Genomic DNA, 143,471 nt, shown 5'->3' with positions numbered 1-143,471 from the left:
GATGTTTTACGATAAGACAGCACAAAGGAAAAAAATATACATATTTCAATCGAGTAAAAGATCAAAAGAATTATATTTTTTTATGTTTTTAACTAATATATACATTACTTTTTGGCAAACTTTATATATATATATATGTGTGTGTATGGGTGTATGTATGTATATACATTGTATATATTGTATTGAAATTATTTTGGAAATGAGTGACAAGAAAATATTTTTTTTTGAATTATGCTTTTTTATTTATGTATATTAAAATATTATATATTCTCATATAATATAAAATTTATCTTTTATTTTACTATCTTATTCTATAAATAATTAAACAATTTTATCACTCTATTACCATTAATTGCCCGCAAAGGAAAAAAACGCGGTACAAATATTAAAAAAGATTTCCTACTGCAATTTGTTAATTTCCAGAAAATTTAACCAAAGGTAATTTTTTTTTAAACCACGCGTTGAAGTGAGCCAACTTTTAGAATTTTTATATATATATATTTTAGGAATAGTGTTTTGTATTGAGAAACATAAAAAACGTTGTCTACTGCAAAAATCCAACATTACTTTTTGACTAATCTAATATATATCGCATGAAAAAGATTTATGAACTATATTTATTTGACGAAGTTTTGATGTACAGAAATAGCACCATACTTTACGAAGTATTTATTGATTTTAAGTATGTTTAGTGGCCTTTATTGGCAATATGAATTATTTATTAGGTTGGTCAAAAAGTCTTTTCGTATTTTGAGTCGCCCTTTCTGTTCAACCTAATATTTGTTCTTTAATTTAGATATTCTTCGTATATAATTTGCGCATGTTATCAAATATAAATGTTGATATAAATACCTGAAAGAAATATAAATAAATAATAAAAACAATTAATGGTACGGCAATAGAGCGATAAAATTGTTTAATCATTTATAGAATAAGATAATAAATTTTATATCATATATTATATATGAGAATATATAATATTTTAATATACATAAATAATTTTTAATATTACTTCTAGATCTTTTGTTATTTATAAAAATTTATCTTATAAAATGTATTATATATAAATATGGATTTTTATAACAAATATCTGTATTGAATTTGGCTATATATTTTTATCTTGTTAATTTCTTTCAATTTTATTACAAATATTTATACATATTTTTAGTTACAACATTTTTAATTAAAAAATTTGTATATATATATATATATATATATCACATGAATCTTACACACAATAGGTGTGGCCCTATTACAAACACTTCCTAGCAACGGCTGTTGTACCATGACGACGTAAGGGTTGTGTTTGTTCGAATTCTCCTTCTTTGGCCTCCATAGAAAATATTACCCATTAATGCTTTCTATTGTGCTTTCTTGGATTTTCTTGTTTATCAACAAAGTGTGCTATTTTATTTAATATAGTTTTAAGTTTTCCTTTATAACTTTCGTGAAATATACTTTGTAGTTATGTGTGAGTAAAGTATTTTATAAATCAGAACAATGTAATATGTAAGATTATTACAAACATGGATAATTTTCTTTCTTTGACATATATTCTCAAAAAAGACAATAACGTAAATGTATAAGTATTTTTCTGTATTTATCTCCATTTTCATATAATTATAATCTCACAGTATAATATATATTTATTATACATAATCATACATATAAATTATATATAATAAACTGAATAAATCATTGTGAAATAATAGATTAATGAGGATTAGATAAATATTCAGGAAAAGATCGATTGTCGATCAATTCTACTTCTTTTCACCTCAATAACAGTATCTCTACCATTTCTCTCGCCAGTACTTACCTTCTATAAAACACGGTGGCGGCGGTGGCAGCTGGAGCCATTCATCAACGTGCGAAAAGGTACTCGTTGACCACTTACCACACTCATAAATACCCTATAGTCTCGGTCATTTCTCCATTTATTCACCCAGACTGTCTTTTCTTTTCTCGTTCACTTTAGCACCTTGTTTTGCACCTGTCAAGGTTGTACCAACTAATCAAGGTGTGAAGGTATCGTGGACATAGCAGCGCCACTTGCCAATACTTGCTAATACTTTTAACACGCTTGTACGAAACTATAGTGCAATCGACTTTTCCAGCTCTCTTTTCTTTTGCCTCTCTTTTTAAATATAAGTTACTTATATCTTAATAATATAATTATCAATTTATATAAATTATTATATATAAATTACTTATATATCAATTATAATTATTTATATGTCAAATATAATTATTTTTTTATAAAAAAATCTGCACTGTTTTAAAAAAAATGTAAGGATAGTTATTGTACATATATTGTATACAATAATGTAATCTTATAAATTTGTGTTTTACAAATTTCTTTTTTAGGATTTACATTTTTTAAGTATTTTTGTAGAAAGTATATATATATATATATATATATATATATATAATTATACAACAAAACAATCTCCATTGGTTTCTTCATAGGTTTTTTAAATTTTAATAGTTTAAATTTTCGAGTTTCTTAAATTTTAATCTTGCATCCCCACAGTTGTCATTATTTCGTCGACGTGTTTGCAATTTCGTATTTTATTCCACTACGAATTTTATCTACATTTCATCACTTACCAATTACAAATCCTCTTTCAATATATTAAATTAAATGTATTAAATTTTGTCCTTTGACTTTGTCCAAAAAAACTTTTTAGAATTTTAATGAATACCAAGAAAAATTATATATATATATATATATATATGTAATAATATTAAATATTATATATATATAATAATATTAATAATATTAAATATTATATATATATATATATATATAATAATATTAATAATATTAAATTTTGTCCTTTGACTTTGTCCAAAAAAACTTTTTAGAATTTTAATGAATACCAAGAAAAATTATATATATATATATATATATATATATATATATATATATAATTTTTCTTGGTATTCTTCCTGCAGCGGACGAGGGGCCAAAACCCGTGATAGAATTAAAGTGCATTGAGAAATTACGATTGTATTAAGAGAATCAATCAGTCGCGTGAATAAAATCATTCGGACAAAGTCAAAGGACTTTATATTGCACTTAAACTTGCTTCTCCAGTGAATGGACGGCGGCAAATGCATTGCTTGAGTTTAAATTCGAAGAAGACGAGTGCCCGTCCCATATATATATATATATATATATATATATATAATTTTTCTTGGTATTCATTAAAATTCTAAAAAATTATTTATTATATAATATTATATATATATATATATATATATATATATATATATATATATAATATTATATAATATTATATATATAATATTATATATATATAATATTATATAATATTATATAATTGTTAAAATATATAATTGCACGCGCGCATTTCTTATTACGTATATACGTTACTTTTTTCACAACTTCTTCCTCAGTGATAAGAGGCTTTTCTCGTTGCGCGGATGCCAACGAGGGAATCCCTAAGAATATTCCGGATTTCATCCGTCAGATTCGGCAGCGTTCTAATTAAAAAGCGTATAATAGATTCGTGAATTTCTGCGTGACGCCTTAAACCATCAAGCACGAGCCATATATATATCATAAAATTTTACATCGTCTCTCATACATAATTCATAGTTAACGCGAGGAGTAGCTGCTTGGCGAAGAAGAGAAAGAGAGACAGAAAGAATGTTTGAGAAAAGAGAGAAGGGGAAGAAGAGAGAAGAAAGATTTTTTTCACGCGGCACCGCGTGACACGCTCGAGATAACGCAAAGATTTCCTCGTTTCCTTTCTTCCTTTCCCGCCCATCGTTTCCTTTGCCATTCACCGTCTCGTTTTTTTCTTTCTTTCTTTTTTTTTCTTCTCTGCTCTTGACATCCTCTCCTTGCAAAATCAGGGAGCCGCTTCTTGCCACCCGCTCGCGAATCCCCGATGGCAGGCGGCACCGATCTCACTGTTACGCCGAGTAATTTCGCCATGGAATTGCATTATCAGCGAAACATTTGGGTGGCCCGGCTTTACGGCGTTGGCCCACTACGATTCCAGATATGCTCGGCAATAATTCAACTATGACCACGTTCGTACGAGAGAAGGGGAGAGGGCTAATTCTCACCCCGGTGCACCCCCAGCATGGGATAATAGATCGCGCAGATTAAGGGATTCTCGGGATACGGAGTCACCCGGACCCAGCCGCTGCTCTCGTATTAGTCTTTAATAAAGAGCTACGGCAATAACTCATCTTAAGTATCGCACTCGCTGAAAGCCTGCGTCTAAGTGTTCGTTCCAAGTAATAGATATCCCATAATACACTGATCCAACGTTCTGTTGTTTCCTATAAAATAATCTCATACAAACGTTGATCCCGAGGAATTGTCGGAAACTTAGCTTTAAGAGTCTTAACGATGTGAATCTTGGAGATAAAGTGCATAATCAGTAATGTCTCTTATTAAGTAATCTGCGTAATCTGACATTTTTTGTTAGGGAAGTTCAGATTTAGGAGTAGAATAAAAGAATGAGTAAGAGATATTATACAGTGAGACAATTTTCATTGGTTTCTTCATAGGTTTTTTAAATTTCAATAATTTAAATTTTCTAATTTCTTAAATTTTGATGTTGCATCCCCACAGTCATTATTTCCTCGACGTGTTTGCGATTTCGTATTTTATTCCACTAGGAATTTTATTTACATTTTATTGACATTGTCCAAAAAAACTTTTTAGAATTTTAATAAATACCAAGAAAAATTAATATTTATATATAATATATGTACAAATAATATTTAAAATTTTTGCTAGATTTGAGAGAATGTAGAAAAAATTAAATATTATGTATTAAATAACTTACAAATATGAGAGCGAAAGAAAGACTTAACACAAAGCACTGTATGTTGGTTTACTCGTCATATATCTCACAATCAGCTATTCTTCTTTTATATAAAAAAAAAAAAAAAAAAACATCCTCTTCTCTGCAGCCACAATGGGATAACAGGAACCACGTCGAAAATTGTAACTATAAAAATAAAAATTTATTGCCCACCGAATCAAGAGAGAGAGAGAGAAAGTTTTCATTACGATTTCATCGCACACTTCTATGATACAAGCTTTTATATATGATATTATATATATTATATACGGAGGAGCGTATTAAAATCGTAACACAAAGAAAAAAAATAAAGCTCTTGACGGAGCGACTTTTCAAAGTTAAAGATAACGTGAACCAAAAAGTTGGCGTTTCTTTTTCATCAAAACGATTACGGGCAAACTGTGTGCACGTCTCTACAATAATAACAATAACGATAACACACAGTTACGGAAAGCGGATATGAATATGTATCAGGTACATCTGTTGCCTCGTAGCCCTCGGAAATGAGTGTTGCGAGAACCGGGAAAGGGTGCAGAAACAATTCAATATCAAGCCAGGGTTTCTTCTTCGCAGAACGTGCTAGAGAAGTCAACGTGTTGGGCACGAGATTAATTTCTAGGTTGTCGGAAATATCAAAGAATTTTATCAAGCTTTATGTCAGTCTGATGCTGCTTCTACATATATACGCATATATACATGTATACACATATATATATATATATGTATATGTATATATATATTTATTTATTTATTTATTCGTTTATTTATTTATTAATTTCTCATGACATTTAGCTGTCGAATCCTACAGCTCAATAAAACGGTTGAGAATCTTATCTTATTAAGAGAATTCGAGGAATTAACTGATTTACGATGATAACTGACAAATGGAAATTATATTTACTTTAGAAGTTAAAGATTAAAGTCGCTAGTATTCAATTATAAACAATGGGTTAATTAAAACGACTTAACTAGCCAAAATCATTTAATTTAATAACACGACGTTTCGACCATATGGTTGTGGTCCTTTTCAAGTGTCTACGTAAATTAAGAAAAAGAAGAAAGAATACAATGGGATATGTATAAAGGTGGAACTTAATTGTGGAACAATTAAACATTTCACTAGTTAAAATCAACGGTTAATAAATTGAAATAAACGTAAACAACGAGACACGTCATGTCACCATGAGTTTTTAAACGAAACTCCCATTGTATTCTTTCTTTTTTTTCTTAATTTACGTTGACACTTGAAAAGGACCACAACCATATGGTCGAAACGTCCTGTTAATAAATTAAATGATTTTGGCTAGTTAGGTCGTTTTAATTAACCCGTTGTTTATATTTACTTTGAAATTATGCAATATAGAATTAACTTTAGAAACCAGTTTTAACAGGAAGCGTTATAATTAATAGTCTGACATTACGCTACTACAACTAGTAGATAATATATTGCACAAATATTCTTCTTTCCTTTCAGTGAACTTGACCTTCAGTCTATTCTGAGTATGTTGTGACACGGCTAGACACAGACTAATATGCTTCTATTTATTCTGATTGTCCAGATATGTCAGAGATCTTATGTATGTTTTTTTCTTACAGCTTTTAATGGATCCGTGCAGAACCAATTATCGTCTCGAGCAGCGTTTACACCGCGCACCGGACAAAGAAAGACTTCATCGAGAAGGGACGACTTTTCCCGACTACAGCCTTTCAGCAACAAATTAAGGATTTTAAGCCGAAAGTAATTAGTTCGGACGGACGAGGTGTCACTTTATGAAAGTGGGGAGACAGAGAGTCAGTCTTCATTGTTCCCGGCATTAATCCTTCAGGAACGTTCATAAGTTTTTGACTCGCCGTCTCGTCACGTTAAAAGCTTCTGGCAAATTCTGGAAGGAGTAATTTAAGCATTTTAAAACAGTCTTAAATAATAAAAAATTCTTTGAATTTATTATAATATAGATATAGACATATTTTGTAAGAAAAGTTATAATCACGTAGCAGCATCTTTAAAGAAATCTCAAGATATTGTATTAAGAAAGAAAAAGAACTGTGTCTTGTACATATTTACACATAAATACAATATTCGCACAATAGAAAATGGTGCTTTTGTTCATGATTCTGTATAAATTGTAACCTTCTTTGTTGATGATTTATCTTGGTCAGAGTTTCACGAAAAAATATCATTTCGAGGAAACGGGATTTAAAGTTTGGAGTTTATAAGATAGCGAGCAGACAGTCGTAACTTTTCCGTCCTTTGAGTCTTAAAATACGTAACAAAGATACGACTATATATATTAGTATCATGTACAAGAATAAGTTCTTCAAAAATTCAGAAAGAAAAATAGAGATATATTTTCTTAAATCTTATTTTGTAAGTTAAGACAGAAATTACATTTTTAAAGTCATTAAGTACCATCATGGATAAATAATTATTAATTTTCTCTTTCACGAACTAAAAACGTTGCAATTTATTATCTTTATAATTTATATGAATGAAAGTAAAAAAAAATACTGACGCAAATAAAAGTCTAAAAATCTGAGATATATTTTATCTTCAAAGTACATTTACATACAAGTCGCCAAATTGTTCATCGAACTCGAAACTGAATCAAAAGGATTTAGCAGACGCAATCTTTTAACAACATTGTAGGGACGTGACTCGATAATCTTATTTAGCTTTTCACTGGGAAGTGGATTATTCGACCGCTCGTGGAAATCTCCGCAGAGATCCTCTTTAGTTATTACAAGCGCAGTTAGTTAATTAAAAAAAAGGGAGAATAAAACAGAAAAGAAGGATAGGAAAGCATTAAAGAGTGTTGGAGACAGAAGGAAAGAGTGAGAAGAAAATCAAAAATAAGAAACAAGTGATCAAAAAAGAAAGAAAATGATGAGAGACACTGAGATTTGCAGCTCCATTGGACAGAATAACCCTTTCTTGATTCGCCTGGAATACTTTAGGGTTGCTTCCGATCGGGTAAACATTTAGGCCGTTTTACCGACAATATAGACATAAAATCACCTATTTTTCTTTCTTTTATCTTTATGTATTACTTATTCAACAAATTTAATCAAGAGAGATCACTATACAACAATATGTATTTTATAAAAAAAGCAGAGTTTTAAATTTATGTTATTGCTTATAAAATAATAAAATATTTACATTTCTACTTATTATTTGTATGCTTTTAAGAGAGCACGCGGCCGAGGATCGTAATATTATCACTCAAAAAAATTTAAATATTTTATTTTAGAGATAAAGTTACGTAATTTTACAACAAGAGCGTGAGATACGAGTTATACTTCGCGAAGCGGGTAATCAAATCAGACGGTCTCGCAATCAAATCTCTCCTGCAAATCTCTGCTCCATAAGGCCGAACAGGAAGACAGGAAAGTAAGAAAATATAAATCAGCAGGGAGGATTTAATAATTCACCGAGGCGAACATTGCGCCCCTTTTCCCGAAAGCACAATCGAACCATTTAACCGTGAAACATTGTACGTTTTGCGCAACCCCCGAAAACGAGTGCGCTGGTATGCGCCATCCCCATGGATACTCAACCATCCGATTATCCCGTTACAATAAAAAACTTTTCCTTAAGCTGTTCCTTAAGCCTTACAAGATACAGAAAATTTAACAATTTAACAAATGTGCTTTTTTTCTTGAAATAAATTTTTTCTTTGATGAAAAGGAAATATTATGATAAATAATGTATATACATTTGTATACATGTATATTGTAATGTATATACATTTTCTATTAAAACATTCTCATTCTTTGCCTTATCCTTCTAATCAAATGATATATTTGTATAGTCTATGTAGTATATTTTCTTCGATAAAAGAAGATAGAAACCAATCATCAATAATGCCCTTTTTGCTGCAGTACTCTTTTCTCTGGTATGGAATTCCTAATGATGATAGGGGAACCGGTTTAGAAGCGGCTATAATAACAGCTAGCAGCTGCTGGAGCTTGATAGATAAGGTTAAGAAAAATATTCAGCGATAACACACGTAGCCTGATAAAAGGAAAATAAAAGAGTCTTTCGAACTCTGATATTTCCTATAACTATATAGCTATACAAAATACACGGGATTAGTAGGATAATTCATAATACAATCGATAAATATTTGCGCAATTCAATAATAAAGAGACCCTAAAAGAACTTCGTTAATTTGGAATACAAAGAGAAAATGGATATATTATCCTTAAGAATCGATTGCAAGCAACAATCTCTCTCAAACTATTACTTCGGCAACATTTACATAATCGTATTTCTTTTGGACCATCATTTAATTATTCCATCGATGATGGCCCCCGGATAAATTATGCCGGCTGAACGCAAAGAGCGGAACGAAATCGATTCTTCGAGATACGATTGCGATTTATGAGACACATTCGTATATTTGTATATTTGCATATTTGCATAAATAATCAAGAATCATTCTTTAAAGTGCCGGCAAACTATGAAATAGCCATGTGACATCATTCAGTGATAGTTTTATAGTTTACATTAACTATGTATATGAACGGTGTTTAAAATATATTGCATTAAAAAAAAGTATATAAATTTTGAATCTTAAATCTCATCAAAATTTTAAAGAAGACTCTTAATTGAAAAAAAAACAGTCAATAACAAGAACATAAGAGACGATCAAACAGAGAAATACTCATCATATATTTGTAATTTAATAGATTAATGTTATGTTTGTATATTTAAAAGGTTAATTTTATTTTTAATTTAGGAATTCTCGATAAGTCAAGCGTCGCTTTTTAACAGAGAGTTAAAGCACGTTTAGCACGAGAGCGCGTAAATACGGACTCGTTCGTCGGCACTCTTGCAAAATTTTGAATATTGCATGACAAGGAGACGCAAAGGATCGTCCGCTTTTTAGAATACCAAACGAACGGGGGCGTGTGCGTATATTATCTCTACGCGTAAGCGGATAAGCCGGTTTCTAGATGCAGGATCGATCTGCATGCAGATGCACCCCTCACGAACGGCACAAAGGAGGCAAACCAGAGAGCGGTCGTCGGTTTCAGCCACTCTGAATATTTCATACGTGGCCGTGACCGTGTGCGTAGATTGCTTGCACGCAAATGGAACGCAACAAAGGTGAGGCATTTTTACAAAACGTCACGGTGTGCGTACCCATGTGTATTCACTTCCCTATCTGTGTATGCCTCTATATAAATGTTGATAAAAACTTTTTGTATCGAACGACCGGGAGCTTGCCCAGCGCTTTAATACTTGTAGAATACTAACAGATTGAAAACTTTTGCAATATCCATTGCAGCTGCTCGACGCTTTCCTCTTCTTAACATAAAACGAGTAATTCTGGCAATATTCTTCTCCCAAAGTGATTTAAGTAGCAGTTTATTCGCTATAAAATAGTGTTTATGAAACTCTTTATCACATTTTACATTATGTATATTTTGTTATTATTTATAATTATGGCTTAAGATATTATACTTGGCGCGTATACAAATACAAAGCTTTTAAAAAGTAATTCTTCTTAAGATAAATTACTTGATATTTATTTATTTAATTATAGAGAGAGAAAAAATTATACAATATTAATTATAAAATTATTTAACACCATTTCTAAAATTTAAGAATTTTTTCAACTAGTTTTCTAGCGTAAGTAAAAGTAATGCAATTAAAAAAAATTACAACTGCAAAGAATTATTTTTTCACTTTAACGTGGCAGATTAAAAGTGACAATACACGCTATCTTTCGCTAGATTGACTTTCTGAGATATCGACCAACGTAACAAAGAAACCTTAGCTGACGAGCTGAAAAGCCGGTACCCTCCGACGAGTTGCGAATCTATTTGACTTATCTTTTAAACGGAGCATCATGACGAGAGACGAAGAGAACACCTCATCCATATCAATGACACAGTTTCTATGAGGTAGTTACCTACAGAAAAGAATATCGTGCTCAAAGCCGATCACGTACTCATTCCTCCCCTATTGCTTTTCCCCTCGAAAAACGTTTTCTCGCCCCGTTGCCCTCCAATTTCAATTAGGAGTGACGAATTCGCAAAATTCGTCGTTCGAAAAAAAAAGATCATTAATAATATTGTTCGGTCGATTAGATAGAGGAATATTTTCAATGAATGAATAAATATTTCCATGAAATATGGAACTGTTTTTAAAAAATTTATATTTATTTTTAATTTTTCGCACACTTTGAAATCTATATATTTTTAATTCTACAAAGGGGAATTTTTTTTATATATAAAAAAGTATATTAAAGCTATATTTAATAATATAAATATTTATTCATTTTTACTTTATATTACAAACGGTCGCATACGCGAGCAACAATAATAATTAATCCTACTTTGTAAGTAAAAACAATAATAGTTAACAATAATTTTTTTTTTTTTTTTGGTACTTGTTTTGAATTTTATTTTCTCAATTGTTGTGACAGGCTGGTATCATAGAAACATTTGAAAACAAGCAACCAAAACGTGATTATCGTGATTATAGTTCTATAATTTTTAATGTATTAGTATTACATGAAAGTATTTTATTCATTTCGTCAGTCGTTAGCTCATATATTGCAACATTAATATATGTATAGTCCAATTGAATCAAGCTTATCTATCTTAAGCAATATATCTTTAAAACAGTTAGGCACTGGGTTTTCGAGAAATCAAATCTCTCGAATTTATTAAAATATCTTATATAGATACTTGCTAAATTCAATTCGACTATCACACATTAAAAAACTAACTGTACAAAACATATATAGCGATATATAATATGCATTGCAACCAATACAGACGCATTTTTCCTTTACAATATTGCATACAAGAAAGATTGAAATTTTTTGTCATATAAAAATATTCGTATCTACAAAAGAAAAAAAAATCTAGAAGGAAGACTACATCTAATTGAACTTTATTCGACAAAACACGAATCAACATAAAGCTCTTACAAACTATGAAAAAAAAGCATCTTATTTACATAACAAGTATCGACACGAAAACATTCAATTAATGTTTCGATACTGTAAAGATTTAGTATATGTTCTGTGCAAGTAAAATTTTGCTCTTTGAGAACATAAGATGTAATTATTTCACATAATCGCTTGTGAATACATTACATATGTATATATATACTATATGTATTAAATAACTTTTCTTGTACTAGAACGAGTTTCACAAGGCACTAAAAATAATTGTATTCCCATTTATGAAAATGTTTAAATGAGAAATGCTATATACATAACTATTGTCTTAATATTATTAATAAACAAATGTTATATAAAATTATTACTCTTTTGTGAAAATATGAATCATTTTTAATCGAAATTTTTTATTGGCAGTAAGCTGCTTTTATTTAGCAAATATATATTATTTATCTCGTGATTTATCAGTTGTATTACCGATTATTGGAAGAATCTATATGTTAACTTTTGTTGCATAGGACATTTTATTTTAGAATAGAAAAAATATATCGGATGTATTATCAATAAGAGAGAAAGATTCTCACATTTATATATATATATATATATATATATATATATATATATAGTTTCAACTTTTTGTTACTGTTATTTCTTTTTAAATATGTGTAAAAATAATTTTCTTAAAGTTGATGATTTTTAAATATTAAATTTTAAAATCAAAGCTACAAAATTTTTCATAATAAGAATATTTATAATGTATAAAATACATTCCATATATAAAAATATTAATTTTTTATATTCTAATAGTATGAAACTTTTGGCAAATTTAAAATCTGTAGTAAAACACACTCAAGTATAATACATTCTGTTAACATAAATCATCATCAAATTTCTTATATAACTGTTGCTGTTGTCTTATATAATTCTGTAAAGAGTAATGTTGATTCAATTTTTGTAGGAACTACGAGATAAATAGGTAATATTATTATTATATAATGTCATAGAAGAAACTCTTTTTCTGTAGAAGTTCGATTTATGTCCAGCATAATATTGTAGCATATATATGATTAATTTATAGCATTGTTTTTATTTTGTGATAAATTAAACGATTTTATTACGCGCGCGAAACAAATATTTTTTACTCTGCTTAAAACTTCAGCTACTGATACTCTCTCACTAATAGTGACAAAAAATAGATATAATTGCATTAATTTTTAGAATTTAATTTCCATTATTTTTCATGATTATTTTTATATTTCTGTATGGCTTGCCATATCCTGAGTTCAATTCCTCCCCTAAAATTATATAAGATATTTAATGCTATTAATTGAAAATATTTATCTGTAAGCTATTATTAAATATAGAATTATAGAAAGACTTGTTGCTTACCTTAAATTTAGCTTGCGAAGATCGTCTCGTGTAATATGACATAAGATATCTTCCAGTGTATATTCCTCATATAAGAACTAAGAACATAAAAAAAACCGCATTCATAAATATCGTATATAAAATATATAGAATAAATAATATATAAAATATATAAAATGAACTGCTTACCCTATCAATCGATGTATCATCTATCTGAAGATTTCTTAACCAATCGACAAGAGCCATATCTGGATGTGAAGTAGTACTGTTATGTGTATCAGTAATTGTTAAGAATGTTGATTGCTGAGATATATTTGGCGAGACGCAAGAATTATAACTGCAACAGATCATGTATATATATATATATATATATATATATATATATATATATATATGTATATTAAAAATATATTTTTATACTTTTATAATTGTATACTTATTATTTTTATACTTATAACAAATTGAATATAATGTTACTATGTATAATTTATGCACATTGCAGCAATAAATAAAATAATTATTTGTTTCGTACCCAGATTCTTGTCTTGCTGTTCTCTTATTAATATTTTCACACAAATGCGTCAACGTATTAACTTGGACTCTCTGCTCTTCGAGAGCCTGTTGTAATAATGTCTGATATGCTTTGTGGCTTTCTATCAATTCCTGAAGCAACTTCATATTTTCCATCTTTAGTGCTCCCATTTGATCTCTATATTCTTTCCAATACTTATTATTATCAATAGAATCGGCGGTTTTTTGAGATTTTACAGAATTCACTGTCGATACTCCAGACGTTGATCCTTCTTCAGGTCCTTGACCGCCAGGTTGTACTCGCTCTTGTCCAAGTAAGTTAGCTCCCAATTCTAAACACAATTTGTAACACAAAACACATTCCATATAATACGAATTTTTTAAATATTTTAAAATATTTTTCAATTTGAATATATCTATCGATTTTCAATGAAATATTTGCCTAAACCAGATGTGTGAACTCCAGTGGAATGCAGTAACCTTCCGACTAAATGCAATGTTCACGAGATCCCTTATTGGTGACTTTTCTTCGAGATATTTTTAGAGTTGACATGATAACATAATCTACACGTCTATTACACTTGAGATATATGCGAACGTCACACATCTGGTTTATATACCACACATAATGTACAAATATAAGAATCTGATCAGTTAAACAAACGAAACATTTTTTTCTGATAATCATCAAGATTTAATTCTCGATTCGCCTTTCGAATATATCAAAACTTATTAAATGCATATCCATTTCTGTGTTTCAGTAAGATAAAAAAAATACTCACCGGGAGATAACACGGTGATAGCAGCTTGAACAGCATTTCTCACTAAATTATCTAAGGCAAACATCCAATGTGGCTTTATACTGTGCATTCTGAGAACTTCGTTTACTGCCGTTTGAAATAAATAAATGGCTAAATGTAAGTGATTAATAGCGGTCGAATCAAAATCCAATTCCTCTTTCAACGTTCGAATAGCAGTCACTATCACTTCCTGATTTTGCTCTGCTATAAAATCCCTCAAGCCGCGCATGAGCAACGCCAGGTGACTCTAAAATTGTAATAAATAATAAGTATGTTGATATATACATTATTTAAAATCCAATATAATATTACTGAGTAAATACCATCTGCAACATGGTTTGTCCCTCTGCTTGATGTATACCTCTCATCCAAACTTCGCAAATTTTTGCCTCATCTTGATTGAGAACTCTCGTTAATGTCATGCGTCTTTGACTATCCTTTTTTAATAAATAAAAGCCTTCCTGTTCTTCTCCAGATTTTTGTCCTGGTTGTCCTGTTTTCCCAATTATTTAGTAAATATAAATAATTAGTATATAAAATAATGCTAGATACTACAGCAACCATCTAAAATGCTAGAGGCACAGATGAATAGCTCATAATTTAATTTATTCATCTGTTCATGATTGCAATGGTGCAATATAATGCGTTTTTTTAATTATAAGCAAATTTTTATTAAGATTTTTTTTTCATAAATAATTTCCAATCATCATTTTTTCTTGTAAAATATCTTTTTTCGTTGCATATATTTACCTCCCAATTCAACTTCTGGTGATAACAGCCCACCAGAGGAACTTCTTCGTGTTATTGAGGCACCTGTTGTATCACTTTCACTAGTTTCTATTGATGGAGTATTCCCTATTGTACTACAAAGATATAAAGAGAAGCAAATTAATGTTATGTTTTATATATTAGATACATGCTACATTTTTGATGCAACATTTATACATGGCAAATTCTTATATAAATTTATGTAATTTAAGTAATAGTGTGTAAAACATTGTATTAGCACTCAGATATTGAATAAAATTAGAAAGGTAAACATTTTATAATCTAAATAGTTTTATATAAATGAGAGAGAGAGAGAGAGAGAGAGAGAGAGATATCGATAATATTTTATTTAATTATTTATATAAAATTAATAAAAACTATAATTTAATTATCGTATAATGTATAAGGCACAAATAGTTGTATGTGAATAATTCTGTTATAATATATGTATATATACATCCAGACAATTTAATTCAAATGGTCCACTTATTTTTTTAAGTATAAATTGTTACTTAAAGAAGATTATATAAAAAGCTATGATTGTAGAATAATCAAATGTTAGAGAATTACTTTAATAATATAAATTATGTTTTAATATAGTATTTATATGTTATGACATTTATTATGATCAGAATTGATATTAGCAAGGCAATTACGTATTAGTATATGTAATATGTAATTAATGATAAATATGAGTAGTATATATTTTTATTGTTTGCAAATAAGAGTTTGTTTTTTTTGTATAAATATATAATTAAGAACTGCATAAATATAATATATAATAATATAATATAATTAATAATATACCATTTATACAAAAACATAAAGGAATCTTATAATGGTTATGATTTATACAAAGCATCACTGGGTTGTAAATTGAAACATTATGCAACATTTAAACATTCAGTAGTATAACATTTTGATAGCTATTTTTATACAAAAAAAATAATTTATGAAGAGACAGTACAATTAAGCATTTTACATATGCAATATTAATGGTAAATGATGATGTATATAAATCTATACATCTTACTTCTACACATAATACATTGTCAATGAATAAATTATACTTTTGATTATACTTTTCTTGCACAAATAATTTCCAGAGTTAGAACCATACCTGTTAAAAGAGAGGGTTGCAGTAGGCATGCTGATGGGAGATAATAAGTGGGCCGGACTGCGTTCCCTCAATGGGCTTGACTTCGTTAACCCTCCACTAAATTTAACATTTTATAGTTACAATTCGCAATATGCGTTTTTGCATAAAAGAATATTACATTTTTCATATTCTCATATTATACTCGTTACAAAATATTGCAAATTAAATAATATATTTTTTTAGTACAGAAATAATAATCAACAGTTAATGGTCAAAAAAATAATTTAAGAGAAAAAATGCATAATGTACACTATAATTCAGAACATCACAGTAAAAACATCAATTTGAATTTGTTGTGCCTTGTTGACATTGTAATATAAATCGAAACATTTCCTGTTTATTATTTCAATGCTGATTTTTCGATTAACAATTATTCAGCAACATGAAAAATGAGATTGATATCAAAACTTGATACAGATGGACTAAATCGAATAAATGTATATAACATTGCAAAGACAGAAAACGTCACAAATTATCATAATACAAGAATACTGATACAAAACGACACATTGTAATACAAATGAAATTTTTACAATACCTATCGTCTGATTGAGATGTCTGCATAGGTATAGCAGTGACGATATGGTTATTATTCGTTTTATCACATTTCCCTAAACGTTCCAATCTATCTGCAGGAACTGATATACTTCTACTGAAATCTGGTGGTGCAGCTAATCTGCTGCTCTTCTTTTTCCTATTAAGAATAAGTATTTCGCATTATATGATTTAAATTATTTATAAAGCTTCCTGTAATACTGTGCTTTAAATTTACTTACTCATTAAGAAATGGATCCTCCAACAGTTCTGCAGCAGTGGCTCTTATATCAGGATTTGGCTCAAAACAGCGTAATATAAAACTTTTCGCTCTTTCAGATAACTCTGACGGTATTTCGGGATGTATTTTGTAATACCCTACCTATAAGAAGAACACATATATTTGTTAGATACAATAACATTCAAAAAAATATTTACTATTTTAATAATTCGAAATATATAAGGCTCCAATATTTACAAACACGTAATTATAAACTTGGCAATGAGACAGCCATGCGCGAATGTTAACGCGAAAGAATTAATTTCTAAAGAAATTTTACGCATTAACATCCGCGCATGGCTCTCATTGCCAAGTTATAATTACGTGTTTGTTAATATTTAAATTACTTTAAAAACAGCTGCTTGTGGAGAGCCTAGTTCGATAAATGGAGGCTTTCCAGTTGCCATCTCAACTATTGTGCAACCTAAAGACCAAATGTCCGCCTAAAGGAAAAATTTATGATTATTATTTTGATGACAAAAAAGTACAGCTTTTTTATCTTGTGAATTCTCAAAACAAAATATTAAACAAAACATAAACTTACAGGCGCACCATACCCACGTTGACCCTTGTCAATAACTTCTGGTGCCATGTACTGTAATGTTCCGGTAAATGTTTCTGTACTTGGGCATAAGCCAGCCAAACGTTTCGACATACCGAAATCAGATATTTTTACTACTCCACTATATGTATTTACCAATACATTATCGCCTATATCATACAATTTTATTTATGTAAAATATACGTACTATATATAAGTAAAAAAAAAAAATACTGTACATTAAAAATAAACAAGTATAAAACGTATATTATAATTATGTACCTTTTATATCTCTATGAACTATTTTTTGATCATGGAGATATTTAAGACCTTCCAACATTTGTTTAGTGTAATATGAGATAGTTGATTCATTTTCTTTTAAAGGACCCCATTTCAATCTTAGCAAAGCTGATAAACTTCCTAAAATTATAAGAACAATCGATATTTATATATGTCGTTTATACAAGTGTTACGCTTATTAATTCTTTCTTACCTCCAGGAACTTGTTCCATAAAAATTTTGAAATATCCATCCTCACTTACTGATCCCAAATATTGGACGATATTTCTGTGTCTTAATTGGCTGTGTAATTTAATCTCTTCATGAAGAGGCTGTACATCGCCCAAGTTTCGTTCACGAATTTCTTTTACCGCAATCCTGACTTGCGTATTCAAATCGCGTGCTGCATATACCACCCCATATGTACCTTTGCCGAGAATTGTACGTTTATTTTGATCATCTAATTCATATTCGAACTATAAAGACACAAATATCTCATTAAATTTTAAAAATTATATAAAACATCTGATAAAAATAATAATTAAATAATTATATAAAAACCTTCATGCAATCATCAGTCATGTAAGCATCCAAATCTGTAACCATGCCTTCCTGATCCCTAGTCATTTCTAAGATCAGATCATAAAATCTTTGTCTACATTGTACCGATGGCAAGTACATTTGAAAATCATCCGAATTTTGATGAACGTATAAGAAAAGGCATCTTTCGTCTCTCTTGTACAAACTCACACTGCGTATCATATTTGCAGTAAATAACCAATCATGAACTTGTTTACAGTTATTTTTCATATTATCCAAACACAAATTCCAAATTTGTATAGATTTCTCCTCTGCGCCAAGGTTTACGTTCACATAACTCGGCATTAAGATTTTGGTTGGTTCCAACACTAAAATCTAATAAGAACATTGTATTTAAGCGTTTTTACTACAGAAATGGTTAAAATGGGAAGTTGATGTTCTTTTTAAGAGTGAACCCATAAATCTGCTCTAAAAGCAGTTTTGTATTATTCTTACTTTGACCCAAAATGTATAGAAGTAAGCTGGATTGGTAATATATAACTATAAGCCATAATCTCCCGAATTGGGAACTGGATCCTCAGTAGAACGATTCCATTTATAAACTTACTGGAAACCGTATACTATCGCCAACCTCCGCCTTTGTAGCTTCGACAAAGTAGTCCATCCAAAAACTAAATATTTGTTCCTCCGGTGCAATTTCAGCCTCCTCATTTTTTTTACGAAATCTATCTATCAGTGATATATTGCCTATTGTCGATTTTAAATACCTAAAGATTAATGTAGAACTTTAATCAAAGTAATTCAATAATATTAAAATAATTCAAATACACAATTTGGTTTTTTTTTTTAAATCTTAAATCTTAATATGTTTTTTTCACTGAACACACACAATTTCATTGCTCATATACCTACCAATTTGGTGGTTTTAATTTAAACATACATTCGGCTGCTTGTATTGCTTTTGAATAATCTTCTGCTAAAACACTAATCTCAAAAAATGTCGCTACGTCCCAATAATCCTTTAAGCTCGGTAAACTGCCTTTCTTGCCAATTAAATTATTTAATACCATTCCTATGTGTTGTAATTCTTCACTCTTAGAGAATTCATTTCCAGCTATGACCAATAAAGTAGCAAGATTTATACCAGCATATTCATTAGGTTGAACCTGAATATACAACAATAACAATTAAATACATGCATTTATTATTAACAGAAATGCACAATAATTTAGATAGCTTTTATACATGTATATTATACCTCAAAGCCTTTTCTATACCAGTGGATCGCATTCTTTAAACTTTCTTGATCCGTATGTCTGCTCTCTACAAATTTGTCTTTGTATATTCTTCCACATAAACACAACATATCTGGAACATGATTTTCTTTCTTCTCTAACGCTTTTTCGATGACTTTTAGTGCTCTTTCTCGATCACCTTCTTTGTTTCGTCGATTTAAAGCAAATGCATACAAATATCTTATAGCTGGAGTATTTATATAATTTTTGTGAGTTGGTATGGTTCTTAAATCATCAACCAATTGTACCATTGCATCATAATCCTATATACATATAAATGCCAATTTTAACAGTATATAATCATAGTTCTTATTAAAAAATACTATTAAAATACTATTAATTTATTAATATTTTACCTGTATTTCCCGAAATGAAATGAGCACATTTAAAACAACTTCCCCTGATAAGACATTTGGATCATCTAAACGTTTACGCATGTTATTCAAAGCTCTAGAGAGTTCCTCTCCAGAATATGTCTCGCGCGCCTTGCGCAGATCTGCTAGAAATTTCTCCTTCATATGTGCTCTGGAATATTTTTAACAAAAATATTTTTCATTAATACTAAAAAAGTTTTATTCTAATCATTTTGACACATTGACAAAAAATTAATTAAAAAATTTATGATATAATCAAATTTTTATTTATATGAAAAAGTTTTATAAAATATTTTCACACTTGCTTACTTTGATTGTATCTCCACATCTTGAAACAATTTCTTGAGTTTCAAAGTAAGATGTTGTTTGGGATCTATCGCCTCTTCACCTGTAATTCTACTGGTTGCTGGGTTAGTAGCTACACATGAACCACATGATTCCACAACACGATATGAAACAAATGTGTAGCTGCCACACGATAACTGTAAAGATATATTTTATATAATATTATTATATATATTAATTAAAATATAAATATAAATATAAATTTTTTTATAAAAATTTTTTGCCTTTCTTTTTATTAAGTAAATAAAAAACACTGATTAAAAATGACATAATTAATCACTTGTATTTTTCTTATATAACATATCTTAAGTATTGTTATCAGCATGATTAATCTTGACTAATAATTGAATTTAGTTTCCACAGTATGCTACTTGCAATCCTTTATTTAATAACTATATATGTTACACTAACTTTTAACACACATTCAAATGTCATCCTCTTCTTTTTATTCTAATTTATTCAATTGGAATAAATTGTTTAATATAATAATTGTAAATAGAATTAACATGAATGCAGTATAGAAATCGAACGCACATGTATCAGTGACAAGTCGTATCGAGTGATTGCCGACAATTGCGCGCGATCGGCTAGCACCGACAGTAACTGCTATATTAAGATCATGAGCTCATGTTTTTCTACTCCATATCGAGCGGAATTACATATTTGGTGCTTGCCTGACAGCCACGGATATCGTTTCATCTAATGATACCAATTACGTTTAGCCTGTGGCAGTTCAACGTCGAGTATCATCCGGTGTGTAACATGTTCTAATATTTGTTGCCGACGATAAGGATACACAATCATTTTATTTAAATGACAACAGTTCCACAGAAAGTTGAATCAATAAAGAAGTAATTATATAAATTGTTAATTAATAATCAATATATTTAAGATAATTTTTAAAATATATTAAATATGTAAATATAAATATAAAATAATATAAAATAAATATAAAATTATATAAATATAAATTAATATTATATTTATATAATTTTATATTCATTTTATATTATTTTATATTATTTAATATAAAATTAATATGAAATAATATTAATTAATATAAAATTAATTTATTTAAAATAATTGTGTGTAATAATAAATAAGCGAAATATGTGAGATAAAGATCAGTACTTGTTCTTTTCAATTTTCATAAATTATTGGTGCTAATATATATTCTACAATTATTGATTAAATGGAGTTTTTATATTTTTCTAAAAATATTAAAATTTATATAATTTTTTTTACATTGTATATAAAGATATACAAAATAATTCTTGTATGACAAAAATAGAGAAAAAGAAATATAAATAATTTTCAATGTCAAATGTTTAGGAAATAACTGCTTATATATAATATGCTACAATAATACAGTCACTTGTATTGACCAATCTATTACAAGATCTTTAATTGAGATCATTGTTACAAAGTACATTCTAAGTGTAATAAATAGCCAAGGTCATTAATGTGTGTTACTGTCACTATATTATTACGCTCAGCATTTAGTAATAAATGTCATTTTTATCTATATTTTAGAAATAATGAAGAATATTAATGTATACATACCTTAAGCCTAATTGTAGCCTCTGTATCTACATCATTATACAGCAATATGTTTTCCTTCATTCCAAAACTTTCTCTAACACCGAGATGATAAAATAATGCAGATTGTTGCAATTGAATACTTAAATCAACAACTGCCACATCGGCATTATAAAATGTATCCAACACATTAGTTTCACCAAAATCGAGCTTTTCAAACTAAAAAAAAATATATACAAAATTAAATAAGATAAAAGATATATAAGATTCCAAATAAATTCTTTTTGTATATATTTTTATTTACATATTCATTTTTAAGCATCTTGACTTGAATTTAATATTGACTTCTGACATGATTATTTTGAAACTAGTCTAGATTTAGGAATATTATAAAATTTATACACATTACAAGTTCCTTTTTTGCTTTCATGACATTTTGAAATTTAGTTCAAAATATCATATTTTAATTTCAATTCAAAAATATTTGATTTGTTATTATTTAAATAATTGAATTATCGAAAAAGTATACCTGAATATGATGTATATTGGCATTGACCAAATTGCAGGCTTGTCTAACTTCGTCTAACGCTTTCTTTCGCTGAGCAAGATGTTCCGGTTGTTGCAAATCCAAGACACAAGCCACATCCATCCTGGGTCTTCCTGGTACAGTTGTATGTCCTGATATGTCACTGTGTGTTCCAACACTATCTGTACTGGAAATGCCTTCCATGACGCCTGATTGTGAAGCAGCTATACAGGATTGTCTTCTTATATGTTAAGAGTATTTGTACAGCTGTTACATTGAAGTAGTAACATAATATAACAATGTAGTTAAATTATAATTACCAGTCATATCAACCATATCGCCACAAGTAGAAGGCATATTGCTTGAGGCTCTACCGCCAGATATGTATACTGTGCTATTATATTCTTGAGTTCTTTATGATATATTCCAAAAATATGAGTGACTAAACCTGATGTGTATACCTATCGATAAACAAAATGTCAAATAAATATCCTAACTGACATATTAAAATGACTACAATAGATTTTCACCTGTTAAAATATACAAGCAAATGTATAACATTTCTTTTTTGCACGATACTGATTTCTCTTGTTGAAGCTCAACTTGATATTGATAATAAACGTACGACCATCACTCCTCGAAGGGATCATTGTTCACATTCTTCACAAAATTGCGCACAGATAAAACTGCAAAACACAGTAAAGAGATACAGAAGCAATAACATTCCAGGACACACTGAGAGTACACATCACCACCACAATCGAGACAAATCTGTCAGTGGATCACGCAGCTGAGATAACGCAGAATTGGCATGGAATCGACCGGAAACGACATTAATCAATGCGACCTAGTACGCAAAAGAAAAATACCTGTTGCCGTGCACACCATTGAAATCATCCATTCCTTCTAGAACACAAATCTGGAGTCGAGGTCGTGTACAAGTGCACCCAAGTCCGCGTGTCAAGCTACCGCTTCACAGATGGCGGCGAGATCAGTCTCGCTCCGCCGGTATAAAAATAGACGTTCTTAAGATAGAGCGAATCTCTCTCTCTCTCTCTCTCTCTCTCTCTCTCTCTCTCTCTCTCTCTCTCTCTCTCTCTCTCTCTCTCTCTCTCTCTCTCTTTCTCGTACATATCGAAACTTCGACCACAAGTTAGCTACGCGCTTTGGAATCGAGCGTAAATCATTTGAATAAGCATATGAGTGAGCAAAGCGTACGGCGCAAATTGATGCATAAGTCTCTTCACCTTGACAAGAATATTACTATAAATCATGTTACACAACATGTGCTTCGAGCGAAAACGCTGGAAATTACGTCTATGAATATTTCAATTAATGTTTGCGGACGCAATCTTTCTTTAGCAACAATTTTATCGTATTTATATCTTATCGTAATTATATCGTTATTTTGTACTCTATTTTAACAAAGCTTTGTTAATAACGTTTAAAAATCTGATTTGACAAACTTTTTATAAAAACAGCATCTACATATATATATTCCATCCATTATGCATTATACCCGGTTTATAAAAAAAAAAAATACTTGATCTGCAAAATTTATATGAAATATATTTTATATTAAATCCTCTTATCATTATATCGTTTCCATACATATGTATTAAAAAGTAATAGCTCTCCCGTGCATAGAATTTTGCAATCTTGCACTTTCATGAAAAATTGATAAATTATTGATTGGCGTTCTGTATGCAGGAAACTTTAAATCGTTAAAACAGATATAACAGTTTTAATTTTATTAGTAATTATATAATATATTATATACGCATTGAAATGATTGATAAATTACGGCAATAAGAAATTTTGCTTTACTTATTGAAATATCTTAGATATTTCAATACAATAGCAAAATATAAAAGAGAGATTAATTTAAAATATTTGGCCACAAATAAAATAAATTCTTATTAATACGTATTAAATATAAATATTAATTAATTGAATATTTTGAATTTATATATATATATATATATATTTCGATACAACGTCAAAAAAAGAGACCAGTTTAAAATATATAAAATATCTGAAAAAAACGTATTCTTAAATACGTTCCTCTATAAAAGAAGGCATAAAAATTTGTAACTTGATCAACTTTAAACTTATATATTTTGCTATTAATTTGTTTTATAATTATACATTTAAACATTAATTTATATAAATATTCCTGCTTCAGTTTGATGATACATAAATTATATCGCACGTGTATAAAACCATTATACGTGCTAAAAATTTCTCGCATTCCAACTCCATTAATCGTTTTATTCACACAATCATATGAAACAATTAAAATGCACTGAAAAAAATTGATTGTATTATAAAGATTATAAATTTACTAACAATTATTTAGTTACACTAAAAAAGTATAGTTAAGTTGAAACTAAACCTTTTTAGTGCAACTAAATAATTATTAGCAAATTTAGTCTGGACAATCAATTTTTTTATGTGACATATGTATGTACAGACATAATGGAAAGAAATATGTGCAATATTCGATCAATACGCGTTTCAAGTGGCGTATATTACTTGTTACTAATTCATGTCTTCGGCTGAATTATTTCAAATCTTTTAACACGCATTGTATATTACATTGTATACACATTAACTTTCATTGACCTTTTGACAAATGTATCTTCAATCTTTAAACTAGAGATGCATTATTTTTCTGATTATTTCTAATTATTTTTTCTGCCTAAGACCAGAAATAAAAAAGGAATTGAAAAGACCGAGAAGATTATAAAAACCGTGAACGCGAACTTATAATTAATTATCTTGTAATAAATAAATTGGATTTTATGTTTCAAGATTAACAAAAGCGACGATAGAGAAATATATATCACAACGTAACGATATTCCTTTGACGGTAGATACTAAATTAAACGAGAATGCCTCTCGTATTCTGCTGTGTCTACGAGAGAATCTTCGAGGATTGTCCGACCAGTAGATAGCGAGATACTTTTGTCGATCGACTAGAGTCGACCGTCTACTGGGAGATTATGAACATTCAGACAGTCACATACCGTGGCTAGAGAAAGGAGGATAACAAGTTTGTAGGTCATTCGCCATTCGCATTCGGTCGAATCGGGTGCTACAGCACGGAGCACCGTGGAAACGTACCAATGAACTCCACGCGAATAGGTTGTCAGGAACATGAAAGAGTCTCATGTCTCTTATATATGTATAGAGATGCACGTAATTCGAACTGTCTCTCCTGCCCGTATATATACAATGTGCATTCGGATAACTATTTCGCAATGACTCTGTGTTGAGTAATTAAAATAGTTTAGTCTTTCGAGAGGTATTTCTTTCATTCATTTAATCGCAAAGTACATATTGGTTTTCTTTACATACAGATGATCAAAGCCTATGAAATTTGTGATATTTTACTTATTCCTAGAAGATTTGTTTTATAATTAAGGAGCGAAATAGTTATTTTCTCTTTTTTTATCTCTCATTAATATAATGAGTCACTCTTTTCGTTTAATTATAATTTATTATCCAGGAATAGATCTTTTTATTCAACCATAAAAAAATACAAAATAATTCAAAATGAAATCAAAATGACAGGAAATAGAAACAAATATATGATGAGACACTCGTACATTGCAATATATGTATAAACAAGAGAAATGAAAAAATCAAGGATTAATTCAAAGACACAAAATTATAATAATTGTATATAAGATAGATGATGCTCTCGTATTTATAGACGACGGCCATAAAATTGAACCTAGAAATGATTCGAATCTGCAATTATGCAATGTGGGAGAGAAAAATAAGGTGACCACAATCGAGTCAGCCTCCGGCGCGCGCCGCGTTCGTACGTACGCGGTTTGCGAGTGCGTGGAAGAATAGTGGGGCGCAGTGATGCGCGGAGCGGCCACTCCGCAGCGCTCCCCTTTCAAGAGGAGCGCATAAGACGGTGGGAGGTGAGTCGCGAGTGCGTCTGGACCGCCCGTCCGGACGCGGGCAGATTCCTCGGGATGCTGTTACCCTATGCCAGGGGGTCCCCGAGAACTGGCCTGCTCCACGATCGACGCCAAACCACACGTCATTGCGCGCACGTGGAGAAACACCGTGCATGGGCCGACACACGCGCGACAAAACATAATATTATATACACGAGAAATACAAAAAACAAAAATCTAAAGCATCTAAAACACATCAAAAGAGATGCATTTGACACGTACATTTTAATGCAATTTTTTCCATTGTTTTCTTTAAACTTTATTTTTCATTGACCATATCGATATGTTTCTCTGCATGTTTCTAGTACATAGATAGAATATTATATATATGTATATATATATATATATATATATTTTATGCTTTCACTCTTTTACTTTTATCTCTTATACCTTTACACTATACTCTATTCGAGAGAATTGGTGTAATTATAGTTTTTATTATATTTATCTTTTTATGTTTTACTTTTATCTTTTACTATATCGTAGCGTTTTATCACTTATTTTAAATAAACAATGATGAATGTTACATTTAATTTGAATTCCGATAATTGATTGATTACTTCTTCTTCATTTAAAAAATAATCATCTGCAAGTAATTCGAAGATGACGAATTATTATAACGTAGCGTAAAAAGTTCACAAAATTAAAATTTTCTGAGTATTATATTATATAATCAAAATATCTGTTAATAATGTTAGTAATATTAATTGTCACTCTCTTAAGAAAACATACTTGTAATTAAATAATTATGTATGTATTATTTTAGATATAAATTTTTGCTTCGATTTTTGCTCCAATATAAATCCAATTTTATCACCATTATCGTTTGTTGTCTGCTTTACAGAAATGTAAAACAGCGACAACAGCATGATGCACTAGTGGAGAAAAACGGAGCATGATTTCGAATCGACGGAACATGTTCCATCTTAGGATGTTCGCCTGATCCTCGAGGAGCCTCGCGGTGTAGAAACCGGTCAAGGAATGCGTGTAACGCGTGTACGTACACGTCACGCCCACTCGTCGTCCCTGTCACGTACAAGGCTCGTATCGTCGCATACGCGCTCCGCCACCTGCGTACATACGTACGTCGATGCGTATGTGCATACGAGTAATCTTCAAGCGTTTGCGATGTCGCGACACGCGTGCAGAGAGATGTGTATACGTGTCTAGCAGCCTGTCACGTTTTATGCACCGACACAGAACTTGCGATAGGAGACGATTGTCGGACCAAGTGCCGACCAAGTTGCCAGGAAACTAGCAAGAGCGACAAGATTCTCGTTCTAGGAATTTTACGTGCTAAGAATAGCTTAAGACACTATGTGATAATGTGATGATTTAGCTATATGGAATATTTGGTTATGCAAGAGTATTTTTAATGTATATATCGAAATTTCTCGTCCAGATCTGTCAAATGGGTTTTTCTTAAGATAAAATATAGAAAATAAATTTTGAATTATCAGCGAGTATAAAAAAATATTTGCGTTTCAGGAATGCTATTAAATAACTTCTTATAAAAATATAAGATTCTATATATTTTGACAGAATTTTGAATAGCAAAATATTGAATATTAAAGATGTAAAAATTTGAGTATTGATTTGAAATAAATTATTTCAGATTTTCTTTACGCCATTTTTTTTAAGAGGTTTGATAGTTTGAACAACATATGCAAATTGTTATGTTTTATGACAATAAAATGGAAATAATTTAGGTTTCACTGTCGATACATAAAGTGTTGTTCTATTACTTATTACACTTTGTTAAATATATTCACATCAAGTAGATATACTAATAAGAAGATGACACGCACGCTTATTAATAAATAAGTTATTAAAATTGTTAGAGAAAGAAAAATGTGGATAAAGAAAATTTTCCAGTGAAATTTATATTTGTTCATTTGTCTTATCTAACGTATAATTTTATGTTATTTACACGCGCACACATATTGTATATACATATATGTATCCTATTAGGTGTGAAAGGGTCACGAGTTATTTGCTGTTTCTTATCTCTTTTCTTGTCAATGGCAGCTGATCTTTTAACACACAGTGTTAGAAACAACGATATTCTGTGTAAGTTACGTCTGAACTAAATTCCAGGTTATCGACTACTTTGCATATTAGGTAGAATATTTTACAGTCGGCCGCTACAGTTGACTGGAAATAGCCTTTATTCTGGAATTTCATTATCCCGAAATCGCCTCTATCAGTGTCCGATATCTCGATCTACTGTCCTGTTCAAATACGAGTTCAAAAATTCTGTCAATTCTAAGGTATTTCCACTCACCTACCTCATAATTTCAACGATTTTACACACACAAGAATTGTCGTATTTGTGGCTTCTTTCTTTGGTCTCTCCTTTTCCTTCGACATTTGATCATTATTTAAAACAATAATACTGAAATTTTGCATAGGTGATGACCAGGTTTTCTACGAATTAATTTTTTTATCAGAACTCCTTTTATTTCTATGATTTATTATAGAATATTTATTAATTAATAGAATATTATAGAATATTTATTATATTAATTTAATATAACATAGTTAAAAACATTGTATCTTACTTTTCTACAATTAAATAAAAATATATACACGCACGCACGCACGCACACTGATTAATAAATAAGTTATTAAAATTCTTAGAGAAAGAAAAATGTGGATAAAGAAAATTTTCCAGTGAAATTTATCGCAAAAATAAAAGTTTGACCAGTGAGAGATATATATGTAACGTTATAACAATTGTAAAACAGTTGAAAAAAAATTCAAAGTATGATAACAATAAAACAGGAGATTGCACGAATACATACGGAGAAAAATGTTATATTGATCAATGTGGATCTCAACCGAAAATAGTAACGGATAACCGATAACATAACTACGATAAAAACCTATGCTTAGCATCAATCTGATAACAAATTTCTTCATACACTGCCATATATAAGGAACAGTTGCTCTTCGACAACGATTAAGTGAATTTTTGTGAATGAAAAACAATGCGGTCTGTGTTATTTCTGACACTGGTGTTTCTTACGTTTTCGTGTCTTCATGATAAGTGTGAAAAAAGCTCTATACCTAACTGCACCAACGTGCACCAAGTGATTTAGAATTTGTGAATCGCTAAAAAGCAATGTTTCTGATTATTTCCGTTTTTGAAAACCAATGAGATTTTGCTGTGGACCACGATGAGAGATAATTTTAGCATACTACATTAATATGTATAATCGAATCAAAATATGCGCAAAGTACTGCACAATGAGAGTGAGATTGATAGGAGATTACTCACGCTTGGGTAAAATTACAACGGTTAATTAATTTTTCACTTAACTGGCCGATAATTACCGCCGACCATATACTCCGGAACGTAGTTTATACGCCCGCGGCGAGTAATGCATTAAATAATTCATGCATTGCAATATAATTTGAAATTGTTATGAATTCTGTTCTATCAATGAATCCTTTTGCTGTTAAACAATTTAAATTTTATTTATGGCGATAGACACAGCATGAAGCCATATGCATTGTTAATGGTAATAATAACAATAATTTATGCATCAGGCTCGACAAGTTTCATGGAAATTTCTACCTATCATAATGTGAAGTCAATGCGGCTTAATTTAAATAGCCGTATAATTAATGGGACAAAGGCAGCTTCTAGACAATTTCCTCATCAGGTAATATTTACCTACCTTATTAATTTAACATGAATCTGAGAGGTAAACATCTTCTCAGGTTTCTCTGATGCATACTAGGATTGGACACCATTTCTGTGGCGGAAGCATTATTAGCATCAAATCGGTACTTACTGCAGCGCACTGTATGTATCGGTATGTATAACCCAGTGAAATTTTAAATAACTATCTTAATCATTGACGAAATTTTAAATATACACGCTTATAGATTATTATATTATTTTTAAAACCGTTGTGGACTTTGCGTTTCTTTCATTTTCTCTGTACTAACTTTGCACATTGTAGGAAATACAAAATTTTATGACAAATTAATGATGATTAATTTAATATATTTTAATCTATTTTATATATTTTATATATTTTATCTATATACTAATCTTTTAGTACAATATTTTTATAGCGAAACATTGAATAATCAATAAATCTATTCATGTACGTTAATGTATGAGCTTAAAAAGAGTATTTAATATTAATCATAAATTATAGTGAAATTGAAGTAATACTACTAATTAATTATATAGCAATGGTACCCTTATTTCACCACGGGAGATTATCGTGGTCGGAGGAGTGCTAAAGCTAAATGAGAATACTGCGACGAGACAAGAGAGGGGTGTGACAGAATTTAGAATTTATCCGGAGTTTATTTTGAATACTTTACAAAACGATGTTGCCGTTTCACAAGTACGATTATGTTATATCGTTTTACAACCTGATTTAATGTTCTCGTGACTTTTAAAATACAAATAATAATACATGTTTGGTTTTCATAGCTATCGGCACCCTTTGAATTCACTCCAGAAGTTTATAGTGTTCCTTTACCGACAAACCCCATTGTACCGGAAACTCTCTGTCAAGTGTCAGGATTCGGTATTAGAAACAAGGTGAGTATATATATGCGGTGATTTCTTAAATTGTTGAACAATTATTTTCAACTAGAAAAAATATTTCAGTATTGGAGAGTATCCAATAACTTGATGTATGTAGATCTGCCCATTCGATCAATAACAGAATGTCGTGAACTAGTTGTAAACGAAACAGATTTGCCAGCGAGAATATTTTGCGCCGGCTACCTGGAAGGAGGAAGAGACGCGTGCCATGTAATGCTCATTCTCTCATTTATAATCTATGTAATTTGTAAATTATCTTACTGTATACTTTGTTTTTTTTTTTTTCGAACGTTCCAGGCTGATTCTGGCGGTGGGATGGTCTACAATGGTATTTTAACCGGTATCGTTTGTTTCGGCATTGGTTGCGGGAGGCCAAAGCTCCCTGGAGTGTATATACAGACATCTTTTACTATCTGAATTGGATATCAGAGAATGAAAATGTAAGGATGCCACGAGAATTTGATAATTCAAGATGTAGTAATGGTACGCATAAAATGCCAACCATTATAGTCTTGATGATTTCTTTTCTGCTTATATTGTTATCGGTAATATCCTGATTCTTGAAATCAAAAGTCTTTGTTAGCATATTAATGATATACTGTTTGATGATGTTAAACAAAAAAAAACAACTAACAACTTCTACAAATATAGAACGGTATTTATGAATATGGTTTTAAATAACGTTATATTTGTAATAAAATATTTCAATGTAATAAAATATTTCACCAGATGAATAAAACTTAAAATATTAATAAGATCATGTTTAAGTAGCTGCACATGATTTAAAAGTTGTATGTATAAAATTTCAAAAGCACCATGTATTAGAATTTGTTATTTTAGCAAATATTCAGTATTTTATTAGACATTTCACGTAATAGGATTGATACATTAATACATGATTGTTCATGTTTTATAACAATAAACTTAAAGGAAATTTAACGCAATTAATATATTTTTGTATAAAAACCAATAAATTTTTAATTAATATTTGTATATAAATATTTCTTATTCTCTTATTTTATTAAATCAATCTTTCATTTTGTATTCCTCAACATCTTGACTACATCACATTTAAAGTACATTTTAAAATCCACCTTAAAATCTTTCTTTACTCCAAATTTGAAAAATATGCCTTAGTAATTAAAGTTCTAGCTCCACAATTGCACATTCGTGGAATGTTCGATATCTCTGTACGACAATAGGATACAGAGATACCATTTTATGTCGTAGAAAGTCCATTATCTTGTCAGGAGAAAGATTAAATACGTATTTAAGAGGTGAGTTTTATTACTATAACTATATATAATTATAAATGATATTTTGTATATACAATATTATAATTAAAAATGTAATTAATTTTACTATCTATCGGTTTCTTTAATATTTTATTAAATTATTGTTTTTAATACTTAACTATTTTGCCACTCTGTATTATTCTTTATATTTAACTTATAATGTATTACTATTTAAACATTTATATTCATATAATTTTAGTCTTTTTAAAATTATCAATTATTCAACATCAAAAGTATCAGGTCTGGTATGTTAAAATTATTATTAATAACATCGTTATCTTAATCATTATCATAATTATTTTCATTAAATACTGGATTTGGTTGTATTTTTATATATAAATAGATTTAAAAAACACTTTAATTAAAAGTGTGCATTTAACATTTTTAACTTTTATAAACATACACAAATACGTTAAAGAATATTTGTTTATTTCTTATCTTACGTATAATTTTGTTATTTATACGCGCATGCATATATATACATATATGTGTCCTATTAGGTGTAAAAAAATCACAAGGTATAATTTTTTGTTGCTTTTTGCATGCGAGAAGAAGAAGAGAATGTAAAGGAAAAAAAGACGAGATAGACTAAAAATGTATTCACTTTGATCTCAAACGAAAAGTAGCTCCGGCAAACATGCAAAAAGCTTATGCCCACTTAATACGTGGCGGATGATATCTCGAGAAATGTATTAGCGGATTGCTCAGTGCCAAGATGGGAAAATGTCTGCGGTATATTCGCGAATCATCTAACTCCTTTGCCGAGTCTGCTGGTTTCGCTGCGTTGGTATTAAATTCTGCGCGAACCTGCCGATACCTTTAAAAAAATGTAGAGGAGACTCTTGCTGCTGCTCTTTTAAATTGGATATAAATTTCGTGCGCTAATATTTGCTACGTACACGTGAAGCGAGTTCCGAAAAATTACGGAAATTGGATTACGTAACTAAAAGAACTGTTAATGTAATTAAATGGCTTGTTTCTTGCAAGATGTATAGAAATTAAAGATTAAGAAGTGTACTTATTAAAATTACTAAACACAAACAAATAAACAATTTGTTTATAGTGAGTTTTTAAATGTCGAAGTTTATCGTGACTTTCAGAGATAATCTTTAAGATATTGTAAATTGATAAAATATGAAATATTATACAATATCCTGACTGAATAATAAACGATGGTTTATCCGATTATTCCAGTCGAGCAATAATAGTCGATTTTAATTAGTAGGTATCTCGCAAATGCATCTCATACATTAATAGTACATCTACTTGGGATGTCATAAAACGAGATCTTAATATTATTTGTAAATCCACTTTGTTATATATTATAATAATCATATTATATCTATATTACATTATCAATATGCATACGTGCATTTAGGTATATACCTACACGAGAAAATTCTCACTTATTGAACGCTGATGTTAACAAAGAGTACATTCCAGCACGTAAACTTTATTAAAACATTGATAGCATATTTTATCGATGATAATAAACTTTTTCACTCTCTCTCTTTCTCATTCTTTCTTTCAAATTAGTATTACTTGAATATAGATATAATTAAAAAAACAACCTTAAAAAGTATTACGTAGAATTTAGATTTTAGTTGTTATCTCAATCAAACAATCAATGACTTTTTGACAAAGAATTAATCACGATGTAAGTATAGTTAAATGTTGATACATTTGAAAGAATATTGTTGTGTACAATTTTAATGTAATCTAATTTAAATTTCAAAATGGGTATGTACGACAAATGTATAAATTGTAACATTAATATATATGTTAATAGTTAATATTTCCTCGATGAATACATATGAATAAAAATTAAATTTCAAGAATGTTATAAAAAAGAAATTAAACATTTTTTATATTGCTTAAAACAAAGAACAAAATTAATTGAACGGTAAAGAAATAATAAAAAATTATTATTATTTATTTAGACAACTTAAAAAAATAGTAAAAAATATTAGATACTAAATTTGATACAAAAAAATTGATTATAAACAATATTCTTATTAATAAGAATAAAGAAAAAGGATCAGAGAATCTACGTAATTTTTTATTTTTCGTTACTTTTAATGCACATTTTTGCAAAGCATTCAAACAAAATTTGATGAACATTTTAACAGATATATATTGATTAATTTTTAACACTTCTCAGGGGTCACACATTGTCCATTAGCATTCAACAAATAACCTTCTTTACATTGACATCTTTCAACGCATAACTGTAATAGAATCGGATAAAATAGATTTTTTAAATCTAATACAATATTTAAATATGTAATATTTAAATTATAAAGTTTTTTTTTAAATTACACAATATATTTTACATCTGTAATAAAAAAAGAAGAATAACATTTTTTATCTGACTCAATGAAATTAAATAAATACCCTAATACAGAATAGGTTAGGTTAATCACACGATGATGGACATGCTAATCCGCAATCAGTCCATTCCTGATTTTCTGGACATTGTTGTGCACATTCGCTTTTACTACGTATTTCATGACAGAAAGAATTAGTAGAAAAACACAGTGTTTTTTTTTTTTTTTTTTTTTGTAAAAGTATTAAGTGTGCAATTAAACAAATCGTTTCTAATGATATTATATAATTTTACGTTGCGCGCCATGCCTTTGTATGAATAGTTATTTAAAAGATTTATGTTTTTTTAAACAAGATATTTCTAGCATAAAAAATGCATCTTCAATTATTTTCCAAGAAGGATCTTTCTCGTAGCTCCGAAATTTTGTCCTGCTTGAGTAGCTCCCTTATTAGTACCAGCTTGCAAGCCAATAAGTCCTTCGCCAGCTCTTAGTTGCTCTTCTGTGAAGGATCTTTTGTTTTCCTCTGCTGGTTTCGGACCCAGCCAAGGACCGCGCCATTCAGGATGTTTGTACGTCTATAAATAACAATTTACAGGTACAGATTTATACAGGTATACATTTTCATTTTTAATAGCTTATTTAATATAATTAAGAGAGCGCATGACTGTCATATATAATACAACAAAATTCGCTTATTGATATCACGTTATTTACTTTCAGATTAATTGTAAATCTTGAATATTTATCATATAAACTAGCATACCCAAGATTTTGCTTAAAGAAACTTGCAAATTTTAAAAATTTAATTAAAGGATCAAATTAGCCATTGTATTCCAAGAAAATAATAAAATCGCATCATTAATTAACTAATTACCGTCCGTCCGATGGCGAAGATGGTGTTCGTTACTTGAGCGATATTTTTACGTTCCATCAGATCGACAGCTTGGAAAAGATCAACATCAGGTACGCCATATTTTACACAGGCTTTTTGGAATCTGAAAAGCAAAATACATCAATGTTTTCACTAAATGAAAGAAAACTAAAGAAGAAATTCGCGTGTATAATTTAATGAGAAATATATTGCAGAAAAATAGACATCAGAATTCCTGTGCATCGAGGAAGATTTGTGAGACACATCATCGAGAACGATGGCAAGTCGGAGGGAAAACAAAGGCGGGAGACACAAAAGAACAGCACATTTAACTCCTTTATACAGCTGCTCGCCTGGACATTGCTTTCAGCTAGTGACGCGCTTCTATTGTTTGATCGCTAATTATCACTGATTGCTAATTAACAGTTTGTGCGGTACATTGTAGTCTAGGAATACGAGAGTCGCTTTGTTCTCCATACTGTAGAAATGACGTGTCGCGTGTGTCCGCTTAACAGGATAGCAGAACCTCTCACCCTCTGTGTCTACATTAATATCATCGTCTCTCGCGTAGGAATGCAACGTCCCGCAGAGACTAATCAATCGCATGTCTCAAGCGAAAAGTATATTTTTTTTATTGTTAATGAAAGCTAATACGAGCTCTTTAATTTTATGTCATAACGAAAATATCGCAAAAAATGAAATATTGAGAACGCGCGTCTTTAGAACGTGCTTTGCAATATACACAAATCTATATATCTGTATATCTCAAGAATCTTCAGTAGAATGAAAAATAAAATAATTAACATTATCAAACGTGGTATCTATGCAATCGATCAAGTGTGTGTTCGGGATGAGCGTTACGTTCACCGAGTGGAAAACGTGAGGCAGGTCAGTGCTTACGAGCGGTCCGTCTATCAGAGCCGCATGAAAGAGTTCAAGTCGTCGCGCATGCAGACTCCTCGCGTATGTACATACATACATACGTAACGAACGTTATCTTACGCGGCCGCGAAGACGCGACATGTGGTACAGATGTATCACCTTCGCCAGAATTATGCTACTCGCGTAGAAAGGGAGTAACGCGGAGTGGCCGCGCTGCGCATCGTTCGCCCCACTACTTCGGGGAAGCGCTCTTAAACATTCAAAACGCGCCAAATGCCGAAGAAGCGCGACATGCGCACGTGCATCGGTGCCGACGGCGACGATGCAGGGCGGGAACGACGACACCGAGACCGGCGCGAGGATGAGAAACGTCCGGGGGCACGCGACTGTCTCGCGGGAGGTGGTCTCGACAAGGTGGGCGTAAGCGCGATCAAGAAAGAAACGGCAAATGGGATTTTTTTACGAAAAATGCGTACGCGCATCTCCGGCAGCTCAAGAAGGAGAATAGCTCTCGCTTCGTCCGACCAACGAAGGGGGAAGAGAGAGCGGGAAAGCGCAGTTTTTTCGTCTGCAGGGGTGCATTTCTTTGCGCTGTCCTAAAATCACCTCCTCGCAGGCAAATATTTCATCAGGATTGTAGCAATGTGCTACAGGCGTTCAACTCGTATATATATGTATATCCTATTTTCGGATTGTAACTGTGACAATAAATATATACTTTGTTGGATGATTATCTATATGCGAAAGTAGAAAAGTTAAGAAAATAAATGACTATTTGTAAACCCTAAAAAGACAGGTAAATTTAGAAATTTTTATTATATACATAATATATGTAAAGAGTAAATTATACGGATTAAACATTTAAAAAAATCGCTTCGATGAGGGTGTCTTTAAAAATTAATTTTTTCACTGAAATTAAATTATTCGATTCAAATCTTACGTCTATAATTTAAAGAGATTATCCGAAACAGACTCAGTACATTGATTGGTAAAAAACATTTGCGGACGCGAATTTCCGTTTCCTGCACGCGTTTAGTAATAGCTATCTAGCGTGTCTACATATATCTATTTCGTTTTCACTTTCATCGCGCTCCAATGTATAGTCGATGGTCCCGACCTCAGACTTTGTCGGTTCCTGATTACCAGGCAAACACGAGCGGCCAAGAGCAAACTCGTTATCGCGAAACATTTCGCGCCGTTTCATGTAGCCGCAGATATCGCGTGACTCTCGAAACTCGGAAGAGAGTCGAGAGGGTCAACAATCTCTCGACTACGACGACGGTCGTTGATCGGCGTTGTCGATACTCTGCAATCGAGAAATTGATGCAAAACATTGTCGATTGCGTAAAGTCGACGATGGATCAGGGCAGCATGAGATCACAAGAAGCGTATCGTTGATGCTGAGACCGGTGAGATTGCCGAGAGATATCTTAGGCGTGAATACACACAAATTAGCTGTGTGATATCTTACGTTATATCGAAATATTCACGAACCATTTAACCGAAAATATAATTTTTGTTTTGTTATTATTGTACTATGATGTTCCATGATTTATACATTGTTCAATTGTTTTCAGTATTTTCATGAATGCGTATATATTTTAAATTTTGCAGAATCAGACGATATACTTACTGATTAAGGTTGTCCATCAACTTATAATCGCCACCGGACGTATTGATCTTGGAGATCAAGCCAGGCTGCAATTTATTCATGAGTTTGCAGAAGATGACACCATCTCTCAAAGCATCTTCGTAACTCAATCCTATAAAAAATGTGCATGAATTATTTATTATTTGCTCGAAACATAATCTTACAATTTTAATAGAAAAAATATATCACAAAAATATATTACATTACTAGCGCTATGATATTTATTGTTAGATAAAATAAAAATTACTCTCTTTTCAAAATATCTTTCATAATGAATTGGACATTTAAAATCCTAGGCTACTTGTGATGTGTGATTGATTTAAGTTTAAGTGATACGCGATATGATTGTTTTAAATTTGATATTATTTACACGCACAATTTTTGTATAACTATTAATATCATGTAAACGTCTATAATTTCATGACGATTAATAAATCTTGATTTAAGCGTGCGATGTAGCGTACAATATATTTCTTCAAAAATTTCAAAGAGTATCAGTAAAGATATCAAGGAAGATCTAATTCTTCTCTAATTCATTTTATTAAAAAAGGTTACCGCAATTTTCGGTCGCATTTACATAGAGAAAGGTCCGAGAGTAAGGAAGAGCGGCTCGATAGTGAAAAGAATGTTGACGATCACTGTGGCACCAGGATCGCAGAAACGACATCCTCCCTTCCCGCGCCCAGCACCCGACGCCCGACGCCGAAATCCGCATGGTTCCGAGAAGGTCGGGGCTTGCGCGATAGCTAAACGACCTTTGGTTTTCGCGGACCACGGGATCCGGGAAACGGCGATTATCAATGTCGAACTCGCTGCACCGCTTCCCCTACCTATCGGCCATTTTTTCGCTCGATACTCTGCGTGCTCATCCCATATCTCTACCTCTCTCCCACTATCGCTTTCCCCCATCCCCCTCCCTCCCCTTTCCCTCGCCAGTCTCCTGCACCCAGCTCTCGCGGGGACAGATCCACCGCGAAATAATAACCGCGAGACTAACCGTGTGCAACCAGCGCTCGCTCATGGCATCCCATTATGCCAAGAGGCGAGCCAAGGGGGCATGGCATTTTTTGTCACGTCGAACGAAGAATCAGGAAAGGCCGATCGCGTCTTGTGAGCGCCGGCGCTCTTTTTATTCGTCTTGATCGGCGGACGCGACGCCGCCACCGCCGCTCTTGTCGTCGCCACTGCCGCCGCCATCGGCGTCTTCCCTGTCGATGGCGGCGGCCGGTGCCTTCGTCACGACGCGCGGCCGTCGCCATTCGAAAGACACGACGCGTCTCGGAATCCTAGGGGCGCAGCCTACTGCAAGAGCTGTGCGTCCGGCCGCACTCGGCACTGTCGTTGGTTTTTTTTTCGTCGCTCCGCCCCCCCCCCCCCCGCCTCCCCGCCCCTCCCACGTCAACGATACAACCAGGGTGTATCGATGTATCCAATCTATCGGCGCACGACGCCGTTCGCGCCGCCGCCATCGCAAATTGTATCGACGCACGGCGTCCCGACGCCCGCTCGAAGCAACAGTTGGCATAACTCCCACACGGGTTTTCCAATAATCGCCCTGCATATGGATATTATTTTAATCCGCTAATGTATTTCTCTCTATTGTCCAGTTCTTCACTGATGGGTATGCGCAATGCAATTATGTAAGTTGGATTCTAAATTAGCGAAGTTATGAATTACCTGAATACCTAGGCAGAAGCTTATATGAATGCAGAATGCGAATGCTGACATCGAATCGCAAGATTATCTTTTCTCATCTTAATTATCTTATATAAAAACTGTAATATAATTATATACAGTCGGACCTCTTATCCTCCGACATTTTCGATCCGGAATCTTCCCCTTAAACCTCTGATCCTACGACAAAAATTTAAGAGTGAGGGTATAATTCCCCTTTCGCGGTTGTAACATGAGAGGATTTTTTGTCGTAGGATAAGAGATTTCGTAGCATAAGAGGGTCGTAGGATAAGAGGTCCGACTGTACTATTGAAATATCTTTACACTTATCACAATAATAATAATAATAATAAATATACATAATTATAATTATATTATAATCTAAATATATTTAGATACACCACGGTATATGTAATTTAGCGAATAAACTTGTAATTCTCGCAATCACACTATTTTTTAAAACTATATATAACATTTTAAAAATGTTTAATATGTTAAATATTCTGTTTTCCAAAACAGAACAGAAATAATCTAACGAATACAAAGACTGGAATAAAAATCTCATTAACTCAACGTAGGCAAAATTGCGAGTGAGAAGAAAATTACACGCGATTATTTTAATCCCAAGATATGTATGAAATATAATGAAGCTTGTAGTACATAAATTTGCACGAGAATATGAGCACTTTTATGTTTTCATTTTGATACATATTTTTACGTGTTTCAGAGTTTTAAAGCTGAGCATTTATCATATTCAAAGTATAATTTTGCAATATAAAAACTTTGATTAATATGTCAATTTTATTATTAAGATTATAATATATAATTTTGATTAATAGTGTACAAAGTATAAAATTATATCGCATATATGTAATAGAAGTGAATTTTAAAAATTGGGAGCCTAATCAGATTTCACAAGCCCGACGATGTTAGAACGGAAGATTTTCGGGCAAGAGGACATACACGTGCCAACTGTCTAAAAGACTACTAGCCTGATCCTGCAAGGACGACGGTCACGTGGTTTTGAATTGGTGGGGATCGCGTTAAACGCCAACCCCGAAATCTGTTCGCCTAGTAAGCGGCTGGTCGTACGCTTGAATTCTCGATTGACGAGCCATCGACAGGCGATTGGTTCTGGATGGTCCACTGCACTCGATCGACTAATTAATTATTCCATTAAATATAATGTATAATAAATAACATTATCAGATTTCAACTTATTCTGGACAAAATTTTAATTTAGAAGAATATATATGTATATATGTATTTTTTCTTGAAATATTCTTTAATTACAATTTTTTCAATTCAATTAAAGCTCGTTTTTTTTCTGGAATAATTAAGAGAAAATTCATCAGAAATGAGAGACTTGTTGCTCGTTTTGTAACGTGAATAGTTCGGTTGGTATCAGGAATGTATTACGCGCTTTCGCTACATTCACCTGTAGTCAATGCATTTCTACTTCCCTTGAATTTCCGATTTCGATTTCCTAGTCGAATCTTTTTCTCATTTTTCAGTAATCTCTTATCCTGAATCTCTCATTTTCCTTACAAATCAAGTATACGCAAATATGTATAATAATACTCGACAATAATATTCGAAAAAATAACTCAATACAATTTGAAAGAATGCTTGACTTGATTATCAAACGGATAGAACGCTATGCAATTTTTGTAGACATTTTTCTTTGATGAATCACGAATTTGATAAAACTATGTTTTTCTACGGAATTATTTACATGTCATTGTCTGTAAATAATTTTATTATTACGCAGGAAGAGAGAGCGAGAGAGAGAGAGAGAGAGAGAGAGAGAGAGAGAGAGAGAGTGAGAGAGTGAGAGAGAGAGAGAGAGAGAGAGAGAGAGAGAGCACACATTACACCTTGTCTTTTCTGAACGTTACAAAAATATATACATCATATAAAATATATACAACATTATAAAAATTATATACATCTGATAAAGTGTATCCAAATAATTTTAATTAATATTAAATCTTCCCTCTCTTTTTTATTCTGTTTAAAACAACAAACATATTGTATAGGAGAGACATATACAATATTTTTTCTTATTCTTAAAAAAATTGCCTGGTCTTTTTTTATGTAAATATATAATTTTCCCGGAAGTAGCTTTTAAGAATCCACATTTTAAATAAATCTATTAAATTAAAATAATCTTTAAACACATGTGCACAAGAAGAGTACACATGTTTCTACATTCGCACAGATTGAACACATTTCTATCCTTTTATATAGATAGATGGAATAAATTTCACGCTGTACGATGCCACCGCTTTTGCGCGATATCCAGGCAGCATCCGCCCAGCGTTCTCTTCGACAAACAAATACGCGCCGCGTGCGCGGCGGGCTCGGCTGTCCGGGATAAACAAGTGTGACATGCTGATAGGTTCCTGGTAGTGTCGAAACGCGGTGAGATGTCGTAAACCCGAGAAGATGACAGAAAATCAATAGCGCGCTTTCGCACGGTCCACGTCGAGGCTCTGAGGTTGTCTTCTGCCGTTTCTTTCATCCGCTGCTGGACGGCCGCGCGTGATGCTGGCCTGGTCTTTTTCAGACGCCGTGCGTCTTCCTGCCGTCTTCGGGAAAAAATCCCCGAACGCAACAATATGTATCGACGGATCGAAACTATTCCCGCGGGTGATACTATCCTGTTACGTTGACACGTCATGGTCGTCATGTTTGGAGGATTTGACGTGAAATCGATGGCTCGTCTCTGATACGTCCTGTTATCGTTCGCGGTTGTCTCCATTCAACATTTTTGTGCTACCAATGATGAATTATGATCTTAAAACCGCGTCAACGAGACCGAAAGAGATTAGAAGCATTATGCAAATGCGAATGATAATGAATGTTTCTCGACGTACTACGCATATGACAGATATAATGCATAGATATAATGATATGTCTAAATATCGATAATCAACATTATCATCTAGTAATTGAAGACCTGTTATTGTTATAATTCATATTCATACTCATTATTGACGAAATATATTTATGACTACGTATAGAATAATTTATAGTAATAATGACTTGTACGTATTGAAATTAATATTAATACAATAATTAATAATATTGTCTAACTTTGAAATTGTGTACATCAATTTATCTAATTACTGCTTACTATTTTATCGTCTTTAATTCTAATTAAAAAAGGAAGAAGATGAATATTTGTGTTGAATTGAAATTTTTATATATGATGCATATTTCTCTATTTTTGTCATGATGATATACATGTACTATATTTAAATCGTACATTTCGCAATATTTATTACATCGTTAGTGATTATGTTGCTAATAAGGTTAGCGAATTATTCCAGACATATACCAGGCAGAAAAAGATAACGAACGCGCGTGCGTCGCCGTCATATCGATTAAATGTCAGACTCATGTCATAAAGACGTCACAAGCACGGTTTTCATCAGGACAACATCCTGCGCTTGAATTTACGATCGTTGACATGGCAACAGGTCTCGCGGGAATGTAACGCCGTTGTACGCAGAATCCAAGATTTCCACCGCGTTCATTTCTAAAGCTAATGAATCATCACCTATGTGCAAACCAATCATTATTACAATCTTTTTATTTTTACTTTTTAATTGATTTATTCGTCATCTTTATTTAATTTATTTAAATGCATAATATATATTTTACAGTTTTATGTAAAATCTTACATACAATGTAAAATATTCTTATAATTGTCTTTAAGGAGATTGGTCAGTTATATCAAAATAGGAAGAATTATATGCAATTTTTGCAAAACGTTATTGATAGAATAATGAATAATGCATCGAACTGTTTGAATTTCAAGTGATTTGATCATTTAATTTTTGAGAAATTTAATTTCAAAGATAGGATCTTATACATATAATACATGGAGGCTTATGAATGCTACAGATACAAATGTCATTACCAAAATAAAATAAAAAAGATATAACAATAAGATTATATATAACTATTTAAGTTTTACTAGAATAATTATTTATGAATAACTATAAAAAATGAAAACTTTTTTCCCATCTCGTTTAAAAGTATACAACAAAAAATATAAATTCTTCTTAAATATTTGCATTACACATATATATGAATAATGCATCGAACTGTTTGAATTTCAAGTGATTTGATCATTTAATTTTTGAGAAATTTAATTTCAAAGATAGGATCTTTTACATATAATACATGGAGGCTTATGAATGCTACAGATACAAATGTCATTACCAAAATAAAATAAAAAAGATATAACAATAAGATTATATATAACTATTTAAGTTTTACTAGAATAATTATTTATGAATAACTATAAAAAATGAAAACTTTTTTCCCATCTCGTTTAAAAGTATACAACAAAAAATATAAATTCTTCTTAAATATTTGCATTACACATATATATGAATAATGCATCGAACTGTTTGAATTTCAAGTGATTTGATCATTTAATTTTTGAGAAATTTAATTTCAAAGATAGGATCTTTTACATATAATACATGGAGGCTTATGAATGCTACAGATACAAATGTCATTACCAAAATAAAATAAAAAAGATATAACAATAAGATTATATATAACTATTCAAGTTTTACTAGAATAATTATTTATGAATAACTATAAAAAATGAAAACTTTTTTCCCATCTTGTTTAAAAGTATACAATAAAAAATATAAATTCTTCTTAAATATTTGCATTACACATATATATGATTCTTGCAGAAGATTGAAATATACATATAATAATAGTAAAGCGCGTTCTCTAAAAGAAAAATTAAAAGAGTATATAAAAATTAAATTAAACATTGCTATTTCAAAAGATATAATTATGTACAATTAGGCATGGAAAGACTAATTACTTTTTAGCGGTTAGAAAAATAAATCAAATGACTAATAAATCGAAGTAAATAAGCGAACAAGATGCTTTGATTATTTGTATTTATCGAATTGCATTTATCTATCATTACTAACATAAGTTTTAATGTTTAATCATCGTTATATTTACGACAATACAAATCAAGTTAAAATAAACGATCTAAATTAAACATAAATTAAACATAAAATACACTTTTATTGTGGACCATTGAACTCTCCACTATACTGGAATGCTTAGTTCGTTGTTAAAAAACGAGACAAGTGAGAGAGAAGATAAGTACTATTTTTATCTTTTTCTATCCAATAGTAGAAAAAGATAAAGATAGTACTTATCTTTCCTCTAACTTGTCTTGTTTTTTAACAAAGAAACTGAGCATTCCAGTTTAGTATAAAGTCCCAAGTAGCACATGTTCGTTTAATAAACGTTTTCTAAACGTATCTTTTCGTATTAGATACGTTTGGAAAACGTTTATAAAACGAACAGTGCTACCTGGGGTGTTATGGACATACATTTAACTAGTAATATGTTCCTTAGCAAATGCGCGCGCACGTGCTCTTGCATTGGTGACAGCAAGCACCTGTTGATCGCGGCAACCACCTGTTGATCACGGCAAACACCTGTTGATCGCGCGACGCTCGTAAATCTAGCTCGAGGCTGTAATCCTGGTAGGCTCGTCTCGGAATGACGTCATTGACGATCTTTTGACGGACAACTGACATTCGTGCCCTATCCTCGAGTGATCAGTCGTCCGTTGTCGCGCGTCGAATGATTTCTTTCGTATCGAAGAAATTCTTCTTACACTTCGATAGATTGTATCGCAAACGATTCCTCACGACAACCGTGAGAGGAGCTTACCAGGATCCTCCGCGCGGGATGGAACACAATGTAGCCGTCTCCATAAATTCATCTACTACCCGACGTTGCTTTCCTAGTAGGTGCGAGCTTTCGTGACGTCACGATACGTCATATGACGAGACCATCGACGTATCGACAGAATACATGCTCGATAATGCTCAATGAGCGTATTCGCTACAAGAGATGGAGTAATGAACAGGCCGGATAGTTGAGGGGATTACGCGACTGTAAGGTCGTAATTTAACGAATCGATCCGTCGACGTGTCGGTGAGACACCCTATAAATCCCTCAAACGTCTGCTGATGCCCTGGTGCACCCAAGCGACTTGCGCCACCGTGACGGACAGATGACTGACGTTTCTTCTATTTTAGAAGTACATTTTCGAGACATTAAGCAGTATTCACATATCGATATAAATTGTCCTGTGATTATTCAAACAAAAATAATAGCATTAAATTGCATCATTATGCAATGAATTAATTTAATAGAAAACAATTTAAAAATACATAAATAACAATTGATAAATTAAAAATGTAAAGAATGTGTATATATATGTGTGTTTTATTTTATTTAATTATATATGTATAATTCATTTTTGCATATATGTATGTGATTTAGTTATATATGCAATACAAAGAAATGATAAATTATAGCGTATAACTTTTGTACAATTCTCTTGGTACAACAAAAATAATCTGTCCCCGTTTTAAATTTGTCAACGTTAAAATTAACAAAATCATAAAAAATGTCAATATAAAATGTAACATTTTATAATGAAGAAAAGAAGTATGAATAAAATTGCTCATCGAAATTACAGTTGCTTATTGTGAACACTGCTTGATCAAAGCATCCGCAACAAACAATAATAATTATACGCAAAAGTGAAAGCAGGGATAAGAGGTGAAAGAAGTGCGGAGATGACATGTAACTAGCAGCACTAGAAGCACGACCATCCAGAGTGCTGTATGTGGCCCTGGTATGCCAGCGTCCTTACGACGTAACATGATGAACAGATGACGGTAAATCAATACTTGTCGTCGACTCGATTAGTTTTAATGTTTAACGATAAGAATAACACGTTTTCATGTACCTTAAATATTTGTATTAATAACAAAAAAAACGTTATTTCGATTGGCACAATCATGTTTCCGAAATATTTATTTTTTCATAAAAGAGCGTTAATCCATGTGCAATAATCAGTAAATTGATTATATTATATATATTTATGAAATATGTTTAATATTGCTTCAATTGAAATCAGTGTATAAAATTTGGTACGTTTGAATAATAACAGGAAAATGTGCGTATTGATTATATGATCACATTTCTGGTAATATAAATTTAATTAAAACCAATATGTTCTTTATAAATAATTTTAACATAAACTTAAATTTATATGTGCATAATAATTATATGTATGAAAAAAATACATCCCTATTGGATACTGAAAATGTAATTAGAATTATATCAATATTAGAATTATATCACATTGACTGTAACAATCAAAATAACACAAAATTCATAAATTACTTTAGACTAGATAACTTTCTAAAAATTTAAGTTAGTAAATATATTTGAATATAAAATACGTGCAATGTCCATCTAAATTTTTTAACTTGAAATGATAATTTAATTTTTCCTGAAACACGTGTCGTCCAATCAATTACATTCAAGACTATCGGCGATATGAAAATATTAATGCAATATTTCATAATTGAGAACTGTCAAACAAGGGTCGTGCCAAGCATGCCTGGCGAGCTTCCGGGAGCAGGCTAGCATCTGTATTTGGAAGTCCCGTGGGATACCTCGAAATTCCCATCAAATTCGCGTTACGTAAGCATCAGGATCCCAGTGTCTAGGGTAGGTCAGGTCAGGACGCAACGAGAGAAGCGTAATTGAACCTCGACCGTTTTAAGTTCAATTTTAAACGAGTCAATAACATCAAAAGCTTCGACTATCCGGCTCGCATCCTCGCATAGAGCTTGAACATGCTCTACGTGACATATATTGTAATCTAGATCACCCTTAGATTCTCTGTGTAAGTAATGGCAAAGCCAAAGATAAATATCGGACTTGTTTTTAAATCACCAAAGCCAGCAGAAAGAAAGTTAAATAGTAAAATATTTTTTAAGAATATAAAAAAATATATACGCATATAAAATATTATATTATTTTTTTCATGAGAAATTTATTTAAACTTATTTAAGTTTATCATCGGATTAATTGTGTTACAGAATTTTCTATTGCGTTTTGTTACTATGAAGATTTCAATTTGTTTTCTTTAGAAACACCGAGCACATTCGGTTCTGCCTGTTTCCGACAGGTACGCTCAAGGTTCGCAGGGACCAGGCTGCCACTCGCTCAAGAGAGCTTTCTTGCGTGTCGAGGAGACCCCCACTTAGATTGTCGTAGGTATCGAAGGTTTCTAGTGGGGATTAATCATGTGCTCGAGTGGGGGTGGTTTCGTCGTTTGGCCACCTCCATCGCGTCCTCGACACAACCAGGATGACAGTCATGGATGGAGGGTCGTTAAATCTAAACACTTGCCATAATCAGTAGCGAATAGATCATGAGCTCCTTCTCATAGATTTTAGCGAATGTGATGAAAAGGAAATTCATATTCTAGTCGCTGACTAGATATGAAAGAGCAGTGACGAGCTTTCGTGAATGACCGAATCAGCACAAAAACCGTCAAACTTCAAACATTAATTTATTAAACTTGTTAATAAAATCATTTTTCAATTTATCTACATTAAATATTTGGAAGTGTAATATATTTTTATTATTTATTATTATTTCAGAAGCATTATTGTCCATCAATCTTAATTGATAAGATGCTTACCATTGGCAATTAATATATCGAAGTAAATTAAATTACGTATATAATATATTTTTTATTACATATATTTTATCCATTTACTTTATATTATCATTTACGTATATACTTTATCAATTATCTTATCTTACATTGATTATTTGCGCTTTGTTCAATAAATAAATAAATCATTCATTTATTTATTTAAATTCAACTAAGATTATATTAAATGATTAATAATTTCAGAAATAAAAACTTTTTTTAAAAAATAATTAACAAAGTAGTGATATATTTTTACTTTATTAGTTACTTTTTAAGAGTAGCATTTTACCATTTTAAAATTGATAATTAAATTTATTATATATAATATGAGATTTAAGAATAATATAATTATTAAATTAAATTTTACAATATATGATATTTTCGATGTCCATGATTTTATTCAAAGTATTAATAACGATTAAAAAGAATAGAAAATCATCGTGCCGCGCAAACGTACGTGAAGCAACGTCGATTGCGTCGACGCCTGGCGTGTTTGTCACATCAGGGGTGTATGTCGAATCGAGGGTTGTTCGCCGAAGCAGGCTCGATAGGGTGGCTCGCAATGACGTAACAAAGCGCGCGTTTTGCCAGGGGAGTATAATGCGACAAGAGGCAGAACTACCCCTAGTAGTTCAGGGACACAGTTCAGTGATCTCTTAAAAATCTCCTGACATCATTTCGTAAACTCTAATCTTATTTATATCAAGTTTTATTCGCAATATAATTTCCTAATTGAAAGCTTGGTAGCAATAAATGTGTATTTATAAACAAATTATGCAAAAAAAAGAATGAATCAAAATTATAAATAATTACAGACACACATGGTGTATATATATATGTATATATATATATATATATATATATATATATATATATATATATAAATAAAAGGAGTTTTCCAAGTTGCTACTATTTTTTTTCTCCACTTGTGACAATACTGATGCGACGACACTGGTAGGGTATATATGTTTGTTAAACTGTACAAGTTTATAGAAAAAAAATCAAGTTAAACGGTTAATATTTACTGATTCAGTAAATAACGGAGTTGCTACTTCTGTTAATGTCCGAAAATTATAAAATGTATGCATTCGTTTTTTTAGCAATTGAAAATTGTTTAGCCGCTCAAATCAATTAATATTTCGAGATTATGATGTTTTGCTGGATGTGCGTTCGTGGATGGATGAATTCAAAACAGGTCGTGACGTATACACGATGAGGATCACTCGCTGCACTCGCTGAACAAGATAGACGCCCTAAAATTTTTATTTTTTATCCCTCCCTCCAGTCTACTTTGGATGGACAACGATCTCGAAACGATGAAGAGTTTCAAGAAAATCAAGATTCAAAAAGTTGTTCAGATTTTTCAATACATTTTTCGATTTTTCGACATTTGACTTTTGCTCATGTATATATATCTTTAAATAATTATTTATATAATATAAATAGTATAGTAATATAATAATTAATATAATAATTATTTATATTTAAAATTTATATATAAATATATATATCTTTAAGTAATTATTTCTATTTAAAACAGTATATATTTGTGTATATGTGTAAATTACATTTCTATTTTTCATAATTGTATTTACACGAAAGATGTCTATTTTTGCAAATAGCTTCGACAACTTAATTTATGACAGACATAATAAGACATAAATTTAAATATGAATATATGACTTTAGTACATTATAAATACAAATTCTTCAAATAAATATTTTTTTATATAACGTGTATACTTGTTATTAATGTACCTTATGCATATGTGTGTTCTATATGGAAGAACTGACCTCGACGAAGCTTAACCTTTGCGACGTCACGCGGCCTGACATTTGTATCCGGCAATTATGCGATTCTAGTTAGATAACAGCACGCGCTTTTCCACCCCTTTAGTTCAACGTCACCCCAATAGGGATGAAAACGTCGGAACGCTTTCGGACTCATATCACCTCCGCGGAACAGGAGCTCATATATGTTTGTAGCATCATTAAGTGTATAGCTATTATAGCTATTTAAAGATACTAAATATTTTTATTGATTATTTTTAAATATAGAGTATTTAAAAAATATTCATAGTAAAAAGAAGCATTTAAAAAGAGTTATTCATTTTTATAACATTTTAAAGAAAACAAATACACGGCTAAGTCGTCGATCACCCATTCTTATATATAAATATAATTATATGTAATGTATATATACACTAGACAATCATTTCTCGAGTAAATTGAGATGCAAAGATTATTAAGCAGGTTTTCAGATTGCCCTCACATATCAGGGTTTCATATCTGAACAAGATTTTTTCTAATCGATAAAAAATATAGTACAATAATAATTCTGTCCCCACATAAAAATGGATACTTTTCTAATATTTTTACTTATTTATATACATCTTACTTGTATACGCCATTCTATTTTATATGTTTAAACATATAATTTATAAATCTCTTGTGTGTAAAGTACATAAATATAAAACTTTGAAGGATAATACATTTAACTAAAGTTACATTTAATTATAATTTTTAAATTTATCTATTATATTTAATTCATAATATGATTAAAATTATATTTACATTATAATTATATTTATATATAAGAATAGATGATCGACGAATTAGCCGTATTTGTGAATTAGTGTATTTGTTTCTTTAAAAGTTATAAAAATGAATAGCTCTTTTTAAATGCTTCTTTTACTATAAATATTTTTTAAAATACTTTACATTTGTTAGAATTTATAAAAAAGAGATAATAATAAACATATTTTTAACTAAAAGATGTAATGATATTTTCTACAGTTCACAATACACGGTTTGATACTTTTATTTTAATTTTTTCTAATAGGAAATAAATCGTTCCTTTATATATTAATTCTACATATTTAATAATTTTAAATTATTTATGTTTTCAATGTTTTATTTGTTAAAACTAATCATGCATGTCATTTTACGTCCAAATAATGTCATTTGGCATTTAAAATGACGTGCATTTAGGACAATATGTTATAAAAATGTTGTAATGTCTTAAAATAGTTTATACAAGATATATTGATTTCATATGGAATTGAGATGACGAAATATTATTTAAATTAAATTGTTTTAGAAACCTACCTGGTGGAAATCTCTCGCCGATTACAGTCTCGATCCAATGTTGAGCCTCTGCTTCCTGACTTGCTTCGCGCTTGCCAGCAACCTGTGAATTAATAAATTAAAAGAAGTTATAAATGTCTCTAGAAAAAAGCATTGTCATGTTAAAAGTTTTTATTCTCTAGTCGTAAAGATGACATATGCTATCCAATTGCATTCTTCAAACAACACAAAAAAATAACATTTTCACATTGACTCTTGGCAATCTTTAAAGGCAGAATGATGAATGTTATTTAGTTTGTATTTTTCTCATGAGATATTCAATTTTAGTCAGGAAATCTATTTTTATATCTTTAGTAAACAAAGATATTTTAAGGAAAAGAATAATTTCTGAAAAAATATAAAATGCTAATTCTCTTCTTGTATTTGTAACGATTTACTTTTAAATAATTACAAAATAAATGTAGTGTTTGTCCAACAATATATGTATGTATATATAATTATTTATAAAGTAATGATATTCGTATTCGCACGTGTACATAATTATTGCGGAAAGAATAAACCTAATAAAAGATTTTGTTACACGTATTATAACATATGTTATACATACATATGGATAATACGTGAGCTAAATTATTTTGATGATCACAGACAAATAATTATAATACATATATGTTACGTATATATAAAATACAAGAGAAAAGAGAATAAAAGAAAACGATAATTTTTTCTTTTATTCTTCTCTAGCATGGACTTTATGTTTGAGGAAAGATTTATCAGTTTCCGCAGAAACTTTCAAAAATTGCCGTAGCCGATGGTATTTCACATCGTCATGGCGGGGTATTGGTAAAAGTTTTCAACTAGCAATAATCGCACCTCGGTAGAACCTCATTGGTTACGATATCGCCACTGCGCAAAGATGAAGATACCTTCAGCCAGAGCAGTATTCATAGTAGTTAAAAGGAATTTTACTCTCGAGAAAGCTTTAATGCTTGCACCACGTAGCGTCAGTTTCATGAACTAAAAGCCGAAAAGAAGCGAGATAGATGATAGAAGCTTCAGCACATATCGGAAACACGTGACTCCCATGCGCCGTTCAAACAAATGAATAAAATTTGTCATTATTAACGGATAATTTAAATGACATACTAGCTGGATATTTGCAAGAAAATATATCTGAACAGGAGAACATGACGGTAGGCGGTGCGCGCTCGAGGAAGCACATGCCCGACACAGTGTCAGTGTTCGATATCGTTATGTCTCACCATTTCTTTCTTATACATTTATGCCACACACAAACACATATTCCTATTATAATATAATTTTCTAAAATACATTATTTAAGATTTTAACTATGCCAAATTAAATAATATAAAGAGAAATTTTTAATAGTAACATCATAATGCTATAAAAATAAAATTATATTGTTACATTTTCTATAAATTGATACGTAATAATATTATAAATGTAATTAAAGTTAAATAAATCAATGATTTGTATATTTAACTATATATTTAATCACATAATTACATTACCATTTATACACAATTAAATGGAAGTTTTAGTACAAACTACCACTTGCACATTCGAATTAAATATAAAAAAACTTTAATGACTAACATTAGATAAACTTTAATATTGTTTAAATAAAAAATAAGACCTAACAAAATGTGCTCAATTATTTTAATAATCATAAACTAATAATAATTATTAAACTGTGAATAATAATAATTCATTATACAATTCAAATTTTTATTTCAGGAATATCAATAAGAGATATCTAATTCTCTTTCGCTGTTTTTTTCAATCCACTATATCGGATGTTGTTTGTTCACGTCAATGTTGCAAGATTTTTGAAAACACATATACTACAAAACGCGTTTCAACGAATCGTGCTATTTTCTAAAGACGTTATCGATGATGTGTCATTTATTAACGAAACCATGTTTTGTTGCGTAATTCGAACGTACGCATCACAAAATCGTTCCAGATGTCTACACAGATTCGTTGTGTAAGGATAAACTTGGAAATAGCGACGATTGATAAAATCTAAACTCGGCGGTGGCCTCACCCTTCGAAGTGGCCAGAGTCCAGAAATTACAACGTTTACGTATCGGCGTTTTCATTCTGGCGAATGTCCACGCATGTCGAACCATATTTTTGCGCAAAATACACCCACCTGTTCAATTTTCTCAATATTTTGTCGTTTTTCGCTTACACAGCAGTTGTAGGCACGATTATAATGCATGATATCAAAAGTCACAACTAATGTTTCGGAAAATATAATTCTAAATTATTTTTTATTACATTGCACTAATTTTTCTTTTTTATTTTATTTTCTTATATAGATCGATAAGAATTATTATAATTAAACGTAATTCTTCCAGCAATTAACTAATATTAACTAATAAACTTTTTGTATAATCTCTATTTAGATTTTAACATATTTCATCAGGATATAATAATAACACAATGTAAAATAAACATATTTGAAAATGAAATTCCTTAGCACGAAAATTAATCTCATAGTTAATATATGATCTAAATTAAGTACTGGTTATGAATTCTGGTAGAGAAATAAGTCGTTGAACTAAAATACATTTGCAAGTTTACATTGTTTATAAAATAAATCTCGAATGCTTAATAAATCAAAAGTTTAAAGATTTTCATAAAACACACATAATATACACACACGCTAAAAATAGATTACGACATCGGATGCTATGCAGCTGTATGTCAGTAAGGAAACTTTCTGCGATTGACATGTAAGACAAAACAATTGTGTTAAAAATAGTCTTTTTTTTATATTTCTTATTAACGCGCTTATTAATATGTAACAAAATTTCATATATAACTTTTTTTATATAATATTGTATAGAATATAGAAATAATTATTTAAATAATTTCCAATTGTCATTAATTTCAAATATTTGTTCTTATCAGAAAATTATTGTTTATATCATTATTTTGTTTGCGTTTCGCTTTCATGTATAAAATATAGTGTCAAGTATTGCATTGGCAATGTCATATGCTTTCCCAGCGATCGTCTGAATGTAATTTAATTTAGGACCACAACGCGTCCTGTAAATAGGGCTGCGATGTCAAGATCTGGTTACGAGCGGGGGTGTGAGAATACCCATCCAAAAAGTAGGCAGCGGGCCAAAAACACTCGTTGCTTGAATGTCGGCAGAAAGGATACGGCGGAGGGGATGACGCCATATAGCGTCGCGACGCGCAGCGTCCGATTTAGTTTCTACTCAAAGTTTCAAAGTCATACTTATCCGAGAAAGCTATCATCGCCATCAAAGAAACGACATAGCAACAAAATGCCGGTACGTTCTTCTTCAAAAGCTGTCATTTTTTTTATTTTGTTTTAATGATTAATCGTGAGCCAATTCCGATATAACGTTTCTGACAAAAAATATATACGTACGTTTTAATATATGCATATTTTAATATTACATTTAATACATTTAGTTGTATGATTTGACATCAATACAACATGAACTTTTATATTTCTTATTTATGAAAAAGCATTTATATTATTTATAGAAGGAGATGAATAATCTAATAGTATGTCAAATATATTATAATCAACGTAGATTTTAAGTACAATTTTTATCTCAGTCATAGCGATATTACAATCCGCAATATACTATTAATAACGCTTGAATTTATACATATATATATGTATATGTATATATATATGTATATGTATATATATATATATATGTATATATATATATATATGTTCTTAAAATATTTATAGTTATGATCTAATTCATCATTCTGCATGATACATCGTTTTACGTCAGTACTCTCTTTTGATGTATGTCCTTCTCTTTTTCTCTCTCTTCTTCACATCTGATGTATTTATATCCTAACATAAATAACGTTATGCAATACAAACTTTTAAACGTTATTCCGAGAAATAAAATATATTTAGAAAATATCATAAAACAGATATCGAATAGATATCAAATAGATAACGTATTTAACGATTAGAGTTTCAGTTTCAATAAATTTGATGATCTTTGTCAGCCATAGTTCAGTAAAAAAAATTGAATAATTATCTAACCAAGAAGAAATTTGCAATTTATTCAACTCAAATTGTCAATTATTGTTTTAAAATAATAAATTATGTTTAAAAAATACATTACACAAATTTAATATAAATTAATATTTAATTTATCACAATAGTTAAAGCTACCTCATTTAAATTAATGCATCGATCATGTTAATTTGTTGTGTCAAGCAATGAGAAAATTAACCAGACTAATTGTTTAAAAATTGATTTTTTTTCTTTTTCTTATATTATTAGTAATATATACATTACTAATTGAATATAAAATCTTGTTGTATATGTACACGAGATGTTATGCTCAATTATAATGTCCAATTCATGTGGACGATATACGTCGAAATGCGTCTTCAGGACAGGTGTGCGGTTTGATCTGTCGCCAGCCAATTCACTAGAGTGTTGCAAATTGTACGGACCCACCCAATTTAACTTTAAATTTAGTGATTTACTACGACGTTGCGCGTCACGTTCGCAAAACGTCCTCGGAAACGGTGAAGCCGCATTCGTTCGAACGGAAGCTGCTTCCTTTGAAAATGGAGCTTAAAATATCATCTCGAGTGGATGAGAAACACGTTGCCTCGACCATGTCTGACATGTCGTAGATAAGAAGTAAAAAATATTCATATAGTTTTGTAACGCAATGAATTCGAATATATTAATTGTGGCTAACAGATATTCTGTGAATAACAGTATTGCACGTAACAAAAATTCACTTTTTCTTTCGGTCTTAAGACACCCTGAGCTGCATTATATTTATTTTATTGATGCAATTTTGCTAAAACAAATATGTCTTCGCCATTCAATGTCTGTTTATTCTCAATTATATATTCTAATCTAGCTTTATATTATCTGTAATGGTATAAAATACTTTGCCATTATTTTTAATAAATATAATACTTTGTCAATTTCTCTCTCTCTCTTTTTCTCTTTCTTTCTTTCTCTCTAAAATTACAATACCAAAAATAATCATGTTACAAGACATGCATTTATTCACAAACGATTCATATAACGTGTATCGTAGAAATACTGCACTCAATTAGAGTCAATTAGAGTGGCTTTCATCATTCAAGCTGCAGATGATGTTGCATCGGCTAAATTTACGCCGAAATTGTTATATACCTACATACAGTTGAACTGTTTTCGAAACCGTCATCATGATGTTATTATAAATTGCACAAGTCCATTATATCTGAATAACATCACTCTTCCCAAAATATCACACGGTTGAGCGAATCGGAAAGTTCGTGAAACAATGACTATTATACGATGACTACGATATTTATCGCGCGATTTTGAACCCGCGACTTTAAAAGATTTATAATTTTGCTATAAATACTGATTTATTGCTTTAACTGAATAGTGCCAGATTCACTTGCGTCAGTCAGCTGTTCGAGTCATAAATCGAATCATATAAATGTTAAGAAATTCTAAAAGCGTGAAAGCCATTAAGATGCTCATTACTTGTTTCTCATGAAAATATTTCTCATTTGCAAGATTTATGTGTCTGTTTAAAATGCGCTTAAATGTGGTTAAGACTATAATTAGATATTTATAAAATTATATTCGGTATTATTTATTACACCACAAAATTTTTATGTTTATACATAATTTATAAATAAATATTATATTTTTCTAAAGACTTTCTTACTCTGTGACAAATAATTTATTTAATATATGAATCAAGATACAATATATAAATAATATACGTAAATTCAAGCAAGTTCAAAACAAGTGTCTAATAACTGAATATCGTTTTGATAGTTTTCATTAAAGTCAAATTTTCAGACGCCGTATTTTATTTTCGTTGGACTTTACACGCGAGTAATCCTACACCACCGTACGATCTATTTTTGATACAGCCATTTTTAAGTTATCCGGAAAATACTCATAAATATGCGTTCTTTGCATAAATGAATTCTAAACTAAATTCTTGTAACAAGATAAAAAATTAAGATAATTATTTCATGTATTAGCATCTATTTAAAAATTAATTTATAATATATAATTTTCTATTTCAGAGTCGCAACAAAGAACAGGAAGCTGAAGTTCTTAGCTGGATCGAGGCTGTATTGGGTGAAAAACTCCCTCCTGGAAACTATGAAGATATTTTGAGAGATGGTGTGATTCTTTGCAACTTAATTAACAAACTTGCACCTGGATCGGTTAAGAAGATTCAATCTAAAGGCACCAATTTTCAACTTATGGAAAATATTCAAAGGTAAGCTATATAAAATTATTTTAACGTTTTCTTTATCTCTATCTAATATAATTTTCTAATCTAATCTTTCATTTCTATACATATAATAATTGCTTTATAATGTGTATCCATTGTCTTAACAGATTCCAAGCGGCGATTAAAAATTACGGTGTACCGCAAGAAGAAATTTTCCAGACTGCGGATCTTTTCGAAAGACGTAACATCCCTCAAGTCACCCTCTGTCTGTATGCGTTGGGCAGACTCGTGAGTATTCAATTATTAGTAATTATTTACAAGATTAGATCCATTAATAAGGAATTAATCTATTACTTTCAATATATCTTTCTTTTATGACAAAAATGTGAAAACATGTATACGCATGTATATTTAAGTAATATTTGTAGAAAACACTAGACTGCATTTTTTTGTACTTTGAATATATATAAAATATAAAAAGTAAAGCTTACTAAATAAATCTCCTATTTCATAGAAATAACACAAATGACAATGTAAAATACATACAGAAAACATATTTTATAATCTTTATAATTCTGATTATTCATAAAAATTAATTGATTAATTTTTATCAATATAACAGACTCAGAAACATGACTGGAATGGGCCAAGTTTAGGACCGAAGATGGCAGAGGAGAACAAACGAACCTTCAGCGAAGATCAGCTTCGTGCTAGCGAAGGTCATTTGAATCTTCAAATGGGTTACAATAAGGGTGCCACCCAAGCCGGCCACGGTGGCTTTGGAAATACTCGGCATATGTAAATTTTTTATAGAAACGAATTACACATACATACATCTAAATAAAAAAATGTATTAAATGCTATAATGACTGGTTAGACTATCGAACACGAAGTATGATACACTAAAACATCAAAATAATACACTAAAAACATCAAAATAAGTCGCATTTTCTAACCACGCATAAAATGTGAAACTAACAGCTTATCAATAGTAATAAGTTTTTCATTTTTTTTTTGTTTTTATCCCTTTCTTCATCAAATTTAAATAAGTTTTTATCGTAAATAATACTTTCTATTATCATAATTATTATTGATATAAATAAAATTAAATAATTTGTGTTGGCACTTTTTTATGTTATAAGTAAGTTGCTTTTTACATCATCACATATATGCATCTTTGCAGTATTTAATAACTTTAATCATTATTTTTTAATCAACACTTTAGACATTAATATTTAACAACTAATACATTACTTTAGCTTTCTTCTTTTTACATTAAATGTCAATAATAGCATTATTAATTATTAATTAACTTTCTATTTAGTCGTGCAAGAATATATTTTTATATGAAATCATAACAGTTGTAGTTTGCATATAAATATAAGTACGAGTTTTTTCTGGCGCACATATAAAAAAACGTTCTATAAAATTACATTTTATTCTCGAATTTACACATACATTTACAGAAACAAATTTTACACAATTACACGCAAATATAAGATTAAATACACGAATAAAAATATGCAATGCATACGTATTCTCCCGTAGTTGAATTCATATATTTCAAATCATGATAAAATAAATTGTTGCATTAACATTACATGATGTTAAACGAAATGATGTTAAATACATTAAAGGCATAAATATATTAAAAATATATAATTATACATTTTTATTATACATTAATTTTCATATTTCTACACATTAACACAATTTGACATATACGCACATAAAAACACATAAACATATACACACGCAATACTACACATTACACTATACACCTATGTATAAAAAAAAATATGTATATATATAAATTAAACTACAAATCTTTAATAAAGGGTTATAAAAATATTCATAAAAATAGTTATTAAGATTTATATGATAAAATCAGCGTTAATTTCATGTAATGTTTTGCACAATAGACGATTTCATAAATTATTTAATTTAATTCAATTATGTCAACAATATATTTTTATAAATTCATGAATTAAATTAACAAGTTTCTATAATTTTTTTATTATTTGCAATAGATATAGGAATGTAATATTAAAGACATCAATATGTATCTATATAAATAAATTCTATATATATGTATCTTTGAAAAAACATAACAATGTAACTTTTCATATTCTTCAACTTCTATATTCTGTTCTATCATATATATATATATATATATATATATATATATATATATATATTATATATGTGTATAAGTATAATAATTGTGTTTATATACTAAAATTTATCATAACTTTAAGATGTGTGTTAAAACGTACAATATATAAGTAAATTTTTTGAATGTAAGCTGTTAATATATAAACAAATTAAAATAAGAAAGTAATATATAATTTAAGAAATTAAGGACATTTCGATTTTCAGCAAATTTTGTGCAATGTTTGCAATGTTTCCATTTTGCTTATATACAAGTAATTTTTTCCATTTTCTTTTAATGAAATTAATGTTTGAAGTAGATATCTTTAGGTAGTATGATGAGGCAAATTGGAATTACTAATATAAAAATGTTATATATTTTACGAATATAAAAAATATCGACCCAGATATGAAGAATTTATAATTTATTGGCTCTCTGAACAAAATTTAATTTGTTTTTTGTCTTACATGTATTTTGATAGGTTAATATATAAATATATAAATTAATTAATTATGCTTATAATTTTTTAAACACTTTAGTTAAACATACATTAAGTGAAATGTACATGAAGAAAAAAATTTTCCTGCTTCCACAGTCTACCCTATATCGTGCCGATCTGTTTATTTTCGCACCCACGCCTATAGGTTTAAAAATATTCATTACTGTTTGTAAATAAATTAAAAAAAACCACGCAATCGCGTCATCGTGACACGCTTTTCGGATTTTTCGTGGAAGGTAACGCTTGTGCACGCGCTCCCGTATGTTTCTAGTAAAATTTAATTCATATACTTTTGCTTTCCTTGGCAGATCCAAGTGCCTTTCGGTTTATTTCTGGATCACCGTGACATACACAGCAGCCATCGTTAGACTGTGGTCACGACTCCAGTTTATTCCGTAACAGAATGGATTTTTCCAAAAAGTAATTTTTATGTATGTCTCACGTACTATCATATATGTACTATAAAATAAAATAGAGAAATGTGCAAAATATCTATAAATCTCTATTTTATTTTATTTTATAGTACATATGTAATAGTACTTGAGAATTATTTGCTTACTTTTGCTAAGAGAAACATAAACAACGATAAATTTTGGATGATGATTCACGGTGTAAAAAGTTATTACTAAATAACATATTTCATTTGAATCATTTTCATAAATATTATCACGTTTTCATCGCGTCATCGATTATTATTTTATTAATATATACGCTTCACAAGATAATATGTAAAATACTGCGTAAATATTTTTATTCATTCTGAAATTTGATACCAAAAGAGAGACGATTATTTTGCACATTTCTCTATTTTATTTTATTTTATAGTACATATGTGATAGTACTTGAGAATTATTTGCTTACTTTTGCTAAGAGAAACATGAACAACGATAAATTTTGGATGATGATTCACGGTGTTAAAAGTGTTTCCCAAATTAGAAGCGCTTTAATGTGAGGATTTACAAAAGTTTCGCAGATTGACGTACTGCTTGTGAGTCAGAATATCTAAATAGAAAAGTCACTCTTTTAAATGTCAGAAATTGTTAAAAATACATAAACGCAGTATATTGCAAAATCTTATTTGCACCATTTTAACATTCTTGTGCAAGATTAAATAAAGCATAACTTATTTTATTAATATTTTGTAATTCTTATAAATGAGTTTAAATTTTATATTAAAGTATAATTTATATTTTAGGAGCAATAATACAAAAATGCATATTAATATTATCTATTTTATATTGCAAATAATAATATTATAGAATTTTTCTATTTTAATTTATTAATTCGCGAAAAAGAAAATTATATTTTTAAGTTTCCTTAATACTTCTCCATTTTTATATATCCATATTTATATGATTATTTTATATAGCATATTATCGTCACGTTTTCTTTATTATACGCAAAAAATATAGATATCGTTAATATAAACGAAAAACCACAATCAAGTAAAAACAATATTAAAAATATAACTGATCATGAAATTGTACAATATTATGAACTTTTGTAATATATATTTTAATTAAATTAAATAATGTTTAACGTTGCAATATAAAAAAGATTAGTTTTAATTTCAAAAACAATAGTAGAATATATGTACATAATAATCATATAATAAATGATATTAATACATGGCTCGCCAACAAAATGATATTCAAACTTAGCTAATCACGAGAGAGGAGAGAGAGAGATAACATTTCAATCATTAGAGAATATGACATAAAATGTATATCCCCGATATATATAACAAAATAATGATCGCTAAATAAATACTTGATTATACAGTCAAGCAAGAAAATTAAAATGTGATTGAGATGATAAATGTGATAGAAAAAAGACATATATGAATCTCGTATATTACATTTCGATTTTAAGAAATAACTCATCGTCACTTACTTGCCAAAGTGGGCGTCCAGGCATGGCGAATTTGCGTAAATCGTCGTGTGTCGTTTGTCGTAAATCTTCTCCGAAATTTTGCGACGTATCTGGATAGCTCTCAGCTTTTCACCAACTCAAGCGCAAAAAGAGTGCCCTCCATCGCGGTTGTGCTGCGTATATATGCGTGAAAGATCCATGTTGGTGAATGTGGGGGCGCCTCTATATATGTGGATCACTTACTCACCATTTACTTCAGACTGGAATGCGATCCATTGCATATTTAGGATACGTATAGTGGATGACGCAAACATGATGACGATCAATTAACGACCGAAGTCTGATTGAAGAAATATGTTCTCGCACTTTTTCATAAACATTTGTTACATTTTTTTATCACCCTTCTATCCTTTTAAGAAATCCAGCATGACATTTCCAAATTTGCTATGTGCATTATGCAAATAATATACGTTATAATAATAGCTCATCACCATAAAAATATAAAGAGAAAGAAAAATTATGTTTCTCTCTAAGAAACTGCTTTTTATATTTTTCTAGATGTAAAATTTTCCTCACTTGTATGTTTCAGATTTTTTCCTACTCTCTATCCCCCGCATAAATAAAAATAAAAATTAAACTTGCTCCAGTTTTCTGTAAGAATTTTGTTAAAAGTAGTTGAATAACAAATCGATCAGTTGACAAGGGTAGCGTGGCCGAGCGGTCTAAGGCGCTGGTTTAAGGCACCAGTCTCTTCGGAGGCGTGGGTTCGAATCCCACCGCTGCCACTTTTTTTTGTTCCGCGTGTGTCAACTACGCACCCCACGCTCGCGGCTTCGCACTCGAGCTGCGCGACGACCGCGTGGGGTACGATTAACGAAACGCAGTGGTAGCGTCTCCTTCGAAGGTCCAATGGGTTGCGTCGGCACGCGGCGCCGTGGTTCACACCTATTAGGAGCACATGTCACGCAAGAAGGTAGCGTGTCCCGAGCATTCTATACGCGCGACATCTGCGGGAGCGATCATCTATTCCTTCATGCGAACGAGTTTAATCGATCAGGCAGAGTATTTTTTACTGTTGAAAAAAACTAATCGTAAATCAATTTCCCCTATACACGTTAATCAAATATATAAGCCGTAACTTGATTAATCATGATTTATCTATCTCTTTGTGAGACTTTTACTGCGAAACGTGCGACAATCTCGAGAGTACAAAATTTGAGATAGAAAATATTATATGCACATTATTATTTGGTCATAATATATTTTTACATATTTTTTGATCAAAATATATAAATGTTGAAAAAGATTGATATATAAATACGTAGATATTGTGATTAGGAAAGTGTTCATTTTGTTTTATCTTTTATTAATATATAGGATTTCTTGTATTTTATCATATAGTGTGATATACACAAGAATATTATCTACAGCGAGAATCGTCTTTAAAAGGACAGAACAAGGTGTAAATTCCAATCTACGAGATACGGAGCGAAGGAACGTATGCTCCTTTCGGTAGCTTGTTCGCGGAGTTTCAATGCTCTTATGAGCAGATGAGATCCTGTTGACGTTGTTGTCGTCGGGGGCTCGCCATTCTTGCCCGTTTCGGTTAAAAGGGATCGTTATTGAACGTTTATGAAACGGCGAAGGGGAGAACGGAACGGCCGATGTAATAATAATCATGGTATCGAAAAAAAAGGAGAACGGAAGTGAAAGCTCCGAAGCCACGTGGTATCCTGATACGGGTTTCATTCAAAAGATGCTACCACGAACCACGCCCAATTGACACGTTCTCTACAACTCGAGAGAAATCGGCGATCAGTCTATATATCGCAAATGAATATCAGCGAACATTCGCAGCATTGCATTTTACAAGCGCGTATACACATTATTTATTACTGTATATTACACTATATATATTATATATATATATATATATATATATATATATATATATATATATACTACACATTATATGTAATTAATATAGCACATATAATTATTATATATATTTAAATTGCACCTCAAGTGTAAAATATTATTTAAAACAAAAAGTAAATTAAAAATACCAAAAATATAAAATATACATATATTTTCTATAATTATTCGCATATATTTTTATATACATTTATGAGATATATTTAAAAAAAATTTTTTTACTAATATATTATAAAAAATTATATAAATTACTATTAATATATAATTAGTAAATTTATTATATATATTTATTACTTATTTATAAACTTTTTTATATAACGTGTTGAATGATATATAAGGTTTTTTCTTTGTTCTTATTATATATTTTTTCGTGATATAAGTTTTTCCTATATTTTATTTAAATCTTCTTGCTAATTAAACCTCGCTATCAGATATGAAAAATCGGACGATCTGTCAGATGCGAAAGACTAGTTATTGATCTAAAGAAGTCGATATAACTAGACTCCGTGGCGCAACGGTAGCGCGTCTGACTCCAGATCAGAAGGTTGCGTGTTCAAATCACGTCGGGGTCAAAAGATCGGTAAAACTTTTGTCGAGATGTGAAACACGAGAGATATATTCCTGTTTTATACATCTCGTTTATTTTTTTTTTAAATATGTCAATCGCGCTTGTAAAGAGAATGCGACATGTGAATTTATACTCCTTGAATACAATCTTAAGCAAAGCGAAATAATATTTGTCTGTCATCGTAAAATGAATTCAGTTATGTAAATTTTCGAGAGAGAGAGATAAGAACGTTGTTGCAGCTGCGACTACGAATTTATCGCGATCCGTCGTGTGGGTGGAAAAAAAAATAGGTCGAAACGTAATAAAAACACGTTCGTTCTCCGCGTTTCGTAAACGCTTGACGCTTTCGCAAGAGGTAAATTGATATTTTTTTCTCTTCGTATTAAGTACGTGTAGACGACGGGAGAGTGTCGTCGCGTCACATTTACGATCGTTGTTCCTTGACCGCAATGAAACGCGGTGCGTGCTCACATCCCGCACATAGGCCATACATTATCAGGATAGCAGAAACGGGGACCTTTCTCCTCTCTCGTACAGTTGAGCGTCATTCGCGCGGGTTGTCTCATTTAGCCCCTCCTCGTACCAGGCTAGCACGCGAAGCGAAGAAGTTGCATCTATGTGGGCGAGTTCTTGTATTACCTATGGTACCTACTTTCGTCTGAAATACTCTTTTCGCTCAACAGGATTGCATGTCGATATTGCGAGTGATTCCCAGGTAGCACATATTCGTTTTATAAACGTTTTCTAAACGTATCCAATATTTTTTAACCGTCAAGCACCAATAAGAAACGCTTCAACAGAAACATTTTTAAAATCATGGTTTAAGAAACGCATTTTTTACGTTTCTATAAATAGAATAAAAATTAATTTTTTCATTCAAAATTATATATATATATATACACATTATTAAGACTGTATTTATTAAGACGATCTCCAGATAGCACAGAAAATTAAAAGATAACGAAAAGATGTCTTTTTTAAGTTATCTTTCTGACAAAGCTAGAAGATGTCTAAAAGAATATTTTTCTACCTACAAAAAAAATAATTTTTTAAAATATTAGTCTTCTAAAAGTCATAATTAATTTTAGTCGACGAAAAGATGTCTTTTTGATCATCTTTTCGACAAGACAAAAAAGATCTATTTTATAATATACGTGTTCCTTTGTTTGCCGCTACGTGGCGTGTTCAGACTTAACTATAATTCGTATTCAAATTTTCATAACATGTATATATAGCCTAAAAGAACAGGTACTAAAAGTATAATTTAAATTATGTCTTTTTTGTCAGTTTGACTTTTGATGTAATCTCGACAAGAGATTCAGAACATGATAAAAATAGATAGATTATATCCAGATATGCATTATTTTATTGAATTTGTGAATAAACAAATTTTTCACAAATAAAGGAAAGAGACTGTATTTTGACAGTTTCTTAAACGTTTGTTTTTGTTAGAAAATGACGTTTCCCTTAACGTTTTTTAAGTGGACATTTTAACCAATCAGAAACGTTTTTAAAAGCCGGTTGTAAAACGTTTCGCAGAAACATTTGTGAAACGTTTTTGAAACGAATATGTGCTACTTGGGTTATCACACACAATATCAATTGAAAAATAAAAGCCTTTTACATACTTTGCCGAATGATCTTTTATATACGTGTTACAGAGATCACATTTTGAGATTCAAGACTGAAATTATAATTACATCAAAATAGATGTTTAAATGCGTAAATAATAATCAAAAAGTGAAAGGAGAAAATCTTTATTGGCATATTTACGGAATAATAAATAATATAATTATCCATGTATTTTTAATTTCAATTCGCTAACGAATTGAAGAATAAGATATTAATCATAGATTATTTTCTATCTTTTTGGATAATATTTATTTTACTCGCTCTATAGTAGTTTACGTTTCCAAGGTTCCTTTGCTTACGCAACACCCGTCGATATGTCAATGATTGTCAGACATGCGCCACGCCGTAGCGGCAGACCGTTACGAGCGATTCCCTTTAAGACGATAGCGAAACCTAACCATTCGAGAGACAGCCTTGATATGAAAGTTCGCCCAGCACGTCTGGCCAAGCGCATGAAATTTCTCCCCCGCTCGTTCTCCACGCACTAATTTACACGTGGCCCGCACGGTAATCTGCAGTCAACGGGCAGAATGGACATAATCAACAATTTAACCGAGCGGCGAGCAGGGACGCAGGAGCTCGCAGAAGGCGTCGTAGCGCGACGGACGTCGCGTCCACGTGCGCTCGCACCTCCCGCCTCCTCCTGTTCGCCGTGGATCGGAAAGACACAATTTTGAGGAAGAGCCGCGCGGGCCCTAAGCGCGGCCACGACTCAGCCGTATCCCATTAGTCCACGGCGATCTCTTTCCACTGCTTATTGGTTCATTGACTCCGGAGTGGACGGAAATTTCGGCAGGGCTAACGGGCCCGTGACCATCCGGACGGCGCGGATCGCGTCCGATTGCGACCGCCCGTTGGAGATTCGCGCGCGACGGCGTGTTGAACGGTCGCCTCGTGTAGGCCTGAATCCCATCAGGACAGACCGTCTTCGCGGGACAGTGACACTGTTTTTCCCCAAAATCGGCATTAATAATACGAGGCGATTCTCCTCCCTCGACACCGGCGACATCGAACATTGGCTTTGGTAGTTGCTCGAGAGTTTATCGAGTCATTATATATCGTACGCGCGTCATCGCGCGTCTTACAGGCTACAAGACAGTTATTCCAAATGTGGATCGAACGTTATTACGTTTTCCCCTAAAATTAAAGCCGCTGCGCGTCGAAGTGGGGATCGTTACCTGCAAAAGGGGGCGATGTGTATATATACAGGGTGACTCGCGGCATTAGAGTAAGCGACGATGTCCATAAATCGCAAACAAAACGGCAAATAAAATTAAGCAATTTGCACTTAATAAGTCATGAATAAAATATATTGAAATATTGATTATTAGATTTAATAAGGGTTCATTGAAATCTCAAGTTTTAAAATTTCATGAACAACAATTCATCTCTTTAATTGTTTTTTACTCTTTATAGTAGAAAAGAGACTTTAATAATAATCTTTTGTATTTGCTTCTATTATAAAGTTTCATTGTTTATATCAAAATGTGAACAATTACACAATAATTTATAAAAATTCATCATATATATATATATATATATCAATCATAAATAAATACTAAAAACAGATACGCATTTTTTTGAGAGTTGCGTATTCACACGCGGTAAAACACATCGATATTCGCTGTAACAGTTAGTTTAAGTTTACATGCACTTTTCTAACACTGGTCATGTACGGAATTACGTCCTCTGTATAACTTCGCGATACACCCTGTACATAATCGTGCGTGTATGAATGTACACATAGGCCGGCAGCTTGTTGACACTAGCGCTTCTATCGGTGGCGTCACGAAATTACAGGCGGCTGCATGCGTTCCTGTTGAAAAAATTCCTCACGGGCGAAAGTCATGGTATGAATACGGAATATCGCAATCGACTGGGCCAGCCTAGAGGAACAGCCTCCCCGCGTGGCGTGCTCTCCTGGTAATAGGAGGGGCTCGGCGAGACAACCCGCGCGAAACTCTGTTCAACGTAGGGAGAGCGGCCCGTCCCGTATTGGCTCCTGTCATCACGTGCTGCTCGGATACCGTGGTGCTCGCATGCGGGATGTGAGCACGCACCACGTGCTCGTCACCGAGCCAAGCCGGGCAGACTGGGGTGACAATCGACGGCGATCGGGCTTGCTGGTGAGTTCACCACGCTTCTGCGCTATGCGGCTACATACAGGATACGGGAGCTGGGAGCTCCACGAAGAATAGGTTAATCGATCAACGTCGTATGTGTGCGCGATGCACGTCGTTCGCATCATATCCCCCATACCCTCGTCTAATCTAACAATAAACATCCGGCAGACTCCCAAGATAATTGTATAAATATATAAAGATCACGCGCGCGCGTGTAATGACGATTAAAATAATTAACAAATAGTGATAAAAAATTTGTTGATGATTATTATCTTTTATGGTGCAAAAACTGCTTCAGATTCGAATAAAAGGCTAAAGAAAGTATCTAATGACTATATAAAATTCTTTATTTTTTTAACCTTTTTTTTTTTTTTCTTTTGAAAGTTTTAATATATCAGAATATTTTATGCTATATTTATTAGAATTTATAACGTGTCAGAAATTTGTTCGTATGCAGGTCCTTCAGTTTGTAAGAATAAATTCACGTAGCAGTCGTGGCCGAGTGGTTAAGGCGTCTGACTAGAAATCAGATTCCCTCTGGGAGCGTAGGTTCGAGTCCTACCGACTGCGAATGGGTGATTATTTTTTTTTTTTTGTTCAATATATATTTTTGCAATATTATTGAAATTATTTGGTTTTCATTCTTATTGCGTTTGTCTGTGAACATGGAATAACGTAATATTATTATTATAATTCTAATATGTATAATATTAATATATATCAATTATACATATCAAATTGTAGATAACTAAAATGCAATAAATAAAAAAAAAAAAAAATTTTGTTTTAAATATTTTGTATAATTATGTGAAACTTTAAAATATATAATTATATAGATATTTACAATTATTTATAATTAATCATATATTACAAATTTTCAACACACAATTAAAAATTCCTCGATAGTATAGTGGTTAGTATCCCCGCCTGTCACGCGGGAGACCGGGGTTCGATTCCCCGTCGGGGAGACCTTTTTGTTATTTTTCTTTTAATTTTTTAATATATTCTGTACCTAACAATATCTCGCTTAAATTAAATTTTGTAATATACAATTATTTTCGTCTTGTGCGCTATAATTTTTTTGTAATATGTGCTTCGATAATATAATTATCCTTTATAATTCTTATACTTATATATGTTATTATAATTATAGATTTTCTAGTTAACTATAATCCAAATAATTCAGTCATATTATTATATTAATAATGTAATTATAATACAATATAAAAATAATCGATATATTTTAAAAGTGTAAATATGAAGCAACTACTGAAGAAATTAATATTCTCAAGGAAAGTTCAAAGGCGCCGTGGCTTAGTTGGTTAAAGCGCCTGTCTAGTAAACAGGAGATCGGGGGTTCGAATCCCCCCGGGGCCTTCTGTGGTTATTTTTTGTCATTTTTTAAATAATATACTTTTGTAGAACTATCCAATTGATAATAAACGTCTGTAAGAATTCCATATCGTGATTACATATAGAGAGCTCGAAAATCTTATTAAGAATGAAGAGAAAAAATTTATAAATTTTACATAGGTTGATTAATTTTATTTCTATGAAATAGTTACAATGAGTGATTGTTAAATACTATGCTTAATCGCTATAATATTTGCAAAATATTTGAGTATGCAAATATAGACAGAAGTCTATATTTGCATATAGAAAAGTTTATATAGAAATATAAACTTTTTTATTTATAACATCTTTTTATAATAAATATATCAGTGCGCTCGCGTCGTATATTATATATATGTTTTAGAAATTATATATAAATAAGAATTATTTATGTTATAGCAAGAATTATATATATATATATATATATATATATATATATATATATATATATATATATATATATATATATATATATATATATATATATATATATATATATATATATATACAATAGATGGTGCGATAAATATATCTTAAAAGTTGAACTTGTATCCATTCCCGGAAACCTTTACATGAGCCACTGATGGGGCAGATGAGTAAGCGATTCCTAATAAATTTTGTTGTCGTTCCGATTGCTGTTCTTGTTGCTGTTGTAACTGAATCTGTTCAGGCACCTATACGTGTAGTTACTATTAATAAAAATCATACTTAATGCATTAAACAGATACATACGATAATTATTATATTTTTCTCTATGCAAAATAATTTATACATATATATAACAATAATAAACAATTTTATTAATAATTTAAGTAGAAAGGAAAAGGTAATTCGATGTTGTCACTAACATTGTGACATTTATTTTAATTTTTTTTCTAAAATTACCTGTTCTGACTGAACCGCTTGTAATTGTTGAGTTTGTGCGAGCTGTGCTTGTCTAAGAGCAAATAATTGCGCTAATTGCGGTTGATAAATAGTATTCGGTTGATATGCTTGTTGTGGCTGCTGCAATTGCTGCATATATGCTAATGCAATAGCGGGATCTGCAGTGGTCTGATAAGCTAATGGTCCGATTGCGGATGCAAAAGTCGGTTGTTGCGGAACTGCTCCATTCGCGATAGAACCAAGTGGATAATATCCTATAATTAAAAAATTTCTGTCGACTCGTCGCAATATTATTAAAAAATAAATTTTTATTTATTTCCTTCTTTTACCTTTGATTTGTAAAATTTAATATGTAAAAATTATGTTTTGTACAATATCATCACCGTAGTAAAAAAAAAGTATAGTATTTTTTGGTATAGTATTTTTTTAAACACAAACCTAAGCCAGGATTTCTTTGGGCAAGGGCGTGCGCTAAACTTGGCAAAACTTTTTGCGCTAATTGAGGATTGCCGATGCTAGATGCGAAAGATTGATGGGAGCTCGGCCCATTGAATGAGAACGACGTTTGCGTTAATCCTGGCCGGATAAAACTGAAAGAGGTATGTTGTTCGGAACTTCCTATTACATTCGGCTTCACACCGACTTGAACCGGTGGCTCAGCTGATATGAAGAGATAACATAATGCGCTGACAACAATCGCGTGTTTCTGCAAGTTATAATTTATAAGATTAATCGAGATAAATGTTACATACAAATATTTAATTTTTAATTATTTTTCTAACATAATATTTAATTATTCTTTAACTTTAAATATAATGACCAATTATAAAATCTTGAAAAGGATAGCTTGTATAATAACAGGAGAGAGAGAAAGAGAGAATATTGTCTCATTAATTATATATATCATTTAAGAAATATCATCTTTTAATTTAATTAATAATATACATAAGGTATATATTCCTATTAATATGTCACAATTATTTTCAATGTGATTCTAATTAATAAAAATCAACAACACTTTATAAAGTATTAAAAATACTGATTATATCAAATTATTAAAAAGCCTCTCTTCTACAAATTACGAAAATTATGAAGTGTAGAGCTAATATTTCAATATATTTGATTTACGGATATAAAACAATATATTCTTAAATATTCTTTACATCATAGTCTGTTGTTCGTTACTCACCAACATTATAAAAAGATTGCACAAATTATCCTAATGTGATATTCGTATAATAAAAGCACAGTATTATCGTCGGAAATCACGATGGTATTACAACGAAAAGAAATGCTGTGGGGAGCTATATACTACGGAAGCAATTGGCATGAAACGTGAGTAGCATCCGATCGACATCATTGTAATGGACACTTTCTCCAGGATTTCGGTATTGAACAATTTGTGAATCGCAATCAGATAACAAATAACAGTTTATTTAAAATATGACAGAGAAAAATCATAGAATGACAAAAAGCTTTGCGTAACAAAATATTTGTTTTTACGTTATAAGCGGAAACATAAATTTCAAGTCCAAAAATTGTTTTCATCGAGATTAAGATCACTAGTAGTAGAGAAAGTTACTTTCAGAATGCCTAATGTGACAACAATGTAGCCATACGATGAGTATTAATTACAAATCAAGTAGATGATTGTGGAATGTTAAGTATTATTTCACTAGTAATGGTTTTATTTCTTTGCGTTACATGAGATTCGTTAACTAGAATCATTATAAGTAACTGTACTACAAAAAACATTCTCAGTCTTCGTGTGTGTGTGCGTGCGTGTGTGTGTGTGTGTGTGTGTGCGTGTGTGTGTATATATATATATATATATATATATATATATATATAGTGTATGAATATGTTATAAGATTTTTAACATGAAATTTTAAGTTTCGAGGATGTTCTCATTTATAATATTACAACTATGATATTATATTTATTGCCATATATGTATTACAAAATCTTACATTACATCATAGTTGTCATCTTAATTATTTAATGATAGGCATATGTTAAAATAGTCTGAAAATATGTATTTTAATGGACAATGATTCTAATAATGAATGACTGATTTGTGACTGAAAATTTGTGCGATTTGGATTTTCTCTTATTGTTAGATCTCTTCATATGCTGGAGAAATACGATTGATAAAACATTCCCATAGCGCTAGTCGCAAATAATGCAAAGCAACTCCACCATGTTGCTAATCCTAAGATACCTCTGTAAACATCAGTAGTAAAGATCTGCAAAAAGCAATATATTCTTTAATATTATAAAATATTGCAAACTTAATATTATCACATGTTTTAAAAACATTATCTCATTAATATTTTTTTCATAAATATATTGAGACTTATCACCTGTTTCAATGAGCCTAGTGCTAGTTGAAGTTCTTCAGCAGTTTGTACAACAGTCTTATCAGTATTATCATTGCTAATTGTAGACAAGAATGACTTTGGTAATTCGTCTGCTGGACACTCTTCTTCTAACGTGCCTTTCAAGATACCTTCCCAAGTAAAACCACCTAATTCAACAAGAAGCACAGGTGCATTTTTGTTGATTGTATACATCATAAAAAAAGATTTTTCTTACCGAGCGTTTTGTACAGAAATGTAAAAAATAGACACATAATTATTGGAACAACAAATTGTAGTGCAACTACACATAAATAATAATATACAGCTGCAATCTGTAATATATAAAATAAAACTCGTTTTTTATTAGATATTTATTGGAGAGAAAACTTTTTTAAGTTAATATAATAACCTTTTTCTGTAAATCAACATTAGTTATTCTACCAGCTTCTTTTTTTTGGATTTCTAATCTTTGAATGGCGAGATTTAAGTAAGATTGCAAATATATTGGCATAAGTACAATCTTTAATAAAACAGCAACGACGATAATAATCAATCTCATGCTATCAAAGCTTGCAGCTGTCATTCTACAATAAAAATTTAATAATTTTTTATTTTTTCTTTAATTATTTTTCATATTGATCTAATCCGATTAAAATATGTGATATATATTGACTCACAATGGACTAGTCATACCGCTAAATATTCGAACAGTCAAGTAATCCCTGCTGATAGGTGTAATCCATAATGTTACCAGTAACAATGGTGAGACATAGCTGATATTCGCTATCAACAACAATAATTTGTGGTCTTTATAATACCTAAAATTATTTTCGTATATAATAAATAATTAGCATTCAATCGATTTATATTGATTAAATTAAATAAAGTTTATTGTAGTAACCTCAATGTATCCCAATGCATCTTTGATACTCTTAATCCTGGGAAAGTGAATAATGATCCCAATAGACCGCACCATATAGCAAGGAAGAACTTTACAACTATTTTTGAAGCTGGCCCCCTATATTAAATATAGTCCTCTATATTTATTAAATAATATTATAAAAAAGAAATTATCAAATTATTAATTATTAATAAGCTTATAAGTTAATAAATAGAAAATTGTGTTATAGATTATTACAAGCTATAAATTATTTATGTACTGTATTAAACTTTTTTAGTCATATAAAAACATATATTCTATTATATTAAAAATAAAAATCTGTAACTAAAGTATCTTTTCATTAAGAATGTTCTATCTATTATACAAATAATCAATAAAGCATGCAATAGATTTAAGATCATTAGTATAGTAATGATGAATTATGTGATGAACTCACGTGGAAGAAAGTCCTTGAGTATCTAAAAATCGAGAAGCACTATGATTAAAACTTGTATATGCCTTTTCCAAACCAATTTCCAACTTATTTTCATCAACTATAAGCACCATCATAGCAATAAGAAGGTATGCAAATCCAGTAACAATACATGTAGATCTTTCACCTACACTTTCTTCTCCCTTGAAATATTGTACCCAGAGGGAAAGTAGCACTTTACTATAAATTATATAAGGAAAGCAAAGCTAAATATTCTCTCTCTTTCTCTTATAATTTTTTATCATCTTTTCAAAAAATATGAAAACATTTAAAATCCTTTAACGAGAAATATTAATCGAAAGGATACAATGCAAAACCCAGAACTACCAAACACCACAGTATACTGAGATTAATCTCATCTTTGATTGGATATAAATAATTGTATGCCTGTTAAACAATAAAAGAAAGAATATAGATAGTATTACAAAATATATACTACACAAGCTATAAATATAATATTAATTAACAGACTAATTATGTAGTGAAAGATATATTTATACACATATATAAATATTCATATATTGAATGAGCAATGATTAGTGAGCACTAACTTCTGTTAATATATAAACAATAGTAGTATATAGAGAGAAATCCAACAGCCATTGATATTCCGTATAATATTTCAAGTGGACAACATCGAGCGCAGTCACTTTTGCACTTTCGAGTTGAATATCTAGATTTCTAGGAACATGAAATACATCTCCCACTTTGCCATTTTCACTATGTTTTCCTCTTTTTGGTTTCTCCTTCGGCACGCCAGCCAGTGCTCTAAGTTGTTGATCCGTTGGATACAGATATCGTGTCAATCTGTGCAAATAAAGAAAGGCAATGATAGACTTTATCATTTTATTATCGTATCCACAACAATGTTGTTTCTTATAAGTAACCACATGTGCATGCAAATACATACCCAGTAGAACATAAGATCCATCTTGCGAATGAAAAATGTGGACTTAACTTTTGTATGACACTAACCATTACAAGGGTAATGACCAATTGCGCTCCTAAAAGAGCCTGAAAGAAAATATACAGATTATATGCACTTATCATTATATACAGAGTAAATAAAAAAAAAAACAAACATGACAAGCAGCATAATTATAAGAAATACATAAAATATACAATTTCCATATGAACATTCGTTTCTGTAGATAAACTAATCTTATTGTTAAACTTACCATGTTTAATCGGACCTTCTTAGTGGTTGTCAAATTCTCACAAACGAGATTGCTCCATTAGAGAAACAATGTTTTGAAGATTTTAACAGATTCTAAAAGAGATGAAATATATCCGATTCGTCGCGAGTAATGTTTCCTCTACCATCTTAAAGGACATACTCCGTCCGCGAGCTAGTTTTATAAATAGTTATAACCTGGTGACCACATAATACCGAACGAATGCATCAAATTGTCTCGCAGTCTCGCATGGGATTATTTGCAGTTATCGTCACTTTGTACCTGCGGCGAAGAACAGAACACATAGTGTCATCTAGCCAGAATATCAGAATATCAGAAAGCTAAAGGATATTATCATATGTTGATTGTACAGTCGGACCTTTTATCCTACGACCCTCTTATGCTACGAAACCTCTTATCCTACGACAAAAAATCCTCTCATGCTACGACCGCGAAAGGGGAATTATACCCTCACTCTCAAATTTTTGTCGTAGGATCAGAGGTTTAAGGGGAAGATTCCGGACCGAAAGTGTCGTTAATTTTTTTATTGTATAGTTTTTTTAGTATATAGTTATATTATTATTTATAGCATATACATAATATCTATAATAGTTATTATATAATTTGTTAATTATATTTTTTATTATATATTATATGCAATTAAACATATATTTTTTTATTATATATTATATTTTTTTATTATTTTTATAATAACTCTATCTGCGTCACAAAATTATACGTAATTATAATGCATTACGTAGTTTATATTTAGTACCATTTAATAACGCTTCGGAAAAAAAGTTCATATATCTAATAATTATATAATTAATACACACATATACGTGGACTTTTCTAAACTTAGAAAATAATAGAAGAAATATTTTCATGATATCTTAATGTTTGTTATTCGAGAAAATAATAGTACACAGTTTAAAAATATAGAAATATATTATGATAAGAAAACTATGACAATATTTATATATTAGACCTGAATTATAATATAAATTGTATAATTACAAATAATTTTGAATAATAAAGTGCTGGATAATTTTATGTTGCAAAAAACACTTAGCAGATCATGAAATTTCCCAGAAACATATTTTCCATGATAAATTTATCCGCAATTTATTCTTGGAAATTCCGAATCCTTGTATTACGTAATGATCAATATATGATCGTCCAGTGTCTTTTAAACAGGTTTTAAATTGTCCAATTAATTGCTCATTGTTAAGTATGTTTATATTAACAATGATGCTGTTGTTGGAAAAATTATTTATTATCTTCATTGACGAATAGACAACTAACTTACCTTCTAGAAACATACGTCATCATTTATAACCATGACATAATTTAATAGTTAGAATCGTTAACATAATTATATAATCAATATAATAAAACTACATTAATTTCTGTTAATTATTTATCACATATGTTTTGATAAATTCTTCTACACTTTGCAAAAATCAATAATATGTAGATAATTGTATTTTAATTGAAAAAAATATAATCACACACATAAATATTGTGATATTATTTTTAATATTATTTTTATATTGACAATTTCTAAAAATTGCGTAAATAAAGTGAAAGTATATGTACATATGTTGCTTAATTTAATTTCAATAATCTATTAAGCAAACTGTCAATTTGAAATGTAAACATTTTTTAAATTAATGTGAATAGGTGCGGGATGTATAAAAAAATGTTTCTCTCGTATAATGCAAAAATATTACAGTTATTGCATTTTATCTTTAAAATGACTTCATAGAAAAACCGCAAATAAAGAAAAGTGTATATAACGATAAAAAAAACAGGAACAACGTTACGATGATATAAAAACTAAAGATCCTTATCTCTCCTCTTAAAAGTGAATAATTTTATCGCTTACCATTTTCTTATAGATCCGCTCGAACATTTCTCACGTCACTTGCTCCTTATCTTTCCCAACAATTTACATATCTAGAAAATAAATAAAATATTAATTAATTAATCATTATTTAATTAATTGCATAATTAAATAAAAATTAATTAATTTTATCACTGATAACAATAAATTTTCAAAAATTTTGGTTTGAGTTTACCACTGCTGTCAATTTAATTGCGGAAATACTTACATCCTTAAAAATTCGAACGCAGAGCTGGAGGTATAAAATAATGTGTTCATCAGCTTGTGAGATCATATGCCGTGCAGTGCGCGACAAGTGCGGATCGTGAAATATCAGCAGGTTTGTAATATATGTTTGTGCTTGTTTTCGTAACTGAAAAGACTGGTGGACAATATTTCTTTTTATTTACGTTAATACAAACAATGCAATCGAAAATTCATGAATACGCGTAGTGAAAAATCATCGACTTTCTATGAAAATTCAGGAAAATGTTCTAAGATAGAATTCTTATACAACACCATCATCAATTTTATTTTGATAACTTTGATCTCCTTTTTACTTTAATTTAATTTGACAATATAATCATTTTGCATTTATTTACGCGTAAATTACAATTCAATAAAAAAAAGAGCTTTAAATAAAAATTATTATCCAACTTCATTATTTAAATAACAATTTTTTATTTATTTTTAATTTTTCTTTATTTTATAATGATTGTTAAATATTGAAAAAGCGAACTAACTTGTGTTAAGAAACATGTGAAAGTTTTTACAGCTTATAATATATTTTATAATTTAGCTGCTTTTTGAATCGTACATATATCATTAATCAAAAATAACAATGCTGTACAGAAAAGTACATGTTAGACTTTCATGGTCATTCGAATGCTATGAGTAATAACATCTAAATTAGATTAACAGATAGTTCAACCTACGCATTGTATATGCATTACATTTCCGAATACTTTGAGACGATATCAGTAATAGTTAAAATGTTTAAAAATACATAATGCAATTAAATTTTATTATTTATATTTTAAATGCATTTATTTATTACGTTGTATATATGTGTGTTTATATTTTTTACTGATATGGATATTTATTATATTTATTATTATATTAAACATTTTTGACAATGTATTGCAATAGATAATACTAATATGATTAATAATAAGCATCTTTCTTTTTCTTATATTTCTCTTAATAACTACTCTTTAATTCGAAGGATTATTTCACTTTTAATTTTTCACAGTTTATCAAGCAATTATGTCCCTGATATTGAGTGCACTTTTACTCATCACCTTAGCAGGAATAGTTCCGGAAGCTATCTTTTACGATTCTCCATCTATTCAAAAATGTACGAATAATTCGGAATGTCCATCAAATCTTTGCTGTTTGTTAGGTTTGTGTTTCTTTTCTTTTTCGTACTAAAAGATATACTTTCTAAATTTATTATTTCTTCAAATTTTTTGCGTTAATCTATACATTATTCGGCTTATATGAGATAGCGTTATCAAAAAAAATATAATAGTTGAAAATTTATAAGTGTCTTATTATTATATTTAGATATATAAAGACTTTCAGTTAAAGATTAATATCTCCAAGATCTTGACAACAATGTGTTCAATGTTGTGTATATATTTTTAGGACCTTCAAGATACGCGCTACCGACTTGTATGCCATTTCAACAGAAAGGTGAACAATGCCGAGTAAACGCTGATACTTTTACGGCTAATTTAACTTACCCAGATAAATCAGAATTAGAAATTAAAGATGTCCATTTCATTTTATGTCCTTGCACAAACGGATTAGTCTGTAAGCGTGGTATCTGCAAAATTAAAAATACATTTATCAATTAAAGTATGATCGAAAGTATTCTAACAGGCGAATTGCTCAGGGAAAAATATATCGTGGCGAATAGTTGCATATTTTTAAATCACTTAATCATTATCAAATAATATTTAGACATAAGAAATTAATATTTAAACATAATAAGCATTAATTGGACAGTTTTCTGCAGAAAGAAATTAATCCATTTAATTATGCAGCTGAGGAATAATAAACAAAGAAAACAATAAATAAAAAATAATTATTTAAAATTATTAGAATTAAATATATTATTCCTTGCTCCAACATTTGCTATCCTGGCTCCGATATTGGCCTTATTTTTATTATTTCATATTCTGATTGAGATTGACGAACCTTTGTGTCTTTTTTTTATTTTTATTTAATAAACGATTTATGTAAATCTAAAATTCTCTATTAATTTCCTCTATTAATTATTTTATTCTCACTATGGATTTTTGGAGCTTGTGAGCTGTAGATTTGCGAATAGATCTTTTTTCTGGATAATTTTTAGTACCTAATAAAACAAAATGTTGCAAGATTTCAGTTTATTTATTTTTATGATTGATTTCTTTCTGCAGAAAATTATTCAATTGTAATTACAACTAATATATATAATTTAAAATAAGGCTCTTTCTATATATTATACATGTGATTAAGATTTATTTATAAATAGTATTTTCTGTATGAAAGATATATATTTAAAAAATTACATTTATAGCAAGAAATTGTTTGATAAAATGTGATTGTGTTAAGATTAGAGAATAGAGAGAAAAAAATACTATTTGTATAATATCTATTTTAATAATATTACTCTTTCTCTCTCTGTGAGCATAATATTAAAATTAATGCAAAAGTTTCTCATGAAATAATGATGCTGTTCAATAGAGATCAGAACATACATTAAAGTTTGAAGATATTACTTATCATGTGACCTGACTTTAGACACATCTGGAAACATGTTTGGGATCACGTATGTACGCTACGCGTTAATCATTTAATATTTTACCCAAGATCTTAGTTCACATATACATATATATACGACAAAATTAGTAAATATTTAAAAAAATAATTTTAAACATTAGTGAACACATTTTGTTACATTTATCGTATAAAAAATATATAAAAATAAGATGGAAATTATTTCTTTTTCAATATTAAAAACTAAATATCTCTTTATAAATAATATATATATTATAAAATATATTTACATGTACATTTTACTATTGTATTTGATTATTTATTTGAATTTATATATTTGCAATTTAACAAGATATTAAAAAACTGACAAATATAAACCTCTTTTTTAAATAATAAAACTACTTTACAATTAATTTTACACTGCAAAGGGTATATGAAATAAAAGTTCGATTAAGTGAGATTAAAAGATTAGAAGATTTATTTCGAAATTGCCCTTAATCATAAATATATATATTATATGTCTGTGCTATTAATAATTTTTCATTGATGTGCGAAATTCAAACCGTTCGAGTCTATGCATGTGTTTTCATAATCTACATTATCCGCCAAGGAAAAATATCACTTATTGTTAAATTTTTTGGACTAAATAGTTACTATCTTCAATACATAGATGGCGAGAGCAGCTGTATCTCTCAGCTGATTTCTGTTTAAATTTACTAATCTAATGATTCAGTACAGCGGACAGCGTCTCGGAGACAGTTAAGATATTAATCATAGGGTATAATTTGAAATACATTTGTTTTTAGTATATTTATGAATAAATATCATTTAAATTTAAAAATTAAAGAACCAAGTGTGGAAAGATTTATATTTCTATTGAAAAATGTTTAATACCAAATCCTTTGATGTTGTGAGTTTCAACTCAGAATTGTCTACAACAAAGTATGTTATTTTACCATTTATTATATACTATTTTAAATCACTTTAACACTTTTTCTTATTTTAATTGATAAATAAAACACATTATTATATACATATATTATTTTTTAGATTGGAAGAATCTGTAAATGTTCAAACTACAGAGATAGTTTATACTGCTGATGACACACAAACTACAGATACAAGGAGTATTGGGGTATTATTATTATGAAAAATGCTATATTTTTTTTATTGAATTTCAGAATTTGATTTAATTTATTTATTTTTAATAAATAAGAGGTGCTTTATAAATTGTGAATGGTGAATATGGTGAATAAAATGTTATTAAATATTATAAAATACTGTAAAATACTATAAAATAGCATTTTTCCATATTTTTTATACTTAAGGTCCTATTCTGTAACTTTTAACGATGTTATGTATTACTGTGTAAGGTTTTTGTATGTGTAATAGTTGCACAATGATACATATCAATATTGTTAAAGATTATGGAATAGGCTCCTTAATTTGTACATATCAAAGACATCTAAGTTATAGTATTTCAATACTGTTCAATTTAAATAACTAATTTTATATCATAAATACTATTATGGTGCATTTTGTGAAATTCTTTATCTAATATTACTTTTTATGTTTTTAGATTCAGACAATAAACGAACAAAAAACAGAAACGCAAATAGATTATGAGAAATTGGCAAAATTTTTAAACAAAGTTACACCAAAGATTCTGGAAGTCCTTGATGAAACTTATGGTAGTAATGCTTTTGAAGATTATAATCCTAATGTTACGGAAGCTTCCTCTGCTAATGTAGAATTATTGAAAAAAATAAGCACATTGAAAGAATCAGACACTCAGGTATGTGTTTTTCATTAAAATTAAATAATCACATTATATACAAACTATTTAATACTAAACATTTTGTAGATCAAAGTAAGTGACTTATCATGGAGCACTGTTGGTGGTACATTAGCAGTAGGCCTCAGCCATATCTATCATGAAGCATGGTGTGATCATCTTTCTACAATTCAATTATATAATTTGGCAATAGAAGATAATCTCACCAATGCACCTACCAAAACGTTAGAGACAAATGGATGTGTTGCTACATTATGTTATCATCCAACAGAGCCATCTATTCTCGCAACTGGATTATGTAATTGTAAGCTTTTCTTAAATTTTTCTTTAATTGTAATTAAAAACAATATTAAGAGAAGTTTAAATTTTTATTATATTTAATAAATTATTTAATAATTTTTGTACAATTTTTTTCTTTTTAAGGGGACGTGTTGGTCTGGAATCTTAGAAATGATGATTCTATTACACCCACATATGTATATACACATAGCGACTGTGTATCTCAAGTATGTTGGAGACCGAGATCAGTGAATGACGTGACCTTATTATTAAGTTCCAGTAAAGATGGATATATACTGATCCACAAATTGACAGCTAACTTTACAACCGTTCAATTATATAAACGGTATTACTAGATGTATTCTTTCCTTTCTTTTTGTCACGCTATATTTAGATACGATGTTATCTATGTAAATGTCTATCGTATTTTAGATTCAAGATAGTCAAAGAACGTAATCCAGTGGAAAATGCTAGGCCACGCAGCGCCGGAGGCACTCGTGAGCGCGCTGCGGAAGCAGGATTGTGCATCACGAGTTTTGATTTTTCTCCAGGACATCCTAGTATATTTATCGTTGGAACGCTGTGCGGTGGAATTTATAAATGTAGTTTGGATAGTGTAACTTCCATCGAAGGTTTGTACCTATTAAAAACGTAAGATTTTCATTATAAATAAAATATATTCTTACCAATTTCAGGAGATGCAACGCTTATAGATCCTGTAATCGATGAATATGAAAGACACGAAGGTAGCGTTACTTGTATCAAGTGCTCGCCGTTACGTAATTTATTTGTCAGCAGTACTACAGATAAAGAAATCCGTATATATAATCTTGATGAGGTAAAAATCCTTCTACTTCATGTTTCAGTTTTTTTTTTAAATTATTATCATAGTAATAATCATTTTGGGCCTACGGAAATAAGGGATAAAATACTTTAGACATACATTTTTTAAAAGAGATGTGTATACTTTAAATTTCAATCAATAATTTGTTAATACATAGTCGAAACACGTATTGAATTTAAAAAATAAATCGTGCCATATTGTATTATATATTTTAAAAAATCTAATACATATAATTCTCTATATCAAAAGTTAAAGAAATACTGAAGAATTTTTTACTGTAAAAATATTAATTAATTGCTACGAATATTGTGTACAATTGCAAAAGCATTCGAGCGAAGTATAATAGAATGTATTTTTCTTGTGCATAAATATATCATGACATTAATAGATACAATAGCCGTGTAAAAACGTGCAATTGTTTGCAAAACATGACACGTTCGACCGTTTACACACAATTCATTTATCATTCAAGGTCAGAGCTAAAAATACTTTAAAGTATTTCTGTAACAAACGCGATACAAACGAGAATACCAACGTAAAATTAATAAACGATATATGATAAATTTTTAAAAACTATTAAAATTATATAGTAATATCAAGTTTAATTTTTTTTAAATTTTATAATTGTGTTATTGGTTTGTTATATGGGTACACTTGCAGCACGTCAGTCAGCAAACCATTTCTGTGGATAATACAGTCGTGGGATTAACATGGATGATTGGCAATCAAGATATATTTGCGGCATACGGAGCGGACGCGTATATAAAATTCTACAATGTCACGGATGCTAAACCCATGACGTGTGCAAAATTCGAAATTACTGGCAAACAAAGCATCAGCAGTTTACGTGTCAATTCAAAGAGGTACGCATACATAATTAAATCCGGATGATTCATCACTCGAAAACTCCTTTCTCTTTCTTTCTAATTTTAGATATGATGGTTACGATGTTTGTACCTTGCTTATAGACTTTCTTGAGATGTTTTTCTCTATATTTTAATTTTTTAAAAGTTTAAAAATATATACAAAATTTCATGTAAATGATCAGTTGAAATTTATAAAAATTGACAATAATTATACATATAAAGTAAAAGTAAATTAAAATGTCTAAAAATTTAAATATTTTAATTGGTTGCGTTGGAATACGTATCTCTAATTTCCACATTTTAATGTGCATAAATTATACTAATAACAAAGATAATAGAACGAGAACTAATATATACATTGTTATTTACTTATATATATATATATTTTTTATATACTTATATATAAAAAATGATTATGTTCTCATTTCTTACGTTAAATGCGATTGCACAATAATATAACGCAAGTATTCATAATTCCAATGAAAGAGATTAAAAAAAATATCGAGATAAAAAATTGTATACTATAGAAATTAACATTTATTTTACTTATTTTAGAGATATTCTGGCTATTGGAGATGTTCGAGCAAACATTGAAATATGGAAATTTCCACGTCACTTGTTTTGAACATAGCTCTGATTGACGCTGATTACTTGCGATATTTGCTGAATGGACTGATACTATTACATGTATTCTATATTGCACGTATATCCGCATTTTTAATACAAATAAACTATTTAAAATATTGACTTTTCTCTCTTTATACATCAGTGTTTCTTATTTCTTGAGCTAGATAAGGAATAGCGACACGCATGATAATTCTTGCAACATGTTTATCTCAGATTAGGGGCATCGTTATTTTAAGATTGAAAATATCTACCGGATTCAAGTCCTCGTCCCTGAAACAAAGATAAAAATTAAGAAACATTATATGTATTATATATACATTTGTTTCACATAAGATAAGTTATTAAAACAATCTAACAAGTCTATTTCGTACTTTGCAATCTTATTGAGAAATATACATTACTCTAATATCAAATTTATCTACACACTTTGATTATTTGACTGTTAAAAAAATTGCAAATACTGATAAAGAAAAATTTTATATTACAATATATACACTGTATAAAATATATATACAATATATATATACAATATAGATATAAAATATATATACTCTGTATAAAAATTATGTGGAACTATATAAAAATAAATCTATTACCTCTATTGATTGATATATCTGCGATCTGAAAAGAGATAATTTAATAGGAAATGTGTAAGGAAAAAATACTTTATTTAATATATTTCAGGTACTATGAAGATGTGTCCTAAAAAGGACAATTCCATATATTGCAGATGTTCCTTGCCCTTAAAAGGACAGTTTTGTAAAGTTTGTCCTGACAAGGACAGTTTGGATGCTTAGTCGCACACTTGTGCGTATGTTTATTGCTTCAACCGAGAATGCAGCACCGTTTGATACATTTGCGGGTCCCCCGAAAGAGACCCTAAAAAAGGATTATGCAGGAGAATCTGGTTTAAACTGGAATGCAATAAAATAGGGAAATGGTAGGCAAATAAAAATAAAGGTGATTCTCCCGTGAATTGTCTTGCGAATCTTAAAGCTGGCCAAACATTGTTAAGATTTTTTCTTCAGTTTTTCTGTTGATGTAAAATATCATTTTTTTTAAGGAAAGGAATAAAGAATGGGAGAACGAATGGGGGATAATTGAAAATTTCTTCTACTCTATCTTGGTGATTTCCTTCTTTGCTTCTCACGTAAACTGAAAGATGTTGGCTTCATTCTCTTCGACGTGTACTTCAAAGGTTCTTTTATCATGTCTTCTAAAAGCGACAGCACCTTTTTACACGAAACTCGTCAGACGAGTTCGCAACTCATCTCTCCTTCTCTGTTTCTTCTATCTTCATTATCTAATATCTTCTTGACTTGCGCTTGCTTTCTCTCTCTCACTCCTCTTTCTTCCTCTTTTTGTTTAACAATGATATGAATATGTGTGTCACACATGATTCACATAAACATTTCGAAATATATGAACTCCGTTCCCGTATAAGTAGATGTATAATCATGCTGCTGAAATATACTTTGGAAGTCATCATATATTCTCGGGAACGGAAAGTTCTAGTAAAACTCACTATGATTTACTCCGCCTACTCGACTGTTGCATAAAGATTCCGCTTGAATTTCTGCGTGTTCGAGGAATCGAAACTCCACGTTTATTTCTCTCTGGTTATCGTCGACCGGAATCAATTTACCGGATATTATTGCACGCCAATTTCACGCTCTCTTTGGCTCTCAATTTTTTCTACTTTTTCTCTCCGTCAAGCTCTTTCATATCTCTTTCTTTCCCTGCATCTTTCATACATTCATACGCGCTATCTCTCCCTCTCGCTCTCTCTCTCTCTCTCTCTCTCTCTCTCTCTCTCTGATTTCACCTTCACATTTATAATTTTTTTGGTGCCTTTTGTAGTCAAAGACATTTTCTGGTCCGTTTTTCTTCTTGGAAATCTTGACACTCGCTTCAACCATTCATTCAATCTCAAGATATCGCTCTGCTAACGAGCGGAGAGCGTTTTTCATATATATTTGCTGCCCCGCTCTTTGCTTCATGTCTTGATGATCATTTACGCCCGAAAAACTTGCATTTTCTTATACTCTTCTTCTTATTTCTTTCCTTTTCTTCTCCGTTTCAACTGCGTCATTCTTCTACGTCGAATCTTCGCTACTTCTCGTTTTGTTTCTTCCTCGAGAAACGCACCGGCATTATAAACGTGCAAAGCAAAGTATGATATAAACAGTTACGCTCATAAGCAAGACTCTTCTTCTCTCTTGTCGAGCGTGTTAAGCGAACAACTTCCGGAAAGCCTCCAACTTTATTCTATCTGTACAATGTTCTTTTCTAAACGCCACAGTCTTCGTCTTTCAATCTTCTTTCGATGTCTTCGTTTATCTTTGATCGTTTCCATCTCCTAATTCTTTTCTCTTCATCGATCTTCGGCTCATACTTTTATTATATATTTCAAGAATAAAGACAAAGAAAGTCATGACAATTCCTGGCGCACAGCTTCTGAATAGAACGCAACAGCGAAATTAGCATCCGTCAACCTTCCAATTTATTTTTCTTTCTTTCTTTCTTGATAACTCTTCATTCTCTTCGTTGAATGCGCAAGCACGAGACTGTTGTTTTGCAGCGAAAACAATGGGATGCGCGTCGAAAGGTGGCCATCAGCTGATTATTCATGACCTTCCTCGCCTCTCGCGCAATCACGACGATGTCATCGCTACGATCTTAGTACATCCCCTCTTCTCCCTTGAACCATACTGCTTTGAAAGCAGGTAAGTTTTGTTTCTTGACTGTGAATTATGACTGGATAATTGGCTGGAATACTTATAATTCGAAGATAATTTTTTATTCTTTGTTGAAAACCACGATTCTTGCAGCTTTCGGTATTGTCCTCGCGAATGCTTGTCGCGGAAGTAACTCTCTTGCAAGAATTGTCCGGTACAGATTGTCGGGGATGCATATCTCGGACATCGAATCGTTATTGGATGGTTGATAGATCTCGTTTTTGCGCGTAACGACGAGTTTTCCTTCCTTCGTAACACTTTGTTTTTTCCTCCGTTCTTCTTTCTCCTTAGTCGCCCTCTTCCGTCTTCTCACATTTGCAGATTTTACGCAAGATTAAGAGCAATCTCTGCAATCGGCCGCAATGGTATTTGGATCTTGAACTGCTTGAACCAGGTTGCCAACAGGAACACACTTGCTCAGCTTCCGGAAGTCTTCCTTTCTTTTCGCGTAGCAAAATAATTATCTCCTCCTCTGTCTGTCTTCAAGGGTATTCACCCTCTCATGCGCGTTTTTATTTCGCTTATTTACATCTGTTTAAATGTTTATCATCGTCTATATTACTATCCTCTCAATTATCGCCAATCGATGATCCCTCCTCGTGTGTAAACAGCTTAATCTTTAATCGCGATATAATACATGATGTCTATTACGCTTCGGTCAGACCTTAAAAGTATTAGCTTTTTGTTTTTTCTTTTACATTACTATATAGTAGATTACGATTCTATATCTTATGTACTCTAGAAACCTCAAAGGTTAATTGCATCTCATCATGCCCATGACAGTAATTGTCAGAGAAACACGGAGAGGGAAAAATCATCGTCGTTATCATTGTCATCGTCAACGTTGTTATCATCATCACAGAGATCGCGACTCGTTATTCTTACTAACTATTATTAACTTCCTCTAATAGATTCGCAGTTCTTTATTTCTTTCTTTCTCTCTCTCTCTCACTCTCTCTCTCTCTCTCTCTCTCTCTTTAGACAACGGAATCAATACCGTTATCTTCTCGCAATCTTATATAGGCATACATTTTATATCGGCAAAAAAAAAATGACGTCATTATTCATGCAAGTTTCTCTTACACTTTCGTGTCAACTTGCGCGATATTATGATAATCGTAACGTCATTCGTACATTACTATTCAAGATTGCACACGCTTGCATTATTGGATTACCATCAGCTTTTATATTTTTACAAATACAAAATGTATGCACTACATATACGTGAAGCATTTCTTTCAAAAGCGTTTAATTCTCTTAAAAATGACATATCATGTTTGCTCCCGCGTCTCATTTATATTCATAGTTTTTCAAGATTGCATCCACATCCACTTTTCAAAGAAATAACTCACGTAATATCGAAGCATACATTCTCTTTCTCTATCTCTCGCGATAATATGTATTTCTATCATTGTTCCATTAAAGCAGACCAGAGTTTCGAGAAATAATTCAGCGATGCTCAAGTATAAAGTATAAACTTATGAACAAATGTAGAAGAAAAGATAGACTCGAAGAAATAAGGTGTGCTCGAACAAGAGAGGAATATATACGCGCAAAGAATGATCTCTGTTTCGCAAGATTTTACAAAACTTTCGATGGCGTCACCAATTTAACTTTGAAAATACCGATTTGTTTAGCACTAAATAACATTCTATGCACATACATCAAATTTTCTCTTTGTAAGATTAGTATTGAAATTGTGTGCAAAGCCAGCGCTGACATTTAAATATAAATATATAAATATTATATATATAAATTTTTAAAATAAATATAAATTCAAATAATTCAAATTAAAATATATATAAATTTTTAAAATGTTTATATTATGTATAATACTCGTTTTGTTTTCACGTATTCGATAAAATAAATCGATAAACTTTTAAAAAAACGTTAGGCCAATATGTCTAAAGGATTGTTCCACAAATAAAACAAAAAACAAAAAAAAAAAAAAAAAAACAAAAAAAAAAAAAAAAAAAAAGAAAAAGGAAAAAGGACAAAGAACAATCTTTGTCTATATGTTTATATGACAGATATCTTCTTAATTAAAAATAAGATGATATATAGATCATCGGTTCAAATTTTTCGGGCAATATCAAAATTTTAAGAATTCGAGATAACTCTTGTCTTCATTAATAATCTGCGACGCCATCAATCGCGTGAGATCTCTTTATCACTAATCAGATTTTATGCACAAATATTCCCCCCTCCTTTCATGCGTCGAGAAATTAAAAGGAAAAATAGAACCTTACACACATGCTTATTTATCGAATGGGAAAGTTGCTTTCACACGCGCGCCGAAGAGAATACGTGTTTCGTATGTGCTGTTTGCTAACGACGTTTCAAACGTCTTGTAATATAAATTTGCGCTACGCGCGCGTGAAAACAATTTTTAATCTAAAATGACACATTTTTTTCTGGTGATCCTTTTCCGAATAATTTTTCCAATTTTTACTTTACGCCATATATTTATATATTCATCATTGCGTTACCAGCTTCTATAAAGCCGAATATTTATCAAGAGATAAATAAAGGTTAATGTACGTAGACTAACAATAAGCGTAAATATGATGGAAAAGTACATTTAACGTTTACTTGATAGTATACTTTAGTATACGTCCGCATATTATCCTTTATTTCTCTCTTTTACTAAACCATTGGTATCAATATATTATAAAATTCGACGATGGGTCGACAGAAAAAATGTGTCCTTGAAAAAGGAAGCTCTTTTGCTCACATACATACATACATATATATATATATATTCTCTTTCTTTCTCTCTTTGTATAGGTGTATATATATATATATATATATTTCTATATATATTTTGTATTCTTTTTTACTCTCAATCCTCTTTTTCATTCTTTCTTTCGCTCTTTCGATTTTGGCACACACTCACTCTGCCATATTCACTCACATATATCGCATACACTCGTACATACACATTCATCACCTGGAAATATGCTAAACTATATTTATATATATATTGTATATATATCAAGGTACATGGTCTCTCGATTCGCTCAAATAGTCAATGCATTTCCTCGCTTACTGGCGAACAATCTTTTCTTCGTTGTCGGCAACACAATCGCCACGATACGAGAGACGGGACATTTCGTGCATTTTTTCCGTATTTTGAGAAATACGGATTCTAGCTCTCGCGAGACGCAAAAGGTCCCCCAAAGTATCGCATCCTCTAGTGTACGTATAATTATCCGACGTATCTCGCATCGTGGTGTCGCGCGGCCGCGTAAAACGGCGGCAGAAGGAAGGGTAAAAAATATTGTCGTCGATCCTCCGTCGAGGAGAATGTGCGCGAAACGCTTTGCAAAGCATCGAAGAAACTTCTCCCTCCCGCCGCCGTCGACAAACGTCATTTCCGACCACACACTTGTAAACGAACTACCTAGCGCCTCGAAATGTCTTTTAAATCAAACGTTCGTCGGGTTGTACGTATAGGCGCGCGTAAGCACCGGAAAAGCATCGCACGTTTGCAAAGGTTTGCAGAGGAGAACAGTGGTACAAGATTATACACTTCTAATGTATAATCTGTTTTTCTTCCCGACGAATTCAGGCCTCCAGCCTGAATTAAAAAAATCAGGAAATGAAAAATATTATACATTAGAAATGTCGATTGATAATCAATTGGTTCATATTGGCTACATCCAATTTTATCCATTCTCTACTGCATACATATGCGATGCTTTTCCGGAGTGTAAATATGCAGATGCGCTATGCCACACGCGCGCTTATGCGATCCCAATAAATCATATTTGGCGAGATGAAACGATTGAGATCGAAGTTCGTGCCTCGAGAATTCTTAATAATAAAGCTTAAAATTTAATTAAAAAACAGAATATTTGTTTAATATCAAGACGGTGAGCGATACGAAAAGAGGCACGACAAAATTTAACGTCGAACGCAAATGATACAAATTTGCAGAGAGAAGAAAAAAGTCGAAGGAATGTATCGTATCTCTCGTCGAAGAGTAAATTAATAATTAAATGATATCGCGGGGGGAAACAAAAATTATGCGGAGCCGCTTGTCGCGGTTCTAAAACTGATTCTGAATAATTTGTAACATTGAATCATAAAGTGCTTCGGTACAACAATTATACTTTCTCGCTCTCTTTCTTTTCCTCTCTCCTTTTCTCTTTCGTTTCGCTCTGTAAACTTAATCCTAAATTTAAGGCTTATGTAATTAATCGACATAGTGTTTCGTGTGGCTGTGTGTTTGTGTCCCTGTTATGTTCAGTGCTCGGTATGATAAGACGAGAGCGTATGCGAGTTTGGACATTAAAGAGTTTCAAATTTTTCTCGCAGAACGCTTTTTGGAATTTTCCTCTTTGTCGATCGAACGAAAAGCGGAAAATTCGAAGCGCAATCGTGAGAGAAAGCTCGGCAATCTGTTCGAACACGTTGGCTTTTTTTTCTCAATGAGCTTCAATATCTTCGCTTATGTATTCAGGTAGCCCGCGTTGCTCTCTACCATGAGATTTGCAAAGTTTCAACTTCCTTTCGCTAATTTATGCATAATAAAAACTTTCGAAAATAACAAAAGATTTGATATCGTTACGTTAATCAACAATGTGCATGCTATTCGAACAATTTATTCATTTAACCTTTGATAAAAATATTTTTAAATTTTTGTCAACAATACGAAATGAATAAAAAAAGGACTGCCTAACTGTTGCGTTATTTGAAAAAATGAAAAACTATATCAATTGTTTGTTTTCGTACCTACAAGGTTTTTCTTAAAAAGCGTATGCATATATTCCACTAAATACAGATAAAAGATGTATTTAAAAAAACTAATACTCTTTCTTATGCGAAAACGTTATTATTTGCTAAAAAAAAAAAAAAAAAACTATATATATATGCGCATTTAACCTGCTAATCCAGTCATCCGAACAATCATCGAGAGCTAGTCCATTCCATGTCACACTTTGTGTTTGTTCAAAAAAGTAAGTCCCTCAGAAAAATCACGAAGAAATCTAATCTAAAATTAAAAAAAAAAAAAAAAAAATCAACTTTATATCAAAGGATTCTTCGTAAAAATTTCAAAGCGGTTTCCTTTATCTTTATATTGCATACTTTTCTAATAAGTATTTGTAAGAAAGTTTAGGAAAAATTTGTAAAAAGCACCGTGAAATTCTAACAGCATTTCTTTCTTTTTCTCTTCTTTCTGTTACTCTATTACTATTGTTACTACTACTATTACTACTGCTGCTGCTACTACTAATCTACTACTACTACTACCACTATTCTACTATTCCGACCGAGAAAGCATGAACAAAATGTTTCTTTGCAATATCACCTACCATTTTAATTATATATACAGAATACGAGCGAAAAGCAAAATGTACTAACAAAAACTAGATACATTAATAATTTGGACATAAAAACAGTGAAGGCGGGATATATACACGCAATCGAAATTTTCTATTTTCAGAAAGTGAAATTCTTAAGTCTGTTACTAATTGAGAGATTAATTATTAATTATGTATTTTGTGTTTATCGAAAAATATAGTTATCGAGAATCTAGAAACGTTTAAATGCAGTCTAAATTATTTGCGACGGAATCTGATCTAAGTTTGTAAATAAAACGATGCTTATTTTATCATTATACATTGCCATGAAAAAATTGCAAATTTGCCGCGGAATTTACCCCGCTTCAGCGAAACGACTTTTCGTTACAGTACAGTTCTTTCGCTCAAAAATCCGTTTTGTGAAAGCAAGTAGTTGAGTATCAATCACTAGAGAAATCTTGAGAAATTATCGAAAGCATCAATAGAATATCCGGCATACGATCAGCCTTATTGATTACCGCGTCTCGACAAGTGTAACGCAAAACGTCCGTAAACTTATCGCGGTCGTCTTGAAGACGGTCCTCCTAACCCCTCCTCGCGATCACCGACCCTCGAAATCTCGCGCGCTTATTAAGCCCAAGTCTATATTGCGATTTTGTACATTACAATATCACAATTGTATGTTGACCGATAAATGGGTCGTCCCGCGTCTGTAAATTTTCTCCCGAACGAAAAAAAAGATTATGATTTTCCTCGGACTTTCGGCGTTTCTTTGCCGAGCTCTCGTCAAAGAGAGATAACACACGTTCTCGATCGTTCTTTTCTTTTCCCACAAACAAAGCAAGTCTAATCAAGTGTTACTAGATACACGTCAAAACGCTTGAAGTATCTTTTAACAATAAGATGCTCTTGCTTAATTAAGGATCGCCGCAGCAGCGGTGATCTCGTTCACTTGAAAATCGCTTTTCGTCGACCCACGTTTTTTTCGGGACGACCCAACCGCACGTCGGCACGTTGCAATTATAAACTACGATTATCAGCTATATTTATGTGTGTGTGTGTGTGTGTGTGTGTGTGTGTGTGTGTGTGTGTGTGTGTGTGTGTGTGTGTGTATGTATGTGTGTACGTCTTATAGTTACGACAATCGAATCGTGTTTAAAGCCACGAGCTAAATACGCTCGGATCATTGTGCCCCTCTCTTTCTTTTTTTTGTTCTTTTCTCTCGATCGCGCTCAAAGCATCCTCAAACTTTCGAGCGCGTCCGTATTGATAGTACTATCGAACTGTCAAAAATTTACGTTTAATTAATATTAAAGCGTGAAGAATACGGAGATGTTATGCCCTCTCTCGTGGAAGAGAGCGAGGGGAAAAGATAGAGAGATGTTTCTTTTTCTTCTTCTCTCTCTCTCTCTTCCTCCTGTTTGCTCGTTTATTTATCGTAATATTTTTATCCAATTATTAACATCATTATTCTCATACTTATCGTACTTAAATGTTACTTCATGTTTTCTCTCTATATTGGTTTATCATATATAATATATATCATACATATGTGTACATGCATTCACAGATACACACATACACACGCACGCACGCACGCACGCACGCACGCACGCACGCACGCACACACACACACACACACGTATTGTATCGATTAATGTTATCAATTAAAAGTTAATAGTATCTATTGAGTCATCATCACAGCTAATTTCTCATCGACTCTTCTCGTGAAACGATTGAATTTAATATTCTGCTTCTCTCTCTTTCCAATCACATCCATCTCGTTCGTTATTCGCGTATTTTTTTTTTCCGGTTGTACGTTTGCGCCGTAAAATCGATAGGGAAAAATCGAGCCTGGCGCCGACCATACAGACTTCCGAAAATCCCGATTACATGCGCGTGCTTTCACAAGAATGTTCAACTTGTGATTCTCGCGTTCTCGATAAGAAATAAGACAAAAACTGTCGGCCGCGACCAGATTCGCGCGTACATATGTACATCAATTTTACGAAAGAAAATTTATACAATTGAAATTACAATTTCTGCTTACACAGCTGATATTTACATATTATTATTCCGGGGTCGTGAGATTGTGAGTAGCGTGTCTTTGCGTCTAATAATAAATACGTATGTTTCCGCTTAATTTGTCCTCTCTCTCTCTCTCTCTCTCTCTCTCTCTCTCTCTCTCTTACTCCGGACGGCAGTGTTTAATTCGTTTCTCTTTCGCTCAATAAATCTACCGCGAATTCTGAAACCTTGACGATTCATCGGCTCTGAAGCACACTGGTTCAAAGACTCTTACGGGCCATTGAATATCACGATGTATTTTATAGTTTCGTTTTTTTTTGACATTTACAGAGACGAGCGGGCTAAATTGATTCGCCGGCTTTTGTGAGACGAATGATCATTATTATTCGCGAGAAATGGATAGATTTACAAAAAGAGATATTTACATTAAAAAAAAAAAATAAATTAGATATCTTCAAAGAAAAAACGGACTTATCGATATTAAGCGTTTAACGTAACCGAACTATGCGTTAATATGTACATTAATCAGACATGCAATTCGTTTCGTTGAAAAGCAATGCATAAATTTAAGAAGGGTCCCGAGATGTTAACCAGTATTATTCCGTATGTCGTTGTTAAAACTCGCGGAAGAAAAAGATGAGAAACGAAAAAAAATTTATATATATATATATATATATATATATATATATATATATATATATATATGTATATACATATACATAAATACAATGCAAAATAATTACATTTTTATTACGCTATTTTTTTTAGTTCCTCGTAATCTGCCACGTAATTAAATTTCGACATAATAATTTTATTTTCTCCAACTTATCTGGTTTTTATGTAGAAATATGTATTTGAATTCATTATCGTCATTGGTGATAAACAAATTAAATTCTGAACGTGAAAGTGCGTATCAATCGTATAAAAATAATCTCTAAAGTGGCAATTCTTCGCGCACATAAATCGAAGTCCGAAGGCAAAAAGAAACAAGTTCCAAACTTTCTCCTCGCGCATATCCCGGGATATCGATTTTCTCTCTCGAGCCATTGAGCACGGCGCTAAACACCGAAAAAAAAAAAGTCTCGCGCACAGTCGAGTTTACATTCGACAAGCGTCCATTGTTTATTTGTATATAGAAATATACTTCCTTTCAATAATCTCCGACGTCATAAATCAAATCGATCGATCGTTAACTCAACACACGATTATGTGTTATAGATACTGTCGTGTTTTGAAGATTTTGTCTTACAAAACTATAAATATACAGAGCCTGCAATCGAAAAATCGAAATTGCATATTTTGATATTTCTTTATCTTTCTATTAAATCTTGCATCTTCCTCACCTGTGAATCTATTTTTTTTTTCATATCTCATTCACAACTACCAACATTCCAAAAACTCCTACCTAAGATTATCGCAAAAAGAATTGACGTAAAGAAAAAAATAAATGTATTTTTGCAAGAAAATGATTGCAAGTTATCAGGAAACTAAAAAAAAAAAAAGAAAAAAAAAAGAATAACATTAATTAAAATACTAAGTCAAATAATTTTGCTCAGTCTACGGCTTGAAATAATTTTGCTACAAAGAAAAAAAATAACAGATATGAATTTTTTAAAAACTTAAATCGATCGTATTCTCCACGCTATTGTATCGTTAAGGCCTTATCTTACTACTATCATTGTTATTATTTACCCTTAATATTATTGTTATCGTTACTGTATTATAGATTAAGTCCATTTACTTGTCCAATATAGATAGAAGTGATGCGAGTTTGATATGACAATTGCGCCCGTAAAATATTATAAACAACGAAAAACTTTAGTGCATCGCCCTACTTTCTAAACCTGTTATTATAATAGAACTTTCCGTAAACTCGCACAAAGAACGCTTTAAGGACGGGTTGAGTCAACGTCGGTTATCATTAAACTTTGTTCCTGCTTTTATCTACTTATGAATTTTTATCCCGTTGATAGGGGGACACACACACAGTATTAACCGTTGTTATCAAGTCCTATTTCTCTATTACAGCTATGATTACGATCTAAGAAAAGACAGACAATCAACTAATCAAACGTTAGTTAACCAAAGCTATTAGGTAATGTACTTTTTCCCTTTAAAAACTTTTATCCTTTATATCTAAAGCATCGGAATAATTAATATATATTTGAAATTTTTAAACGCAACACAATGATCATCACGACAATCACATTAATAGCATTACATTAAAAAAAATTTATAACAGATTGAATCTTTTATGAATAAGATATTTCGTTTTTGTAACGAAATATCTCTGACAATACTTTTTCTCTCGATTTCTCCGTCCATCTTTAATATCACTCTCTCTCTCTTTGCTATAATAAAAATAAATTATGTGCAATTTATTAGTGAGTTTATTGAAACATGCCGAAAATCGAGCACGAAAAATGTGATCAAAATTTGTATTTGATGCAATGTCGTAATGATTATTATATCTGAAATATTCATCCAATCAAAGCATTCATTCGTAATCATTCGTAAATCTTTGTCTATCATTTAGATTTCCTCTATCATATTGATCCTTTCCGTCTATTATGTCGTTCACACATTTAACTCCCACTCTCCTAACGTGCACTATGGAACTCAAAACTTACATCTTATATACTTATTTCATGTAGAACAATATAGCAGAATAGAAAGAAAATAAAAATATCCCCAACAAGAAACAAAAAAGAAAAATAAACTAAAAAGTGCTATTTGAAATTAATCTATATAGAACCAAAATGATAAAGAAATTGTTAATAAAGAAGTATATACTGATAACGATCATTAGTCGGGCGGCTGTTAAACGAAGTTATTTGTCCAGCATTTCCGTGCTACGGAGCAGCAAATTGTACGCGCTGCGATTTCTCCAATGTTGCTGCTAGAATGATTAGAATTTGACGAGATAAAAACGTGCGCGGAAACACCGGGTGTCTTGAGAGCGGCGCGAAACGCGGGCTTCCAAAGTTGCTTTGAAAAGAATTGTCGTAGACATCTCTTTATCGGACATCTTTTCTTATTTTTCAACGCGTATCGATATTGAAGCACATTTCATATGACAGAATCGCGAAGCGATTCGCAACTTCGCTCGTCCGCGCTTGTCGTATCGTCAGACTGAGGATACTTTCTCTTTTTGTGTGTTCCGATGTTGTATAGATAATATATGTATGTACGTACGTAGGGCTCTCCATGTGTTCCTTTTGAAAGTTTAGCGGTATACGATAATCTAAAATACAATATTACTTACATTTTGTCACAGCATATAATGACGCGTGATGAGAGTTCCAGAGAACGCAATATACATATATAATGCATGTATCTCTTGCGCGCGCGTGCTCGCGCGCACACACATCGATCGCGACATCGGGACGCACCGATGCACCGCGTAATCCCGCCGTGTGTATAGTCTACGGTTAAAGTCTGTATGCTGGATGTGTATTATCTTAGCGTAAAGAACGGATTACGGTATCCACTCGCGCGATAAAATCGAAAACCCGTGTGTATGGCCTGCACACGGTGTCACCATCATCATCCGTCGTTATCATCGTTATTATTATTATTGTTATTATTCCCGCTATCTTCTTGATGACTTTATCGACGATGATTCCCTACCGTACCTGATTCTCTAGGAGCTGCTGACGGCCGCCTCACTTCTCGAACGGTGATGGTGGACGCGTTGTTAGTTTTTGGGTATCAGGCCTGGACGTTTAACATTATACGCAGTTGCCTCGAGTATTCGTTCGCGCTGTTCGATTGGTGACAGCCGTCCATCACCGTACTCGTCCAACGGCTTGGCGGTTTGGGCACGCTCGCGGGTGACGGCGTTTCCGAGAACTTGGCGCCCGCGTAGAAGCTGTTGTTGGTCGGGCTGCTGCTTGGACTGCGCTGCTCACAGCGTTGTTGCTGTTGTTGCGGCGAGTTTCTCGGACTTTTAGATGACGAGCTGTACGGGCTGCAACTCTGTCGGCCGTCTTTGGTGTTTCTGGCGGCGTGATGGCCGTTCTTATAGAGGAACGGTGACGATTTATTATTAGAACGATGGTGCTGTTGGTGATGATTGTGCTGGGATTGATACCCGACCTTCGGCGAGGCCTGTCGGTCCACCTTGGCGTTGTCTAACTTGGGCGCGGAATTCGTCATGGCTCGGATGTTTGTCTCTTTCTCTTCGTATTCGTATCCTCGTCACTCACCCTCCTCACGAGACCGACCAATCTTTTGGCCTGCAAAAAAAAAAAAAAAAAAAAAAAAAAAAAACAGATTATCGAAACGAGCTTATCTTGAATTTCTTAAATTCTCTGAGTTTCTATTTTCTGCAATATCTTTACTGTATTTATAACAAAGTGTCTATTCAAATCCATAAAAAATTCCCTGACCTTTCAAATAATTTTAAAATGTCAGATAAAGAAATACAATGCCATTCTTTCAGACAATAGACATTATAAAGATAGGTAGACAAGGTAAAATTTTTGAATAAAACTCTATATATCAATAATAGTTAAAAAGATGATTAAAATCGATATATCAATGATAAAAAAATGATAGTTTCAAAAAGCAAAAACATGTTTTTCTATTAAAAATGTTTAAATAAATAAAAAAATGATTTAATCGATATTCGTCAATTTAGAAATTTTCTAAATTTAAGTTTTATCCAAAATAAAATCCGTAATAGATTAAAAGAAAATATAGAAAATAAATAAATTTTTTATTACAAAATGTTGAACGATAAACGCTAATGCAGATCTATATTGATAAAAATTATTAATTCTATTATTATTTTTCTTATTAAACTAAAAATTAATATAAAATTTTTTTAGTAATATACTCATGTATATATATTCAAAATTTTTGTTTTAAAAATGTATTTTAGATATTATGATATAGTATAATTTATTAATTAAAGCAAAAATAACTTTTTGCATAAAGTCATATAAATATATTTCAATGTTACATATTAGTCACTTTTATCATTTTTGCCAGTTTATTCTATTGGAAATAGTCCAAGTCAGTAAAGATTGAAATTTATTATAGTTTCTTGTATTCATTGGTCTTTTTCGATCAACCTTGAAATATTAAGTACTACTTTCCTTATTCAGAAAAAGAGGTAATGCTGGTTTCTTTGTGTTCGAAAAGAGAACATCATTAAATATTATACAAATATATTCCTTGTGCATACAGTTGCACAAAGATTATACTGTAAAGAGTACTCTATATACGGTGAATTATATGAAAACTTTAGACGTTATATAATATTTTACTATTTTACTGTAAAAGAAACCGATTCGCATTCATTATGTAAATACAAATTGAAAATTAATTCGTATACACTAATAAAAATAAGAAAAGTGGTAAAATTATATACGGAAAGCGTATTTTACTATTTACTGAAATTTATAAATATTTCAAAAATGCCACATTGATTACATTATTTTATATGACTCGATTGTTTGCGCGATATAAAACGAAATAATTCATATTGTGAACTTCGTTCATCTCAACATTGTAACGAGTCTTACAGAACATATTTTCAGCGTAAGAGTATACATTAACGATTTACGTGTTTACATAACAATGATAAGCGCTGTAACGAGCCCCGATGAGTCGTGCATTTTTCTCCACGTAAACATTATTGACTGGTGATTTAGTAAGCAGATAAAAATATAAAATTTATATGATAATCCTATTGTTATATATCGTAATAAAACATTTATTTGAAATTGCTATTTAACAATTTTCGATATATTTTTAATATCAATAATTATTTTGTATTTTAAATATTTATATTTATATCTAGAAAAAAACATTTTTTTCGGAGCATTACGATGTATTTAAAAAATTTAGTTTTAACGATATACATTTATGAATGGGATTAATGAATATGAAATTGATTTGGCTCTTAATAAGATTTTTTTTTCGTTGATTTAATAAAACTTTTTCATTAATTTAATAAGATTTTTTCATTTTAATAAGATAAATTTCATTGTTAACTATTATCATAAAATAGAATTGCAGCAAAGACATTAAATAGGCAAGCATCCAAGAAACAGTCCCAAATCAAAGTAAAAATAAAATAAAAAATGAAAGAGATTATGCAAAGATACGCATAAACACTATCTTATTGCTTTTATACGAATATCTTTAGATTTGTGTTTTATTTTCCAATCTTGTGTAAAATTTTGTCATAGATAATCAACATAAAAATCAATCGATGGTCAATTTTTATACTCTATTTACGCTCATTGAAAGAAAAGGTAAACAAGCTTGTCAATGTATAATAAAACGATATTCACAAGAAATAATATAATGGCTAGAAGCTCAATTCAAAACAATACATCCATTGAGATTTACAGAATGAATAAAAACAAAGATATTCGTATAAAACATTGTTTACGGTTTACATTATTGAGGCAGAGTCTTTGTACGCATACAGACACATATAGTCTTTGTTCTTTATCTTATTTCTAGTTATTGTTAGTACGATCCGGTCAGTACGATAAAGATAATATTGTTAATATGATCTGGCTCCTCTCCTCCTCCCGTGAGGCTAGCGTTTCCTGAATGCGACATACATTTCCGCACACAACAAAACGAATGCATTTCAAGGATTAATTTCGAAAAAACGAGAATAATAGCGGAGAGAATGCAGTTTCTCTTACCGATAATTTTCGTGGTTTGTCTCTCGGAGACGATATCCCACGTTCCTCGGCGTCAGTGCTCGGCAACTTTTCCAACTGCGCAATAATCACAGTATCCAGGATAGAGCAATGGTGGGGACGACGACGACGACGACGACGACGACGACGACGACGACGACGACGACGACGACGACGACGACGACGACGACGACGAGACGACGACGAGACGACGACGACGACGACGACGACGACGACGACGACGACGACGATGATGACGATGCGAAGGAATAATATGCGGCGGGGCACTTCAAAAACCTGTTAGCGCGATGCTACCTCGCTTCGAGTTCCTCTTCTCTCGCGGTCCTCCCAGTGCGCGTTCCTCGCAAATTCGACCACATCCGGTGACCGTTCGCCACCTTAGCGTCTCCTTCCTTCTGCCTCTTTGCCGTAGCTCTCGCGCGACCTATTCTCCGAGAACAGAGAACGCGCGTTCCCCTCGCTCGCCGACACAACACAACGACTTCTCTTCTATCGCAAGATGGCGGACACGAGTTGTTTGGCCCCGCGGTGGGCACGGACCCTCTGACGCTGCCGGGGATCCCAGCTGCGATAAATATGCCCGACCGTCCAAGCGCGTAGCATCCGTCTCTCCCCGAACTCGGAGATCGACCTCGCTGAGCAAAGGTCCTGTCCTGTTTTCGTCCACAGACGGTATATACATACACGCCCTGTTACGTTTTCGGCCTCTCCGTATGTTCAGGCTCTCTTTCTCTCTCTCTCTCTCTCGTGCGCCCTGTTTTTTTTTCTTCTTCCTCTTCGCTCCGTCTCTCTTTCCTCGTCCTCTCGTGCACCGTCGATCTCGTTTTACCCGTTTATCCTCTCTTCTCTACGAAATTCTCGCACACACAAATAACAGTCACTGCACCGAGGAAAAACCAAACTCGTGCTCTCGTATATATCTACACCTCTCTACAACGCTTCTCTAACACTACCTCTCGCCTTCTGCTGCCTGCAGTTTTTATAGATCTCCTTTGCTCGCAACGGAAAGACGAGGCTCCCTACTACGTCTAGCCAATCTGCGCATGTCACTCCCCACCGACGAACTTCCGTGCGATTGCGTGCGATTCCGTATATTTACTGACGATAGAAGTGTATCTGTTTATATGTGTGTGTGTGTGTGTGTATGTTTACGCGATTTAATATCAAAGAGTAAGCACACGTATATATACACAGCGCGAACGTCTCATGTGATCGATGGTTTTTTTTTTTTTTTTTTTTTTTTATAATTTCGAAACCCAGAGATAGAAAATGACATTTTTTTTTGTCCACATTTTACGACGCACTCGTATATTCTTTATCTAACAATCGATATTGTTTATAATGATCGATGGAAGACACGCACAGATAGATTCACATCGGATACGCGATAGTATAGAGATTTTCTTTACATTGTGTACATTTATAAAATGAAGAATAAACGTATGTTACTACGAATGAAAGTATTATTGTGCGCATGATCAGGTTGGAAAGGCTCGTTCGTAGCTCTCGTAGTTCCCATAGTAGGTAGTAGGGGGTAGGGGGTAGGGTTCGTCCGTCCGTCCGTCCGTCCGTCCGTCCGTCCCACCGTGCGTGAAATGTCAAAATGGCGTCTTCTCAGGACGCTTGGTATCTCTCGTTGCTTGGTTTGGCCGAGAATTTTCGCACGTCAAACCCGCCAAATGTCAAATCGTGCATCCAGTGTTTGCAGGCAGTTTTCCACTTCAAACCACCGCCACGTGTCGAGGCACGCACTCATTTGCAGCTCGGCAACATCCTGCTCACGCACACGAAAAACATCGATTTGGCGCGATCTCACTTAGATCAAGCGGTTAGTTGTTATTTCGTTTGCACGTGCCTCCAGGTCGATGTTAATTCTGTCTCTTTCCTCTATCCCGTTCCTTTCTCGTAATTCCAACGAGTCCTCGCAAATTATCTCTCCTTCGTCCTAACCTCTCCTCTGTCGATAACATAACAAGTATATATATGTAAATGACTTGGAATATTAGATCTGGATTGTAGAATTAAATAACGTTAATTACTCTAGCTATTGTGTCTCGAATATAATTAATAATTCACGTTTATTCCCGTTAGTGGCGACTAAGTCAGAACATAAATACGTTTGACGATGTAAAGTTTGAGGCAGCCAGTGTGGTTGCGGAACTGTACGAACAACAACAACAGCCAAACCTAAGTAAACCGATATTAAGGAAGGCGATAGAATTATCCCAGCACAATGTTTACTGGCATTGCAGGCTTATCTTTCAACTTGCGGTAAATTCAATAAAAATTATTTTGCATTTCTGAAAATAATACTTACTCTAGAAGTAATGTTTATGGAAAATGGTAATTTATAATTTATAGCAAATTCATGCTTCGGAAAAGGACTTCGTCGCAGCAAGCAGCCTGCTCGCAGTAGGCGTGGATTATTCTCACATAAGCAATGCCAGTTACACCAGAGTTCTCTTTCTTTTATCTCGGTGCATGCTTCTTTTAATAGACAAAAAATTCACAGAAGTTCATCCTCTCTTAAATTCAGCTGGACATCATGTAGAAAATTGGCAAGGTAGTCCGCATCAAAAGGAATATCTGAAAGTGTACTTTTTAGTTCTCCAAGTATGTCACTACCTCATGGCAGGCCAGGTACGAATATGAGCATTATAGTTTATATAATAAATATACTGTGTGATATTAATTTATAATGACATATTTGATCTTTTCAAATTAGGTCAAAAGTGTCAAACCTTGTTTGAAACAATTACAACAGAGTATACAGACTATAATGTCTCCTAGTTGGCCAACTGATGATGTAGTCACAGGTTCCAACATAGGAGATATGTTTATATGGATGCCAAAAGATCATTTATACGTCCTGGTTTATTTAGTAACTGTCATGCATTCTATGCAAGCAGGATATATGGATAAAGCACAGAAATATACTGATAAAGCCCTTACTCAAATTGAAAAACTGAAAAGTAAATATATATTATATCTTTTGTTTCTTTATATTAATTTAATGTAATGAGTTAAAAAATTAAAAATTCTTGTTATCTTACAGTTGTTGATAATAAGCCTATCTTGTCTGTGTTTCAATTAATGCTTTTGGAGCATATAGTTATGTGTCGGCTTGTAATGGGAAATAAAAGCGTAGCTCTTGCAGAAATTTCTCAAGCTTGTCAGCTTTGCAGGCGACAGCCTAGATTACTTCAAGGCCATAGACCGCAATTACATGCATTACTAGGTTTATATGCAATGTCTATGAATTGTATGGAAGCTGCAGAGGCTCAATTTACTGCTGCACTCAGAGTAAGAAAACTGTTTTATCATCTATCTTTAATAAATTATACAAGTTGTAATGATTTAAATTTTTATTGTACTTAAAGCTGACATTTCTCATATTCTTATATTTATTTTTATTTTTCATTTTTTATATTTTGCTTGCTGTTACAAATTTGACAATTTAATTTAAAAATAGGTCGATAAAGTATCTGTATCTGTACTTAACAGCATTGTAAAAAACATTTTATTTCAGACATCACAAGAAAGAGAACTCTGGACATTCGCGAATTTGAATTTAGCAATAGTATATCTCAGAACAAAAAGAGACGCGGAACTAGGAGCACTATTAGAAAGGATAAATCCAGAATCTCTCCCATCGCATTCTCATTCCTTGAGGGCAGCTGCATATTATGTACAAGGACTCCAAGCTTTTTTCGGTGCTAGATATAATGAAGCAAAGTAAGATATAGAAAAAAATTATATATGTCAAATAATATATACAGGGTGGACCATTTTAATCCATCCAGTCGAATATCTTGAAAACCAAGCCCGGGAGAGAAAAATGTTTCAGACAAAAGTTGTATGGTTTCGAGGGGGCCATAAGATGGTACCATTGGTTTGACCTTGAAAAGTCATTTGAAGGTCACTTCAAGTTTTTTAAATGGAACACCCTATATATTTTTACATATTCTTGTAGCTCATCTCGAGAGCTTTCCAAAACACTTATGACAAAATATTTTTCATTAAGTATTTTTTGAGTTATAAGGCTTCAAAGTTGCAGTATGTTGACATAAAATACAAGATATCTCGTAAAATATTCATTTTTTAATTATCTTACTCTAATACTTTTATGCACAGAATAACGAGACGAATCAATTGGCATAATTAAAACACATAATTATGTTAAAGTAAAAATCTGAATTTGCAACTAAGTTACACATTTTTACGAATCAATTGGTGTAAAGAAAACACAATTATGTTAAAGTAAAATGTGTAACTTAGTTGCAAATTCAGATTTTTACTTTAACATAATTATGTGTTTTAATTATGCCAATTGATTCGTCTCGTTATTCTGTGCATAAAAGTATTAGAGTAAGATAATTAAAAAATGAATATTTTACGAGATATCTTGTATTTTATGTCAACATATTGCAACTTTGAAGCCTTATAACTCAAAAAATACTTAATGAAAAATATTTTGTCATAAGTGTTTTGGAAAGCTCTCGAGATGAGCTACAAGAATATGTAAAAATATATAGGGTGTCCCATTTAAAAAACTTGAAGTGACCTTCACGTGACCTTCAAATGACTTTTCAAGGTCAAACCAATGGTACCATCTTATGGCCCCCTCGAAACCATACAACTTTTGTCTGAAACATTTTTCTCTCCCGGGCTTGGTTTTCGAGATATTCGACTGGATGGATTAAAATGGTCCACCCTGTATATAAAAATTTAATTTTTCTCAAAAGTAAAGAAATAAAGATAGAACAATCTAACTTTTAACAATATGTAAAATAATTCATGTATTAATAAGTATGTAAATATGATTTTTAGACGGTATCTTAGAGAAACATTAAAAATGGCAAATTCGGAAGACTTGAATAGACTCACTTCATGTAGTCTTGTGCTTTTGGGACATATATTTCTTTCATTGGGGAATAGTAGAGAATCAATGAATATGGTCACTCCTGCAATGCAGTTAGCTTCTAAAATACCTGATGTACATGTACAATTGTGGGCTACTGCCATTCTTAAAGGTATATACTTACATGTTTTGTGCATGCATTTGAAACGTAATATAATCAATATTTCTTGATTAGTTATATTTACATAATTGACATTGCAGATTTGTATAGAATTTGCGGTGATCCTACTCGTGAAAGCGAAGCGTATCAAATGCACTGTACATTTTCTCAAACTCTTTTGAAGGACCATTTTCAGAGTACTCAAATGAGTGAACACTCGCTCATTCATTGGACAGATGGTCCAGTGCCTGCATTACCAACCAATCCACCACCATCTACGTCGCAAGCAATTCTCTAATAACATAAAAAGATATTTAAAAGTGTGTTTATTTACTTAAACTGTCCAGATTGTCTGCTAAAGCGGTATACAATTGTATTACTTATTTATTGGGTTGTAAAGTGTGAAATTCATTTCAGCATCATTCAATTTCAGATTACAATCAGTAATATTTAAAAAAAATCGAATTTAATTATGAATGATGGAGAAATGAAAAAATTATTGGATATTTAATATAATATCCATTTTTTAAAATACAATCCTTTGCAAGAACATGTGGCAACTAGTTATAGCTACAGAGCTTGTGTGATAGTGTTTATAATAGTATTTGAGTCATCAAAATTATGGCAGGGACTGATTATTACATTTAGAGCATTGATATGTTTTGTTTACTTCAAGTTTGTATAATTTAATTTTTATATTATATTTTTTTAATGGAATTATACTCTCTATAAAAGGAATACAAGATGATTATCAACATACGATGACACAGATTAGATGCGTTAAAATTATATGACTCGGTCTGTCGCACAATGTGTTTAAATAAGATTTGTACTGCACATATAAAAAGTATAGATCACACAAAAATATAGAATAAAAACTTTTATTTTTGTTTAAAAATTTCATCAATTCCATACTTCAGACTCTAATATGGTCTTGCAACATTTTCTCTATGTACTGTGTTTAGCACACATTAGAACTGTAGCAAATACAGATTAATATATTAAGTTATATATTAATTAATATATTAATATATATATAGATTAATATATTAACTTTTCAAACTAAAGGAATATATATATATATATATATATATATATATATATATATATATATATATAAAAGATATATTATTCTTTAAATTTATAATTACTACATTATTGTAAAAATGGCAAACCTTGCTGGAAGAAACACAATCAACTTTTAAATTGTCGTGAGTAAAGGAGATGGGAACAAGTATCAAAATTTAGATTAATTTTGTATATATTGAATTATATATAATTTATGTGTACACAAGTATGAAACTGGATTAACTTACAGGCTTGATAAATTATCTGAATGATTTATTAAAATGATTTTACTAAAGTTCTTTTTTATTATATATTTTCTGTAATGACCAAACATTAATAATTTGGCTGTGGACATAACAGAATAACAGCACATTCATTAAGTGGTATGATAGGTACGAAAATTTACAAATTGATATAAGGCAATTTTTTTTACCTATTATTTCACCTAAGATGTTTTAGTATATGTATTTTTATTAAAATTATATATATATTGTATGAATATGTAATAAATATGTAATTGTTATTAGTATTAGTTACAGTAAATAAAAAAGGGGCCTTAGGAAAAAATGTAATTTAAACAGCAAAGAGTTTTTAAAATTCTTTGCTTTGTTTAAATTACTCAGAACTTTGTACATATTTTGTACATATTTTTAAAAGTAAAAAAATACATATGCAAACAAAAAAGAATGTAATAAAACATAGGTTTGTTTATTAAAAATATTTCACTGTTGTCACAACATAAAGACAGTACAAATCTCTCATGTTTTGTAATTTGTTTCTTTATATATTAAGCATTATATTAATAATGTTTAAGTGTACCATTGTTCAAATTATTTACATAATTAGAGTCCCTGATGTTATATATTGTTTTCTTTTGGAAAAAATAAAGGATATAGACTGATATAATAGCAATCTTTTTTGACAAAATAAACAAGTACACATTATTGCATACAAGTTTAATTATATGTACAGACGTATCTCTTTTTTTGTTATATAATATTAAACTCAAAATTATTAGAGTTGATTACTCATTATTTTATTGCACAATTGTATATGCAATAAAATGAATATATTTGATTTTATATTACATTATTTACAAGAATATTAGACTAAAAAAATTAAAAAATAATAGAAATAATTAGATTAAAAAAATTTCTTGATATATTTTTTTACAAAATTTTATATAAATTTCGCAAATCTTATAGATAAAACATAGAAAAAAACTTTTTAAAGTATATATCATATTTTTCTTAATTTTATAGTTTCCTTTATATTTAACAAATTATGATATATTTATTATATTAGGTATATCCCTTTTTTTTATTTACATCTCTGAAAGTAAGAAGAATTGGTGTAATAAGAAATATTTTTACTAAAATGTGTGATTTATTTCACCACATTTTTGGACAATCTATAATTTTTCTATTACTTAATTATGTATATCAGTTACCTTACAATTTTTAAATTATTTATACATTTATTATACACACATAACACTATAGATGTCACCTCAATATTGTACATTTATTTCCTGTACCATATTTGTGAGGTTTTCATACGCTTTATCTTTTTCTGTAACTGTAAGACACCATATAATAATGCTTCAGCTGTTGGGGGACAACCTGCAATATTGAAGTTTTAATATAATAGACAAAATATATAATAATAGGTAAAATAAGCTGATCTATACACCTAAATAAATAGATATAAAATTTACCAGGTACATAAATGTCCACAGGTATAATTCTATCACAACCTCTAACCACAGAATAACTGTAATGATAATATCCGCCTCCATTTGCACAACTTCCCATAGAAATAACCCATCGTGGTTCAGGCATTTGATCATAGATCTTTCTCAAGGCAGGAGCCATTTTATTCGTCAGAGTACCAGCAACTATAATAACGTCTGACTGTCGAGGGGAAGCACGGAATACAACACCAAACCTGTCCATGTCATATCTCGGTGCTGCAATATGCATCATCTCTACAGCACAGCAAGCTAAACCAAAGGTCATTGGCCATATTGATCCCTTGCGACCCCAATTTAACAGGTCATCAACTCTAGCTAAGGCATACTCTGCCATATTATTGGGTTTAAATGGACTATAAGGCTCGACTTTGGGTTTCTCTGGCAATAGAGTCTTTGCTTCCTGGACAGATGACTCTGTAGCCATATCTTTAGTCTGAATTTTTGCAGTAGCAACAGCACATCCTGATGATACATTGTTGCGCACTAGGGACACTAGTCCCTGTGGGACGTTATCTGTAAAAAAAATAATTAAAAAATGTAAAAGAAGGTCAATAGAGCACTACATATTTATATAGTAAATATGAATTAGCTGTATGTACAATGTTATAAAAGTATTTTGATAGAATGAATCATAACTATGTAAATAAACAATTACGCATTAAATTTTATGATATATATTAAGATGTAATCTTGTGCAATAACACAATATTAAGACAAAAATGATTGAGAAATAAAGTTTACTTCAAAATTGACAACCATTCACCATTTAAATCAATAATATTTGTTCAATATAAGATTAAATTCACATATTATGCTTAAGTGCGTCAGAATAGAATATAAAAATATTTAATTAACAACTGTTAATATAATTTACAGTAAAAAAAAAACTCACGTGTAACAGAACGAAACATTTTCGACCTCACGTCACGAAGACGTTCGCTAACCGCTACCAGAGAGTAAAGTTACTAGATTATATCTAGTGACTTTACAGCCTGGGAGACGCCACGGCCCGGTTTTACGTAATCCCTTAAGCAGAGAGAAGAATGAGAGGGGTCATGCCACCGTTTTTTAGGGAACGTTTTTTCCCCGCCGTACAGTGGCGCTTACTGGATCCACAATTGAGTTTTCGGAACTACGTGGCTGGATCCACTTTCCAGTGCCACGGTAAAACGACCGATTGGTTCGAGTCCGTGCTAGATCTACAAATTGTGATTCGTATCCGTGCTAGATCCATAATCCTGGATCTCAAAAGTACGAAACATATAATTTATTGTAAAATAGATTTATTAATATGTTTTATTAGATATTATTAGCTGCGTGATTTTTTTCCACTTTAGCATATATTATGAAGTAATATATACGTATATATAGAATTAAAATGCATATTTTATTTCACATAAAATTTAATGTTTTAATAATTTCAATAAAAAAGTATTTTAATAAAATATATATGTGTATATTACTTCAATAAATAATACCAAAATAAAAAATACCAAATTGAAAGACCACGTACAATAACACAAAATTTCATTAAAATTCCAGATTCTTTTAATTGAGAGAGACGTAATCGAAATTTATTAATAATTCTTTTGGTCGTGATAGACTATCAGCTACGTTTGATCTAAAAGCTTCTAATAAATTTTATATTGCACGTAAGTATATTGGACATTATTGTGTAATAAATTATTTTGTACACTATTAAATTTCAAATTATATGTTGTAATAAATTGTGTATCCTATTTTGTAAAATATATTTGTAAATATATTGTAAAATATATAATTAATTTTATGTGTAGTATAAAATTACTTATATAATATATATTTTGTAACACATTTTATAATATACTCTCTTGTTAAATGTTTTATATTAAATTTTATATCATACTTTGTAATATATATTTATAACATAATTAATTCTATGTGTAACACACATATAATACATATTTGTGTATATAAATGTATTACAAAATATAAGGTTTCTCCTCAGAAAATGCATTTTGAGAAACATACCGAAAAAATTGTATTCTCTATTTTAGAAGAATTCCTTCTAAAGCTTTCCTCCAATAAAATATTCTAAAAAATTCAGAATATTCCTCTCTAATGATCTTTTGTTAAGAATAGTGTATGAAATAAAGAAAATATCCTTAAATTGTATCATACAAACCCTATTTGCGCTAACACCACTAGAGGGCATAACGGTATATTTTTTCCGTAGATAGAAAAACCTTTCGCAAGATATAAGAACCCCAATCCAAGAGAGTTCAGTATCGGGGCTCTTAGCCCTGAAGATGCAAACTGCAATGTTTGCGAAACGTCATTGAGTGCATTACGCTGTTCATTCACGCGGCATCCATCCGGAAGTGCGAGTACTTGATTGAGGCGAATCCTAGAGACCCCATCGAGCAGAGAGCCAGTAAACTCAGGAACAGGACGGAGATATCGAACTCCAGGACTCTCGTAAACGTGTATTGTGCCGGTGAGTTATCTGCACAGATTTTTATATATTACTAACTGCTAACTCTTTAAGATAAATATTTAATTATTAATATAATTAGATAATTTTATAAATTTTTTGAAATTTTTATTTGCGACAGAAAAAGATTTTTAAGAGATGAAATTACTCTCGATATATAAAGCGGTTTTTACGAGAAAAAGCTTTGTATAAAACATTTTTTGATATCTCTAATAATTTTCGAGATATAGCGAGAAAAGGAAAAAGCCGTTTTATATATATATGAGGAATGATGTCATTTCTTAAAAATGCTTTTCCGTCGCAACTAAAAATTTGTAAATCCATTTATTTGTTCATTTTCTAAACTTTTTAAAAAAATTTTAATAGTTTTTTATGTACCTTTTTTCGTGTCTCAAATTTGTTTTAGTCTTATATAACACTGATGACAAATGTTATCTTAAAAAACCAGAGCAAATAACTACTACTGTTATTTTATATACAGCACTTATATTAAACTACTATTAAAATTTAATTTATTATTAATCATAATAACATTTTTTTATGATTAAAATTGTACAAAAAGTGACATTTTTAATTAAATATAAATTAGAAAAAAATTATTAAATGTCAAAATAATATTTAAACTTTACATGTGTGAACATAATACTTTAATATGCAATATAGTTATTACAAATTGTTGTGTAATAATGGAATTACTGCAAATTTATCATTTATTGGTAAAATTAAAATTTCTTAAAAAAACACAGTTATTTTCTTTGAGCTAGTGATATTGTAAAATTTTCAAAAGACATTTTTTTATAATATCTATAAATTTTTCCATTTTCATTAATTATTAATGAGTTGTCATCTTTTTCACGTAAATGTGAGCAACTCAATATTGAAAACAGAGTATCAGAAAATATAAAATTATGATAACGGAATTGTCTTCGTGTCGCGCTTGTTTCAGATGAAAAATAAGGTCATCGCGTTATTGTTCGGTTTCGTTGTCTTTGGTTTTTCTTGCATTCCGTTGACTTCGCAAGGTATTCTCGCGTTTATGTTTGCGATTTGTATAACTTTGAGAAGCTATATCCCCGAATTTAGGAATAATATAGTCTATTCACATTAAATTCAGAGGCTCACAAAAAATACGAAATATTGACCTAAATAACTTTCATTTAATTTAGTACTAATTATGTGCTAATTTGTCGACGTAGTCCAGATTTTCTTATTCTTACCATTTTGCAGGTATTCAAAGTGGAAAGCCCAGTTCTCTATCGGCGCAGCAATTACCAGCATCGTTATTACGTAAGTTTCAAAATACAAAAATATAATTTATTTTATTAAAATATTTTTTTAAATATTTAGCGCGTAGATTTTTACGCAGCTTTTTATAGCAATAGCTACTATATGTGAATAATTATAAAAAATTTTTTATTCATTGCTCAATGTAATATATGTAGTTATAACTAGTTATATAAAAAAATTTTAAATGTATTTATGCCTGTATATCTGTAATCTACGAGTAATCGTATTTTCAAAAATTATAGAATATAGATGAGTGTATATAGTTTCCAATATTTCGCTCCGCTATTAAGTTGATTTCAATTATTTAAGTTTAATTTTTTTAGTTCTAATGGTTTTCAAATATTCTTATTTTGAACATTTCTTTTGCATTTTTTTTACATTTTGGTTAAATATCTTGTTTAAAGTTATGGTTTTCAACAGTTGTGCAATCGAAGACTTTAAAAAAATATGTAATACTTTATGTACAGACATCTAATATGTTGTACATGCATAATACTGCGAATTGGTTATACTGAGATATCTATCTCTAGGTTTATAATACTATATATATATATATATATATATATATATATATATATATATATATATATATATATATTTAAAAAAATATGAAATTTTTAAATTACGATTCTCAATGTAGTTGTGTACATGAAAGGCTCTAATTGGTTTATTTTTATTTTTGGTTTTTGAATTTTTTTTTAAACATTTCGGTTAAATTTGGTTATCTAGAATTTGGTATTCTAGAAGAAAGATGTTTCTTTGAATTAAGAATGAATTTACTTTAAAGAAACAAAAATTTATTTTAAAGAAAAATCAATCTTGTTCACATAAAACCTGAAAAGTAGAAATCCATTTTACTTTTTTTTACTTTTATTGTTATGTTATTTGGAAATGCCTGGGTGCTCTCGAATCAATTGAGATGGGCTATTATTCAGAATACACAAATAATTTCTTCAAAAATAAATTTGTGTGGGTCTTGGTTCTGGCATCCGGCCCCTTAATCGGAATGTCAATGTGCAGTTTAAAAATCAGATACAGCTCTGTTTGTGGAGACGCATAAAGCATCCAATGGGAACAAAGCTAACACAGAGAGAACCTATGGATACATTGATCTAACGATCCATCTATTTGTGTATAATTGTGTATAATTCTACTAGTCTTATCAGATAGATGAGAAGAATTTTAAATCCGTAGTGTAGTATACAAAGCTTTTTAAAAAATTTGATTAATATTTTAATAATTTACCAAGTAAAAAGAAATAATTGCTTTAAAGTATCAGTTGGAATATTGAAATATAATAGTATATTACATTATAATTTATTAATAACAATTTTATATAAATATATTTTATATAGAAATATAAAAAATATGAAAATTAAGTTTACAAATTCGAAATTGATATTTTAATGAAGTTGCATAAGAAAATGAGAATTCGAAATAATTCGCACAATCCCTCACACTAGCACAATCTTGATGTTTTTACTATTCGTGACGTGAGTTATTCTTCCTTATATAATCAATTTAATGAGAAGCCAGTTTTAGTATTTTCTTTTAATCAATAATTATAAAAAAAAAAGTATACCGACACTGATGCTGATAAAATGTGTATAATTTATATTTAATTTAAATGCACTAAAATTATCAAGTTTTCCAAATAATAATACATCATCGCAAAGATGCAAGAGATTATGCACGTTATATGTAATATATTCCTTACCATATATTTTTTCTACTTTTCAATAAAATATCAAATTAAGGATTTTGCATATGCATTAAGCCTAATACACTCTGATGAACTGATAAAATTCTTATAGCGATGTGTAAGCATAAAAATGTTTATATTGAATATTAGGCAATTTTCCTTGCAATGCAACAGGATCTGTATATAAAAGAAATTGTCGAAATTCTGTTGTTTTCCAATGTTCTACATCTTCTTTAGCTCTTGATAGACGATAAAACTCCTGAGAGATATATTTTCGGAAAATTTTCATAGTTTTTGATATTGAATTTATATCATTGTTACGTCCGGTAGACTTCACGATTCTTTCTTTTCGAGAGGAATGTATAAACAATCAGAGATAATGATTCTAAGAACTCTCTACGGGAAATATCAAACCGTGAGAGCTGTCACTTTAGTCGCACTCCACGAATATTACGTTACGTGGATAATAAAAATTTTAACAAACCTCCGTAAGGCGAGACCAACTATAAATAAGACAACCCAAAAAGTCTTAGAAATCAAATAAAAAATAAACATTCGAACGGCTCTTTAAATTTCAAAAGAATTTTAAATAAAACAGAGTCACCGTAACTCGAGGCAGTTGTTTAGAACTGCAATCATAAATTTGAAACGGCGACGAAAACTTAAGAAGCATTTGATAAGAGAGCTCGCCTGACGGACCACCTAAAGTGACAGCTGTTTATTATAAATTTCTAAATAGCGATAAGCGACTCTGACGGTACCAAACTCCTTATTGGCCAAATGGAAAAATCTCTTGAACCAATAGAGAAGAAATTTTTGAGACTCGAAGTCGAAGGAAACATCCCCTAAGCATAAGGGGGCGTTAATTAAAATTCTAATTCGTCCAATTGTCCAATGGAGAGAAGGTACGAATCCTAGTATATAATGCGGAAGCAATGCGCCGCGACATCAGTTTTTCAGTTCTTTTCGGTATCAGAATCAGTATCAGTATATTCATCATCATCTCCATCACTATTACTCGTACGGTACAAACTATTTTCTTCTACCTCGGCTTCGAGACGCGGAATCGATCCTCGATCTCAACGTTTAACCCTTCGGGTGTTAACAAGTTTGAATATTAATACTTCCGATTCCGCGACGAGTGGTTTGCCTAATATTTAACACAGACTCTCTGTGTAGTGCGAATTAAAAATTTAAACAATAAAAGACGTCAAACATTGTAAGTGGTTGCGTGCGAATTAAAAGTTTAAAACAATAAAGAGTGTTGAACATTGTAAGTGATTGTGCCATTCAACACGAAAAATTCTATCGCTAACCAGGGGCACCTGTGAAATTCAACCCGACGCCGCTAAATTCACTGCCGAGGTCCTTTTAAAACCAACAGCGTACGCAATAAGTAGTGAGTACCGACCAAATAACTTATTCTATTGATTTCACCTCCCCCATTTAAAATTCGGTTATAGTAATTATAGTGAGACAGTTCTTTATTTTTGTTGTTCTTCATTTTATTATTACTGTTTGACCAAATACTTCTCATTTTACCTTTGTCATTATAATTAACTCCCCTTTTCGTTGTTTATGTTTATTTTCCATCCTCTTCATTTTCACGTAGCCTTTCAATTTTCTCTGCAAGTACCTGTGTATTTTGCGGAACCGGTATCTCGTGTACTGGTACAAAATATAACTAGGTCGAACTTGCAAATTCTTTTTATTTTCTCTGCAAGTACCTGTGTATTTCGCGGAACCGGTATCTCGTGTACTGGTACGGAATATAACTAGGTCGAACTTGCAAATTCTTTCTATTTTCTCTACAAGTACCTGTGTATTTCGCGGAACCGGTATCTCGTGTACTGGTACAAAATATAACTAGGCCGAACTTGCAAATTCTTTTTATTTTCTCTGCAAGTACCTGTGTATTTCGCGGAACCGGTATCTCGTGTACTGGTACAAAATATAACTAGGTCAAACTTGCAAATTCTTTTTATTTTCTCTGCAAGTACCTGTGTATTTCGCGGAACCGGTATCTCGAGTACTGGTACGAAATATAATTAGGTCGAACTTGCAAACTCTTTCTATTTTCTCTGCGAGTTCCTGTGTATTTCGCGGAACCTGTATCTCGAGTACTGGTACGAAATATAATTAGGTCAAACTTGCAAACTCTTTCTATTTTCTCTGCGAGTTCCTGTGTATTTTGCGGAACCGGTATCTCGTGTACTGGTACAAAATATAACTAGGTTGAACTTGCAAGATCTTTCTATTTCTCTGCGAGTTCCTGTGTATTTTGCGGAATCGGTATCTCGTGTACTGGTACAAAATATAACTAGGTTGAACTTGCAAGGTCTTTCTATTTCTCTGCGGGTATCTATGTATTTTGCGGAACCGGTATCTCGTGTACTGGTACAAAATATAATTAGGCAGAACCTGCAAATTCCTTCAATTTTCTCTACGAAAGCAAATTTCTCCTGAATTCCATTTTTCCTCTGGTCCTTTAATTATTTATTACAATTTATTCATTACCTCTTTCCTTTTATGTTATTCCTTTTTTTTTTTTTTTTTTTTATTTATTTCCTTTCTTTCCTTCTTTTCTCTCTACTTCTTTCTCCTTCTCCCTCCTCTCTTCTCTCTATATTATGCATTTTAAATAATATAATTTCCTGACTTAAATTATATTAAGAACATTATAAATTGTACTAATTAGAACTGTCTCGCCGAAAATAAACGATAAGTTTTCTGAAACATTTGTGTGGGTTCATAGTGGAGCTCGTTCATCCGAAACGCCTAAAGGCTAAAGCGAAACGTCTCCGCAACCGTAAGAACCGACGTGCCTGAAGAGTTTTGGCTCAGGCGACAGCAAATTATAATTTTAAGAACAATATTTCTAATCTTAAGATAGAATTAAAGGGTCAAATTTTCCGCGAACAGTCATCACACACACACGCAGAGTCCCACTCCCCCTTCCTCATTCAAGAGAGCTGAAACCACCCCTCTTACCTGACCCTTCTCCTCGCACCCTCATCGACCTCCCTCCCCTTTCACATCCAGTAGTATCATCCTCGCACGAGCAACCCTCCCCATCGTCTTTTGATTTACCGGGGCCTTCTAACAAAACTCGCTCTACTTCCGAACCCCCTCCGCGTCCACCCTCACCAGCCTCTAGCATCGTCCTGGGAGATTCACCCCCATCTTCTTCCCGCAATCACTTGATTCTTAAGAGAAATCGGATGAAATTTGGGAGGCCCTTCGTGACATTGCCGAGGTCGTCGTAGACCTCGAGAAAGAAAACGCGAGTCACGCTGAAAATTCTAAACACCAACAACCTCCTCGTCCTGCGCCTCAAGATCCTATCCAATATTTAATAAATAATCTCCCAAGGATCCGACATCCCCTTCCAAAAGGCTCGTAAACAATCGGGCCTGGTCTTGTTGATTTGACAACATTGCACTCCATCCTTGCAACCAACCCGTCGGGATCCGTTATCCCATGGTTCCTCCCCGGTCTTAGATATCCCCTCGCCGTTCCGATAGAGGCTCTCTGGAAGAAATTCCCTCTTTCCACGATTACCTTCGAGGAAGCATAATTCTTTTCCTGCCCCTTCCCTTAGAATTTAAATACTATTGTATAAATACCAGTCAGGTAACAAATCTTTTTATTTTTCCATTTTCAATTTACCTGACTGACGTCCCTCCGAACTAATGTAACACCCGCGAACACACACGTACACACACACTTAAGTAATTAATAAGATTAATTAATTTAATTAAAATGCCAATTTTTTGAATCTTATACATATATATATATATTTGATTTTTACTTAATAAATGACTAAAAATTTAAAATATTAAAAATTCTAATCAAATTTATTAATCCTTTCTAACACATTCCCTGACTCCCAGATCGCACAAGGTCCCGTCCCGCGTAACAGGGATTAACTTCCTTTACCAAAAAGGGACCACCGAACGGTCTACTGACCTAGTAAAAGAGACCCTCGAGGTCTTTGATCAGGTCCGGCCTTGTACAGTTCGTTCGAGTCGAGAACGTTAAGGTTTTACGCGTTTCGACAAGGGTAAGTTCTGTCCTTTCATAATCTCTTTCTTTTCTTTTTTTTTCGAGTCTGGACGTAACATCATGATCATTTAATTTTAATTAACTTATTTCCTTTTTTCCAGTCCAAAACAATATAAGTGTTTTCATAATACCAAGGCATACTAAATGCATATAATCGAGAGGCACATTACTAACTAAACCAATATTTTTTCTAAAGGAGTAAAACCTTTACGATGTTCTTGTTGTGAATGTAAAGCAAAATTTTTATTAGTTCTTAATGTGACATCAAGTTCTGGAAATGTCATTTTGTCTAAGATATTTACCCTTTTGCGTACATTTATTGCAACTAAAATACCCTGTATGAGATTTTATTGATAGAACAAATGCTGTAGCAGGTGCCTCACAAATAATTTTTTTAAATATTGGCCTAACAACTTTATTCTTTATAGTAATACCATTTTCTCTTGAAAACAAATATTCTTTCACAAATAAATTTAAAAAATCCATTACCGATTCTGGTTTTTTAATGATAAATACCATGATAAATACCGACAATAAAAAGTTCTGAAACTTCGAATAAATTAATTGACATTAAAATAGGCCAAAATTGCCTCTTTGATGATTTGCTCAATGGTAAGTCATGAATATTTATTGTTAACGGTAATATTTCTAAATTCTCTGTTAATGTATTTTTCATCTTTTCAATTATGCCTTTTTCAATACTTAAATGTATATCTACACCAGATGGCATATTTACAATATTACATAATAAAGGAGTTTTTTGCAATGTTCTACAATCTTTTGGAACAAGCAAGTTTTCTGATTTCATTATTAATAATAAATTATTTGCAGAATTATGCGAGATATTATTTTTAATAATCCAATGAGTAATTTTATCTGTTAAGGTAATTTTATTCTGCGACTTATATCTGCGAATACTTATATCTTTATCATTAAAATGTGTTGGTTTAATTTCAGAAGAATTGCTAACTAAATTAATATTTTTATATCCATCGATATTACTTTTGTTTGCGTTTAAAATATTTTCACTAAAATTTTTGTCAGTTCCATGAATTATGCAACTATGTGAGCAACAGTTGTGCTTTAGTCTATTTGAAAAATAAAATTATGAATTTATAAGTGGTAAATATATCATTGAAATGAGACTATGGGCTTTCGATTCAATTCTGCTAAAATTCTAATAAAATACACTAAAAATAAAGGATATAAAATAATTAAATATCAAATATAAATTTGATTACTTATAAAGAATGACTTGATTTTCAGTATAAAAATGGGAAAGAGACTTGTTATCCTTCCCATTCGTATCGAGTTGTACATTCATTTACTGTGTTACGTCCAGGCCCGTAGAGAGGATGGGTCAGAGAAAGGGCGTAACAGGAACTGTTCCGATGTCAAAAGTCTTATCGACGAGTGACTCGGTCGAGCGAGCTGCAGGTTAGCAAACAGGTAAACGACGGGTGTCGTTATTACTCTGTTATGCGAACGCTCTCTCGGTGGTCCCTTTTTGGTAAGAGAATCGAATCTCTTTTACGCGGGACGGGACCAAGTGTGATCTTTCGCGTGGAGAGAGTGAGGGAGTTAAATAAGTTTACCGATCATTTAATTTTTAAATTAACATTTATTCAATTGATCCCTACCATTATACATATAACTTTATTGATATTATCAAATCCGCCTTAAAATTATTTGTATGAGTGTGTGTGTGTGTTTGTGTGTAGGTTGAATAAAGGGGAGAGGAGACGATGAGAGAAAGAGAAACAAAAACAAAAGAGAAGGAAATTAAACTTACTATTTGGGCAGATTGGTTGCGTTTTAGCTGCTGGTGTAGTTGTGGCTCCAGTTGTGGTCTTACTCGGCGGGTGGTCTTGTTGAGCACTGACTCTAATAGGTTTTAAGACGTAAACGGAACTCCCGTAATGTAGACGAATTGCTTGAGTCAGCGAACGACCGAAAAATCTGTGCCGAATGAATCTGATGCTGTACTGTCGACTGATTTTAAATTTTTGGTCGTAATGCGCGAGTCTTCCCTTTTTATATTAAATCTTGAGGGCGTGTTAACAATTTGGGCGGGAGTATTTTTGAGATTTTGACGTGTAAAAAGCTGTCGTTCGGTGAGATCCTTCTCCTCCTTATTTTTGATTGTTGCTGATTGGTGGGCTCTGTACGGCCTCTTAGGAAATTTGGAGATTCTTCATTTGGTTATCTCCTGGGATTATCCAGCTGTTTCTATCCATTATTTATTTAGGGGATCTCGCTATCGATCCTTTTCGGTCATTTCTTTGAACATCGATTTCAATGTTTAAAACATTTTTTTGTTCCGCGGCCCTCTTATGACTGGTCGGGCAATTATTGCTTTATCTTTATAGGAGGTAAAGACGTGGAGCCGACAGTGCGTAGCGGCGTTATTTGTTTCTTTCTTAAGATTATGCAGCTGTGTTTGTCGATTTATTCATTTAGAGGATCTCACTATCGATCCTTTCCGGTCGTTTCTTTTGACATCGTTTTCAATGTTTTAAAATATTTTTCGTCGCCCGATCCCTTTTATGATTAGTCGGGCGATTATTGCTTCATTTTCGTGGGAGGAAAAACGTGGAGCCGACAGTGCGTAGCGGCATTATTTGTTTCTTTCTTAAGATTATGCAGCTGTGTTTGTCGATTTATTCATTTAGAGGATCTCACTATCGATCCTTTCCGGTCGTTTCTTTTGACATCGTTTTCAATGTTTTAAAATATTTTTCGTCGCCCGATCCTTTTTATGATTAGTCGGGCGATTATTGTTCATTTCGTGGGAGGAAAAACGTGGAGCCGACAGGACGTAACAACTGTCCTCGTCATTTTTATGGCGATAGTGTCTCATGTCTCTCCACTTTTTCGAAAATCTTCCAGTAGTCTGTTTTGTTCTGAACTCCATGATCTTATTTTATAAATTGTTAATCTTTTCCAGCGCCTCATGCAGTCATAGGGTGATTTTTTTAATTTCTGACCAATATGGACTTATTTCGAGAATTATAAATCGAATTTGTCGAACTAACTGCTTGACGGTCCATATCTTCTTTCTTCGGAGCTTAAACTTCATAAGCGCCCAAACATTTTCTATTGATTTGCATCTGGCGACTGTGAAGGCCAATCCAGTACGTCAACGTCATTTTCTTGTTTCCACGCAGTACAAAGTCTACTCCGATGTTTTAGATCATTCTCCTCTTGCAGTAGCCAATTTTCATTTTTCCTTGTAAACCACCTTTGGGCAGATGGTAATAAAGCCCTCTCATATATTTTGACCATTTTGGCAGCGTCCAAATTTTCTGTGAAGATGTGCAAATTGCCAAATCCCTGCTTTGAGAAACAGTCCCTCTAGCAGGCAGGTCATCAACGTTTTTGACGTGGGAATAGCGTTTCATCCACTTACTTACAAATGCCTTAGACTTTTTCATGTACTTAGCAGCCGCTTCGTACGACATTTTTGGTCCTTTCGGATGCAAACATAGAAACACGGCTTCGTAACGTGATACATACTTGACACTCATGTTGAGATATGTGCTTCTGTGACCAAGGTCAAACGATAACTAAAGATTTCTATACAAAGCATCTTGGGAGAAGGGTCCCGCTATCAGTTCACGTTCAAATACCCCTTCTAACGATTTCTAGAAAAAAGTTTTGCCGTACACGCTCTTATCAAACAGACTGTACATTCATTTACTGTCCTTGTGTCACTTTCTTGGCGATAATGTCTCACGTCTCTTCACTTTTTCGTAGATCTTCAAGTAGCCTGTCTTGTCCATGATCTTATTTTATAAATCGTTAATCTCTTCCAGCGCTTTTTACAGTCGTAGGGTTATTTTTTAATTCCTGACCAATATGGATCCACTTATTTCGAAAATTTCTAAATGAATAAAATGTTTTTAGAGTTTCATCCTAAAAGGAAAAATTTTTTTCTTTAATAAAATTATTTATTTAAAATATCGTGTATATACATATATATATCATTATCTTCATCTTGCTTCAACATATGTCCATTTTAATTGCGGAAGTTTGATTTCTATTTTTGAAATTTGATCTGCGACTGCCTGCTCTTCTTCAATTCAATCTTCAGTTACCGACTACCAGAATACTGCTTGTTTCCAAGCTTAGCTTGCCCTTGTTAGCCTGGATCAAGTAATGTTCAATATATGGTCCCTTCTTAGCTGGTAATCTCACCGAGAGAACCAATGTGTCACTCTGACTCGATTGTCGAATATACAACATCAATTGACGCGCCCGCCTCCCCGAACCACCCTTTTGCCCAGCTACATCTATCCCCTCCGTAGATCAGGGATGAAATTCCCGCAGGAATCTGGGTAAGATTTTTTTTTCTCATAACGTTCTTGTATATAGTCACCTTATAAAATATTTTTTATCTAGACTTCGATAAGAATTGCTCGTGCAGAAAGGCCGCCGCACTCTATTTTCAACCGAGCATTCGGTTTTGCATGCTTATAAAGTCATTTAGTTATCTTGTACTTCGAAACAGCAACTTCATAAAATAAGTTAAAAATATTTCAAAAATCACTTAATATAATATGTTACGTCCAGACTCGGGAAGGATGAGTTAAAAGGAAGGGCGTAACAGCAAGCTCTCGAAACCGTGCGGGTCAGGATGTAGGTTTCGAGTCCAACGAATTATCAGGTCCAAAAACAAGTCAACGATAATGAATATCGCTATTACTTGTTGTTTCGGACATTTGTCGAAAGGTCCTTTTTGATAAAGGAAATTAATCCTTATTACGCGAGATAAGACCAAGTGCGATCTTTCAACTGATTGAGGAGTTAGAAGTCACTGAGAGAATTGAGTTTAATTTTACATAAATTTATTCATAGTTTTTAAAAGTATATTACATAAAATTATTGCTAAGTTTGGTTATAAATATGTGTATATAATATACATGTGCTTACATGTATATTATATACACATGTATATGTTTGTTATTAATTTACAATCATTTTCTATTTTATGTCGCGTGAGTACGTGTGGTTGTGTGCGTGTGTGTTTTAATCGCGGGTGTTACATTAGTGCGGAGGACGTCAATCAGAATAGAGAGGGGAGAGAGATTTTACTATTAAATTTTAATTCTGATTGGAAGTTTACAATGATCTTATTAAAATAAAGAAAAGAAATGCAAAATGAAGAAGTGTACAAGTGTGTGTATAGGCGAAGGAGACATTGGAGATTCTTTAAGGGTATGTCGGAAGGTGAAAGTCTTCGAATACTTTCGTGATGATATTCCAGAGGTCTTCTGAGGATATGGATGTTAATGATGGCAAACGTTGGAGTGATGGAGGTTGCAAAGGAGAAGGTGTTCGACGGGGAATTTTCCGTATTCGCGGGCGGAAGGGTTCCGATTTATTAGTCCTTTTTGATAGTTTGACAAGTCGGGGGGAACGACGCCTGGGCAGTACTGACTGCTTCCAACGGTTTAAGTATTTCCGCCCCTTAAGTAACGACCGGCGAATTATTGGTTTGGGCACTATGCAATTTAAATACACGTAATAATAAGTAAATGAGGGAAAAAAAAAGAAACGGAGCGGAACAAGAGGAAGAGTAAATAATATGGAAAATCCTCCGTGGTCCAATTACTGTCGGAGTGTTGCTGTGGATTTGCCGGTCCTGATGGTTCATTGTTAAACTTTTGTCGTTCACTTCACAGAATGACTGGTTAATGTAGACTGGTGAAAGAGCTTGTGTGTTTTCTTCCAAAACCTCTCTTTTATATGGTTTTTGCAGCAAGATTATCGCTCATGTAGTTCTGAATCATATTATTTTCTATGTTCTCTGCTGATAGTTATATCGGTTAGAAACTCTTCTAACGTTGTCAAGAACCCGTTTCCTGTTTTTTTAGGTGCTTCCGCTGCATTTGGAAATCATATGGAAAAGGATGTCTTTCATGATTTTGTGAGAGGACTTGGACTTTGATATTAAGTGTATTATTATAATTTTTTAATAGATTAGAGTCGTACTGTCCTTTCCCGTTTTTTATGATAACAAATTGTTATCGCGCTCTCAGTTGTTACCACGATTCCGCGAGAGTCGTTGAGACAATATGCCCTAGTGAGTGTCGCAGTGTAGACAGTTAGTATTAAAATTCCGTGGAAGGAAGGAATCGTGCAGTCGAGACGACGTAACAAATACATTGAAAATTTTTCTTGAAATTTTATAAAAAATATTTTAGAAATTTTTCAGAAATATTTCTGTATTTTGAAAAAAGTAAATTAAAAATTTTTACAACATGGGTTATGAAATAAGATATTTTACTAACTACAAACATAAAAAGCTTAAGCATGCATTTTTTCTTACGGTTACGTATAATATATTTATTTGCTATATGTTATAAGCGCCTAAAACAAGAAATAAGCATGTATGTTATATACAGGATGGACCATTTTAATCCATCCAGTCGAATATCTCGAAAACCAAGTCCGGGAGAGAAAAATGTTTCAGACAAAGGTTGTATGGTTTCGAGGGGGCCATAAGATGGTACCATTGGTTTGACCTTGAAAAGTCATTTGAAGGTCACGTGAAGGTCACTTCAAGTTTTTTAAATGGAACACCCTACATATTTTTACATATTTTATGCACAGAATAACGAGACGAATCAATTGGTGTAAAGAAAACACATAATTATGTTAAAGTAAAAATCTGAATTTGCAACAGTTATACATTTTTACTTTAACATAATTATGTGTTTTAATTATGCAAATATTAATAATTGATTCGTCTCGTTATTTTGTGCATAAAAGTATTAGAGTAAGATAATCAAAAAATGATTATTTTATGAGATATCTTGTATTTTATGTCAAAATACTGCAACTTTGAAGCCTTATAATTCAAAAAATACTTAATGAAAAATACTTTGTCATAAGTGTTTTGGAAAGCTCTCGAGATGAGCTACAAGAATATGTAAAAATATATAGGGTGTTCCATTTAAAAAACTTGAAGTGACCTTCACGTGACCTTCAAATGACTTTTCAAGGTCAAACCAATGGTACCATCTTATGGCCCCCTCGAAACCATACAACTTTTATCTGAAACATTTTTCTCTCCCGGGCTTGGTTTTCGAGATATTCGATAGATTAAAATGGTCCACCCTGTATATGCATATATATATATATATATATATATATATATATATATATACAATCTGATAATGTGATTGTATAATATGATTGTGTATTTTACTTTAAAACATTTATTATAAACATTTATTTAAAACATTATGTATATACATATATTTCTTATACATAATATTCATATATATATATAAAATTCACAAAATATAATCTAAGATATTTTTAGCTAGATAATTTTTGAAAACATATATATGAATAATATATATGAATAAAGATTAAGACAATTAAAGTAATTAACAGTAAACAAAAAATTTAATGTGATAAAACATAACACTACTATACATATACACAATTATTACATATATTACAAAACAATAAAATGAATGATAACATGAAAATTGATTACATGATTACAAGAAATTTATTACAACAAATTTTGTTGCATTAATTTTTTTGTTTAATATAGTATATCTAATTATATTATACTCTATCTTTTTTTTTTTTTTAATATTGTATGTCTTGACTTACTTTATTGAGTAAATTACTCAATAAAAATTTTTTTACTTCTGGTACGCAATATGTAACAACTTCTTCGATAATGGTTCCACAAGTACTTGATGATTATCATTGGCTGACATTGAGAAGGTGTATCATTAGATCGTGATGTATCCACACAATCGCGACTTGTAGCAAGTATTGTGAAGGTATAATAACAAGGAGGACATGCATAAATATTAATTGAATATAACTTACAAACTTATATTTTCGATTGACCATTTCGCTGACCATTCGATGCGACAGCTGGCAAAGAAGCGGAGCAGTGATGTTACTAAGTGCATTGCTGATTTACTACCGGCACTTCAGATGATTCAACAACAGTTACATTGACTGCAGTTTGATCTTTATGTCTGGAAGGATTTCAACCAATCTACGCTGAATATCTAATGACTAGATATTTATACAAGGATATTTTCTCACGCAAAATCAAGCCGAGTTAGTTTAATAATCAAGCGCTCAATTTTGCAGATGATTGGTTGATTCTCTAGGATGGTTAATATCGGTAGCGATCCATGCAAAGAGTCTCATTTAATTAACTTGATTGCAACAGTTGTATTGAAACATTTATTGAGATCAAGCGTCCGATACAACTGAAAAAAAAGCTTGGACAAGTTGTATCGAAGAGAAATTTTTATTTCTAGAATGTGTTTATGTGCTTCGATAGTTTGACACTCAAACTGTAAGATGTCGGCTGAAGCTCCACAATTTACTGATGCTTCTTGATTAATGAGTGAGATTATGCCAAGCATAATATATCTCAGAGATTAAGAATAAAAATCCAAACAAAACGCCTAACTGCTTACATCCTTACTGCTTATGAGGACCAAGGTAACGCATCAAACAAATGTCACTACACTATTTAAAGCTAAGCTGTTATTCTTTTCTGATGATTAGCCTGATGGCTAATAGCGCACATAATCCGAATTTGATCAAGATGTGTTTACTCATTTATAATTGATCATGCTTTGTTAAATTCAAGGTCATCTATTTAAGAAGAAAAGAGATTTTTGTGGCGCATTGTAACTGGTGATTAAAAGTGGATTTATTTTGATAATCCCAAGAGAAAAAAATCATGGACTCCGGTCAATCTTCACATTAACGTCAAAACAGAATATTCATATAAAGTTTTGCTCTGGTGGGACCAGAAAGGCGTGCTTTATTACGAGCTACTGCAACTGAATGAAACAGTCACGGCTGACGGCTATCAACAATAATTGCACCAATTGAATGATGAATTGATGCGAAAAAGGCCATCAGTAACCAATAATCGGTGCAAAGTAATTCTTTTGCACGACAATGCACAACCACATTTTGCAAGAACCGTGAAAGAAACATTATTGGAGCTAGAATGGCAAATTCTTTCGCACCCAGCCTATTCTCCAGATTTGGCTCCATCGGATTACTTTTTCCGATCGATGCAACACGCGCTCGCCGATACACACTTATCCAATTACAAAGAAGTTCAAAAATGGGTGGATGGATGGCTTGCTTCAAAAAACAACTCATTTTGTCGTCGCAAAATCCAACTTTTATCAGAAAGATGGTAAAAAATAATAGAAAACGATCAAAAATATTTTGCATTTTTTATACAACAGAAAACTGGCGAAAACTAAGTTTAACATCTACATGGAAGACTTATGTAATTAACAGATCCAGTGGACATTTTTTTTTTTTTTAGATGCACGGATTATTTATTTAGCAAAGAAAATTCTGTAAATCACATCTTTTAAGGATCGTCTCTGCGCAAGCTGTTACAATACGAGTTTACGTAGACTCGTGTGGCTATTGAAAAACATAATTGGCTGCAAGAACAACCTCTGTTTTTCATAGCAGACATTCATCATTACAGAGATTGATGAGCAATTTTCCATTTGATCTTCGAATCACATCGTCGAGACTCTTCCTGCAAATCTGGAATAGTCTACACTGTACCGTGTATTACTGCATTGCCAATGTAGACACAAGATAGAAGATTTTTATTGCTGTCTTTGTCTGCCTCAGAATGGTTAATTTGCGTTAATTTGGAAATAATCTTTGACTATATTTTTGGCAGCATTTTCGACGTTGTGTCTCGCCGAGATCTCTGCGACTGTATTCAACGGAATACCCAAGTAAAATATGATCAACGAATCCAGCAATCAACTTAAATAGTCAACTTTTACATTGCTAGACAATTTTTGATAACATTGGTGACGCTAATATTTACATGGACTAAATTTAAAAGTTTACGATCCAAGTAATGGATAGAGGACGATTCTTTCCGAATCAGCATCCGTTTGATGTACTCTGAGCTGATTCTACTTTACTATTGTGTGAATCGTCCAGATTTATCCTGCAAACGATAATCAAATATGCATAATGACAGTATGGATGATTACAACAGTGTTCAAATGACCTGCAACAAAAATTATTCTCTCGTTTGCGTACAATGAATGAGTTCACGACGGAGAATGTTTCAATTGGAAGTATCTTTGGCGGCTTCAAATATATTATTAAAATTTTGCGTATAATTATATACACTTTACATTTAGTTATTAAATCTTAATGTAATTACTATGATAAATATCAGCGTTATTTTTAATAAGATTTTATTCTGCAAACGCATGTATCTATTTAACACACTCTATACTGAACACAAGCTGTCAAAAAATTCATTTAACTATTTTTACTTTCATTGAGTCTCACTTGAATTAGAATTTGATTCTTTATAACTAAAAAGCAGCGATGTAACAAAGGTAGCAGCGATGTAACATTATCTTATAAAACATTGCATATGCTATACAGTATATTTTGTCATGTTAATTTTGTTAAGTGTGACGAGCAGGATGATGTGTTTGATATTATTAAATCACAAATAAATACAATAAAAAATTGTAATATTTATCAAAAACTTTATAACTCGATAACGTGAAATGCATTGTGCATTTACTCGATGTCTAAACTGCACGTAAGTAATAATGTTTGCAATAATTGGCTAAATAATTATATTACAAGAAAATTTGTAATTTTATAATAGTTATAAATTGTAATTTTAGATGATAAAAAAGGAAGAGAATGAAACTTTCAAACAAAGATATTAAAAACAAATAATAATAGCGAGCGGTCGAAAACTAAAATATTTGTTACTTTTCGCTTAAAAGTGTAAAAATTTACTATTTTTAAAATTAGAGATTTAAGACTTAGAAAATTTCGGTCTCTTTTAAAAAAATATATACGTAACCTACATACAAGATTGTTTTTCGCAACGTAACACTATTACTTACGATTACGAAAGGAGTTATCTACAAAAAGAATAATTTTGAGCTTAAAGGAACTGAGCTCTTTATGCAAATTTATAAACAAATTAAAATATATATAGACAAATATATATTTATAAGTGCACAATCGTATTATGCGTTAAATATAACAACTTAGATATTTAAACGTAATACATACACATATATAATAAAAAAATAAAATAAATTTTATAGTGTTTATAATTTCTACTTTTTATATCATTATTTATGTAAAAAAGACAGATTTAAGCGATAACATATTTATATATTGTAGCAACTTTTTTCTGCAATTATTTATTTAAAAAATTAAAATATGCATTATATAATCTTATTACTTATACTTTCTTTTATAATAATTTTCTGGATAGACTTTTTTTTTATTTTTTATTTTATTTTGGTAAGTAATTGTTTAAAAATATATTAAGTTTTTTTAAATTACGCATATATAAAATACTGATTTATATACATATGAGCATATGCTGTATTTTGTGTATGTATGTATATTTGAGTTAAATATTTCAAAATTTTTTTAATTTACATCATACACACATAAATATACACACACACACATAAATATACATACGCACGGGCATGTATGTATGTATGTATGTATGTATGTATGTATGTATGTATGTATGTATGTATGTATGTATGTATGTATGTATGTATGTATGTATGTATGTATGTATGTATGTATGTATGTATGTATGTATGTATGTATGTATGTATGTATGTATGTATGTATGTATGTATGTATGTATGTATGTATGTATGTATGTATGTATGTATGTATGTATGTATGTATGTATGTATGTATGTATGTATGTATGTATGTATGTATGTATGTATGTATGTATGTATGTATGTATGTATGTATGTATGTATGTATGTATGTATGTATGTATGTATGTATGTATGTATGTATGTATGTATGTATGTATGTATGTATGTATGTATGTATGTATGTATGTATGTATGTATGTATGTATGTATGTATGTATGTATGTATGTATGTATGTATGTATGTATGTATGTATGTATGTATGTATGTATGTATGTATGTATGTATGTATGTATGTATGTATGTATGTATGTATGTATGTATGTATGTATGTATGCAGCATGTATGTATGTATGTATGTATGTATGTATGCACGTATGTATGTATGTATGTATGTATGTATGTATGTATGTATGTATGTATGTATGTATGTATGCATGCAGAGAGAGAGCACGCACGCACGCACGCACGCACGCACGCACGCACGCACGCACGCACGCACGCACGCACGCACGCACGCACACATATACGTACATAAATAGTAATACCTTATTACTGATGGCATATAAAGCACATCACAAATCCGCTTCATGTTTCAATGACAATTTCTTTCACAATAATCTTTTAACAATTGCTTCTGTTTCTGTTACGCATTAACATGCCACTTGATTGTAATGATTTTGTTAACTCTGTTATACATAAAATCGTTTTGCGAGTGCTACCTTTTTTATATATTATATATTTAAAATGATTTTCTAACATTTGCATTAATGTACCCTGTATTTTAAGCATCATTGAACAAAAGCAGATTTTAAAAAACAAATAATCGCTAAAAAAAATCATTTAGCAAGCTTACATGATTGGCACATAATTTGTTTGTAATGCTTTTATTTTTTTTCTTATTTTACAACATTTATGTATACATATAGTACACTACATCAATTATATCAAGCATTAATTAAGATCCACAATCTAATTTAAATTTAAATATATTCCCCTTTGTATTGCTTTAGTAATTTATTGCTTTTTAAATTTCAGTACATATATGTATAGGTCCATTAAATATATCAATAAAAAAATGTATATTGTAGAAATATCGCCATGTTTTAAATATTTATATATGTTGTATAAATAAAAAGTTAAATAACGTTGCTCTTTCCTGACTTTTTAATTAATTATTATTGTTTACAATTTAATATATTTTTCATATCTAGATTTTTAATTTCATATTTGTAACATGTAAAATATTAATTTTTATATACAATACATTTTTTTCAAAATACGAAACAAGTGCTATTAATTATAATCTATATTTTTCATAGAAGTGTCATCAATCGCAATACTTATATAAACTTACTTTTATGTAAACTGTCTTAATGTTTAATTTTTTCGACAACACACACAAACGTGAGCTTTTATTTAAAAATCTACATATTGTTTTTGTTTCAATTTATGAAATTCGTGTAATCGTCGATATTAAGCAATGTTGATACGAAAAGCAATTAAAAATCATCGTGCATGTGTCAATGGAATGACAATTTATTAGCCAATTATTACATTTGATTGATATTAAACATTAAATTAAATAGCAAGCAGCTGACAATGAGTTAAATGTTATTAATATCTCAAATTAACTCTAATTAGACTATTTTCTACAATTCTACAATTGAGTGTCGAGAGTCGTTGTCGGAAGAGTTGTAAGAATATGTCCAGGATATTCGAGCAATGGTTATTAATTGAAATTACACTTGTGATATATACAAGAAAGAGGTTTAATATAAGATTCAAATTGGCAAGAATTACACGGATGCAATTTACAAAAAAAAAAAAGAAAAGAATAGAATTATAAATCGTCGCAAATATCTATCGCAAGCACACAGTTCGATTTAACACGATCTGACCGATGTCCTATCACACTTTATTCGCGCTCCTCCACGAGCCTTAATCTTTGCTTTTTTACCTTTATGACCGACTACTCCGAGAGCTCAACAACCTCTGTCTACTGTTCGTCTTTTTCGAATCTCTATTGTCTTCTTATTTCGACCTTCACTATTTACATCGACCTATTTTCCCGCAAATCTCGTGTTTGTTGTTTTGGCGCGTCGTCGGTAGGCCATTCGATTTTCTACAATTTTTCTTTTATCACTATCTTTGTCTCAGGCGCTTACACTATGATATATAACAATGTGTACTTACGATTGCAGCAAGAAAATCTTTTTTCCAATTTATTCATCCGAGATATAGTCACTTGTCCTGAATTTGCCCATTCTTTATTGAAAACTTCGTCTTCTTCGCCATCATCGTGTAGAAATTTACTGGCTACCATCTAATAATTTTGATAAAAATTCATTTAAACAATATCGTAACATTTATGCAAATTATTTTTAAAAACTAAAATTGAAGTAATAGTTGTAACCATGAAAAAGTAATTACCAAAGAAACTAGGAATAGCTCGGATGATGCTACTTGCTGAAGATATTCTGGATTACAATTTTTTAATCTTTCAATCGCTAACGGGACCCTCCCGTATGGATCAGATCAGATCTTTCTTAAAAGTAAGTTACCGTTTTTGTGATCTTAAATATTTTTCCAAACTGTAACAGAAAATAAAAACAAAAAATATTAATAAAATTAAAGAAAAGCTTTTTTAAATAAAACTTTATAAAACTTACTTTCGTTGATGCTTTTTTGTTTGCAAATGCCTTCTGTAGGAATCAGGCCTTGCAGTATCCTGATCACATATGTCGCACCTTGTCGGTGAAACCGAACGAACAGTTAAAGATGGTAGGGTTAGATTTTGATCTAAGGGTACCATCTTTAAGGGATCCATCTCCTTTAATGGATCGCTCGGTTTCACCGACAAGGGTACCATCTCCTTTGAGCTTTCGGCATTATATGTGGCCTGGTCTATGGAAGGTGAGGAAACCTCTTTTAAAACGTTTTCTAAGTAGAGTTTTTACATTTTTGTTTCCAGGTAACTGCAATATATAAATTGATAATACATCGATTATACATTATTTTTAAATAGTTAAGTGTTAAAAATATATTTAAGTTTATATATATGATATATAAATATATATATATATAAAAGATTAGTAAAAGAAAACCAACCTTATTCTATTTTCGTAACTAATTATTAGAGCATCTTTATTAGAATTAACTTTTAATGGATCTTTCTCGAAATCAATGGATATTTTATTATTACAATCCTGAGCATAATCTTTTGAACCCTTTTTTGGTTCCTCTTGGGAAGGTATTCGTATGATACCAGTTTTTTTTGCTCTCTAAATATAAAGAAATAATTTAAATACAAAATCAAAATGACTTAATATGTATAAATTATAAATAAAATCATGCTTAATGTATAATACTTACATTTTTATTTCAGCTTTCTGTTCAGGACTAGAAATTATAATATTATCTATAATGCAAATTTCATCATCCTGAATATAAGCTTCCAACAAACTTAAAAAAAATAGATAACGATATACTATACAATATTTAAATATTCTTCTTCTTCTTCTTCTTAGCTTAGGACTTTGTCCTGTATCTCCATCAAATCCGCGTCTCGTCAGCCCTGCGACGACGACGTCCAGGCTTCCCGTCATCGCTTCGGCGGCCTTCCCGGCGGTCTTGTGGTGTTCGGCTTCCTCTCCTTCGCTATCCTGGCTATCCTGCCCTCAACCATCCTATCTACGTGGTCTCTCCATGCTCTCCTTCTGCTCCTTGCCCATCTTAGGGGAGACTGGGATTGGTTGTGACATTTTTAGGAAAATGTTATCCTGTATTTTACTAGTTCAGTTGTTTCATATAAGTATAGTGATATTGGATATAGTGATTCTTTAGCATTAAAATACAATAGACACTTCGAGAATAGGCTTGCTACAACTATTAAAAATTAATGAATTTGTAAAATTTGTCAGTGTAATTTTTTACCCCTGTCAAGGGGCAGGTTGTTACACCATACGGGGTAAAAAGTAACAACAGCACATTTTTATTATTTTAATCATTTATTACTCTCGTAAACATTTGTTTATATTATCAACTGGTACAATAAACCAGTTTCATCACTTTAACATAAATATATATATATATATATATATATATATATATATATATATATATTCACTTTAACATAAAATAAATACATACGAACATAAAATATAAAATATTCTCAAAACTTAAAACAAACTTTAACTTTTCTCATCAAAAGACTAACAATCAAATCAACAAAATTTAAATTATAATAAAAATGTTTGCTTTGACAATATTATTCGATAAAAGTTACTTCTGTCTCATCTACATTCCATATACGAAAAGGAGGAAACTTGTATTTATCCATCACGGAAGCCAACTTGGAAAAAAAATGATCTATATTTGTTTTATTAAAAGAAGTTGCACTGCTCAAACTAGTTGCTTCAGGAGTTCTTATCGATATTTTATTGTCATTTTGTTTTAAAAAACCCGTAAGTCAGTCTACGCCTACTTCTTTATTATCATGCCATGATTTTGGCATGGAAATATTGTATTTGAGTGTACAATCATAAGCTAGCTTTCTAACATCTTTTGGCATTAATCCATAATAAATTTGACAACATTTAATAATATAATTCACTAAAATTGTCTCTTGCTCTTCATTCAAGATTTTCCTGTTCTTCTTGTATCCAACTGTGAGAGATTCTACAGGTTCTTCTCTACTTAAAGCTTCTTTTTTTTTCTTTAAATACCTAATCAACGTCATATGACATAATCCGAAATCTTTTGCCACTCCGCGAATTTTTTTGGTACTATCTTCATCCAGAATAACTGCAGCTCTTTCGTAAAGGTCTCTTGATTTTGTACCATGCTCAATTTTTCGTTTGTAAGTCCGCATTCTAAAAAATAAAAAATAAACATCAGCATTCTCAGTTTGATATTCAATATAGAGTAGAGATGTGCGAACTACTTATTTGAAAATTTCGAATCAAAACGATTTTAATGCAAATCGCGTATGTTAATAATTTTTTAAATTTATATTTTGCTAATAAATAAAGCGGCGTTAATGTGACTATACTTACGTGTAAACAATTTTACAGAGGAGGGAAAAATGTTCTCGCACACGTCTCGACTCTTTCGTGTCTTTTCTTCGACTCGTCGATTATCCTTTAATCATCTTTTCGCTTATTATTTATTCTATACCGTGTTTATGTTATTCGGATCGAGAATCAAAACATATAAAAATATCGTCGGGGAAACACATAATCGACATCTCTATAATATGGGGTTGGTTGTGACATGTCACATCTAACTAACCGACTATTTGTAACTTTTAACCCCAACATCAATTTTAAACATTCGAGATGCAATAAAAAAATTTACTGAATCCTTGGCATATTTATTTTGTTTTAGCACAAATCAAAATCCTTAAGGTTCATATATAACACAAATATATTACTATAACTAATGATAACAACAGGAGACCAAAATTATAAAGAAAAGTAAAAGTTACTAACCTGCTGTTTTCGCCTGCTATGTGCATGTATGCATAAATTGACACTTCTAACGCCACTGACGGGTCTGACGTGACAGCGGACGTTGCGGCAAATATTTTCTCTTTATGGCACTGCTGTATCATAGATTTTTCATTACTTTTAAAGACTGTAACTTTTTATCCCTGTAACATCCAACCCCGGTCTCCCCTACAACGTCCTGTATGTTGCACTTTTGCCTTAGGTCGTCGTTTCTGACTCTGTCGCGCAGGGTGTTTCCTGTTATTTGCCTTAGAGTCTTCATTTCAGCAGTCCGTAGTAGGCGTTTCGTTATTGTTGTTTCCGCTCTCGTCTCGATGGCATGTGTCATGATTGGTCTTACATATGTTTTATATATTCTTGTTTTACTGCTGGTACTCATGTGCTTATTCCTCCGGATCAGGTCTCGCAGGCATCCTGAGACCATAGCTGCCTTGGTTGTTTGTGTCTTCACTTCCTCTTTGAGATCTCTACTGCTGGTGATCTTTGCTCTCAGGTGGTCGAAAGTCATAACTTGTTCAACGCTTTTGTTATATATGGATAACTTACTGCTTGGTTCTTTAGATATTACGAGAGATTTTGTTTTTTCTACCGAAATCCTCATATTGAACTCTTCCGCTACCTTCTCGAACTTATACAGGAGTTTTTGTAGATTATCTTCGTCCTCGGATATTATCACGGCGTCGTCGGCATAACAAATTATTTTGATCTCCTCTCTTCCCATTGCATATCCTCTGCCAGCCATTTTAACTTCCTCGACGATCTCGTCCATGATGGTGTTGAACAGGATCGGGCTGAGGCTATCTCCTTGCCTTATACCTACCGCCACGGGAATTTTGTCCGTTGTTTTATTGCCCGTCTATGTATGTGCTATTGTCCGCGTTCAGCTGTTCGATAACTGCTATTATATTCGGGTCTAAATTCCGTTTCTTCAGCAGGCCTAATACATCATTGAGTTTTACTCTATCAAAGGCTTGCGTGAGATTCACAAAGCACATATAGGCCCTTTTACTATACTCGATGGTTTTTTCTGTTATCTGCCGTAGTATGTATATGGCGTCCGTTGTGGACCTGTTTTTTCTGAACCCCTGCTGTTCCTCAGCGAATCCAGTCCTCTCTACCTCGTCCGATATTATTTTGGTCATTAGCTTTGCCGTTGTGCTAAGGAGTGTATATCTTTTGTTTTCTCTAATTAAAGATAATGATTTTTTTAGGAATTACGTACCAAGACCAAATTAATTCCACAACAACAAAAAGACCGAGCATTTAGTTATCTTGTTCTGATTCTTCTATTAAACCGCAACTGAAAATTGAAAAAAATACTTAACTTTAAAATGTAAAAAAAAAATATTTTTTTTTAATAATTTGTTTTTTTACTTACTTTAACTTATGGTTCTTGGTTCTTAAATGCCTTTGGTAAACATCAAGCTTACTAAAGGGCTTGTTGCTGCAATGTTGGCATTTATATATATTTTCTTTTCCCTGAAACAAAATGATTAATTAAATAAAATCGCCAGCGAGATAATTCAGAAGGTATATTGCACACAAAAATATTTTAAATATATATACACTTACCAAAGAGCTTAAGTCTCTCGCGAATTTAGCGGATTGTACAGGTCTCTGCAATCAAAATCAACATTTTATGATATGTGCATGTATATATGCATATGTATTTTAAAAAATAAATTAGAAATATATACATACGATTTCTTTGTCTGTATTTAATTGTCGTAACGGCCTTCTTTCGGGTGGCGTTTCTAAAACATATTAATTTTGGTAATTATCCAGAAGAGCTGCCTCACCTCAGATTTAGATCAAAATAGGCTTATTCGACGCGTTTTGGCTCGAAACGAACGAATCTGGCAGAGGTAATCGTCGCTCTGCCCGGCGAACCGAGATATTAATTGGTAAAAATGACAGATTATTTTCTTTTTTTTTTCAATAAAAACGGGATTCTCTCTCTCTCTCTCTCTCTCTCTCTCTCTTTCTTTCTTTATGATTTTTCCGTGTCAGCCGACACGCATGGCTAATAAAGTCTTTCTAGGGCGTTTCATATATGGGTTACATTATGCAAACGGATTATATATTACGCAGCGGGATCGTTGTAATGTGCAACATGATGAATAATAAAATGTATTACTGCCGGTTGCGCGGTATCGAGAGTTCCTTGAGTGCGTTCGTCCGATATACGTAAAATCTCTCCGAAAATTGCATGCTATCGGATAAATCGATATTTCTTGCTATGATAGGAAGAAGGACGAGACGATAAATCGACGATAAATATATTTTATAGCGGGCGAATCAATTTATCGTCGAAAAACTCCGTAAAATGCCGTATCCAAAACTGCAGATAATATTACGGTTCTCAAAATCGGCCGAATCGAATAATTACTCGAATGGAATAATTGGACCCGATTCATTCCGAACGTAATTCCGCGGGGCATTGTTTGCAGGAATAAGAAGCTTACCACTAACCGTTCAATTTTACTGCATTATTTCATTTGATGTCGTTGCAGTTATATTTGCTTATGTATTAGTGAAACTTGTTTTTGCATTTTATTTTCTGCAAGAGTCATTATTGATATTGATTTCAAAAATCTTCCCTAGACATTCATAAAAGTTTGTACGAAACTTTTTAATTTTTATATTGGTATTGTATTATATGATATGAATGCTGAAATCGTGAGGAATTTAATAATCGAATCTAAAACCAATCTAAATAATCCATAATTGAAATTTAGTTTCATATATGCATTGTATTATATGAATGTTGAAGTTGTGCAGAATCTAATACCCAACTCTAAAACCAATCGTAATAATCCACAATTGAAATTAAGTTAATATTTTTTGTCTCTATCTATCTATCTATCTTACCTTGATCTCTCTGATTAAAAGAAAGCTATAACATAATATCTAATTTTGATATTTACATTTATTTATAATTTTATATCGGCAATAAAATTGATAAAATGTTAATATATTTCATAATAAATTGAATGTGATTGCAGGGTGAATTGAAATAAAATTAAAAATTTGTTTTTTTTTTTTTAAATGTAGTGATTCAGCATAAGAGCAATTTATTTGTTGTTTTCTGACAAATAAAAGAACTATCAAGACAAATCAAATTATGCAGTAGCAAAGCAATGTAATTTGACTTTAATTAAAAATTTAATAAAATCTACCGTGTTTCAATCAGCCATCATTATTATATTATTATATAAAGAGGATTAATTAAATTGTTAGAAGGACTTGTGCATATAATTCATACTGTAAATTAATAACAAAAAAAGATGAAACGCGCTATATCTACTAACAAATTGGTATTAGTGATCTAAATCATTTTCGTAGAATAACGAGGGATTAATTAAATGTTTCATTTCACTCAAGTCGCCAAACAATAACTCGTACATTGTTGTAAATCCTGTCCATATGTCGTACTTTTTTGGCGACATATGGACAGGATGTTGATGCAGATTTTAAGCAGTTCCGAAGTCGTTTATGCATATATTTGCTATTCCAGAAAATTCTTTTGTCTCTTGATTATTGATTCTTTAAAATTTTGATTCTTTTCCTTAAAAAAATCCTTCAAACAAAAAAATGTATTTATTGCATTTTTAATTTTGTTAAAATATATATCTAGTAATTAAATACAAAAACAATTATTAAGAAATGAAGTTTACTTTGGGGAAGCACGTATTTTGTGATAAAAGTATAAACTCTGTTCACCGACGGTCGCTACACGGTGAGACTTCCTCGCGTCGAACCACTACCGGACTTCACGGCCACCCGCCCACCGCGCTTCGCGTGCTGATCAGCTTGGAACGTCGCATTGGCCGTGACGAAAAACTGAAGACTATGTACGCTGAATTCATGCAGCAGTATGAAGAGTTCGGCCACATGACGCCCGTGCAACCGACGCCTCCATCTCGGACGCTTGTCAATTATTTACCTCACCATGGAGTTCTGCGTGAATCCAGCTCGACGACCAAGCTTAGAGTCGTCTTCAACGGTTCCAGCTCCGTCGCCTCAGGAGAGTCGCTGAACCAATTCCTCTGTGTGGGCTCTAACCTGCTGCCACCGCTACCTGATATCTTTCGATGGCGACTTCACCAGTACGTCCTTGCCTTGGATGTGGAGAAGATGTACCGGCAGATCCTGGTTCACGCTGACGACCGTGACCTACAGCGCATACTATGGCGGTACAATTCCTGCGACAAGATCACGGACTTCCAACTCAACACTGTCACCTACGGGCTCGCCTGTGCTCCGTTTCTCGCTATGCACGATGAAACAGCTCGCTGATGACGAGCAGGAGCGCTACCCCTAGGGAGCGACCGCCCTCCGCCGGGACGTCTATATGGACGACATCCTCACGGGAGCTGACTCCCTCCAGGACGCTCGCCAACTTTAAGTACAACTCATCGGACTCTGCAGAGCGGGCGGCTTCCCTCTGCGCAAATGGGCTGCTAACGATTCCTCTCTGTTAGCTGACATTCCTGCCGAGCATCGGGTGAAACACGATCTGCTATCCTGGCACCCTCAAGACACGCACTCAACGCTGGGCATCCAATGGCACCCCCAGCCCGACTGCTTTTCCTTCTCAACCAACCGCATTGCCATCACTGCCATCACAAAGAGAACTGTATTGTCGCTGACCGCCAAGCTGTTCGATCCTCTCGGCTGGCTCGCTCCCACCGTCGTGAAAGCCAAGATCGCCTTTCAAAGAACCTGGCTGCAAGGCCTCGGCTGGGACGAGCCTTTGAATGAGACGTCCGCCGTAAACGCTGGCGCACCTACCAAGATGAACTCCAGGAGCTCGAGAAACTTCGAATCCCTCGGTAGATTGGTCCCGCGACCAGTGGATCAGCCTGGCAATTGCATGGATTCGCCGACGCTTCGGAGCGAGCGTACGTAGCGGTCGTCTATCTTGGGTCAATTCAGGAAGGCTCAACGAAGGTCTCCTTGATGATAGCCAAAACTAAGGTCGCCCCCCTCAAACCAGTGACCTTACCGCGTCTGGAACTGTGCGCCGCCTCACTGCTCGCCCGCCTCCTGGTTCACACACAGGCGACGCTTGGCTGTTCGCCGGCGCGAGTCCACTGCTGGAGCGACTTTTCTGTAACACTCGGCTGGATTCGAGGGCATGCGAACCTCTGGACAACTTTCGTTACTAACCGCGTTGCAGACATTCAAACTTCTCTCCCGGAAGCGATATGGCACCATGTACCTGACCGGGAAAACCCGGCGGACTGCGCTTCCCGGGGCTTATCTCCGAGCGAACTGGTGAACCACGACCTCTGGTGGCAAGGTCCTTCCTGGCTGCGCGAAGAGCCCACTTGTTGGCCCCCAACATCTGACCCGCTGAACGTAGAGGACCTCCCCGAGATGCGCGTGCAAGCCCACGCTGTCCGGAATCACCGACCATCCCCAGATGAACCGGAGAAACTGCTGCGGTTCTCCTCATTGAGCCGGCTGCTGCGAGTGACCGCGTGGTGTCAACGATGGTTCCGCAAGGCGTCGCTGAGAGCTCCGAGGCGCCGACACCTGAGCTTTGTCTGACCACGGACGAGCTGGAGACCGCTCGCCTGACCTGGATCCGCCAAGTTCAAGCCGAAGCATATTCTGAGGAGTTAGCCGCCCTGCAGTGAGGTCACGCGCTTACTAAAGTCTCCCCGCTTACTCCCCTCTCACCTGTTTTAGATACACAACGGCTGATTCGAGTGGGAGAGCGGCTGAAACATGCCATCCTTTCCGTTGACGAACGCCATCCGATCATTCTGCTGAGTGGTTCACACTTCACCCGACTGGTCATCGAAGCATGCCATCAGCGTAGTCTCCACGGCGGAGCCCAGCTAACTCTGGGAGTGATTCGCCAACGCTACTGGATTCCTCGCGGTTGCTCCTTGGTGAAGCAAGTCATTCTCCGCTGCGTCACTTGTGTACGTTGGCGGGCGGCCGCCCCGCACCAGATCATGGGCAACTTCCCTCGTGAAAGAGTGACGCCTGCCCGACCATTCCTCAACACCGGTGTGGACTACGCCGATTCAACTTCGCACCTCCCGGGGCCGAGGGCATCGCTCGTATAAGGCCTTCGTTGCAGTCTTCATTTGCCTTGCCACGCGAGCAGTCCAATTAAAGGTCGTATCAAATTACACCGCTGTGGCTTTCCTAGCGGCCTTCAGCCGCTTCACTTCTCGACGGGGACTTTGTCGATCCGTGTGGAACGACTGCGGCACCACGTTCGTCGGAGCTGATGCGCTACGTCGAGATCTCTTTGCTGCCAGCAGCTCCGAGCTTCAGACGGTCATCGGGCAGCTGGCCTCAGAGCAGATACAGTGGCGGTTCAATCCTCCGTTTGCCCCACATTTCGGCGGCATTTGGGAAGCCGCCATAAAGTCCGTCAAACATCATCTGCGTAGAGTGCTGGGAGACGCCACCCTCACGTATGAAGAGATGGCCACTCTTCTCTGTCAGATCGAAGCCTGCCTAAACTCCCGTCCGTTGCAGGCCCTCTCCGACGACCCGGATGACCTCGCCGCCCTTACGCCCGGTCACTTCCTCGTGGGATCCGTTTTGACGGCTGTACCGGAGCCCTCCTTAGCTGAGCCGCCGCCCAACCACCGAACGCGCTGGCAACTCCTGCAGAGGATGCGGGATCACTTCTGGGAACGCTGGTCCCAGAAGTACCTACACTCACTCTCCCACAGGCCCAAATGGCGCTCCCAGGAAACCAACGTCGAGGTCGGCCGTCTCTGTCTCCTCCGGAACGAGAACACTCTGCTCTCTCGATGGCCACTGGCCCGCATCATCCACGTACACCCGGGCAATGACGGCCTGGTCCGCGTCGTCACCGTGCGTACCGCCGCCTCAGAGTTCACCCGGCCGGTAGTGAAATTGGTCTTGCTGCCCGTCTGCAAAGACGAGGCGTTCACCGAGACGGAAACTGGAGACGTAGCCTAGCTCCTTTGCGCTCAAACAGAATCGCTTCATTAACTCAAGTCGATCAACAACGCCTCGACCATATAGCTGCGTTAAAAGAGGTCCTCCGAGCTCCGCACTTATATCGCCGGCAGATACCAGCGAGGCGGGCGGGATGTTCGAAATCATCATAAATCCTCAATTAAGAGCATCTCTCCGAATTATCTCGCGCGTTTTCGGGCGCCCGGTCTCAGGCCGCCGCTCCGCTATTGTTCGAGGCTCGAGATAACGAACGCGGAGCTTCGAACAATAACAAATAACGACACCAGGTAACGGAGTCCTTCTGGAAG

The 143,471-nt window shown here is 32.0% G+C and overlaps 12 protein-coding genes, 1 long non-coding RNA gene, 6 other non-coding genes and 1 pseudogene across 23 annotated transcripts; 12 read left to right on the top strand and 8 right to left on the bottom strand.

Annotated features, from left to right (window-relative positions):
• Positions 1 to 11,272: 11,272 nt before the first annotated feature.
• Ask1 (apoptotic signal-regulating kinase 1) lies at positions 11,273 to 23,106 on the bottom strand. Of its 4 annotated transcripts, none has more exons than XM_072889491.1 (23): positions 22,967 to 23,106; positions 22,650 to 22,870; positions 22,145 to 22,339; positions 20,546 to 20,718; positions 20,219 to 20,387; positions 19,826 to 20,125; positions 19,480 to 19,733; positions 19,175 to 19,334; positions 18,589 to 18,942; positions 18,242 to 18,503; positions 18,031 to 18,168; positions 17,752 to 17,918; positions 17,555 to 17,650; positions 17,170 to 17,309; positions 16,932 to 17,087; positions 16,355 to 16,450; positions 15,217 to 15,329; positions 14,790 to 14,959; positions 14,449 to 14,713; positions 13,668 to 13,998; positions 13,325 to 13,472; positions 13,157 to 13,233; positions 11,273 to 13,062 (listed from the first exon to the last, which is right to left on the bottom strand). In XM_072889491.1, exons 1-23 carry the CDS (start codon positions 23,001 to 23,003, stop codon positions 12,999 to 13,001), a joined length of 4,086 nt encoding a protein of 1,361 aa, XP_072745592.1. In that variant the 5' UTR covers positions 23,004 to 23,106; the 3' UTR covers positions 11,273 to 12,998. The 4 variants fall into 4 exon arrangements, with proteins under 4 accessions (XP_072745592.1, XP_072745600.1, XP_072745609.1 ...); XM_072889499.1 differs by having other exon boundaries at positions 22,650 to 22,855; positions 22,967 to 23,100; XM_072889508.1 differs by lacking the exon at positions 16,355 to 16,450.
• Positions 23,107 to 28,698: 5,592 nt separating this feature from the next.
• LOC140668717 (trypsin-2-like) lies at positions 28,699 to 31,824 on the top strand. Of its 2 annotated transcripts, XM_072897981.1 has the most exons (7): positions 28,699 to 28,893; positions 30,176 to 30,291; positions 30,350 to 30,444; positions 30,831 to 30,990; positions 31,080 to 31,190; positions 31,260 to 31,406; positions 31,494 to 31,824. In XM_072897981.1, exons 2-7 carry the CDS (start codon positions 30,190 to 30,192, stop codon positions 31,611 to 31,613), a joined length of 735 nt encoding a protein of 244 aa, XP_072754082.1. In that variant the 5' UTR covers positions 28,699 to 28,893; positions 30,176 to 30,189; the 3' UTR covers positions 31,614 to 31,824. The 2 variants fall into 2 exon arrangements, with proteins under 2 accessions (XP_072754082.1, XP_072754073.1); XM_072897972.1 differs by lacking the exon at positions 28,699 to 28,893 and having other exon boundaries at positions 30,145 to 30,291.
• A 2,722-nt stretch (positions 31,825 to 34,546) lies between these two features.
• Positions 34,547 to 62,516, bottom strand: LOC140663087 (muscle-specific protein 20). The gene is made up of 5 exons (XM_072886977.1): positions 62,365 to 62,516; positions 51,591 to 51,672; positions 38,205 to 38,334; positions 35,693 to 35,813; positions 34,547 to 35,393 (listed from the first exon to the last, which is right to left on the bottom strand). The coding sequence occupies exons 1-5, from the start codon at positions 62,386 to 62,388 to the stop codon at positions 35,202 to 35,204; spliced, it is 549 nt and encodes a 182-aa protein (XP_072743078.1). The 5' UTR covers positions 62,389 to 62,516; the 3' UTR covers positions 34,547 to 35,201.
• LOC140673650 (U4 spliceosomal RNA) lies at positions 52,347 to 52,487 on the bottom strand. The gene has a single exon (XR_012048081.1). It is a non-coding gene; the product is annotated as a U4 spliceosomal RNA (small nuclear RNA).
• Positions 54,760 to 59,367, top strand: LOC140663080 (muscle-specific protein 20). The gene is made up of 4 exons (XM_072886965.1): positions 54,760 to 54,898; positions 57,666 to 57,865; positions 57,988 to 58,108; positions 58,443 to 59,367. Exons 1-4 carry the CDS (start codon positions 54,776 to 54,778, stop codon positions 58,620 to 58,622), a joined length of 624 nt encoding a protein of 207 aa, XP_072743066.1. The 5' UTR covers positions 54,760 to 54,775; the 3' UTR covers positions 58,623 to 59,367.
• A 139-nt stretch (positions 62,517 to 62,655) lies between the features above and the next one.
• On the bottom strand, positions 62,656 to 67,205 carry LOC140672506 (uncharacterized; annotated as a pseudogene).
• Positions 63,047 to 63,128, top strand: Trnal-aag (transfer RNA leucine (anticodon AAG)). Its single transcript has one exon. It is a non-coding gene; the product is annotated as a tRNA-Leu (tRNA).
• Trnaw-cca (transfer RNA tryptophan (anticodon CCA)) lies at positions 64,779 to 64,850 on the top strand. The gene has a single exon. It is a non-coding gene; the product is annotated as a tRNA-Trp (tRNA).
• Positions 67,206 to 69,089: 1,884 nt separating the features above from the next.
• Trnas-aga (transfer RNA serine (anticodon AGA)) lies at positions 69,090 to 69,171 on the top strand. The gene has a single exon. It is a non-coding gene; the product is annotated as a tRNA-Ser (tRNA).
• Positions 69,172 to 69,497: 326 nt separating this feature from the next.
• On the top strand, positions 69,498 to 69,569 carry Trnad-guc (transfer RNA aspartic acid (anticodon GUC)). Its single transcript has one exon. It is a non-coding gene; the product is annotated as a tRNA-Asp (tRNA).
• A 335-nt stretch (positions 69,570 to 69,904) lies between these two features.
• On the top strand, positions 69,905 to 69,978 carry Trnat-agu (transfer RNA threonine (anticodon AGU)). The gene has a single exon. It is a non-coding gene; the product is annotated as a tRNA-Thr (tRNA).
• A 508-nt stretch (positions 69,979 to 70,486) lies between these two features.
• Positions 70,487 to 72,149, bottom strand: LOC140670025 (uncharacterized). Its single transcript, XM_072900379.1, has 4 exons — positions 72,068 to 72,149; positions 71,317 to 71,584; positions 70,879 to 71,132; positions 70,487 to 70,667 (listed from the first exon to the last, which is right to left on the bottom strand). The coding sequence occupies exons 1-4, from the start codon at positions 72,071 to 72,073 to the stop codon at positions 70,527 to 70,529; spliced, it is 669 nt and encodes a 222-aa protein (XP_072756480.1). The 5' UTR covers positions 72,074 to 72,149; the 3' UTR covers positions 70,487 to 70,526.
• A 142-nt stretch (positions 72,150 to 72,291) lies between these two features.
• Emei (transmembrane protein 161-like emei) lies at positions 72,292 to 76,068 on the bottom strand. The gene is made up of 11 exons (XM_072900350.1): positions 75,790 to 76,068; positions 75,522 to 75,625; positions 75,163 to 75,418; positions 74,919 to 74,998; positions 74,576 to 74,791; positions 74,140 to 74,256; positions 73,916 to 74,056; positions 73,648 to 73,822; positions 73,474 to 73,570; positions 73,242 to 73,405; positions 72,292 to 73,124 (listed from the first exon to the last, which is right to left on the bottom strand). The coding sequence occupies exons 1-11, from the start codon at positions 75,790 to 75,792 to the stop codon at positions 73,005 to 73,007; spliced, it is 1,473 nt and encodes a 490-aa protein (XP_072756451.1). The 5' UTR covers positions 75,793 to 76,068; the 3' UTR covers positions 72,292 to 73,004.
• A 2,857-nt stretch (positions 76,069 to 78,925) lies between these two features.
• Positions 78,926 to 81,286, top strand: LOC140670040 (uncharacterized). Its single transcript, XM_072900422.1, has 2 exons — positions 78,926 to 79,073; positions 79,319 to 81,286. Exons 1-2 carry the CDS (start codon positions 78,938 to 78,940, stop codon positions 79,528 to 79,530), a joined length of 348 nt encoding a protein of 115 aa, XP_072756523.1. The 5' UTR covers positions 78,926 to 78,937; the 3' UTR covers positions 79,531 to 81,286.
• Positions 81,239 to 84,968, top strand: LOC140670022 (cytoplasmic dynein 2 intermediate chain 2). Its single transcript, XM_072900366.1, has 9 exons — positions 81,239 to 81,379; positions 81,488 to 81,572; positions 82,017 to 82,232; positions 82,302 to 82,536; positions 82,656 to 82,857; positions 82,944 to 83,143; positions 83,207 to 83,349; positions 84,016 to 84,218; positions 84,777 to 84,968. The coding sequence occupies exons 1-9, from the start codon at positions 81,321 to 81,323 to the stop codon at positions 84,844 to 84,846; spliced, it is 1,413 nt and encodes a 470-aa protein (XP_072756467.1). The 5' UTR covers positions 81,239 to 81,320; the 3' UTR covers positions 84,847 to 84,968.
• A 726-nt stretch (positions 84,969 to 85,694) lies between these two features.
• Positions 85,695 to 102,702, bottom strand: LOC140670037 (uncharacterized). The gene is made up of 2 exons (XM_072900407.1): positions 101,592 to 102,702; positions 85,695 to 99,158 (listed from the first exon to the last, which is right to left on the bottom strand). The coding sequence occupies exon 2, from the start codon at positions 99,076 to 99,078 to the stop codon at positions 98,632 to 98,634; it is 447 nt and encodes a 148-aa protein (XP_072756508.1). The 5' UTR covers positions 99,079 to 99,158; positions 101,592 to 102,702; the 3' UTR covers positions 85,695 to 98,631.
• Positions 102,703 to 103,212: 510 nt separating this feature from the next.
• On the top strand, positions 103,213 to 107,514 carry Mau2 (Mau2 sister chromatid cohesion factor). Its single transcript, XM_072900336.1, has 8 exons — positions 103,213 to 103,437; positions 103,701 to 103,880; positions 103,971 to 104,249; positions 104,335 to 104,581; positions 104,665 to 104,912; positions 105,139 to 105,344; positions 106,440 to 106,642; positions 106,732 to 107,514. Exons 1-8 carry the CDS (start codon positions 103,213 to 103,215, stop codon positions 106,926 to 106,928), a joined length of 1,785 nt encoding a protein of 594 aa, XP_072756437.1. The 3' UTR covers positions 106,929 to 107,514.
• A 1,550-nt stretch (positions 107,515 to 109,064) lies between these two features.
• Positions 109,065 to 110,471, bottom strand: LOC140670031 (NADH-quinone oxidoreductase subunit B 2). The gene is made up of 3 exons (XM_072900392.1): positions 110,344 to 110,471; positions 109,416 to 109,964; positions 109,065 to 109,320 (listed from the first exon to the last, which is right to left on the bottom strand). The coding sequence occupies exons 1-3, from the start codon at positions 110,360 to 110,362 to the stop codon at positions 109,223 to 109,225; spliced, it is 666 nt and encodes a 221-aa protein (XP_072756493.1). The 5' UTR covers positions 110,363 to 110,471; the 3' UTR covers positions 109,065 to 109,222.
• Positions 110,472 to 111,747: 1,276 nt separating this feature from the next.
• Positions 111,748 to 142,026, top strand: LOC140667655 (uncharacterized). Its single transcript, XR_012047053.1, has 3 exons — positions 111,748 to 111,927; positions 113,152 to 113,211; positions 141,904 to 142,026. It is a non-coding gene; the product is annotated as an uncharacterized lncRNA (long non-coding RNA).
• Positions 142,027 to 142,175: 149 nt separating this feature from the next.
• On the top strand, positions 142,176 to 143,163 carry LOC140672484 (uncharacterized). The gene is made up of 2 exons (XM_072904679.1): positions 142,176 to 142,230; positions 142,331 to 143,163. Exons 1-2 carry the CDS (start codon positions 142,176 to 142,178, stop codon positions 143,161 to 143,163), a joined length of 888 nt encoding a protein of 295 aa, XP_072760780.1.
• The last annotated feature ends 308 nt before the right edge of the window (positions 143,164 to 143,471 follow it).

The sequence above is a fragment of the Anoplolepis gracilipes genome, chromosome 1 (assembly GCF_047496725.1).
Source record: "Anoplolepis gracilipes chromosome 1, ASM4749672v1, whole genome shotgun sequence".
NCBI classification, from domain to species: Eukaryota; Metazoa; Arthropoda; class Insecta; order Hymenoptera; family Formicidae; genus Anoplolepis; species Anoplolepis gracilipes.
This window is presented reverse-complemented; position numbering and strand designations above follow the sequence as displayed.

Coding starts and splice junctions, on each gene's coding strand:
- LOC140672484 (XM_072904679.1), top strand. CDS start 142,176: ATGGGCAACTTCCCTCGTGAAAGAGTGACGCCTGCCCGACCATTCCTC. Junction 142,231..142,330: donor CCGACCATTCCTCAACACCG/GTGTGGACTACG, acceptor CCACGCGAGCAG/TCCAATTAAAGGTCGTATCA.
- LOC140670025 (XM_072900379.1), bottom strand. Junction 71,133..71,316: donor CCAAAGAAATCCTGGCTTAG/GTTTGTGTTTAA, acceptor TTTTAATTATAG/GATATTATCCACTTGGTTCT. Junction 70,668..70,878: donor AAGCGGTTCAGTCAGAACAG/GTAATTTTAGAA, acceptor CTACACGTATAG/GTGCCTGAACAGATTCAGTT.
- Mau2 (XM_072900336.1), top strand. CDS start 103,213: ATGGCGTCTTCTCAGGACGCTTGGTATCTCTCGTTGCTTGGTTTGGCC. Junction 104,250..104,334: donor ACTACCTCATGGCAGGCCAG/GTACGAATATGA, acceptor TTTTCAAATTAG/GTCAAAAGTGTCAAACCTTG. Junction 106,643..106,731: donor GGCTACTGCCATTCTTAAAG/GTATATACTTAC, acceptor TTGACATTGCAG/ATTTGTATAGAATTTGCGGT.
- LOC140663080 (XM_072886965.1), top strand. CDS start 54,776: ATGACGCCATATAGCGTCGCGACGCGCAGCGTCCGATTTAGTTTCTAC. Junction 54,899..57,665: donor GACATAGCAACAAAATGCCG/GTACGTTCTTCT, acceptor TTTCTATTTCAG/AGTCGCAACAAAGAACAGGA. Junction 58,109..58,442: donor TGTATGCGTTGGGCAGACTC/GTGAGTATTCAA, acceptor TCAATATAACAG/ACTCAGAAACATGACTGGAA.
- LOC140663087 (XM_072886977.1), bottom strand. CDS start 62,388: ATGCCTGGACGCCCACTTTGGCAA. Junction 38,335..51,590: donor CGGCGAGAGATTTCCACCAG/GTAGGTTTCTAA, acceptor CATTTTTTATAG/GATTGAGTTACGAAGATGCT. Junction 35,814..38,204: donor TTGATGGACAACCTTAATCA/GTAAGTATATCG, acceptor TTTGCTTTTCAG/ATTCCAAAAAGCCTGTGTAA.
- Emei (XM_072900350.1), bottom strand. Junction 74,999..75,162: donor TTGTTTATATATTAACAGAA/GTTAGTGCTCAC, acceptor ATTGTTTAACAG/GCATACAATTATTTATATCC. Junction 74,792..74,918: donor GTAGTTCTGGGTTTTGCATT/GTATCCTTTCGA, acceptor TATAATTTATAG/TAAAGTGCTACTTTCCCTCT.
- LOC140670022 (XM_072900366.1), top strand. CDS start 81,321: ATGTTTAATACCAAATCCTTTGATGTTGTGAGTTTCAACTCAGAATTG. Junction 82,858..82,943: donor ACCGTTCAATTATATAAACG/GTATTACTAGAT, acceptor ATCGTATTTTAG/ATTCAAGATAGTCAAAGAAC. Junction 83,144..83,206: donor TAGTGTAACTTCCATCGAAG/GTTTGTACCTAT, acceptor TACCAATTTCAG/GAGATGCAACGCTTATAGAT.
- Ask1 (XM_072889491.1), bottom strand. CDS start 23,003: ATGCCTTCTACTTGTGGCGATATGGTTGATATGACTG. Junction 22,871..22,966: donor CGATATGGTTGATATGACTG/GTAATTATAATT, acceptor AATCCTGTATAG/CTGCTTCACAATCAGGCGTC. Junction 22,340..22,649: donor CCAATATACATCATATTCAG/GTATACTTTTTC, acceptor ATTTTTTTTTAG/TTTGAAAAGCTCGATTTTGG.
- LOC140670040 (XM_072900422.1), top strand. CDS start 78,938: ATGTCCCTGATATTGAGTGCACTTTTACTCATCACCTTAGCAGGAATA. Junction 79,074..79,318: donor AAATCTTTGCTGTTTGTTAG/GTTTGTGTTTCT, acceptor ATATATTTTTAG/GACCTTCAAGATACGCGCTA.
- LOC140668717 (XM_072897972.1), top strand. CDS start 30,145: ATGGTAATAATAACAATAATTTATGCATCAGGCTCGACAAGTTTCATG. Junction 30,292..30,349: donor CTAGACAATTTCCTCATCAG/GTAATATTTACC, acceptor ACATCTTCTCAG/GTTTCTCTGATGCATACTAG. Junction 31,407..31,493: donor GAGGAAGAGACGCGTGCCAT/GTAATGCTCATT, acceptor CGAACGTTCCAG/GCTGATTCTGGCGGTGGGAT.
- LOC140670037 (XM_072900407.1), bottom strand. CDS start 99,078: ATGACGAATTCCGCGCCCAAGTTAGACAACGCCAAGGTGGACCGACAG.
- LOC140670031 (XM_072900392.1), bottom strand. Junction 109,321..109,415: donor TGTGGACATTTATGTACCTG/GTAAATTTTATA, acceptor TCAATATTGCAG/GTTGTCCCCCAACAGCTGAA.